Raw genomic sequence first — 144,179 nt, forward strand, 5'->3', positions numbered from 1 at the left:
ACATATGAAAAGCCTAGATAGGTCTAAGGTGGTTTGGGACCTTTTGGGAAAACCTATGGGTAGGTCAGATTTTGAAAACTAGCACATAAAAATGAGGACAGCAATCGACCCTTGGGATGGGACATTGGTTCGGAAGGGCAACCTATAAAGGGCCTGGACAAGTTTAAAGTAGTTTGGGGTATTTTTCCTATTAAAATTTGGAATACAAGTTGCAAATTCATCATAATGAAGTTTGCAAAATTGAAAGATTGAGTTACAAATTTCTAAAATTTAGCACTTGTGGCCTAACTTGATTTAGTTGATCCTTTTAGGACCTCTCTGTCATTCTTCATTATATCTATAACAAGTTGAATGTGAACTTATACTGTACTTCTAAAGATGTCATTAGATGTGCCAACTTTATGCCTAAAACAGGCCATAAAAACAGTTCTAAGACCACCTTAGTGCACTCTATTCCTAGATGATATGTGGACTTTATTCATGAAGACCAGCAGCACTTGCTCCTTATGACTAATTTCTAAGGAATTATCCTCTCAATTTTTTTCATGTCTTTTATGTGTAACTTTCTTCAAGCTTAAGCTTGGCACTTTAATTAAAAAAAAAAGAAAGAAAGAAAGAACAAGGACTAATATCGATAATGAATAGATTTTTTTTTGAGATAATAATATATTTTCCATTAAAAATTATAAAACTTATAATCATACTGTACTAAATCATTTTTATCAACCACACCTCTAAATCATTTTTATATTAGTTAGAAACAACTAAATGATGATCATAAACTCATGCTCCTCCATCCATCCGGTCTATAATACAAGGTATTAGTAATTATCATATGGTTCTATAAAAATTAGTTAAGATTTTAATCTTTTAAAACTTATATATATCTTTTCAATTATGTTCTCATTAAATATTCTATATAACTTAATAATAACAATTGAAATTATAATAAACCATTTTTTAAAAGGAATAATAAATATAAAGATATAGTTGAAAAAATATAAGAAATACTCAATGACTTGTATTCTGGATCACGCATAACTTCTACAAATTACCTTATATTAAAAATTCATCTGCTATGAATAAAATGTTAGATAAGGCTGGCACTTAAAAGGGAGGGTGAATTGGGTTACACTTAATTTTTCTGAAAAAGTATGAAAATTAGAAGAGAGATGCAAGCAGTAAAAGATTTGACACTAAAAATTTATCCTAGTTCAGCCCAAAACTTGGCCTACATTTAATCCTCAGGATCACTCTTGAGATTTTCAACTATAATCACAAGCTTAAATAGGTGCTTGCAACCTCAGTACAACTTACAAGACTTGACTAGTCTCGTTTCAATTAACTAACCTTGCTACAACTAACAAGTTGTTACAATTCACTTAAAAAATCTCTTTTCAAGATTTCAACTTGGTTTCAAAGAAAAATTCTCTAAAAGATAAACTCTTTATAAAGAGTAGATTAAGTACAATGAAAGCTTAAGAGCTAATGAGAGCTTTTTCATAACGTTTATCCAGAATGATAAATGAATGAATGTAAAATCTTTAATGTACAAATCAAAAGCTCTTAAGAATGTTCAAATAAGGAATAGTTCACTTAATTGATCATAATTCTTGTTCTAGACTTGAATTGTTTCATATATATAGTTTCATAGTGTACAGACCATTAGAATAGTGAATGTTGCTGTTGATGACATTTCTTGCATGCAACCAGGAGATTCATGCATGAAATAGAGCTAAGCAAGTTCCAGTCAAACATATATGAAAATTCAAGCATGAACACTATGGTGAATCACGCGTGATTTGTGAGGTGAAAAGATACAAATTATTCTATGTGACAAATTAGGCATGGTTCCTTCAAGCTCTCATGTGTGAATTGGTTGGTAGAATGCCAAAGCCAATTTGGGTGACAAATCATGTGTAGAACAAACCAACTATCACACATGACATAGCTGGTTACAAAACCCAAGCCATTCTGAATGAAAAATCATGCGTGGAACCCTCTACCTCTCATGCATCAAATGGCTAGTTACAAAATCAAGCCATTCTATTAGATAAATCACGCATGGAACCAATATGTATTCAAGCGTGGATTGTATGATAAAAAGACTTAGTTCCTATAAGTGATAAATCACGCAAGTGTACTATACAAATTAGGCTTGAATTGGCTTAAGGCTTACCTAGGCTAAACGTGTTCAAGGAACAAAGTCACAAAACAGACATAAAAGTTTTCTCTTTCAGGCATGAAACGTCACTACTTAAAATGCAATGTAGCACAATGTGACAATTCAAGCATGTGTACAAATAGGTTTCAAGTATGAATTGGAGCATAAAAGCTTCATCAAGGTATCACACAAACAAAGGTAACAAATCACGTGTGGATTACTTTTGATTCAGGCTTGAAACATCAGCCAATGTGCCTATAGTGACAAATCACAAGTGGAACCATTTTAATTTAGGTGTGAAATGTCATGTAGTGAAAAGTTCAAGTTCTATAATCTAATTCAAGCATGAATGACATTACTTCCAAGCTTGATTTGACTAAGACAAGTCTAAGGTGCACAAATAAAGATTTATGAGCCTAAGATGATGCATTCACTTTAAAATAGATAAAATGTGATTAACCTTTCATAGTTTTCACATTGAATTTAAGAGAAATAAATAGCTTAAACCTATATAATTTCTTCTTCTCTTGATTCTTCAAGTTCTTGACATCCATGGATCTTTTATATCTGCATAAATAACACACACCTCTTCTCTTAGTTTTGTGATCATCAAAACATATGATTCAACATAAAACATAGAGAGAATAAAAATGAGAAGAAAGAAGAGGAAGAGGAGAATATAGGCAATAGAATGAGGATGACTTTTCTTGTATGCATGGGTTTACTTCAAGGGTTACATAAATGATAATGGCAAATAAAGCATGATCAACACTCATGATGGTGGGAGTTTACGAGAATTCAAATGATAATGGCAAATGATAATACCAATTTTTCCTTATCCATATGATTCCAAAAGCCAACAAAAGTATTACGAGAATTCAAAAGAAACCAATAAAGATCCCAAGAAGCATAAGCTGAATGATTTAATTGATCCATTAAACATCTCTGTCCAACACAAATTTGCAATATAGCAGTAAAAGAAATCTATGACTTTATTGAACACCTAGGCTAACTAAGAGATTTCCAAGAAAAGATTTATTCAATTGTACAGTTCTTCCAACCAACAATGAACAAGAGAAGCATGATTGGTCATAGTGATATTGAGGTTTGTCGCACCTAGAAAATGCGACACAGATGACGCGCGAGTAGAGGTCCTGGCCTTCGGGGCGGGAACCGAATGGAACAAGGAGTCACCACCGAGATTTTGAGAAAAATCTTGGAAAACCATTTAAAGGAGAATAAGAATGGTCTACGGAAACAAAAAAATAGGTTTGGGAGTCAGTTGAGTGTAGGGAAGGTATTAGGCATCCCACAACACCCGTTCGTGAGAACAGTTACCTGAAGTTTGTTGTTGTCACGCCCCAAAATAGAGGGTGACCGGCACGGGTACGAACCATTCTCACATTCCCGTAAGCCTCTAAATGAACATTGATTTCATGTCATTCATTTTTTTTCATTTTTTTTTTAAATGTTGACATATTTGCAGAAATTTCGGCAAAACCTCCCCTGTAACTAGGATCTCTCGAAAATTCTACAACAAAAATTTTTACAACTAACAGTATAAGTCAGGAGCATAGCTCCTTCCAGTCAGCAACCAATGTACAGGCAAAAATAAGATTCATCAACAACCTATGTGAAGCATCTACTCTTTCTTTCGATTCAAAAAGACATGCAATTCATATATTTACATTAAAGTGGTAATACCAATCAAAAGGATCCACCCACTGTAGCTAGTTGCCCCTTTTTGAGGTCGTTGGTGGAATCGGCGTCAGCTAACCAATCTGAGGCCAAATAAATTTTTTTCCAGTGAATAGCATTCCCATGATAAAATTTTTAAAATTTAACTTGACAATCTCTATTAATGGTGTCAAGAAATTGAAAGTAATTTCACCAAAATTTATAAGCATGTAAGTCATAATCATTTTTGTAAAATAAGAATGAAGTGAAAACAATTTATGTTATCGTGCTAAAAGAAGTTAATCTACTCTCATAAAACTCAAACAACACCAATTATTTATCAAAATCAGGTAAATTTTGAAAATACATATTAATTAACATTCAAATTTCTGAGAACTCAGCAGAACAAGTTACAAACGTGAACACACAGTTCACGAGGGTAAATAACCAAACGCAGCTTATGCCACGAAAACAAACATGGACACATCAATCCACGAGGGTAAGTAACCAAACACAGCCGAAGCTACGAAACAAACGTGGACACACAGCCCACGAGGGTAAGTAACCAAACGCGGCTCAGGCCACGAAATCAAACGCGGGTACGAAGCCCACGAATACCAAACTTGAGAATAAAACTCACGAACAAACTAGCTAGTATTTAACCACAGCGCACTACGGGCTAACGAAACTGCCGTTAGCAGCAGTGTTCTGTTTCGAGTTCTCTTAGAAATCCCGTTTCAAACATGCGAGGGAAATAATCATTTTTGAGTTCAAACTTTCATTATCAAGATCAAACTCGCATGAATTACTTCAAATATATGAAACTTGCCAAATCGATACATCATAATGAATGTACAAACTTGTACTAATCATGTAACCAAGAAATTTTCAAAATTCAATAAGCAAATGTGCTTTCATCAATATTAGAAATATATTTCTTGAGAAAATGCACAAATTATAATGTAACTGTCTTTCATCGTTGTTTCAAAATTTCTAAAACTAACATAATTAATAAAAATGAAATATTTCAATAAAAAGGTTTTTAATAAATAATTATAAGGAATGCTATTCACTTACCTGTTGAAGTTCTAACTCCTGAAAGTATTCTTCTTTTAAGTCTTTTCAAGGTCTTGTTCTTCCACACACCCTATAAAATATAAAATATAAATATATAAAATTTTAATTTATAACACAACCTTCACTAACCACCATTAAAATCTCAAAACCCAAATTTATAATTTAAAGTTAATTCAAGCATTATCATTAATTTCTCTTACTTTCTTCATAAAACTTTAACCATGCCATAATATTTCCATGGAATAGGAGTTTTCTCCCAATCTTTGTATCATTTACCTTAAGTGCATTACTTCTACCTCCTCAATCCTAAGCCTTTAACCATTCACCAAAAATCAAACAAACTCTAAATATACACATGATTGTGTGCAAGCCCATAATTAAATTCCTTTACAAAGCTACAAGAGAATTTCTAAACCAATAATTCCCATCAACAATTAGAGGTCAAATTTTTTTTATCTCCTCATATAAGCCCTTCAATGACATCTTATAGGTACCAATCATATATCCAAGTTTGTCTCTTTCGATTTCAGTCCAGATATATATATATATATATATACATTTTTCGATCAAGGCAATAACAGAACACCCACCAAATTTTTTTTATAATTTTAGTCCTCAAACAGAACTCTCCCTCTCGCATAAATTCAGCAAGAAAAGTCCTTAAATTTCTTACCTTAAACACCAGTAATGGCAGAGGCAGCAAAGAAGATAGAATCTACAGCAAAACAGGGGAGAAAAACGGAACTCTCCAGCTGATGCAAGAAACAGAGGGAGACGCAGCACCGTTCGGAAGAAAAGAAAACCAGAGTCAGCGTCGCCTCAGCCTAAACCAGCAGTACCCATTTCAACGACTTAACATGGTGGAACGCTGAGCTCGTACAAGGGAGAATGACGTAGAAACAGGGAAAATCCTAACCGAAATGGAAGGACCAGCCACGAGCACACCAGCGACGATGAGCTACGCGAACGCAGCTCCTGCTACGGTGGAAGGGAAGAAAGCAGTGACCACGAAAGGCTAAGCAAGATTCGTCCAATCTCAGATCTCTCTCTTTCTTCTTTTTTTTTTTCGATCTCCAGCGACAAAGGCGAGAGACGCACCCACAGTCACCGGCCAACGAACACAGAGGGAAAAGGAACGATGAAACTCTCTCTCTCTCTCTCGCAGAGCTTCTGCTCTGGAATGACCGAGAAAGAAGAAGGAAGAGTTAAAAATATCAGATGAAGCTAAGGGCAGTTTGGTAATTTCGCACGGCCAGCAAAAAAGAAAATTTTAACTCTGCTTTTGGTCTCTTCCAGATTCGAACTTGGGACCTTATATATGAAAGGTTGCTCAGCTGCTACTAGACCAAGTCTCTAACTTGTTATATTTATCCCAAAAATTAATATAAACACACTTTAAGTAAGTTATCCTATATATATTTATTTATTTAGTTTAAATTTTTGTTGGGGTCATTACAGTTGTGCTCTATTAATATGGTTTTATAATTATTTTAATTATCCCTTTTATATTCATGTGTTTAAAAATGTTAAGAATTAAGTGGGGAATATTTATTTATTTACGAGGGAGGACTTGACTCAGAATCCAACTCTGAGGCCTACATACCCTGTGATGGTGATCAAAGTCCATATAGTTCGGGCTTGAAAGTTGTTGGTGAAAATATTTTTGAAGAGAAATTAATTAAAAATAATTCACCATTTTGCAAGTAAAACAATTTCTAAAATTTTGATATATATTTTAGATTGCAAAAAGTGATTTAGTTTTAACTATTTTCTCAATTTTTGAATTTTTGGAATAAAGAAAGAAAAGAGTTTAAGATTATTATTTTTTATATTTTATGATTGAAAATTTTAACTGCTATACCTATAAAGCCTTATTAGTTCATACGGTAATGCAATTGTTCTAAATATCTGTGGAGATTCCAAAATCTCACACGATAAAAGAATTTAGTAATTTAATTTATTTATATTTTTAAGTGTTAGTAATAATTTGTTTAAATATGTATGTATCTATTTTTTAAAGAATTATAATCATCATACCTGCAAAGCTTTATTGGCTTATATGATAATATGATTATCCTAAATATCTGCAGAGATTTTAAAATCTCAGATGATGAAAGAATTAAATTTATTTGATTGATTTAATATATAATTTATATATATATATATATTGAAAAACTTAATCGTCATATTTGCAGGGTCTTATTGACTCATACAATAATACAATTATCCTAAAAGTCTATGAAAATTCAAAAATCTCACATGACTAAAAGATATAATCGGTAAATGTGATTACAACTTAAATTCATTAATTTGATTAATTTTTCTAAATTGTGTATTATATGATTTTTTTTAAAAAAATCATTTATTTATTATAAAAATTGAAAATCAATACATTTGTGAGGACTTATTATTCCACACGATGATGTGATTAATTTAAGTCTCTACGAAGATTCTTTGAAATCTCACTGGGGACTTAAATAAATTATTAATTTTGATTATAAAAAGAGAGTTAATTTTATGATGGGCCTTTAGAACCCACATTAACATATAAGTTTTACTCTCATATCTGCAAAACCTTATTGATTTACACGATACGAGATTATCCTAAATATCTGCAGAGATTCAAAGTCTCACACGATAAAAAGAATTAAATAATATTCACTTTAAATATATTTTAATGTGTAATTATATTACACATATTTTTAAATATAGAAATCTTAATCGTTATACCTGTGAAGCCTTATTGACTCTCACAGTAGCATGATTATCCTCAAAGTCTATAGAGTTTCAAAAATCTCACATGACCAAAAGATCTAATTAGACAATATGATTATAATTTAAATTTATTAATTTAATCAATTAATGATATAAAAAATGTTTATTATTTTTTTACAACATTTATTTATTTATTTACCATATAAATTGTGAATCACGATATCTGTGATGATTTATTATACTACACGATAAGGTAATTAATTTTAGCATCTGCGGAGATTCTTTAAATCTCACACGATACCGTTAAATATTTTATTGATTTAAATTATAAAAAGAGAGTTAATTTAATGGTGCGCTATTAGAACCCGTATTTAATATACAAATTGGATCTTCATATCCGCGAAATCTTATTGATTTACACGATATGAGATCATTCTCAGTGCCTATGGAGATTCTTAAAATGTCACACAACAAACTCTAAAAATTGCTATTTGTGTTTAGCATCTGAGCATAAAAGAGTATACATGCTTGAGGATCATTCATTTAAATATAAAATTCACAAAAGCTATTAATAGGGAGTACACCATTTTCTCTCGTGATTAAGCCACGTAACCTTAAACGCTTGGCTTAATGCTTCAATGATATTCAAGAGGAAGTAACATTAAATAATATGATGCAGCAATGTTATTTCATTAAAATGGGAAAACCAAACACGTAAATCATGTAGCAATCACAATGCTATTCTCACAGTGCTATCATGTAAATCATGAACTAAAAAAAATAAGATCCTAACTAATAAAAGATTATTTAGGTTAAAAAAACCTATTAATTAAAGATTTTTTTAATCTTGAAAATATAATCTAAAAAGGATTAAATTTTGTTTTTATATTTTTTATATTTTTGGTTGATTTTATCATTATTTTTATTAAATGTAAAATATGCATACAGTGTTCTCAACTTACAAACACTTATGATTCAAGAAACTAGAGAATCGGGCAAATAATGAATAGGAAAGCATGGGAGAAGGATTTACATATTCTAATATCGCTACATGATCAGAATCCCTACAACAGTGTAGATAAGATAATCAATCAATGAAACATTTACCATTTTTGAATGCCACTAATTGTGGTAAAGACCCTAATCTTCACTCTTCCTTACCTGAACATACCTTAGACCTTCTCAGACGCTCACCTTCAACTCTTAATCGCTTATCTCTGGCTTCCTCGAATCTTTAATCCCCCCTCCATATTATCAACCGTCCTAGAATGCTTCCCGCTACCCTTGTGAGAACTAACATCAACACCCATAACTCCTTTCTACACTGTTGAGACGTCAAGAGAACAACATTGGTGAAGCCACCAAATAAATTGCAGCCATAGCATCAATGTTGTTGCTGCTGCAGAGGAACAAGCCTCTCTTTCCAGTAGAGCGGTGAGATTGCCCTCTGAGCTCTTTGCTAATGGTGACCTTTGAAATTTGCACGATACTCGAGGGGTAGGAGAGTGAGAGTTCTCACAGAGGATAAATCGCAGCAAAAGTATAGATTCAGCCTTCTCCTTTAATCACACTGCGTCCTTTGTCTGATAAGCCACCACCAGCCTCTGGTTTCCTTCTCAGGCTCTCCAACCCATCTACATGATAATCACGATCACAAGAACTTCTTTCATGTCTATCATAGTTCGACTATGACCGAGGGAGAGATGGGAGATGTGTGCATGCATGCTCTGTTTCTGCGTTTTCTTCTTTTCTATGAGTGTGCTCTATTTTTTCTTTTGTTTTTCTCTCCTCCTCCCAGCAAAAATCTAGTCTCTCTCTTCTCTATTTTTCTGACATTTTCTTGTCAATTTTTCTCTTCTCTGTGCCTCTCCTCTCCAGGTTTTTTGTCTTCTTCTTTTTTGGTTTTTCTTCCCTCTTGTATGCTCTACTTTTTTTTTCTCTCGGTCTCCCTCATTCTCAATCTCCTTCCTCCAGTTTTCCTCCCATTTTTCTTCTTATTCTCCCCTCTTTTAATCTTTACGTGAGAGATCCCTTTATTGTTGAAGCTCAGGCTCTTCCTCTTGTCGTGCACGTCTTCTCTATTTCTTTCTCCTTTTCTCTATTTTTGCTCTCTAGTTTTTTCTACTCGCGTGCGTGCGTGTCTTTGCATGGCTATCTTTTCTGTGCTGTTTTTGCTTCTTTTCTGCATTTTTTCTCTGTGTGTATCAGCTAGCGTGTCTGGTTCTTCTGCACCTGCGGTGTTCTTTTAAAGCTGCTTTCTTTCTGTGTCTTTCATGTGTGCATGTTACTGTGTCTAGCTCAAAGCATTTTTCGTGGCTGTATGGCTATCTTTTTTGCGCAGGTGTTGCTCTCTCTGGCGTTCTCAGTTGCTCGTGTTTCTGCAAAAAGCCACTAAAGCTGTGGTGAAACGCTGATGGATCAGCGTTTCATCCAGCCTCTTTTTTATTATTATTTTTTTTCTTCTAAATTTTTTTAGTAGATTAACACACACACACATGTATATATATTTTTTTTAAATAAAAAATAAGATTTAAGGAGAGAAATTTAACTCTCAACAGTTGACTCCCAATATTTTTGAATGATTGGGACAATTTGGAGAGAAATTTTAAAAGATTTAAATAAGATTTTTTTATTTTGTTAAAATATAATCCTAAAAAGGATTAAATTTTATTTTTGTATTTTTATATTTTTTAATTATTTTAATGAACTAAAAGAAATAAAATCCTAACCAAAAAAGATTAGCTAAAATAAAATTAAGCCCTATCAATTAAATTAAATTTTTTTGTTTTGAAAATATAGTCCTAAAAAGGATTAAATTTTATTTTTATATTTTTATATTTTTTTAGTTATTTATTATTATTTTTATTAAATTAAAAAAATCCGGACAAAATACAATGTTCACAAGGTTCATCTTGTTAAACCTAGCCAAGAATAGGCATTGAGAAACAATTTTTTATTCACATTTACAGAATTCAAAAGCCATATGCATCTGCTAAAGAAGCTAGTAGTATTAGATTCCAAAAATTGTGAAACTATAAGAGAAAATGTATGCCCTTGGAAAGCAAGTTTAACAACTACAATAATATCTCAGATTCAGAGGATTTGCTACCAAATCCCCTAATAGAAATAAGGTAGACTGAGATTTTACTATGCAATCCTAAAGGAGGAAATTTATGGCTTCAAATATGAGGAGGAGAACAGAAACATCAATGAAAGCAAATGAAGATAGACATAGTAAAATAATGATTGAAAGCCATATGAATTCACAACTAATCACAATAAATGATGTTAAAAATCTAGATGAAATCACAGTGAATACCATCAAAATCATGATGGCAAGCTAGAGGCTAAAAATGTGTGCTTAAATCATGATGAAATATAGAAGAAATTCTTGCCGGAAACACCTACCCTAATTATTGGAAATCCACTACCCTAGTCACCAAAAATACCACAAAAGACACTGGAAATCACCTCATAACTAATTTTGATCCCTGAAAAGGTTCGAACAGGTGTTCAAGGTTTAGGTTTGTGGACAAAAAAGTAAATGCAAGTCATTAAGAGGATACCTTTCAAATCACCAAAAAACGTTGCTCAAGTCACCACAAATCACTTCAAAAGATATCTGAAAACACCTCTAGGAAGAAATACCACACCAAAACTCATCTGGTTAAGATGGAAGAAAAATGCTTCTGCCGACGAAGAAAAAATTTGCCAGGGTTCACCTCTAGACATTTTTAATGCCCTTGCCTGCCCACCCTTTCCAATTACAGGCATTTGTCGGGCATGGATGGGTATTGAGCTCAACTTTACTCCTGAAGGGGGTTTAGGGTTGGGAAATAGGCAGCTACCCTACGTGGCCTAACCCCGCCCTTGTACAGCCCTATTTTTGTGGCCAATTCCTCTTACTTCTGTCTATATATGCAAACATGTGGATATGATTTCTCTTTCTTGGTTGATTTTTTGTGTGCTTGATTCTCCATTAGGTTTTTCTAGAAATGTATGGCGAGGGTTTAGATTATTTTTGATGAATTTATGTTTCACATCATTAGTTCCAGTTAAGTTGATTTATAGCAACCACTTTACTTGGTGAATTATTTGGTGTGGATTATCGTGATTCACTGGTAATTTGATGGCATATTATTTTAACCCACCAAAATTTTTAAGGGGTGCTTGGTCAAGGTGTACTTGGTTTATAAGTTGTATACTATGTTTGGGGAAACTCCTATTTCACTATGGCTTTGCCTAACTGAACTAGCAAATTTTCAAAGAAGCTGCTCTTATCACGATAAGAAAGTTGAGTTGTATGAAATATACTGATAGAGCTCCATTACAGTCTTTTACTTGACTTGCGACCACTTTTGAGCATATATGCCCATAATTTTCTCTTACCATTGTTTATAAGGAACCACCCATGGAGGCCTACTATAGTAGGAAATTTTTGTTTGTCAATCTTATATATAAGTGTGGTGACTTTAATATGATGTCCTAATATCATGGTCTACTTTAGATGCAATGTTACACAGTATCAATAATTAATTGGTGACTTTTTACTGCTTTTTTTGACTTTAGTGGTTTTGTTGGTTTGATTTCAAATACCCAAAAGAAAGACAATGGCAAAGAAGAAGAATCCCCTAGTTTTTTTGGATGTCTGTATAGGAGGGGGCCATTATGAAAGGATGGTTTTTGAGGTACTTTTTTGTTTTTAATACTTTAGAATTAAAATGATTGTCACGATCCAGGATGAAGTCTATTTTTTTAAAAATTTTTGCAACTTTGACTACGAGAGTAAAAATGCAACCTAATGAATTCTTTGGTGCTCACAGCTATTCTTTGACATTGCCCCCTTCACTGCAAAAAATTTTCGTTTGTTGTGTACAGGTAATAATTTGATTTTCTTATAACCCCCAAGTAAAATGCTCCTGAACTGCAATTGCAGTCTCACTTATTGAATAAGCCCTTGGACGTGCTAATTTATTTTGATTTTATGGTTTATGATTGGCTTCCCCATTTCTCATCTAATTCTTCTCTTTGTTCAGGAGAAAAGGTTGAGATTGGAGAAAGTAATTGAGCACAGGTTGAGATTGGAGACAAGTATTTCTGAGAATCAATTTAGTTTTTATGCCAGGTAGATCAACTACAGAGGCGATTTATCTACTAAGGGGATTAATGGAAAAGTATCGTTTTAAAAATAAAGATCTACACATGGTTTTTATTGATTTGAAAAAAGCTTATAACCGTATACCAAGAGAAGTGCTTTGGAAAGCGTTAGAAAAAGAGGAAGTACGGATTGCTTATATTAAAGCCATACAAGATATGTATGAGGGGGTAAAAACTAGTATAAGAACGCCTAGTGGTCAAACAAAGGATTTTTTTATAAAGATTGGACTACATCAGGGATCATCTCTGAGTCCTTATTTGTTCAACTTGATTTTAAATGTTTTGACGGAACATATTCAAGAGGAAATCCTGAAATGTATGCTTTTCGCGGATGATATAGTTCTTATAGCAGAGACAAGAGAAGAGGTTAATTGCAAACTTGAGTTATGGAGGAGGACATTGGAGTCGAAAGGTTTTCGTCTGAGTAGAAGTAAGACGGAATATTTATATTGTAAATTTGATAAAGGACTATTCGACAATAATTTGGAAGTGAAATTGGGAGATCAAATTATACCTCAAGTGGAAAAGTTTAGATATTTGGGAGCCATTATTCAAAATGATGGCGAAATCAGTGGAGATATTTCACATAGAATTCAAGCTGGGTGGTTTAATTGGAGAAAAGCCAAAGGAGTTATTTGTGACAGTAATGTGCCTAATAAACTTAAAGGAAAGTTTTATCGCACTGTTATCAGACCGGCAATATTATATAGTAGTGAATGCTGGGCTCTAATGGGACAGTAAGAGCATAAAGTTGGAGTAGCAGAGATGAGAATGTTACGATGGATGTGCGGACATACACGTAAAGATAAAATTCGAAATGAGCACGTACACGAAAAAGTAAGGGTAGCACCTATTGAGGAAAAAATGGTAGAAAATCGGTTAAGATGGTTTGGGCATGTACAAAGAAGACCAAGGGAGGCACCAGTGAGAAGAGTGGAACATATAACTTTGAGTCCGATTAAGAGAGGTAGAGGAAGGCCTAAGAGAACACTCTTGGAAGTTGTTAAATGCGATCTCTTAATTAATAATATTCCTAAAAGTTTGATAAATGATAGAGCACAATGGCGTCTTGCAATCCATGTAGCCGATCCCACCTAGTGGGATAAAGGTTTGTTGTTGTTGTTGTTGTTGTTGTTGTTCAGGAGAAAAGGGAAGCAGTCCAAAAACTAAAATGCCTCTGTATTACAAAGACGCTTACTTTCATGAGGTTAAGGACGGTGGCTCCTATGTGAAGGTATTTAATGATAGTTTTGGGCTTGTACTTGCTAAGTTGTCGATCTTATAATGCTAATTAGTGTTTGCAGTGTCTGAAACTGTTTTGTATGCAATGCACCATCAAGACTAGTTACTGATGGCTGGTTTTCTTTTTGTAGGGAGGTGCTTTTTGCTATAAAACGGGTATGTTTTCTATTGATTCATTGACCTTAGGATGGCACGCTTGACTAGTTTTTGAAGCTTGTAATTTGATAAATACGTTTATTCATTTTCATGTTTTTGATCCATGTCATTTTTCGTAAGATCATCTTTAGTCATCACATGAAGCAATTATTATTACTTTAACTAATTATTACTAATCACTAATTAAATGGAAGTAGATTCATTTCTTTTTTGTTCTTCGCATGGAATTTGAAGAATGAACCATGATGTTCTCATATATTTAGATGTTAATATATTGATTTTAAGTAAATTTTGTATCCTCTGTCTTGAAATTATTTGGGTCGCTAAAAGTAGGATTAGATTAAGCCTAGCAATTGAGGATGTTAACTAGATCATTTTTTTTTCATTTAAAAATGTTATGACTTAGGATGGATTTCTAAGTTTGTTAACTAGCAATTGATGTTATCTGTTTAGAAATCCTAAGTTTAACCGGCCACTACTGTTGATATTTATACATATCAGTGTATATGTAAATTTTCAACTTATATAAAATACTTTTTTACTTGTATATAAATTCTTCTGTGAAGGATCCTCTCAATACTGTATAATGTTGTTGAGTACTTTAGACCAAGCAGTTCTTCATAATTACAATGTTAATTGCAATTATAAGTTTCATCTGGTATTATGCCCAGTTTGCTATAATTTTTAATCATTTTTAATCTTTTTGTAGGGGATGGTGGAGAAAGTGTATATGGTCCCCATTTCCCAGGTGAGATTGTTGGATCCTGAATTCCTATGTTTAAAAAGCTTTCAAAATATCTTTGTCTATTTATTTTAACGAACTGAGTTTTTACATTGGTATTGTGATCTATTTCAATTGAGTCATTTACGCTTAAGCGTGTATGACATAGTGAACTCCTATGTGCATGTGTCGCAGTAGAATTTCACAGCTGCGCTCCCAAATGGATTAAAGTCGACGGATCAGATCGAAGGTGGTGAGGCATTGGGCTCGGATGATGGGAAGGCCCAAACGTCAACTGGTCTCAGACGCAGCCTTCGGATCAAACATCAGGCCGAGGCACTGAGTGGAAAGGGTATGCTATGAATAAATTGGAATGTTCTCTCATTATTCTCTCTCTTCCCTGTGGCAGATCTTCTGCCATTGACTTCCTTTCTGTAATGTAATGCTGTAGCCTGTAGGAGCCTATCGAGTTGTAATGATTGCATGGTTAGTGGAGTAAGCAACCCAATGCCTGATTGGTTTTTATTTTTTTAAAAACTGTTTTCTATTTTTAAAAGTAAAAATTAATTTAGATTTATTTGGATAAGTGTTTTGATTTTAGTTGTTTTTAAAATTATTCTAATTTTTTAAAAAATATTTTAAAATTATTTTCATTTTTTTAATTTTTTATTGAAAAAAGTTAGTTTATCCAATTTCTATAATAAATATCAAATATTAATCATTTGAAACAAATATTCCCTTTATTAAAAAATATAAAATATTTTTAATTAATTTTATCTTTTAATAAAGCAGTTATTTATTTTTCAACTAATTATATCTTTTTATATTTATTTTTATTAAATAACCTATAATAAATATAAAATTATTATCAATGGAAGTATTTTTTTAACAAAAGATAATGATTATATTTTGAAAGATTAAAAATATTTTATATTTTTTAATATTTAACTTTTTAAAAATGCATTAATTTTTTAAGGGAGGGTGTAATTATCTTTATTAGTCTATTTTTTTAATTTTTAAATTAATATAATCAAATATACTTTTGTTTTATTTTGTTTTGAAAACAATCTCCTCTACTTGTCTTCTCGAAGCTTGATCACTCTTGTCCATAAACATTAATGTGGGGAGAGCTTATTCTATTTGCCATTAAGAAATATATATATATATATATATATATATGAGATCGTCCTTCGTTGACCACCTGTTATAATCAATAATTCAATATTTCAAATGGATTGAAAATGACAATACAAGTGTCTCCGGGACTTTCAAATTAATGGCAATGCACTGATGTTGACCTGCATTCGCATTTCATCATTATCCTTTAGTTTAGTTTTACTATTGTGTGTGTTTGTGTATGAATAAAAAATATAAAAACTGAATGTCGCCGAAAGCAATATAAATGCTCCTATTAGATTGGAAGATCGTTTTAAATAAAAATTATTTAGTTAATCAAGATTAGATAAATTAATCATAAACAATTTTGTATTTTTAACTCATATAAAGAAATATGATCCATCTATATGGAATACTAACTTTACGACTCAAATCTACTTGAAATAAAAATTTCCTATAAAAACAAAATCTGAACTCAAATGTAAAACTTTAAATATAGGGAGAATTTTAAATAAGGATTAGGGATATAATAACATAATTGCCTGTAGGTCTCAAAAAATCTTAAAATTTTAGTTTAACCCAAGGGGATAAAAGTAAAAATAATTTTAATTGTAAAAAGATTAAAGTACTTGTTACTTTTATGAAAAATTATTAGTTAATTTTTTTATTTCACTTATTAATTTATCAATATCACTTGTAAATTATATTTATTTATCAATAAGTAGTAACATTAGTTATTAATTTACTAACTTATTAATTTACTAACATCAATTATAAATTACAATTTACATATGATGTTGGTAAATTAATAAGTAAAGTTAGCAATTTAACAATTGATATTACTGCTTATGATTGAACAACTAATGTAAATTTTTATATAGTTATTGATATGTGAACTCATGTAATTTACAACTCATATTAGTAAATTAACAAGTGAAGTAAGAAATTAATAATTAGTGATTTTACTTAATAAGTGAAGGCTACTTTGATCGTTTCATAGTTAAAATTATTTTTATTTTTATTTCCCAGACTAAATTGAAATTTCAAATTTTTTTAAAATCATTGATAATTATGTTACATCGTTGGTTCTTATTTAGAATTCTCCCTTATTTAATAATTATTTTACTACTTTATTGGCCATATTTTGGTTCTCGTCATGAATCATGATAACCCTGTGGCTTGCTCAAATCCGTGACATGATAAAAGCAAGATGCCTATATTATGTAAAAGATATTTTCATTCAATTACTCTAAAAAGTCATCTGACACAAACATAGTCCAAAACGAGTATGTATAGAACAGGCGATGAAAGCGTTTTTTTTTTTTTTAATATAAGGCCACAAGAAACCGTGCGGGAATGGTACAAATCATATCATATCAGATTTCACGTGAGATCTGCATCCCAGCAACGGATGATTAAAAATAATGAAATCTAAATTATCTTGAGAGGTCTAGCGAGCAAGAAAATCGGTGCAACTGTTCGCTTTTCTAAACGTGTGGTCGAAGGTAATGATCCAATCTCTCATGACAAGGTCTGTGATTTTATTGATAGTTCTAGAGAGAGGATGATTGTTAGAAAGATTATGCTGAATGAGTGAGAGGGCTTTCATAGAGTCAGAATGTAAGTTGATATTAGAAGGTATTTAGAAAATCCTTTAATCGAGTTATCTTTATCATCACATATGATATAATTACACCACTGGATGCAACTTCATTAGAACCGGCAGCTCCATTGAAACTGATGGAAGTGTTTTCACTTTTCATTTGTGCGCGTGTGGGTGGGGGTGTGTGTATAGTGCCCAAATAACGTCAATACTCTTTAAGAGGTTGGATTGTATTTACCTGATTGTGGATTCATTATATATGGCGTATGTAGATAATAAATACACCTAACTTGCCATTTTTGTTTTTTTTGTTTTAAACACATTTTTCCATTGCTTATGCCCACAAAAGATCACCTATCACTATAAATATGGAGGCATGAGCCTTTGCATAAAAGCTTATATGTCATAATCAGATATTTCAAGGGTGATTTGAGACTTTCTATTTTATACAAAAGACCATGTAAGTATTTAAAATTTTTATTCAATTTATTTATCTCTTTAATTTTTAGATTCTTGACATAGAAAAAATATAGAGTTCAATATATTTGAAATTTTTGGGTCTTTCTATTGACAGTAACTTTAATTATATACATAGAATTATTTTTGAGGTTTTAAAATGTTTAATTTTTATATTTTAATTGTTTGAGATTTGAGGACTTTTAAACGACCCTCTAACTGAAGACACCTTTTTAAATCAATGCTTTTGTATTATAAAAAATTAAATTAAAGGGTAAAAATATCATAAAGTTTTCCTGCAGGGTGGCAAAATATTTTAAACTTTTTTAGTATAATATTACTTTTATACTTTTAAAAATAATGCAATACAAGTCTGTTGTTAAATTTGATGGATGTTAACGGTTAAAGTAGCTGTGTTGACCAAATGAATCACATGTGGCACATAGTTTATGGAACTTACATGGCAAAAAATCCTCACAATCGAAAGCCCTAGCCACCACACAACATGGTAATTGTCCTTCTGGATTAGCCCCAACCTCAAAATGCCAAATCAAATCTTGGCAATAGTGAATTCTCCAAATGGCAATGGGCTAGGATCTTTAGTTATGTATGCTGTATACTCTGGACCCCCGGGTGCAGATTTGTCTTTGAAGGACGGAATACGTGCGCTGATTTTACATCATTGCAAGTAACTGCTTTTGGCCACCACACAATATTTCAATGTGAGTAGATGATGGAATCATACTGGACACCACTTACGGGCAACACAAATCGAAGTGACATGGATGGGTCTGTTAGAGAACACTCGGACGGGACATGCGGTGGCGTGATCAGAGACTGCTATGAAAACTCGATAGTCGGTTCCCACAGAAGTCTGAGACCTACTTCGATCATAGAAGCTGAACTTCTTGCTATAAAGACAGGTCTTGAGTTGGCCTAGTAGCTGGCTTGCGAGGAGGTGAAGGTGTATATTGATTTTTGGAAAAATTATATATAACTTTCATAAAACTAATTTATTTATAAATAAATCTCATAAAATTCATAAACCATAACTAGGTCTATTAGACCTGAGTATACTTGAAATTGGAATAAAAAGACAATAATGCCCCTTTTAACTATCAAATATATGAAGTTATAGTTGTAAAAAGTTAAAATTATAATTGTAAATTACTGATAAAGTAATTGTAAATTAATGATTTGATTGATGTAATATATATTTTATAGGGGCAGTATTATCTTTGTAACCTAATTTCAAATTATATTCAAGTCTCAAAAATCTTAATTGTAATTTTTAATTTTTGTGAGATTTATTTATAAATAAGTTTGCTCCACAAAATTTATATGTAATTTTTTTCTTGATTTTTTGAATGCGTTCAATCTTTTGATGAGGGAAAGTAACCCTGATCATCCTCTGCGAGAGTTAATATTGACAACTAGAGATTATATCTATAACAAACTGAATGTGAAATTGTACCGCACTTCAAGGGACGTCATTAGATGTGCTGACTTCATGGCTAAAACGGAAACAGTTCCGAGACCACCTTGGTGCACTCCATTCCTAGAGGATGCGTGGACTTTTTCGTGAAGACCAGGAGCACTTGCTTCCTGTGACTAATTTCTGAGGAATTATCCTCTCGTTTTTTTTTTTTATGTCTTTTACTCTTTTATGTGTTACTTTCTTTAAGCTTTAGCTTGGCGCTTTAATTCAAAAAAAAAAAAAAGAATAAGGACCAATATCGTTAATGAATAGATTTTTTTTTTGAGAAATAATATATTTTTCATTAAAAATTATAAAACTCATAATCATACTGTACCAAATCATTGTTATCAACCACACCTCTGGATCATTTTAATATTAGTTACAAACAACTAAATGATGATCATAAACTCATGCTCTGCCATCCATCCGGTCCATAGTACAAGGTATTAGTAATTATGTTACGGTTCTATAAAACTTAGTTAAGATTTTAATCTTTTTTTTTTTTACCTAGAAAGATTTTAATCTTTTAAAACTTATATATCTTTTCAATTATGTTCTCATTAAATATTCTATATAACTTAATAATGACAATTGAAATTATAATAAATCATTTTTAAAATGAATAATAAATATAAAGATATAGTTACAATTATGTTCTCATTAAATATTCTATATAACTTAATAATGACAATTAAAATTATAATAAATCATTTTTAAAATGAATAATAAATATAAAGATATAGTTAAAAAAATATAAGAAATACTCAATGACTTATATTTTAGATCAAGCATAACTTCAACGAAATGCCTCTTATTAAAAATCTACCTGTTATGAATAAAATATAGAGAGAATAAAAATGAGAAGAAAGAAGAGGAAGAGGAGAATATAAGCACTAGAATGAGGATGACTTTTCTTGTATGCATGGGTTTACATTAAGGGCTACAAAAATGATAATGGCAAATAAAGCATGATCAACACTCATGATGGTGGGAGTTTCATAGAAAAAGATGAAAAGGTGAGAGAGATGGATATCCACATTTCAAATATTCATAACACTTCCCTTTAGATGTCTATTATATGAAAATATGCCTCATTAAAAACTTTAATTAGGAAAAACCCTATAGAAAAGCTTGCCAAAAAAAAAAAGAGTACATCATTCATTTGTATGCTATTCACTACTACCTTATTAAAAGCCTTATTAGGAAAATTTAATGGGACAAAACTTCGGTTAAAGAGAAAAAAGTAAAATGCTTATTTACTCTCCCTGATGACAACATCACTTTTAAGGGCCTGCTTGGATAACCTTTAAAAGCACATTCAAACTACATCTTGAATGTGCTTTTGTCAAATTCAATAATTAATTGTATTCCCTTAATGGACATTTGCCAGATATAAATTGAAAGCCAAATACATGAAATTATTATACTTCAAGATAATAACTATTGTTATAATATATTTAATGGCAATTTTAGTAATTAAATCTAGAAACTGTGTAATTATAATGACAGTTAAACGAAATATATATCATTATAATTATTAAAAATTTAATTATAAGTTTTTCAAATTTAAGTTATATATATATATATATATATATAAATTAATAAATTATTTAAATAAATTAAATGATATGGACACACTTAAAAAAGACATTTTTTAAAAAATAAATGGTATCACAACATGCCATCAATAGCCTGCCATGATAACTCATAGCTTTGCATAAAAAAAAAGAAATTTTTTAAAAAAATAAATGACACCCACAGCTTTGCTAACAAGAATTTAAAGCAAAAGAAATTTTTAAAAAAATAAAGAATATCACGATAGGCCATTACAAGACTGTTGTGATATCCCCAACTACATTAAAAAAGAAATGTCTCAAAAAAAAAAAAAAAGATTGGGATATCATGATAGGCCATTAATGGCCTGGCCTATTGTGATAGCCCATGCTGCATTAATTTTTTAAAAAAAAATTAAATGATTGAATATCAAGACAGACCATTAAAATAAAGGATGTAACAAAAAAAATATTTTTTTAAAAAAATAAAAGATATCACGACAAACATTAAAATGCTTGTTGTGATAACCCATGCTGCATTGAAAAAAAAAACTTTTTATTAAATGATAGGGATATCACAACAAGCAATTAATGACTTGTCGTTGTAAGTCTTTTCACAACAATTTCATAATTCATTGATGTGAAAAATCTTCCTCTACAACTATACTTTTTTTCACTATACCACTTTTTGTGTTGTAAAAGTATGTTTTTAACTGTAGTGAAAATTTTTTTTTGCATTGGTATATAATGCTTCATTTATCATCTCTCATTTTTAAATTCCCTCTCTCTCTCTTTTCTATTTTTTTAGTCTTACTTGCAGTGGGTTCAAATTTGCAGAGTGTAGAATCCCTCACTACTAAACATAATTGACCAAACAAACTTATGGTAATCAAATAATTAACCCATTTAGGGGATTACCAAGTTTTAGTTTTCAAAAGAAGGGATCCCAAGTTTTCTTTAATTAAAATATGTTCAAATCATTCATTAACTCATCAATCAAAGTAAAAACAAGTTGCGAAAATATGAGATACCTCAGAGAAGTGAAAAAAATTAAAAACAATTGAAAAACAACTTAATTGCTATAGAATAGGGCAATACGCCATGGCTTGTGCACATTTCCCCATGGCATGTTGCTCTCTGTGCCGCGCGCCGCTGCTTAGGCACCCATACGCTGTGGCATGTTGCACGTTTTTGACAGCAGATTCTGCTATCATTTGATAGCAAAATCGAGCAACTTCTGACATACTCCAAATCTCCATCCGATGTCTGAATGACATGATCTAGGTGTCTATAAAAAGCTCTTTTTATATACTAGTGCATGGAAAAGTTTCACTTTCAAAACAAGTCACAATAGGAAGTTAGACACCGAAATACAATTCATCACTTTTCACAACTTTTCACAAACAAAAGGTGTCCAAAACCCACAACAAGTGCCAATAATCATTCCTAACACCCAGACCATACTCATTGAACCTAAGACTATCTGTACAATACGTCACACGCGCTTAAATACCAGTATAACACAAAATTACTTCTCAAACTCTTTTTCACCAAAAATAGAAGGGGGAGGTAATTCGCCTTGTATTGCATCAAAACTAGTCATAACATGTTTAAAATATCATTTCTACACTTATACTAGTATTTTAGCCCTATAAACATATATAACTCATTGTATACAACTCAGGGCCCAAAATACAATTCACACTATTAAAATGACCTATAGTGCAAGTGTAAACAAAATGCAATCTAGAATTGACAATAATATTCTATTACACAAAGTAAACATAATATAGAGGCATACAGTAGGAATGAACTAATTCCTAGCCTCTTGAGCTTTCTACCTCTCTGCACCAGAGCTAAAGCTTAAGAAGTGTTAAATGAAAGGAGTGAGTCTAACTACTCAGTAACTAAGGTAAAACCTATCCTGTATAGTTATATATCAATTGCAATAAAACACATGCATATGAAACTAAATTCTTAAAACATGCTTGAGCACATATCATAACTTATTAATCTAGTTAACACATTTTCATCTCACACATATTAGGTATATAATCATAAGACACTTAGACATGTGATCAAGACTCGCCACAACACACGACTTGCCATAACTTAAAACATATGACACATTATAAATTTACATAGGCAATAATCAACCAACTTTATACCTTTTTTATTTCCTCCAATTGAAATCGAAGGCTATAACACTGAATAGGGTTCGGTCTGTGTGACTGGACTACCCAAACTCACCAATCGTGAGGTGTGACCCAGCCAAAAATCACATGACTCACTTTTGGACCACGGCTTCCCCCACTCTCGAATCTATGGGGTGTTGTATTTCCTATGCTATTCTCCTTGATAAACTGGTGGAGGAAGTTAGGTTTTAGTCTCTTAACAAACTATGAGACAATCACTTAACAAACTGTGGGATAGTCCCCAATATTTATGCAAACTCCCGCCAACTGGTCATGTCATGTACGATGTATATTTATTTTCACAAATATCATTTCCTCAATATTATTCACACTTTCAAGCATAACATCTTACCACACCCTCCAAGGTCTTTTGCCCCACTTAGGCTCACCACTGCCTCGCAGGTCTATTGATGTTATAACCTGACACGACATAATATTACCCATTTTCACATACAGTCACTACTTTATTTTCATTATCACAACATTCCATTTCTTCATTAATCCACATTTACCTCCGCTTAATATCACATTCATCTTTCTAAAAGTATATGCATGCTCATAGTTCAAAAATTATCTTGATTTCACATTTGCAATACAAGCCAGATATAACATCATGCACATTCATATTTTCAAAACAAATATCAAAAGTATTAACATGCTTTCACATTAAAACCAACTCATGCATGTGACAATCCACATTATCCACAATTAACAATCAATGGACATATAACTACTTAGAATATGGTTTTTCTGGTTACTTCAAACCGTTGAGAGGTCAAAGGTTTACCCTTTAATGTTATCTTTCAAGCTTGAATTCCCAACCCAAATTAGCGTCTCAAGAGCTCAATCTACAATTATCAATTCTTTACTCATTAACATTGCCAAAAACACACATTTCAACTCTTATCTCCACTTCTAGATTACGTAATGCCCACTTTGTATAAGTTTGGGCCTTCTCATTGAGTTTATTTAACTATCGTTACTCTCCATTAACATTAATGAGTCATTAAACTTCCATTAATGACATTACACTCTTCCAACAACCCTCATTAATGCCATTTTTTTTTTGCATAATAATGGGACTCAACCACCAAAAGTACCAAAATCAAATATATCTAGGTTTAGATACTCTAATCTACTCCCATTAAACTCCATTTGAGTTAATAAATTCGAACCTATAACTTATATGGACTGAAAAATCATCTACCACTATCAAACCCTAACCATCCACTCATAAATGTGGAAAAAAATGGGAGGAATGGGGTTTAGGGTACTTACTTTAAGTGTTTAATAGCTTTAAAATGTCCCAAATATCCTCCAAAAATGAACCCTAGTCATATTTCCCACTAGTTCTTCATTTTGTCTTTTCTTCTTTCTGTTTTACTGCCTCAGTTCATGACTGATATATTGTAAAAAATGACCATGCATCGTAACGAATGTTGAATATGCCGCAGCACATGGCATAGAGAGATCTCCTTCTCACATAAATTGTGTCTATGCACCGTGGCAGACATGATTCACACCGTGGCATGTGGTGCAATAATACTAAATCTTTATTTTCTTCTCATTTAGATGCCTTAGTGGCCAGACTTCATACTAGACCCACAATTAGAGATGAAACATAATCAAAATTAGTCATTAGACCTCCCTAGCCACATACCACTATAATTTACTTAATTACCATAATTAAGCTTAGTAAATTAGGGAATTAAAAACTAGAATGTTATACTGAAAGGTGGGGAAATCATGTAAATCTATCACTCATTAACTTGGTGTTTTAAAAAATGCCCCCTCACTCGAACATAGGTCCATCCCCAATACAAAATGATGAAGATGCCACAAAGGAGGAAACGTAGCTGGTGGTGGTGTTTGAAAAAGCTAATCATAGCCAAAAAAAAAAAAAAAATGCCCATGTTGGTCAAGGTTCATCTTAACGATATATGTCCATCATATTTAACATCAACATTGCATTAATTTTAAAAGTATAAATACAATAATATTTTAAAAAAATTTAAGATACCAGACACTCCTTGTAAAAAAGCTTCAGGACATTTTTGCCTTTTAACTCTAAAAAATTTATTTATAAAAAAATTAGTTTAAATATATATATATATATATATATATTTAAGGGAGAATAAGGACAACATAAGGAATTTAACTTCATAAAAGAACTAACGCATTCTGAAATTTATTTGTAGGATTTCTAAATAGAACTGAAAATAATGTTGGAAGAGAAATCACTTAATTACCCCTAGTTTCAAAAGAAAAACAGCATTTTCAAACAGACCATATCCCTTGACAAAACTGTTACAACCTCACTTTTAAAAATTTCTTTACGCCGGAAGCAATATGATTTAGGCAAAAAGAAAATTAAAGTCCATAAATTAAAATTTACAAATTAATCAAAGGATTGCTCATTTGGTATGTCTACAATTTTTGCTGAACTTTGATAAATCATAACTAAATCTATAAAATTGGGATGAAGATGCTTTAAAATTCTCTTGAAAGATCTTGAAGTAATTTACACAACAAATATATTTCTATCCTTTACTTGCACCAAACGATACATTTTATTGTTTTTCCAAAACTTCTCTGTTTCTTGGATAGAATCTGTGCCATAATTTTAAAAATTTATAGCCCATAGTATGCACATCCAAACGACTAGATTTAGGACCTGTTGGAAAGCTCTATGTGTCTAGTTTTCTCATAAAATTCTCATGGGCAATGGAAATTGTTTGCTTTATATTATACAATGAAACAGTAACATTGCTGTGAAAAAAGCCTAATCTAGACAGTCTTGAATATGCATAATGATATTATGGCTTCAAGACTATATTATGACTCCAGAATAGTCACTATGCATCTCAATACACCAAGTATACATTCCAAGGTCACATCATGAATTTACATAGTTCATAAAATTACTTATACATTTTTCAGTCTTTTAGAAAAGTAACGCCATAGGAAAATCATCTCTTTATTCATTTACCTTTGCTTCTTGCTCTAGCTCTTCCTTTGAAGGCTTATAACATAACATGGTTAGTCATTGAAGGTAAGATTTGGGAGAATCTCTGTAGCAAACAATACCATTCAATTATACATGACAAAAGTTTGATACATGACATGCTTGCATTACATAACTTCTTAATTAACATAATGACATATTTACATGCCCAATGTTTCATACATCATACATGGACCATGGAACACTTAAAAATAGAACTTCAAACACTCATTCATGATTCATATAATCAAGCAAATAAAACATACATATAATCACATTAGTATAAATACCAAGCATGCAATGAAGGATAAATTGACTATCTTTTAGCTTTACTATTTCTTCTTTAATAACTTGATCCCCCACAACAAAAGCTCCAATTCCTTTTTCATGCCACTCATTGGCCCTAAATATATGCCATAGAATATTTATTATAATTGTTAGAGATCATAATCAAATTGTCAACATATGACAACTTTCTATTTGTTTAATTCTTACTTTTTTTATCTTAGCTTTTCACATGAACTCAATTTTTTTAATGAGGAATTCATTTTTAAACTCAAATATTGTGTTCAAATCTTTCCCTTGAATCAGCCTTGGGCAAAATTATGGGTAATTGAGACCCTAGATTGTGCTTGCTACCAAGATATTTCATGCTTCATACTTTAAATGGATCAAGGCTACGTTTTATATCATATTTTATGAACTTAAACTTCATTAAATTCATAGTTTTATCTTGAGGAAAATGGAATAGCACCTCCTTAATTTCAAGCTTTCCAATTTTCACACAACTTGCTATAAACTCTTATTCAATCATGCCTAAACCTCTTTTAACATCACTACCATGGTCCTAGTGTCATCAAAATCTTAAGATTTCCTCATTACAAAAGTAGGGTAGCAACACAGAAAATGAGACTAAAAAGTGGTTGATTGGGTTAATTAAAATTTTTGACAAAATTATATGCAGATAAGAGATAAGAGTTAGAAGTAATATCACCAAGATTTGGAGAGAATGAATAGAAGGAGTTTATCTTGGTTTGGCCAACATCTTGCCTACGTCTAGTCTCCAACTCTTATCATTTGAGATTTTCAACTATATACTTCAAGATTGATCTAGGCTCTTGAAAGCCTTAGTACAAATCATATTTCAAGTCTAAATCACTCTCCCTTACAAATATAAGTTAACCACCCACTTAAGTTCCCTAAATTTAAGTCTCTGTTTTTAGGTATGAAAATTGGGATAAAAAGAGTATCACAAGTGATCAACTACAGTAAATCTCATATAGAGAGTGGATATATATCAAATGAAGTTCATAATAAACGAATACAATAGAGAGTAGATGATAAATTAAATGCTTAGGCTTGTAAGTTGTAAGCCTTTGGCTTTGTCTTCATAAATAAGTCTATTTATAATGGTTTGGCATGAACTATTTGTTAGGCTCGATAATTTTCCCGTTGCATCCTAATCTTCATTGTTTTTCTTTATTTGATGTTAATCAATGCTTAGTCTCGAGTTGCACAAAAAAGATGGAGGAAATAAGTTTTTTTGGCTAGGTTATGTGTTGAAGACTAAAACAGGTAAAAAGCAAAATGCGCATTTAATGTTATGACATTATTACCATTGAGGTAATTTTGAAAGTTATGGAAAGTTTCGAAATTCATAAGAAAGTATTGGGTAATTTTTGAAACAGGGAGAACTTTCAAAAGAAACATACTTTTCGTGATTTTAAATAACAAAATAAATAAATAACGGCTAAAGAAATCATGAGTTAAAAGGATGAAGAATTGAACCCAGGACTGAGAATAAAAACAGAGTTGTTAAAATGAGTGGGTTTAGTATTAACTAATATAAATTTCCCAAAGATTCTCTAGAGATAACACGAGCTCAGATGTTGGCATCGCAAAGATAATTTCGAAAATCATAGATACAATCAAAACTCAAGAGAGTTTAGGAAATTGAAAGCTATGAGAGAAATTTCGAAGACTAGCTCTCTTTTGAAAGAATTCAAAGTTGAGCAGAGAATTTTGAAATTTGGTGAGACTATCAAAATTCAAAATACTGAAGGAAAATGAAAGTGAATGAAGAATATCGAAGCAGATTAAGACTATCGAATTTTGAAAGGCCTAAGGTTTAGGAAATTTTGAAATAGAGAGCGATATTTGAAACTCTGGCACACTTTAGAGACAGGGAAAACTTTTGAAATTTAAGAGAGAATTTTGAAATACTTGGGCAGTATCAAAATTCAGGAAAATCTTTGAAAATATATATCAGTCACTTGACGGCATGCATATACTAGAGGCTCCGAAACTCAAAGTTTGATTCAAAAAATAAGATAACTACATTAAGGCCAAGTTTTGAAATCATATACTTAAATTTTGAAATCAAAACAAAAATCAAAGAACACAATAAAATGAATAAATGCACTGATATAATATATATATATATATATATATAGATATAGATATAAACAGCCACAGGTTTAAATATAGGAAAAAAATAATAACAGGAGCTCAAAAACAACAAAAGCTCAATGACCCAAAGGCACTATATTAGCTCTTAGCAGGCTCATCTCGTGCATCTTGTTCCTTCTCCCCATTTTTTGTCATCAGTAGGGAGCTGGGGCATTGGAGAAAGATTGGAGGTTGAAGAGGACAAGGATTTTGTTTGGCTTCAGTTTAAAAGAGATGCAAAGCTAGGGATTGGTTGGTTAAGGTCTGATATGAAGCTCACAAGGTTACAAACATGGTTCAGAACAGCAAGAGGCTGAATGATTAGAGAGGTAAAGACTTGAGCATCAGCAATGTGAACATCAGAGGCTCGATCTACAGCAACGACCTCATCTTTTTCCTCTCATATATATGAAACCTTTCCCAGAACCCCCCCCCCCCCCCAAAAAAAAAAAAATGTTTCAAGTCCTCTGGCATCATTAACCGTAACTCCCACACCCCCCCCCCCAAAAAAAAAAAAAGAAACCATCTGTAGCTCCTCAGACTTTGAATTTTTCCCCCATCATCAGCAGCAAAACCACCTTCAGCCAAACCATGATCTTATGCATCCATTTCAGCCACCAATTCTTCTGCTTGAAAGCTTAATACTAAAGAGTTTTCAGATGCCAAACACCTTTCCCACTCCTAACCACGAAAATATCCCCATACTCATTTTCTCCACAACTAAGTTGGGTTGAGGCACAACTTGAAAAGCTTTCACTTCAATCTGAATCTTCTTAGTAATAGTGTTGTGAAATAGGCAAATAACATGTCATCACATTCTCCTGAGATACTGTTTAGCACCATGGATGGTGTCTTATAAGAAAGTTTGTTTTTTTTTTTTAATACATAAAATTTCAGTGAGTTGGATTAGAAACTCACCTGGACTAAGATATGCTTTCAAAATACTTACAAAAGTACTTCCAGATTATTCACCACCAAAATTGAGACATAGGCAATAAGATTCAATTTCACAATTTTATATGGACCAAATCATTACCAACTGGACCAGCCTTTGTTGGTAAGAAAACTCCCTATTTTTACTCCATGCAAAATAAACCTCCCACAATTGTCATTTTCTTTTTCTGTTTGGGACAATTGCGGCTTTTTATCCTTCATAGAGGACTTCTCTGAAAAGATGGGCAAACTGATATCCAAATTGAGGGGGCAAAAAAAAAAAAAAAAAAAAATCACGTGTCACCTATTACTGTTTATCAATATTCCGACTGGAGGGATTCAATTAGATTCACTAAAAATACATTCAGAAGCTCTATTGATAAGACTGTTCCACTTCTAGATTATGCTAATGAACTATTTCAAAAGTTTGTAGCCCAGCAATTCACGGTTAAACCTTCCTACAAATTCGAGTACAAAATATGACCACATAAAAATATATTCCTTTATACATATCTGGGTTGTGTAGCCAGCAGATTAAAATGGGCCTTAAAACACCCTTATTGAACAATTCATAAGCAGGAAGAAGGCTGAGACTAATGTTAACTAATGCAGAGAGCAGATTTCCCTACATATCAACATGGTCAAAATTTATTGACGTGTCTTCAAAATTGTAGTCAGATTGGTGCAGCCTATTCCGGGCTAATCTGCTCAACATAGCCAGACCTGGGACACAGATAAGAATCCAAGTTAGAGAACTTGTTTTGACATGTAATCTCCCACCATCTCAAATCAATTCTCATAATGGCAATTTTCCACATCTGGGAAATTCTGAGTCAAGTCCTGCTAACAAATAAATCTTTATTTGTTTTTTTTTTAAATCATGTCAATATTTTGTTGGGAACATATTACATAAAATATAATTGATTTGCAGATTATAGTTGTCTGAAATAATGGCTTTATAAACAATGCAATTTTAACAGATTCCACAATAAGTTGATTCTAGTTGCTATGAAAATTATCCGGCATATTAAGTTCCACATAGGGTGAACCAAAGGTAACTATAAAACATGTACAACTTCCAACAAAATTCCAAGAAAAGAGAAACAATGCTAATATATTGGTTAAAACTATGAAACAAAATTGTACCCTCAATCATCTTGAAAAGGGATGACCACCATCTGTTAGGTGATATCTGGTGTTGATCTAAAGATTCCTCAATTTCTTTATCATGCTTTCCATCCAAAATTCCCTGCAACGTTATAACGGCATCCTTGGCTGTCTTGAGAATACTGTTGTCATCTTCAATTTCCAATTGGCGAAGGTCATTCTGGGATGAGGTCAGGCTGACAGCAAGGGCAAATTGCGCTGCAGCTGCCCAGCGAGAGGAAGCTAGCCATCTTCGCTGTCCATCGAGGTGCTTCCCCTCTTGCACTGGCTTGTTTCCACCATCCCCATTGAGCACTAAGCTGCGTAAATATTGAGCATTGGCAGCTCCAGTACTTAGTACCATCTTTGAGAAAGCACTATCGTTGTCTGACAGTAGCTCCTCAGGGGTCCCATATTCACGGAGCTTCGACAACGTAAAATATTAGTATCATGTCCAATTTAGCTAAAATAGCTCTCAAGAATAAGTATTAAATCTACAAAATTCACATATCATAAGATAGATACAAGGCATACCTGCCCACCATCAAGTAGAAGGATCCGATCGCAGTCAATAATGGTATTAAGTCGATGAGCTATAATGAGCATGGTACAGGATTTAAACTCTTCTCGAATTGTTTTCTGTATCAGTGCATCAGTTCTGACATCAACCGCTGCAGTTGCCTCATCAAGTACCAATATCTTTGATCTCCGCAATAATGCACGAGCAAGACTCAATAGTTGCCTCTGTCCAACGCTGAAATTTTCTCCTCCCTCAGATACCTTGACAAAATATAATATTACAGATTAATACCAAATTCAATAACCTTAACCACTGAAACGTACAGGATGCACAACTTTTACTTTAAAGAATGTCTATGAAATACCGCTAACACTCAATTTGAATGGGATTTGAACTAATTTTACAGGCAAAGAAAAACCTCAATAATACAAGGGTTAAAGTGTAATTTTACCCCTAAACTATTCACAAAGGACAATGTTGCCCATAAACTATTCAACGTAGCAATGTAGTCTCTAAATTAATTAAACTAGAGCAATGTTGCTCTTACTATTTAAAACCTGAATGTTTAACCGTTAAGCTGGAGAGAACGAAGTTTGAACAATGAAGGCCACTGATCATGAGTGCCACACCTGCTGGAGCAGAAACCATCAATGGTAACATCAGCAACCATGAGAACCTCATCAATTTCTCCCTTCTCAATGACGCCGTATTGTTGAAAGTCTTAGACTTTCTCAATGATGTCGTCATGATTATCATCGTCTTTATCTTTCCTTGCTTTACCATCTCCATGGCTTAACAATGGCTCTGCTTTCTTGATTGTCGCCATCCAAGCGTCACTACTCTTGAGCATCAGCGTCATCGTCTTCCCCTTCCCCTCCATGATTGCCCTCTATGTCCCATCAAGCGAGTCATCAAGAATCCGGCAAGAATTCATTGCTTATGTTCTTTGCCAATGATGCATCAACCAGAGACAAAACAGTGTCTTTAACCTCTATTTCTTCATTGTTGCTGAATCCTTTTTCTTCTTTCAGCTCATTGGTTTGGAATTCTGGCACAGATTGGTGCATAGTTGTTATATGTTACTGCTTTTATAGAGGCCTTTATTTTTCCAATTGTTGCTGAATCATAGGATAGTATTGACAGTCTAAGACCCTTACTTCTTATGGCAAGTGTCTAGGGTAGAATATATATTGTCTTGTCCCTCTAGCTGACTTTATGAAATGAATTAGTCTTTTCTCCTCTATCTTCTTCCCTCTAACATTAGGTATCAGAGTTGTCTCTCTGGCCATGGGTCTGCCAGAGACGCGGTCCTCTACTGAGTGTGTGGGTGATCTTGAACACCGCCTGGAAATGCAATCAGCATTTGTTCAAAGCATTCAACAAACTTTGGACAAGCATTCCGAGGAGATTTCTGAGATGAAGCAAACCATGAATTAGTTATCAACCAAATGATTGATATATCGGCCAAGCATTCCATGATTACTAATCCACCACCTCGTCCTATTACACTTGAAACTGGCGAACCATCCCACACTCCTTTTGTGAACACACCAACACCTCCACCAACTCTTTCTATTCCTCCACCCCCATTATTCTCTCACCTAGCCACTCCTTTTGCTGCCGTTTCCCCTCCTCATATTTCCACACCACCACCACCTCAGTTTGGCTCTTTTTAGGGCATTCTTCTAACACCCACCCAACCTTATTCGGTTCCAACTAAACATACTGTGGGAATATTGTGTCATTATTGTAAATAATTAGCATTCATTGTCATTATTAGGCTTTATTAGCATTTATTAGGTTTTACCTCACTTGATGTGTATACATAACTTCAGTCTGTACATTAGAAAACACATCAATGTGAAATATACTTTTTTCTCTCTCAAAATACTGCATGGTATCAGAGCATTAGCCTCAAAAATTCAAATTCGGTTAGTTCTGGAATGGCTAAAATGAGACTTTCTAAACAGTACGTGAGGGCATTTGTGTGGACAATGGTGGAGCGAGTTTTGAATCTCATCGCCACCCTAGACATACACAGGAGGCTCTGAACAGCGAAATCTAGGACGACGATGGAGAACGGCAATGGAGAATGGCGGCGCGTGTGGACCATACGCGCTTGGCCCCTGCGAACTACGTCAGCAAGCTTTTGGCAGCGCGTGGAGGCGTGTGAAGGCTCCGTTTAGGATGCAATCTTCTCGGACGGTGATGACGCACTCTCTACAGCCAGATCTAGCAGAATTCGGTGTATGGGTACATTGTTTTTCGAACCATATTAGGTCGTATGGTGTTGTTAATGGCCTGTTTTGCTGGATTTGGAGTTATATTGGGTTGTAGCTTCCATTTTCAGTTTATTATGAAGCCTTTCCCTTATTTCAAGTGCTCTATATACTCCTCTGTAGTGTTATGACTAATTTTTCCAAATCTGCACCTATAGCATTAGTGGCAAAAAGGGGTTCCTTTCTTCAAGTTTTAAAACAACTCGAAGTGCAGTGGTATGAATTATAGATTCCGCGGCATCTGATCATATGACTAACTGTCATCAATTGTTCACCACTTACACCCCATGTGCTGGAAATGTTAAAGTGAAAATTGCAGATAGCTCCTTAGTACCTGTGGTGGGGAAAGGGAGTATCTGTATATCAGATTCCATTGTTTTAGAATCTGCTCTCCATGTACCAAAACTTGATTGCAATTTACTTTTAATCAGTCAATTGACCAGACAGTCAAATTGTTTCGGTAAATTTCTCCCGTCCCATTGTGTATTTCACGACCTATCATCTGGTGCGACAATCAACAGTGCCAAGAAATACGAGGGGCTCTATTATTTAGAGGTCGTCACTCAAGTGGATAACTCACCTATTGTTGGTAATTCTGTGTCTACCTCTAACATTAATAATTTTATGTTACGGCATAAGAGGATGGGTCATCCTAATTTTCATTACCTTCAATGAGGGTTCCCAACCTTATGCACCAACTTGAATTATAGTGAAATCTAGTGTGAGGTGTGTGAACTTGCCAAACACCACCGAATTTCCTTTCCCAGAGCCAAATACACACCCACCAAACCTTTCACAATCATTCACAGTGACTTGTGGGGCCCATCTCGTACTCCAAACCATACTCAAACAAAATGATTCATTTCCTTCATTGATGACCATACTCGCATTTGTTGTGTTTATCTTTTAAAGAACAAGTCTGAGGCTGCATCCACATTCATGAGTTTCTCCACCATGATCAAAAACCAATTCAATACCAGCATCCAAGTCTTACACACTGATAACGGTACTGAGTATTTCAACCAGTCTTCGAGTCATTTCCTCCAAAATCATGGTATTATCCATTCAAGTACTTGTGCCCATACCCCTCAATAAAATGGGGTTGCAAAAAAGAAAAATAGACATATCCTCGAAGTTGCAAGCACACTCATGTTCACTTGCAATGTGCCAAAGTTTTATTGGGGGGATGCCATTTTAACTACGACCTATCTTATCAATTGAATGCCCAGTGGAATCTTATCCTTTGAAACTCCTCTCCAAAAGTTGCAAAGTGTTTTTCCTACATCCCACATTGAAACCAAACTTCCGCTTCGGGTATTTGGTTGCACAGCCTTTGTTCATATCCACCAAAACAGTAAACTCGAACCTCTAGCTATCAAGTGCATCTTTCTTGGCTATTCTCCCACTCAGAAAGGATACAAATGTTTTGGTCCTGTTTCTAAATGCATCCTTGTAAGCCTTGATGTTGCCTTCTGTGAAGAAACTCGCTTTTATTCCAATTTTTCAATTCAAAGGGAGAGTATAGGTGAATCTCAGACTTGAACTAGCACCTTACACAGAATATGTACTTCTTGAGCCCTCACTAAAACCATTACCCTCACCATCTTTTCCGTCAAACACCCCACCTTCACCAACCTCTTCTCTTATGCCAAAATTTAGGGAAAACAAGAAAACAGAGAGAGATGTAGAAAGACCACAAGAAGAGTTATTGGTTTACACTCGAAAGAAGAAATCAAAAGATAGTGAGCACCTTGTATTTGAGGTACCAAGAGAGTCAGAACCAGAGGTAGTTCTTAAAGCTGAAGTACCAAGCACTGATCCATCTAGTAAGCCAGATGATTCAGAACAAGGAAGTGAATCTGCTGAACTTGATCTTCCTATTGCTCTCCAGAAACAACCTCGGACTTGTACTTTACATCCGATTCAAAAGCATGTATCATACAAGCCTCTCTTTCTTAGTTACCAGGCCTTCATCACTAATTTGGATAAAGTTGTTATTCCTAACAACATTCAAGAGGCACTGGAAATACCAGAATGGAGAAATGCAGTTATGGAGGAAATGAGAGCTCTAGAGAAAAATGAAACATGGGAGATTGTTGAGACACCTAAAGGCAAGAAACTAGTTAGTTACAAGCGGGTCTTTACCTTAAAGTATAAGGCTGATAGCACACTTGACAAGTTAAAGGCATGGTTGGTGGCAAAGGGTTTCACCAAGACATTGTATAGACTACAACGAGACGTTTGCACTAGTTGCAAAACTAAATACTATTAGAATTCTCTTAGCAGTAGCAGCCAATCTTGAATGGTAACTTCATCAACTAGATATTAAGAATGCCTTTCTAAATGGAGAATTGAAGGAAGAAGTCTACATGAGTCTACCTCCAGGGTTTGATAGAAGCAGAAGTGACAAAGTATGTTGGCTGGAAAAATCCCTATATGGCTTGGAACAGTCACCTAGAGCTTGGTTTGACAGGTTCTTAAGGGTCCTGAAGTTAGAAGGTCACAAACAAGGATTATCAGATCATATGATGTTTGTTAAGGCTGAGGGAGCTAAGAAGTGCATCCTTATTGTCTATGTAGACAATATAATTCTTACAAGAGATCATGTTGAGGAAATAGCAAGGATAAAGACTATCCTTGGTAAGGAATTTGAAGTCAAGGATCCCTGGAACTTGAAGCATTTTTTTTTTTCGGATGGAAGTTGCAAGGTCAAAACAAGGCATATATGTATCTCAGAGGAAGTACATACTTGATCTTCTCAAGGAAATTGGTATGTTAGGTTGTAAAACTAAGGAAACTCCTATTGTAGTCTCAAGAAAAAAGAAGCCTGAGAAAAGCAGTAAGGAGTTAGAAGGAGAAGACAACTCTGATAATGAGGTTGAAGAAGAAAAAGACAATGAAAAAGAAGAAATAGTTGATAAAGACAGATATTAGAGATTAGTTGGAAAGTTGATTTATCTATCCTATACAAGGCCAGATATTGCATTTGCTGTCAGTGTAGCAAGTCAATACATGTGTGATCTAAGGAAGAAACACCTGGAAGCTGTATACAGGATTCTTAGATACCTTAAAGGTATACCTGGTAAGGGATTGCAATTCAAGAAGCATGATCAGAGGATGATTGAAATCTATACAGATGCAGACTGGGGACCTATGGAGACAGGAGATCCACCTCTGGATATTGCTCATTTGTGTGGGGAAACCTTATGACTTGGAAAAGCAAAAAAAAAAAAAAGAGTTGTATCCAGAAGCAGTGCTGAATCAAAGTTGAGAGCATTAGCTCAGGGAATCATAGAAGAACTATAGACAAGAAGGGTCATGGAAGAAATACAAGAATTGATCCACCAATGAAGTTGTATTGTGACAACAAGGCTGCTATAAGCATGGCATTGAATCCTGTACAACACGAGAGATCCAAGTATATTAAAGTGGATAAGCATTTTATTAGAGAAAAAGTAGAGGAAGGCATTGTATGTTTGACATACCTACCTACCAAGTTACAAGCTGCTGATGTGCTCACCAAAGGACTACCTAAGCCTGCCTTTGAGAGTTGTATAAGCAAGTTAGATATGATTAGCATCTATGATCCAACTTGAGGGGGAATGTGGGAATATTGTTTCATAATTGTCAATAATTAGCCTTCATTGTCATTATTAGGCTTTATTAGCATTTATTAGGTTTTACTTCACTTGATGTGTATATATAGCTTCAGTTTGTACATTAGAAAACACATGAATGAGAAATATACTTTTTCTCTCTCAAAATACCACACATACTAGAGTAGAGTTTCCTAAGTTTGACGGTACAGACTTTCGGGGTGGTCTTACTGCTGTCATCAATTCTTTGCTGTGGATGAAACACCTATTGGACATTGAATCTGACTTTTGAGCATTCATTTGGAAAAACGAACATTAAGATGGCATTTAGCTTTTGTGAAACAACGCCTGCTTTTTGAACTTTCTTGGGATGACTATTTTAAAGAAATGGAGGCTAAATTTGGTGATGTGACCGCGGCCTTCAGGATGATTTGCTCAAATTTTTTCATGCTGATGGCATAGGTGGTCATTCTGGTATTAATCCTACTTACAAAAGGCTGGCTTCCTTCTTTTATTGGAAGGGCATGGAGATGTTCGCAATTATGTGCATCAATGCACGACATGTCAACGCTTTAAGCCTGAACTAATAGCTATGCCTGGGCTTCTACAACCCTTGCCCTTACCTAATCATGTTTGGTCCGAGCTCTCTATGGGTTTTATTAGTGGCCTCCCCACGTCTTACTCTAAAACTACTATTTTAGTAATGGTTGACAGGCTATCTAAAGCAGCTCACTTTATGGCTCTTAAGCACCTGTTTATTGTCGTGGATGTGGCCAATCTTTTCATGGATAATGTTGTTAAGTTACATGGCTTTCCCAAGTCAATTGTGTCTGACAGGGATCCCATTTTTCGTGGCAAGTTTTGGAAAGAGCTTTTTCGTTTATATGGGGTATAACTACAGTTTTCCTCTGCTTACATCCCTAAACCAATGGTCAAACCGAAGTGCTTAATTGTTGCTTGGAGTGTTTACCTTCGTTGTATGACAGGTGATTTCCAAAACAATGGGTCAAATGGCTGCCCTTAGCTGAGTTATGGTACAATACCACTTTCCATTCTTTGATTGGGATGTCTCCCTTTGAAGCCATGTATGGGGTTCCACCCCCAACTCATCTACCCTACATTGCTGGAGATTCTCCTAATGAGATAGTTGACAGAAATTGTATTTCTAGGGAGCTTACCATCCAACTCCTGAAACAACACTTATTGAAGGCTCAACATTGAATGGTCTAGCAAGCCAACAAACACAGATCTGAATGCAAATTTGCTGAGGGGGCCATGGGCTTTCTTAAGTTGCACCCCTTTAGGAAGAACCTTTTGAACAATTCTTCCTTGCATAAGTTGGTTGTACGCTACATTGGACCCTTCAAGGTAGTAAAATGAATAGGTTCGGTTGCATATGAGCTGGATCTTCCTCGTACCACTAGGGTGCATCCGGTTTTTTATGTCTCTTTGCTAAAAAATTATGTTAACCCTGCTGTACCTGCCAGTCCTACCTTGCCTCCAGTGGATGAGCAGGCTCAATTTATGCTGGAACTAGAGGAAATATTGGGTCGCAAGCCCATTAAGCACCATAATCTACCAGTGGCACACGTTTTGGTTCGCTGGAAATTTTCTCAACCAGAAGATGCCACTTGGGAAGACCCCTCAGCTATCAAACACCAATTTCCACACTTCAACATTGATGCTCCAACTTCTACCACTATCCTTGTGGACAAGGATGTTTTTTAGTGGGGGAGTATTGTTATATGTTACTGCTTTTATAGAGGGCTTTATCGTCTTTACGCATTCTGCTACTGTGTTTTCTAATTGTTGCTGAATCATAGGATAGTATTGACAGTCTAGGACCCTTACTTCTTATGGCACGTGTCTAGGGTAGAATATATAGTGTCTTGTCCCTCTAGCCGACTTTATGAGATGAATAGTCTTTTCTCCTCTTATCTTCTTCTTCCCTCTAACAATAGTAGTATCTGAAACATCATGTTCTGTAATGGCAGCAAATATCGTTGTGTGCTTTGGATCATCGGGTGGAGAATGAGATAAGGGCAAGCTTTTGTGTTGGAAGTTGGAGGAAGCAAAAATGGTGATGATAATGAAGTTGACATTAATGTAAACGAATGGTGATGAGAGCATGGTTCTCGCAAAAACCCAAAGACGAGGGAAAATAGAGACAACGAGGTTAAACGCAGAATCCCAGGGATGAGGTTAAAATGGGATCCACTTGCTTTAGATAATAGACATTTTGGGTTTTAAATGACAAGGGCAACATTGCTCTAGTTTAATTAGTATAGAGGATACATTGTTATGTTGAATAGATTAGGGACAATAATGCAACTTAACCCAAAATACAATTTACCACTTCAAGAAGCAGAAACCACATCTGTAAGATTATAACCAAACACAAGAAACCATAATTAAAGAACGATTTAGCATTTACCTCAGCTTCAAGCCCCAATGAATTCCTCCGAATCACATCCTTCAAATGTGCTCTCTCCAGAGCCTCCCAAAGGTCAGCATCATTATGCTCATTAAAAGGATCAAGATTAAATCTCACACTTCCTGTAAGTTGCTATATGATATTAATTAAATTGCTAGTGTTATTTGAACTTTCATATTGTTACATCCATGAAACCAAATTAAGTTGAAAGCCCGTATCAACAAAACACAATTTAAGACAATAGAGATAAACTACGAATTAGAAATTGCTGAAATTTAAGGTTAAAGTGAAGTGATAAGGAGTGGAAAGGCTTACACACCAAAAGAAAGGTTATTTGAAAATCTTGCATGATGACAAGCAATTATAAGTCTCCGTTAAACAGGGAAAACAAACTCCAAAACTCCCAAGTAATAAAATCTAAACTTGATAAAACTACCACTTAGTTTGTAAGGCTTATCCAAAGGCTATGTATGGCACATTAAGTTGATGACAAAACAATTAAATGCAAGGCAATGAATATCCTCACAGACAAGTCAAGGCAGCAAGCTTTACCACCCATACCACAGTTAAATAGCAAAGTATCTGTAAAAGATTGATGCGGCTATCAGAAGTCCAATTAATGTTGTTTTAATTTTTCCCTCTCTTGGTAAGCCTTCCCACTTCCCACTGTAATCCCTCCCTCAAAAGTTAGGGAGGTTTACCATGTATTCATTGCAAGTAAAACTGGCAAAACAATTCTAGACCCTTCTGAGAAGCATAAGCTTAAACGATGATAGGTTTGTAAATTAAATTAAGGGATAATAAAACTTTTAATCACTTAAATTTGCCTCCATTATCCATTTGGTTTCTTAAATTTAACTTAGTTATCAATTTGGCCCTTATTGTTTAAAGAGTAGATAATATTGTTAAAATCTGCTTACATAAACAATAGAATATTGATGACAGCCACGTAAATTAAAGAAAAGAAGTACAATTATTTAGGTAGGAAAAGAACAAACATAGAAATTTCAAAAAATAAAAGAACAAAGTACAGCTTAAGGGATTAGATTGATAAAAATTAAATTGATTTGAGGGCCAGTTTATTCTCATTTAGTTACAAATACATGCGAAGTTATCAATATACTTTACATATTAGATTAATTTGAGGATCAATTTGTGTTTTAAAACTTAAAGGGCCAATGTGATAATTTAATAATACATAAGGGACCAAATTAATAAAAATTAAACTTGAGGGACCAATTCGGTAACTGAAATAAACTTGAAAGACTGAAAATCTCATTATCCTGAAATTTAATTCGAGAGTTAGTACAAGGTAGAGGCTCACCTAGAATTTATGCTACAACACAAATATTCATGGGAAGCACTTAATAGCTTAAGTTTTGCTTCTTTGAGATTTAGTGCATGGCTTCTCTATAGAGGATGAAGGAGGTAGGCTTGTTCCTTATGGTAATGAAATGGGATTGGAAAGCTTTTCAGTTAACAAGCCATGTAATTGACTTGAGCAGATTATGAAGAAAATAATTTATAGTTGCAATGAAACTTGATATTGAGTTAAGAGTCATAAGATAACTGTGTTAAAAAGGAATGAAAAATGTAAATACCTGAAAAGAGAACAGGTGACTGTGGGATAATTCCAAGAACTTTACGTAAATCAGTCAGTCCAAACTTAGCAATTTCACAGTCATCAATTAAGATTTTTCCTCTTTCTAACTCTACGAGTCGAAATAAAGCATTAAACATGCTAGTTTTTCCTGCTCCTGTCCTCCCGACAATGCCAACCTTGTCACTTGGAAAAATTGTGAAAGACAATCCATGTAAGACAGGTGGAAGTTCTGGCCTATATCGAAGAACAACATCTTCGAATCTAATTGATCCAGATGATGGCCAACCAGGAGGAGGACGATTACTCTCAATGATAGATGGAGCCTCTGAAGGCAAATCAATATAAGAACCCACACGCTCAACTGCATTTAAACTATTCTCAGCCAGACTTGCAAGTCTGAGCACCGCAGTGAGCAAACTAGTAATATTTAAAGCATAACTAAGCAGTAGCCCCATTGTGGAAGCAAATGCCTGCTGGTTCTCAGCCCTCCCATTTTGCAATACAGCAAAAGATGCAGTAAACCATATCATAAGGCCACCCAAAGTTTCCAGACGAATTGCAAGCCATCGGTTACCACTCATGTTCACAAGAGTGAATCGTATATTATTGTCCATGGCTTTTCCATTAATGTCAGCCATTCGATCATAAGCTTTGTAAGCACGGATAGTTGATAGACCATTAAGTGCTTCTCCAAATTGAGCATATACAGGTGATCTGCTGATAGAATCTAAGCGCTTCACTTCACGGGCTGTGCTCTAAAATGAAGAAAAATTGCATACATAAAGCAATTTACATAACATATACTGAAAACAGACTTTTACGGAAAATATTTATGAACTAGCAATGATTAAAACTTGGTATTGATAAGAAATCCATATTTATGTGACTGACAACAAAGCCTGTCAAATAAGGCATAAAGGCTTGCATTTGTCCACTGAAAGAAACAATAAAAATGACCTCTAAAGTGCTTCGCTATGTTTCTGACTGGTTAAACACTGAGCAAAGCAAGAAAGGTTGCCAGATGGGACAAGTTGTATGCATACTGCCGAAGAAGGCAGCAGAAAGTTTTGCTACTTCGAAAAAAATTCCCCTAGGAGCTAAGCTTATGTAGATTGAGACTTTGTGAAGAAGAAACCCATCTAATGAATTATCTTCTGTTAGATACTGCTAAATGATATTTAAAATAAGCAGCAGTCCTCAAAAATCTATCATAGAATGTTCGTACCTGATAATATAGATAGGCTCCATAAAACAACACCAATAATGGCATTATTGCCCACAAGGACATTGTGCTAACAATCCCTATCAAGATGAATGTTGAAAGAAGCTGGGAAACCTGGCCCAAAAACATATTCACAAAAGGAGCAACATTCCGGTCTATATCACCTAGATCCTTTGCAAACCTATTGATGATCCTCCCAAGAGGATTGGTATGAAAAAAAGCCATAGGAGCCCGTAAAATAGAGTGGAGCATGGCATTGTGCAACCTTCTAGCAGCATAAAGACTTGATATGATTAGCCAATAAGAATTTGTTAAAGTCACCAAAATCTGGAAAAAAACAATAGAGAATATTGAAAATTAATATCTTACAGAGCTAAAACTCAATGAAGCGCTAAGGTAATAACAATGTTATCATTTACAAAGGATTGAAAGGAAATAGGAAGATACGTATTAAGATAACACACAACCACATACATAAAAACAAATTTATGTCATAGATTAATATCTTCAATCAGGTGCAGAATTATTTCAATGAACACAGAAGCCAAAAAGGGAATTAATTGACAATGACTTGAAAGGGATGCAAAATGATTCATCTAGCACATATTAAAATCACACCTGACAAAATGACAGGCTTGCATATATCAGATTGTAGTAACCAGGACTATAACCCTCTGATGCACTCTGATCAGTCCAATGGCTTAACCATGTGCTACTGGAAACTCGCAACACTTCAGTTAAGATATAGCATGCAAAGAGTACTAGCACCACCCAAAATCCTCCCAATGCATTCTTGTACCTAAAACGAAACAAGATGAAAGGCCAGATAAACAAATAGAGAAGTACATGGAAATAGAAAGGCCAAATGAAACAGGAACATAAGATGAAAATTCCACGCTATTGTTCTTTTTCCATATAATCCACCATCAAGATTCTGCAACATAAGCATGTGATCAGGGAGGTGTGCGCAGTTGTGTCCAGTTTATTACCACTTCATGCACTAATTATACATGGTACTTCTATTTATATTCGATCAATTTATTTGCCTTTCTTACCTCTGTAGAACTTTCCAACTGACAACACCTGTTTCTCGTTCTTCTTGTTTAATAAGAACAGATTTGGCTTCTTTTGATTTAATTTCACTTTTTGCCATATCATTAGGCATTCCGTTGGGAACTGATTTTGAAGAAGACTTTTGCATACTTTCACTGTCTGTGTTTTCTTCTGCATACTCCTCCATCTTTCCAGCATTTTCCATAAGCTTTTGGAACAGTGGTCCATGGTTAGAGAGATCCTCAAATGTTCCCTCTTCTTTTACCATACCATCATGGACCAGTATAATTCTATCGACCTGTGAAAGGAAATGTAGCTGATTTGTAACAAGAACTCGAGTTTTTCCTCTCAATTCCCCTTTGATGCATTTATCAAACACCTGAAATGACATGCAAGTTAGATAATGTTATCATTGAAAATGGAAATCAAAACTCCATAGCTAATGGCACGAGACAAAGCAGCAAAGATTAATATAGAGCTCATTAAAACAGTGATAAACAATTTCATATTTCATTTACCTCTCAGAACACCCTCATTTAAAATTTATTTACTACATCACAACTTTTTATAGCATGCAAGCATCTGAAGCAGCCTAAGTGTTTCCCTTAATCACAAATGAAGAAGCAATAAAAATAGTAGGCAGTAAAAATGCAGTCATTTAGCATGACAGTAACCTGTCTTGCAACATGCGCATCCAGGGCACTTAAAGGATCATCAAATATGTACACGTCTGAATCGGAGTAGACAGCTCTAGCCATGGATACCCTTTGTTTTTGACCACCACTGATATTCACCCCTCTTTCACCAATTTCAGTAAGGTCACCACCCTATTCATTAAGCCACAGACCTGTTAACAATGGATGTTAACTTTATAAGAACAACCTAAATCAGATAACCTTCATATACTCACAGGAAGCAACTCGAGGTCATGCTGCAGTTCAGTCACATCTATTGCCTTCTCATATCTCACAGGGTCAAAAGGAGAACCAAATAAAATGTTATCCCGCACCTGTGCATTGAAAACTGATCAGTGTTGGGTCACCCAATAATTATCATAGGGAAAAACGGGAGAATAGCATCAAAAACTGAAGATTTTAATGATTGATAACACCTTAACAGTCACATAATTTAGCTTTTGCAGGAATGATGGAGGCTAATGTTAGAAAATGTAGAGACTTCAGCTGCACATGACTGTACTTAAACCATAAACCAAGGTTATAGTACTATAGTACTATGCCTATGTTCAACATTCCTTTCCAACAAAAGGTCATAAAATATTCTAGTATTAAACATAGAACGAAAAGAGAAATGAACATATAAAGACCGTACAGTTGCGTTAAAGATCCATGAAATTTGTGGTACATAAGCAACTGTCCCTCTTATAACAACAGTTGCATCTGCAGTAGGTGGAAGCTCCCCAAGCATAGCAGATATGAGCGATGTCTTTCCTTCTCCAGTACTGCCAACTATTGCAACAACGCAACCAACAGGTACATCCAAATTGACATTAGACAATGTAGACCTCCCAGCCTGAACAAAGGAAACTTTAGTACATCTGTTTCCAGAATCAATATTAAATTATTTGAATTAATAACGTGCAAGAAAGATTCGTGCTCATATAATACTGGGAGGCATGGTAAATGCTGATTCTAACTGTCTAAAAGATAATGTATCCACAGAAGATAACATATCCATACTTCAAAGAAGGTAAAGTTATCAAGACAAAAAGAGAGATAAGACTAAGAGGGATACAATAAACAAAGACAAGAAAAATCCAATCCACGTTGGGCATGCTGAAGAAGGGGGAAATACTTAAATACATGAAACTTGAAATCAGTTAGATGGAGAATGATATAAAAAAAAAAAAAACTTTCCAGTAGACTTTTTCTCAACACTTTTGAAGAGAAAAAAATAAATAGAAGAATAAAATCCACAAGGCCTGACTCTTCAGGAAAGATATCCCTGATATCAGAAATGGTTTGAAGGCCGTAGGAGTGATTTTAAGAGGACTCTTCAAAGATGATTTGGTATTTAGAAGATGCACAACGTAAATAGAAAGGAAATACAAGCCACAGAGTTTGGCAAGTCTCTTAACGCACAAACAAAATCTCAAACTAAAAAATATTCTCCTCCTGATCAGTGTAAAATACCAAATGAAGTAACCACAATCAATGAAACGGGAAGTACCCAACGTAAACTAAAACGCATCAAGGGGCATGACATGTAAAACCCATGTCACCCATGAACAGCACAACAATACCAATATTCAGAGCTGTATATGTGCATTATCATGAATAAAGGAAGAATATCACAACAGAAAAGCAAAAAACCTTTGCATCCCATGAAAAATTTCCATTCTTCACTGAGATGGCTGGTAATCCTGGCTCTAGAGGGGGATTAGGCATAAGAATCCGTTCTTCTGCTAAGAGCAACTCTTCCAGACGCTTCAAGGATACATTTGCATTAACAACCTTTAAAGAAATAATAACAATAACATCAGGACTTGAAGAGAAACTCCACTATAACAAAAATGTTACAAAAAATTCCCATATCAGAAGCACAGAAATTTACTGTGCCACTTATTTGGTATTTTATCAAAGAAATAAAAAAGTAAAAACAAGACTATTGTACAATACATCTTGACCATGGATAAGAAAAGTAAAATGGAATAGCCTCATTAAAGCTAAAACCATTGAAGATCAGAGAAATTAGGACAGCAATGGAGAACAGGGATTCCTCCACAACAAGAAACAGACCACAATCTAGCAAGAAATACACATTACCAAAGAGCTTTATTGCCCTTTTTTTCTCCCAAAGCCTTTTTATTGAACAAAAATGAGGAACAACCTATCCCAAATTTACTAAACCACCTCACAAAGAAGTAGAAGGTTTGTCTCTAAACTCTAGACCACCTATTCGCTATTTGTACGATTCAATTAAGTACCATTCTGCAAAGAACAGTTCCTCAAAACAATAATTGGCTTAGCATCATAAAGAAACCAATAATGGAAATAACATCTTGCACTTTTAGCGTCTCCTAAAATCTCCACATCACTAATTTAATTTATTCAATGTTCCCTGGACTGAATAAAGTTGTAATAAACAACAAACTACATGTACAAAAAAGTACAGAACTGTGAATTACAATAAGCAAATAATTGCTGCATAAATTTACCCAAACAAGGAATAAGGGAGAAGAAAGACCTGAGTAATAACATTAGGAAGCATGAAGAGGGGAAACCGTAACACAGCGAACAAAGAAAGGGATGTAAATGCTCTCGAAGGTGTTAAATCCCCTCCAAGCAAGGTGAACACTCCAAATGAAATAACAGTTACAAAAACTGGGATGCTGTTTAGTATAAATCCATTACACTGCAAAATAAAAAGGCGTCAAAGTCCAAAAAGTAATATCAGAATACAATTGAAAATGATTTTCAAGTTCTGTATTTTATTTTCATCTTCAACATTAATAGTTGATGAAATAACGCATGAAGAACCCATAATAAAACTAACAACTCTTTAAATATGAATGATTAATATAGGGTTTGTGCGAAAGGAAAGCATTTCCCACTTTTCAATGCATTCTTTCTTGCTAAAAGACAGGGAAGGGCATCCCCATTTTGCTAGAAAAAGAGGGTGCTAACTCATTCAAAAAATTTTTCCATTGCTGGAGAATTTTGGTTGTTAGCATCAAACCCAACTAATTAGTAAAAGAATGATAGTGATGAATCCTAGACTTAAAAGTTACTGTGAGTTAATTGAATATTTCAATGCAAGTTGGTCAAAACTAGTCTTCCCACACAAAAGCCTAACATCTGATAGTTCAGTTACCTAGAATTGATAGTTGTTTAGTTATTTATTATCTATCAGTAATTTAATTCTGCTTTTATCAACAACCACATTCATCTTCACCGAGTAAGACTTAAAAACTAGAGAATAATCTTGGTTATATTCAATTATTTTTGCATGGTGTTAGAGCTAAGAAAGGTTTAAGTCTTCAATGATTACTTCAGGGAAAAATGGAAATAATTTCTTCTACGTTTATTTGTCCAAATAAGGGCAAATATATGCAACATAATACAATATGGCCAAATAATTTGGGGGGCTGAAAAATTAGGTATAAAGGGAAAAAATAGGAAACAAAGCAAACACATACAATCCTAATCTACCCTATTTAATTGTAATATTTACAATATGTTAATACAATTAATCTATGATTTCCACACTTCCCCTCAAGTTGGATGATACATGTTAATCATGTCCACTTTCCAACAAAGTACTGAAACTTGTCTCAAGCTAGTCCTTTGATGAGAATATCTGCTGTTTGTTGGAATGCATATCGGTAAGGTACAGAGAATTGTACTATCCTCTATCTTCTCTCTAATGATGTGCCAGTAATTTTCAACATGTTAAGTTTTATCATGTTGAATTAAGTTGTGTGAAATGTTGATGGCAGCTATGCTATCTGAGTAAAGCTTGATAGGCAAATTCACATTTTTCTTTATCTCCTCAAGCACCCACTTCAGCCATATACCTTCACAAATCCCAAGTGCAATTGCTCTCAACTCAGCTTCTGCACTACTTGCTACTACACTCTGTTTCTTGCTTCTCCAAGTGACTAGATTGCACCAAACAAATATACAGCACCAAAAGTGGACTTCATGTCCTCCTAATCACTTGCAGTCTGCATCTATAAAAATCTCCACATTCTATTTATTAGACTTTTTGAACAAGAGGCCATGGCATGGAGATCCAATTAAATACCCATGAATCCTATATAATTCATTCAAGTGTCACTTGGCCACAACCATGCTATCTACAAAAGCAATGTCAGGCCGAGTGTGGGATAGATATATTAGTTTTCCTACCATGCATTGGTATCTTCCCATATCCATTGACTTGCCACAGTCTTATTCATTACTGATCTTGTGGAATTCCAAAGGAGAAAAATACTTTTCTTATTATTCACATTGAGATACACCAACTATATATATGTAAACCAGGAGAAAAGACTAACAAAGCCTAAAAAAGACTAATAAAGTCTAACAACAACTAATAAATGCTGGACAATAAATGCTCAATATTCCCACAGTCCTTCTCAAGTTAGACCATAGATGCTAATCATCTTCAACTTGCTTATACAACTGTCAAATGTAGGCTTAAGAAGCCCCTCTGTTAAAACATTTGTTGCTTGAAGATTGGTAGGCAAGTAAGTCAATGATTCCTTCTTCTACTTTTTCTCTTATGAAATGCCTATCCACCTCCACATGTTTAGACTTTTCATGATGAATGGGATTTAAGGTCATGCTTATAGTAGCCTTATTGTCACAATAGAGCTTTTGAGGAAAATCCACTTTGACTTGTATCTCATTGAAGGCTCGTTTCAGCCATAACTCTTCCATTATTCTGCGAGCCAATGCTATCAACTTGGACTCAGCACTGTTCTTAGATACAGCTCTTTGTTTTTGACTTTTCTAGGTAACTAGATTTCCCCATACAAAAGAACAATATCCAAAAGTTGATCTTCAATCAGGATAGGTTCCTCTCCAATCAGCATCAGTATATACTTCTACGGTTATTTGTTCATGTTTCCTAAAGAATAATCTCCTACCAGGAATACCTTTGAAGTATCTCAAAATTCTATAAGCTGCTTCTATATGCTTCTTCTTTGGCTCACTCATGTATAGACTAGCTACACTTACTGCAAAGGCAATATCAGGTCTTGTATGAGAGAGATAAATCAGTTTCCCAACAAGTCTCTAATATCTTTCCTTATCAATAGCCTCTTCTTTCTCATTCTCTCCTTCTTCAGCTTCATTATCGGAGTTATCTTCCTCATATTTTTGACTCTTCCTCACTGTTCTTCTTAGACTCTGGTTTCTTCTTTTTCAAAACTATAATAGGAGTTTCCTCAAGTTTACAACCTAGCATGCCTATTTCTTTCAGAAGGTCAAATATGAACTTACTCTGAGACACATAGATACCTCATTTTGATTTTACAACTTCCATCCCAAATTTCAAGTTTCTAAGATCATTGACTTCAAATTCTTTCCAAAGAGCAATCTTTATAATTGCTATTTGCTCAGCATGATCTCTCCTGTGATAATTATATCATCAACATACACAATAAGTATGCACTTCTTATCTCCTTCAACCTTAATGAACAATCCTTGCTTGTAGCCTTCTGGCTTCAGAATTTTTGAGAACCTATCAAACCATGCTATGGGAGACTGCTTCAAGCTATATAAAGACTTCTTCAGCTTGCATACTTGATCAATTTTTCCATTATCAAATCTTGAAGGTAGAGTCGTGTAGACTTCTTTTAGCACTCCATTAAGAAAAGCATTTTCAATATCAAGTTGACGAAGAAGCCATTCTAAATTGGTTGCCACAAATAGAACTCTAAAGGTATTCAGTTTCACCACTAGTGCAAAAGTTTTGTTGTACTCAAGACCATATGTCTGAGTGAACCCTCTTGCTACTAGACAAGCCTTTAACTTGTCAAGGATACCATCAACCTTATATTTTGGAGTACAAGATCGAGGTTGTTTGATCAAGATCATTAGATTCATTTACTTGAAAGAGATCATTTGGCTCATTTGATGGATTGGCCTCTAAGAGTTCAAGAGCAACATGAGGTTCTAAACCACCAAATACTTTAGCTTTAAGTTACCTCTAGTGTTGACTCTCATGCTGCTTCAGGTACTAGTTGCTCACTTTTTTTTGATTTCTTCTTTCGAGTGTAAAAAGATAACTCTCCCTTTTGTGGTCTTTCTACATCTCTCCCTATTTTCTTGTTTTCCACAATTTCTGGCAAAGAAGAATGGCCTGGTGATGGAAGGCCAGATGAGGGTGGCATAATGGAACAAGGTTCAAGTAAAAAAGGTACGTTTGAAGTGGGAGTTTATTAGGTTCCTCATACTCCCAAGTCTGAAATTCACCCAAACTCTCCCCCTGAATTGAAGGCTTGGAATAAAATGGGGTACTTTCAAAAACGTCACATCACAACTCACAAAGAAACGTTCAACAATAGGATCATAACACTTTTATCCTTTTTGAGTAGGTGAATACCCTAAAAAGAGACATTTAACAACTAGGGTTCAAGTTTTGATCCTCGATGAAAGTAGACAAAGGATGCACAACCAAACACTCGCAATGGAAGGTTGGTCTCAACATGAAATGTAAGATAGATAATCCGTAATTTTTTAAGTAAGGATTCAAAGGACAAGACCCAACTCGACATCACAATTACACAGTATTCGTATGATTACAATATCTACATAATGAATGATAAATCTTTTAATATCCTCTAATATCACAATAACACATAATGAATGATAGATCTTCTAATACGGCTCTAATGTCTTAATACTTGTGAAGGAAAATCATAAGTCTCTAAAATTTTCAAAAAATTCCATTCCCTTATTCTAAATCAACTTAAAGCTCCTCAAATCTTCAAGAGTGATAATGCCAAAGAGTACTCAAGTCAAGCCTTTGAAGAGTATCTTAAGACTCATGGGATAATCCACCGGACCTCATTTGTAGATATACCTCAACCAAATGGTACCCGAGCTTTCTTCTAGATAGAAACCCGAGCTTTTGGTGACCCTTAACAACCAACATGACAAATTGTGCCCACTCATGCTAGTTCTTGCCATTGAGTTTCTTTGGGCACATAAGAATAGTCAACCCATCAAGTCTAGAAGCCATGGAAGAACTTCCAATCAAGCGTGAGGTGGCCAGCGAATGATTCCCTCAAGTTCTAAAGTTGCAATACCTCATCCACCTATAGATTTTGGGTTCAACTCCATAGCATACTTTGTTTCATACTTAGTAATATCTTCAATTTCGACCCCAACCGTTTGCTTTGATGATGCCACATGGATATTGGTGGAAAATCCTCCTGTATATTATTTTGAGAAGAACAGTACAATATATACATGTTAGGTAATAATTACAAGACAGAAAAATAGGGATATACAAAATCAAGGGGAATCGAAGTATATTTGACTAATTACAGAATATAATAATTGCAATTTATTATTTGGATTTCCAGAAATATTCCATTTTCTATTTGTTCCGGAAGGACAACCTTGGTACAGTCATTTCAGATATGTATTTTGATAGCTCTATAGAAAAGAATCAAATATGAGATGAGCAGAACCAAGTTGTTTAAGCGAGCATGCATGCTGTTGGGTGCTCAAAATAACTATAGAAAATAAAAAGGAATAAGAGAAATAAATTTATTAAGATGGTCTAGAACAAGTACCTCGTTCTATACTTCCCTTAATAGCCACATTTAGGAGAATCTCCAAAGGGTTTAAAAGACTGCTTTATTGATGCTCATGATATGCTAGCTTCTAAATTGCTAGTCATATGTATAATGATAAATACAATATAAAATATTGAATAAAGTCTAGATAACTGGATAACTAAATAAAATCTCCTAAAAACCTAAAATACTACATAAAATCTAAATATCTAAAATATTGAATTAAATCTAAACAACTAAATAAAATCTGGGGAAATCTAAATAAAAAACTAAATAAAATACTGGATCAAATAATCTATCTTAATTTATCTTCTCACACTTCTTTCTTGAATAAGTCTTTATGGGCACGCTATCTTGAATCTTATCACATGCATTCCCAAGCAATATAAAAACAGGGTTTAATTGGACAAGATAGAAAATATCTATAAAAAGGAACCAATATAATTACAAAATGCATTAAAATTTTGAACTTATACTGTACCGCGCCAAGTAATAATGCCTTCTTGAACCATGATAATTCATCATTTCTGACAACTTGTACTTTAGATTGGAAACTACTCTCCCATGCATAACATCTAAAGCATGTGAATCACATAATTAACTGATACCGAACTTGTTTATCTGAAGTAAAAAATAATCAAATACATACAGTTAATCATATTGGAGAAAATCATACTTTACAGTGTCCATAGAAGCCAAAATTTCATTCATGAGACCAATTCTCTTGTCTGTACGCTGCAACCCTTCCTTGGACCACTTTTGCATTCTACTAATAATAAAAGTCTGCTTCCACAAAACAGAAGTTTAAGGTCACAGAATTAAATGAATTGTAGATTACAGCAAGGTTCAATTACAGATGGTAAAAGTCCAAATCCAATGATGCATAAAGACATTATGCCACACAAAAAGTTCCTGCTTCAGCAAAAGTTAAAATAAAAAATAAAATAGAACCAACATATCTGTCTTTTACTGAATACATCCCTTATTCAAATAGAAGATAGGTACATAAACTGGAATCAAGGCACTAAAGTTGCCTTAGAATTCTCAGTCCACATAAAAAGATTAAAAAGGAAAGAAAAAAAGGTACATAAATGGTGAGAACAGGACATGAGGGTATCAGTACCCCCCATCCAAAAAAAAAAAAAAAGGTCCAGCTACAATATAGAGAGCAAAAGAAGCATGAAAACAGAGATAATCTAAGCCTTACTGAATCTACCTAAATCTAAGTGCATAAATGCAATACTTGACAAATTTATATTAAAATCCCAAATGTAATGATTAGAAAATAAGTTAAGGAAAGACAACAAAACCACAAAACTTATTAGCAAAATCAAAAAAAAAAAAACACGAAAACGAAAACAAAAGCACTTCAGCTGCCCAAATGCCAGGCCCCAGAAAACTAATAAACAATTTCTTCAAAATATGTTGAAAACCTTCATAACAAAAAAAAAAAAAAGAAAAAAGAAAAAAGGTATTTCTGAATCTTAAAAAGACAAACATTTGAGATACAGCTGGACTGGCCTTTCAGGACTGGAGCAACTAATTTGTATTAATTCTATAAATTACTTCTGACCAAAAACAAATGCTTTTACCTTACGGAGTCTTGGTTTTCAAGCAAAGTAAAATACAAAACAAAGCAGAAATTTTCAATGAAAAAGCAACATCATCAACAACTGTATCATAGAGATTTCAACTAGAATGAAAATTCCAACTACAGTAATTACATAGACGGATTTAATAGCAGAGATTAGAGAACCATACAAGGTAGATGACCAATAAAGACAAGGAAATAATCATGAAAAACAAGAATAACAAATAGTCATCCCAAGACACTAGTGCCATCTCCACTAAAAGGAATTGAAGGTAAACAGGAAAAAATGCCACAGAAATACTTTAATGGCCAGCATGAATTTAAAATTAGTTACGTGAAGCAGATCACTTCCTGTACCTGTACTGGAAACATTAGAACAAGCATTAAAGCGCCAAGAATGGAAGCAACACCAAGTTGTTGGTATAGAAGAACCAGCGCAACAATGATACGAAATGGAGCTGACCACAGAGTATGAAGTGACTGACATATTTGCTGTTTGGGAGAAGGGGGGAAAAAAACAGACCAACCACAGTTACTAAACGTTAAGCATATTATGATCTACTTTCAAAATTTAATTCTATTGTTTTATAGTATGTTGATCCCCACAATCAAATTTTTAGATTTAATTGCTGCGAATAAGGACTGAGTAATCAAGAGGACTTGAGAAATGGTGTGAAGAATATGTCTACCATTGTTCAAAAACATAGGGCAGTAGAAGCTAATATGATAAAAATACAAGATCCTCAAATGAAATAATTTAAAAAAACAAATAATAATCGCAAATAAACCTGTGCTGTAAAACTTAAAGACTAACAAATGAATTAATCTAAGATCCCACTCACCATCAAGCCTGTATTTAAAAGTTAGCAGTTAACTATAACATACTTTGATATATGTGTACCAAACCAAGTTTTGGGATGGAGATATTCAAAACATCTGATTCATTATGAATAGATGCGTATGTCAGCTCAATCACACCCTGTTCCCTTTCTTAGTTCTTACTTGATTAAGTAAGACTGATGACCAATTTCAAAATATTTTCACCCTGATGACTCTACTTGACACATGACCTGATCTAGACCAGAGTGAAAATCAGATTCTCAATGACAGTGATTTATAATGGTTTGGCAGGTTCAGTGATGCAGTTCAGAAGTTTGGCTTCAGTAAAAGTATGTGAGAATTTTATGTCCCATCAAAGAACTAAGTTGCGTAAAAGCATAACATTGTGATAACCAAGAGTGATACCTAGGGCATTTCATCACTCAAGTCCTTTCTTCATTCTAACTGTCAAATGAAAGATTTTGGACCATTGAAGTACTTTATGGGAACTGAAGTTTTGAGGACCAAGAAGTGCATCCTTTGGTCTCAAAGAATAGGAAAAAGCAGTCTTAGATTCCACACAAGTAATCTAAGTGTCTGCTTGTTTAAGATTAAAAAATAAGCAATTTTTACATAGCTTAGAGATTTTATGAAATGAGATTTATTTTGTAGAGATTTTATTAAAAAAATATTATTTTATGTAAGGTTAATATAATACAAAGTGATTATTATTTAGTTATTTTTAAATGTTATGATATCTTAGTAGATCTATATTTATAAAAAACAATTTATCAGTTAATTATTTTAAAATTTTATAATTTATAATCTCTTTGAATATCTATGCATTATTATGACATTTTCTCTCATCTACCATATTAGATTATTTTTAAAAGATATTCAAAGTATCTTCTCAAATTAAATAAAAATATGTTTTTGTCATATTCAGATTATTTTCAAAAGTTTGAACAAACATAATAAAATTTCACAAAATATTTTTTTCCAAAAAATAATAAATTTTTTAATGAAAAGAACTTAAACAAACGGGCCCTAAATACAGACAAGTTGATGGAAAATGGAAGATTCCTTTTAGGAGTAGAAGACCCTACAATTTCATATTGATTTATTATTACCTTTTAGAATTTAGGATTTCAAGTATTATTAAAATTATTTTTTAAAACTTGATTAGGATTAGGATTTAATTTTGATAAATCTAATCTTTTAGATTACTATGTTATATTTTATTTAAATATTGATATTTCCTTAGATTCTCTTTTAATCTGTTATTATTAAATAATAAAACTCCATAAAAAGGACAAGGTTTTCTTTGTTTGTCACTCCTTGAATGAAGAAGAATTGATGCTATTTTGCCTCCCTTCTCTCTTTTGGCTAATTCTCTATCTATCTACTCTTTCCCCCTCTTCTGTCTTCTCTTGTCCCTTTCCCCTCCCCCATTCTACATCAATTTAGTAGCAGAGATTGGTTTTCTCCTTGCCTGTGTTGCCAAAACACTAATTATAACCATAACCTACACGCATAGCTCTCAACTTTCAAATTTTGGAACCATAAAATATGTTGCATAGCTCTTGACATTTCATCCTGCCACAAGATGAATAACTGCTAATCACTGAAGTGCTTGCATCTTCCAACTGTGATCATCCAATTGTAAATGTGGTAATATTGTAATTATTATAATGAAGTCCCGTTTGTATCATACTATTCAGCATGAATGAGAAATAAATTATTCTCTCAAATATTCCACATGGAATCAAAGTGTCTATGTATTCTAGGTGTTGTTGATTCACAAGGCGACTCTTCTACAGTGTTTTGGGCCATTTCTGTATGTGATAATAAAGAGTATTTTGACTCTCACTGATGATCTATGGAAAACCATTAGGGTCCAATTGGTGCAGCCCAAAAGACGGGTGACAAATGGCAGTGTATGGAGCACAAACATACCACTGGAAGATTCTGCACCAGCCATCATCAGCCAGCACATGGACACTCGTGAACAGTCTAGGATGATAGCTCCCTTCGACAACAACGTGATGTTTTCGGCTACATCCATGCATTACCCAAGTCTAGGGAACAACTAGATATTGTGCGTTTGTAGTAGTAAATTTGGTGTCATGAAGATGCAAGAAGCAAGATCTACTATCAAGTGCCAAATTATAATAATACAAGGCCACGGCACAATCTCTAGGTGAAAAGGTATGGATATATCAATTGTTGAAGGAAGTTGGCCTCAATACCTCATTATTGGAAAAGTTATGGTATGATAGTAAAGCTACTCTACACATTACTTATAATATTGTATTTCATGAACGTTCAAAATCATATCAAAATTGATTGTCAATTTGTTCACAATAAGATTTAGGAGGAATTCATCTCCATAAGACATGGCAAACTGGGGAACAATTGGGTGATATATTTACAAAAGCTCTTAATGGGGCTTAGGTTGAATACAATTGTAACGAGTTGGGCATGATTAATATCTAAGCTCCAACTTGAGGGGGGTGATAGGATCAAAGAATATTCATTTCATTATTGTGTAGATATTATAGCTTAATTATAGGGATAGGATATTATTCTTTAGTTATGAGCATGATATGAAGAGAAATAAAGAAATAAAGATCAACTAGTTTTAGTTAGTCAGGAAGTTAGCTTGTTAAGACTTGCTCTAAGGGTCCATATAAAAGATCCTAAGTGTAGTTACATATTATGCTTAATGATAAAAACCCTGGAAATATTTCTGTCTCTCTATCCTATTTCTCTGTTTCTATTCTATTTCTTTCTCTCTCTTCTCTATCTTATGTTTCTATTCTTTTCTCACATCCCTTCTACCATATCAGTGGTACCTAGAGCCCCTTTTCCTTCCTTGTCCGCCTAAACATGCTCCTAGGCCGCATCAAAGCATATGGCAAAACAAACGGATGAAAGATTGCATACCATAGTCAGATTGAGGCACTCACGGCTCGGATAGCCCAACTCGCGCATACAATGGATGAGTTGCGCAACAATGGAGGCCCAAGCAATAATGGTGAGGGTGGGTGACACAAGCCAAGATCAAACTAGCAAGACTACAGCCTTTGACAAGATTTACCAAAATGCAAGTCCCTAGATTTCAAAGAGGTGATATTCTTGGGTGGCTTATGAGATGTGAGCACTATCTTTAGATAGATGCCACCCTTAAAGCATGGAACGTCATGATAGCCAGCATCCACTTGGATGAGAAGGCCTTCCAATGGCATCAAGCCTTAGTGCATGTGAGAAGAGGAAGAGTGATAGGATGGGAGGAATATGTAGAAACTATCAAGAAAAGATTTGGACCTACCTATGGGGCACCCACAGCAGAGCTTATGCGTCTTCAAAAACAGGGACTCTCGGAGACTACAATACAGCTTTTGATGCAACCGTGTCAAATTGACCTAACAGAGGATCATATGGTGTAGACCATCTCGAAGGCTTACGAGAAAGGTTTACTAGACCTGATCATTTACTAAAGCCAACAACCATCAAGGATGCTCGACTTCTTGCCAGATTGCAAGACATACATTTGTCAAAGGCATTCAATGAAAACAAAGGTCTCGATGAAGGTAAGGGAGATAAATTGTCTTGGGCTGGTCCTCTGGGTCCTTCTCCACACACATCACAGGAAAACTTGGTAGCCGGAGAAAGTGGACACAATTTCATTAAGTGCACAATTGTCTTTTTGCACAAGTCCCACTCTATTTCTTCAAAATGAGGTTCTATCTCCTCCGTTCCTTCATCTTCAGCAACTCTTCGTTCAACAACTCACGCAAAAGTCACAAAAATGCTGAACCTAAAGAGGTTGATGATCTTAGGTGAAAGAATCTTGGTTTTTATTGCCACGAGCCCTTCTCCTGAGGCCACAAATGTTCACCAAATCAACAGATGTAGATCCAACTTATTGAGCTTCAACCAGATGCTGTAGAAGAAATTATAGATATTGAGAAACGGTTAGAAAAATAGGGATGTTTGGTGCAGGGAAAGTGTCCTCTCCATAAGCGGGTTCTACTTTTTCCCCCCAGTTGTCACGTCAGTTTTAGGGGTCAATTGTACAACCCTTGAGGACAAGGGTTTTTTCGAGGGGAGGGTATTGATATGAAGAGAAATAAATAAATAATGATTAAAGAGTTTTAGTTAGTTAGGGAGTTTGTCAAGATTTGCTATAAGGGTCTATATATAAGGTCCCAAGTGTAGTTAGATATTATGCTTAATGAAAAAAAAAAACCTTGAAATATTTCCGTCTCTCAATCTCTATTTCTCTATCTTCTTTCTCTGCTTCTATTATGTTTCTTTCTCTCTCTTCTCCATCTTCTATTTCTATTCTTTTTCTCTCGTCCCTTCTACCATATCAGAGTCTATCTTCTCTATCTTCTATTTCTATTCTTTTCTCTCATCTCATCTACCATATCAGCATCATTAAAGCCATGGCTTTGATTATTACAACAACAACAACAACAAGCCTTTATCCCACTAGGTGGGGTCGGCTACATGGATTGTAAGACGCCATTGTGCTCTATCATTTATTAAGCTTTTAGGAATATTATTAATTAAGAGATCGCGTTCAACAACTTCCAAAAGTATTCTCTTAGGCCTTCCTCTACCCCTCTTAATCGGGCTCAAAGTTATATGTTCCACTCTTCTCACTGGTGCCTCCCGTGATCTTCTTTGTACATGCCTACCATCTCAACTGATTTTCTACCATTTTTTTCTTAACAGGTGCTACCCACACTTTTTCGCGTACGTGCACATTTCGAATTTTATCTTTACATGTATGTGCACACATCCATCATAACATTCTCATCTCTGTTACTCCAACTTTATACTCTTGTTGTCTCGTTAGAGCCCAGCATTCACTACTATATAACATGGCCAGTCTGATAGCAGTATGATAAAACTTTCCTTTAAGTTTATTAGGCACCTTACGGTCGCAAATAACTCCTTTAGCTTTTCTCCAATTAAACCACCCAACTTGAATCCCATGTGAAATATCCCCACTAATTTCATCATCATTTTGAATAATGGCTCCCAAATATCTAAACTTTTCCACTTGGGGTATAATTTGATCTCCCAATTTCACTTCCAAATTACTGTCCACTAGTCTCTTACCAAATTTACAATATAAATATTCTGTCTTACTCCTACTCAAACAGAAACCTTTCGACTCCAATGTCCTCCTCCATAACTCAAGTTTGCAATTAACCTCTTCCCTTGTCTCTGCTATAACATGGCTTTGATTATTAATAATTAATATTTTTCTTCAAAATGCTCAGAACTCCTTATGCAAAGATTCAATTAGTTGTTTTGATTCTACTACTTTTCTAATTTATTCTTTAGTTTAGGTGTGCATAAGTAGGGACAGTCAAGCAACATCCTAGACAATCAGATCCCGGTACTTAAAGAATTAATTGGGTAGCCAACTAACATCATCTTTATCCAAGATAAGTTTAAAAAATAAGGAGCAACAAATGCATAATAGATAGTAACAGAAATCAGGAATCTTATAGAACCATATATCATCAATTATAATAATAAAGACTAGATCACAAGTGGAGACAAAATCTTAGAAATCAAAGCCAACAAATCCCTACACTTATTGTTCATTCATACACGTTATTTTTTTCCACCAAGTTGAGCACTTCATTGAGGCAAATGCTCTCATTCTTCTCACAATCCTTGCCATACACACAGTACAAGTTTAGTTAATTGCTTCCCTAACATCATTCAGAAAGCGAAAGAGACCAAAGCGATTAGAACAATAGAGGAAAAGCATACCTGTAGTGCCTCAGCATCAGTAGTCATCAAATTGGTTATTTTTCCAGATGCAAATTGCTTTCGGGCTTCATGAGTAAGTCTTAAAGATTTGCGAAACACAGCTGCCACCTACAATTAAAAAAAATAACAGAAATAAACAGCAATGCACATATCATGTTTTAAATAGATAAACCATCACTACAACTCAACGCAAAGGAATTATTAGATCTAATAAATTAATTCACAACAATGATATATTTGTTGATCGACCCTGAATTTGCCCACATTCTAAGGATTATTTAACCTGATTTCCAGAGATAAAAGGGTTATTTTACATGGCATGACAGAGAAGAAATGTATGAACTTGAAATTTAACAATAGAAATAGGAAAGGAATGCATTTGATATGCATCAAATTGAAACAGTTGGAAAAGGGGCCAGATACTTCGAAGCACTCTAGTTCCTACTCAACAATTCTCGATGGAACCCATTTATGAGGGGCCATATTGCAGTCAGATCAAAGCATCCAACATTTGTAAAAGCTACACTAAATCAAACGGGAAAAAGTCCTGCTGAAAATGTTAAAATTAGGGAAAATAGCAATCAAGGACCACTGGAGGAAATTTATATTAGTCAAAAACTAGTTGTTGTCAAAACCCGAATGGAAAACAAGCCCGAATAGACTGTTGTTTGCTTAAAATAAGTTGTTAAAACTTGAACGGATACTTGTTGATAAAAGACTAACCCGAATCAACAAATATTCATTCGAGTTTTGACAACAAGTAATCCTTGACTAATATAAATTTCCTCCAATAGTCCTTGATTGATATTTTCCATTAAAATTATCACTTGATGAGAGAAAGAGGGTTTTCAACTGAAAAACAAAAATAGAGCCTAGAAGATAACAAAAAAACATAGCCATCTAAAAAACAGTTCAATATCATGACCTCTAAGCCTAAAACCCCAATATCATATAATTAGTTTAACCCTGACTTTCATCCATACATAAAAAGCCCTGACTTTTTACATGCATCAAAAGCCACTATGATGCGTTGCACCAAGGCCTAAAAGCCACAGCTCAGACATCCTAAAACAAGATTCCTAGACAAAGCACCAAGATCAACTTTGAGCAGTAGACACGAAAGACATGAATGCTACTGATGTTTTTGACAAGGGCAAGCTGTTGTATAATCATAGATTCATAATAAACATAAGTGACAGGTAACCACATTATAAAATTAGCCAGTTAGGTACTAAGACTATAAATAGATTCATAATAAACAGATCATGATATTGAGTATAAAGTGCATTATTCAGTGCATATAACATTTCTCTCGATCTCTCCCTGTTCTTTTCTCTTCTCTCCCTCTCCTCTCCCCCCCCCCGGGGGAAATATAAACATCCCTAAGTGGTATCGAGAGCCAGGCTATCCTCTGCAACATGGATACAAAAACAATGTATGATATTCAACAATCTCTAATCCAGATATCCAAACAAACGACCAGTGTATGAGTTCATTAGAAGCTAGTAGAGAGGGCGTAGGGCATCCAAGAATTGTAAAAGAAGGCCAAACATTGATTAAACAGTATAGTAGCATGGTTGAATAAAATATTGGTTTCAATAGCACCACCAACAAGCACCAGCTATCCGAAGACTATCTTGTCAATGCATACATATTGGGTCTTAGGGAAGAACTTAAGGATATAGTGCAGCTATTCAAACCTGTTAAACTACTGGAAGCAAGAAGACTAGCTAAAATCTGAGAAATTGTCTAGGAGATGGATGGAAGAATGGTGCGGCTATTCAAACCTGTTAAACTACTGGAGGCAAGACTAGCTAAAATCTGAGAAATTGTCTCGGACATGGATGGAAGAAAGACGCCTCTATAATGTTGGGAGATCCAGAAAGCCAAGAATTACCTTAGGAACAGTGGGATCCCAAAAATATGACAAGTGAAGTTGGGTCTTCCCTGCTATCAACCCAAGAATTGTTTGCCAACCCGAAGATCTTGTAAGAAAAAATACCAACTTCTAACTTTCAGAATTGTGCTAAATGGTACCAAGTATCATTTTTTGATTACAAAGCAACTTGAGACGTGGTGATTGCAATGGGATAGCTTTGCATGGGTTTAAAGTCAGAAGGACAGTAATATTTAAGGGCCTTAACATTGATCCTATAAAGATTGTGCTCTTGTTTGAGTAAATTGGCTTAGTAACATTGGCTCCAATTCAAGAAAGTAAATGGGATGGTGGCCGACCATAGATGTTTTGTACAGGGTCAAACTACTTACAGGTCCATACCAATTTAGCCATTCAAACTTCAGCCTGCAGATTTAGTTTTATCCCATATGACGTTATGTGTTGAATTCTCTGTTTGGGTTAAGAGTTGTCCCTTGAGGTAATTGAACTTTGAGGACAAGGAAATCTTGGGAGGGGGCATTGATGTGCAATCATAATAAGCATAAGTGACAGGAAAGAGGTTATAAAGTTAGATATTAAGAATATTAGACAGTTACTTGCAAATCAGATTATGAGAAACAGTGCATTATTCAGTGCATCTAAGATCTAACTTTCATCTCAATCTCTCCCTGTTTTTCTCTCTTCTATCCCCCCTCTCTTCTATTTCACTCTCTTCTCTCTTATGTCCGCATTATAAACATCCACCACTAGCCGACAAAGATTAGGATTTCTTTTTGTTGCTTTTAGTTTGATATTTTTGACATGCCTTCTTTTCTTTTAGATTTAGTAGGTATCAGGCCAAGCATATCCCGAACAACTCAAAAGTTGCCCATAAAGCCCCATAGAAGGAACACCAAAATGTATTCCAAATTTATAGAAGGAACCAAAAAAAAAAAAAAAAAAGGCAACCAAAAAATAATTCTCATCTCTCCAAAGCAAGAATAATAGTCCAAAACAAAACTGCGATGATCATTAACCAAATTTTTTATGTTAAGCATGTCAAGTATGCCATTTATAAGTTGGGACACTAATTTCATTTTTGAGCTAACATTTTCTTCTGAATTTATATAGCTTCTTTTCCTTTTTTGTGAATGGCAGACCTGCTACATGTGATCTCCTATATATATATATATGCAGATTCTACCATCCCATAGAATTAAATCAAAATCTTCATTTCTCAAGGTTTCAATGGACAGAAACTGTTTTCTTTCGAAACAAGGAAAAAATTTAATTAAACCCAAGAATGGAATTACCAAAGTTGATCTAAGCTGAAAACCAATGCGCATGACATTCTGAAAATATTGAGCTTCACATAAAACTCCAAAAACCTGCAAGAAAGAAATTTAGAAACTCAATCAATGTTCCATAGGTTCCAATAACATTATAATATGAAGTAGAATAAAACCAAAGACATCAACATAACAAATAATTTACCAGCCACTTGTCTTTTTTCCACCAATCTTAAGATTAATATCAATATAATAAGCACACGCCAATATAAGTAGTTTAAAATTAAGGAAAAAACTTAGACAAAATACAAAAGCGAGCAACAATTCACAGCTTTCTTTTAGCACCAGCTTCTTTCACTAACACCTTTAAGATATTTCAGATCTTCTTATATCTCTCTATTCAAAAATTTTAGTTGATATTGCAATTCCTAATTTAGTGCAATTTGAGATTATCCTTATAAAAGCCTAAATCCCTAATTATGTAAGGCACCTTCTTTTTAATCAACAAGAATTTTCTCTATTGCAATTCCTAATTTAGTGCAATTTGACATTATCCTTATAAAAGCCTAAATCCCTAATTATGTAAGGCAAATTCTTTTCAATCAATAAGAATTTTCTATTCACCGAAAGAGAATTTATGACTCTCTGCATAAAATTTTGTGCAGTATCAAAGCCATGAGATAACAGTCCCTCTCAAAATGGACATTCGTGGCTTTGACCAATCTTTTATCTTTGCCAATCTTTTAGTCTTGCAACGTCTTTTCTTTCAAATTCATCAGTCTATTCTTCCCCTCAAATTGTAGCAAGGGTAATGACTTTGGGCATCCTTTCCACAATTTTGGCTTTTCACTAACCATTAACATTTTCCCCCGGCTAACCACCAACACAGAAATATGCTCACTGTTTACGGATGGTATTTTAACTCTAACCACCAACATATGGTTTTACACAGACCACTAAATGATGGCTTTTCTTTTTTCCCTTTTCCTTTATGCTAACTACCAATACATGACTTTCTTATTATTTTCTTAATCCGTAACTGGTTCTCTATCTGTAAGGTAAACTTGGACTTCTAGAATGTTTTGCCGATCTAAACTATGATTTCAGTTTTATTGTTCGGTACTACAGTATCCTTTTACAGATATGTGCAGAAGTTTTAGTTTTGTTAGTACATGCAATGCCTTAAGTTTTGCCGACTCATTTAGAGACTTAAGCTTTGCTGATCCATACAACTTCAGCTTTTCAATCTGTATCGGCAACATCATGAGAGGCTCTAGCCTTCTTCATGTGGGTAAACATAGCTTCTCCAAATTAGGTAAGACAACCAACATAAACCATGAAGGTGATGAACCATGCACTAAGTCTGTTTAATCATCCTTGTTTTTATTAAGTAAAAAATGAAAGCAACATTAACAAAACATAGATCGTATTTAAACCAAAAACCTAAATTTTACCCAGATCAAAGTAGTATACCTCCATCCTAATTAAAACAAATACTCGTTGCAATTCTAAATGAATACGAACAATATACAAAAAGCAACTAAAAGAACTAATTAAAAACAACAACAAAAAAATAATTATTCACAACAGGTATCAAGTTGATAACACCCTAGCAAAAGCCTCAACTCAAATTAGGCTTTGAAGAACTTAGTAGCAGATGTAATATCGTACCACTCCAACAAATATTGAGAAGCCATACACATAGCCAATTGACGCCTGGTCACCTCTTTGCATAGACTGCAATTAAATTCATGAGACAAATTCAGTAAAACATTTTGAAAATTGTCATTTAAATGAATAATTATATGTTTACAAACATTACAAGCAGGTCATCATAAAGCTGAATAAGCACAAGCAATTCCCATTTACTAAAACATAAAATAATTCTAAAGAAGTTCTATATACTAAAGAATATTGAAGGGAAAATAACCAAAATCTCAGATTCAATTCTCATTTCTAAGAGGAGCCAAGGGCAGTAAATGTAGAACATTATTTGGGAAAACCAATGATTAGGGGGGCCATTTCCATTCTTACTCTTTTTAGGATTCATTTCAGAATGAGTTTGCAGACATTAGCTATTTTTTGAGTTATGGAATTTGTACTTCTGATTCATGCTATTTGTCTCAATTTTATTACCACACATTATGCTCTTTCAGTGTTTGTGCCATGCTTTAACTTCATAAAGAAAATTCTATATGAGCTACATTCACCTTTTGTAGAAATTGTTCTTATAAATAGCTTTTGCATTTTAGGTTGAATGTTATTCATTCTCATGGAGTTGCTTGCATAATTCTTTTGTTCTTCCTATATTTTTGGAGCTTTCCAATCACTTTTGCTTGGCGTTGACAAAGGGCAAAATTAACAAAGAAAAATGGATGTCACTACTTGAGTGTCTCGTGGGGGGGGGGCTAGATTGAAGCATGCAAAGAACAGCAACAAAGCTCCCAGTAACCTACAGCAGAAAGCATCATAACGAGAGAAGGTTGAACATTCTCTAATACAATCTGATTTTGAGATCTTAGAAACAATTTCTGCAGCTTGTTTTGAAATTTCTGAGGGTGTTAGACTAGTGATTTGGAGGATCTGAGAATTCAAGAAGGAAAAAAAACTTGTCGTTTTATCAAGAGATCCATGATGTCAAGGTTAAGAAAGCTCTTAAGAAAATGATAAATGGCATAGCCATTAGACCTGATGGTATTGCTATTGAGGCGTGAAAATGTTTAGGCAAAAAAAAGATGTCATGGTTAACTAGGCTAGTTAATGATATTTTAAGGTCCAAGAAAATGCCTGAATAGTGGAGAACTTTAATTCCTATTTACAAGAATAAAAGGGATATCAAGAATTGTGCAAACTATAGGATTATAAGAAAGAGTGTTTAAATGCAGGCTGAAAATGAAGACTAGTATTTTTGAAAACCAATTTGGATGTATGCCAGGAAGGCCTACAATAGAGACAATTTATTTCCTAAAGGGGTTAATGGAAAAATACATCAACAACCTCTTCTTTCTCATTATCTTCTCCTACTATTTCAAATTCATCGTCCAAAGCTTCTTCTTCTAACTCTTCCTTGCTAGTCTTTTCAAGCCTCTTTTCCTTCTTCTTCGAAACTATAATAGGAGTTTCAACAAGCTGACAACCCCACGACTTGTTTCCTTTAGAAGGTCAAGCACATACTTCCTCTGAGATACATAGATACCTTGCTCTGACCTTAAAGCTTCAATTCACAAAAAATATTTCAAGTTCCCAAGATACTTGACTTCACATTCTTTTCCAAGAGCAGTATTTACACTTGCTATTTCCTCAATATGGTCTCCTGTAAGAATTATATCATCAACATACACAATAAGGATGCCTCTCTTACACACTTCAATTTTGACAAACATTGTATGATCTGACAATCCCCATTTGAAGCCTTCTAGCTTTAGAACTCTTGAAAACCTATCAAACCACGCCTAAGAGACTACTTTAAGCCATATAGAGATTTCTTCAACCTACTCACTTGACCACTTCCGTCTTTATCAAATCCTAGAGATAAGGTCATATATACTTCTTGTTTTAATTCTCCATTTAGGAAGACATTCTTAATATCCAATTGATGAAGTGGACATTCTAGCTTTGCTAACACAGATAATAGAACTATGATGTTTTTCAATTTCCCTAGTGGCGCAAAAGTTTCTTTTTAGTCAAGACCATATGTTTGAATAAACCCTCTTGCAACTAGTTGAGCTTTTAACTTGTCAAGAGAGTCATCGGCCTTATATTTTGGGGCACGAGCCCACTTGAAAATTACAAGTTTTGTGCCCTTAACATCCAATTGATGAAGTGGACATTCTAGCTTTGCTAACACAATAATAGAAGTATGATGTTTTTCAATTTCCCTAGTGGCGCAAAAATTTCTTTTTAGTCAAGACCATATGTTTGAGTAAACCCTCTTGCAACTAGTTGAGCTTTTAACTTGTCAAGAGAGTCATCGGCCTTATATTTTAGGGTACAAGCCCACTCTAAAATTACAAGTTTTGTGCCCTTAGGCCTTTCAACAATCTCCCATCTTTCATTCTTCTTCAAAGCCCTGATCTCCTCCATAACAGCATTTCTCCATTCTGGTATTTTCAATGCCTCTTTGATGTTGTTGGAAATAACAACTTTACCTACATTAGTGACAAATGCACAATAACTCGAAGAGAAAGCTTTGAAGGGCATATGCTTCTGAATTGGATGCAAAGTGCAAGAATGAGGTTGTTCTCCGAAAGCAATGGGTAAATAAACTTCAAATTGATCACACAACTATTCAAGAATTTGTTGAGATGGTTCAGGAGTAGATTCTTCAAGAGGTTCTAACTCCTCTAGTGCTTTAGTTACAAAGTTCTCTCCTTCCATAGATTTATGCCTTCGTGAGCAAACCAACAAATCTTTGTCTTTCTGCTTCTCTACATCTCCCCCTGCTTTTGAGTTTTCTTCTGTGATTGGCAAAAGAAATGGCGATGCCAAAGGAGAAATAGATGTAGAACATGAGAGCGATGGTTCTAGTAATTGTGGTGTAATGGTTCTATTGGTGTAAACCAAGAATCAAGGGGCACCCATTTTCTGTTAGTTTCTTGTTCATAAGTCTAAGATTCACCTATACTCTCCCCCCAAATTAAAGAATTGGGATAGAAAGGAGTGTCTTCACGAAGCATAATATCAAAGCTTACAAATGTGTGTTTGGAAATAAGATCAAAGAATTTGCATCCCTTTTGAGTGAGAAAATATCCAAGAAATAGGCATTGGGTAGCACAAGATCCAAGTTTACTGCTTAAGTGGATATGGACAAAGGCTTTGCATCCAAACACACAAAGTGTAAGATTGGTTTCAATACAAGATGTGGAAAAAACACTTTGGAATTTTTGGAGAAGAGTGTCCAAAGATAATATGTGACTAGCATTTGATCGATGTGGCAGGTTGTGATCAAAATGGCATCCCCTAGTAAAACTTTGGGACATTGGAAGTAAACATAAGTGCTTTAGGATAAGTTATTGAAAGAGACCTTTAAGTTAACAATATATCAAAAAATTTTATTGTTAATCGATCATAACAACATCGTGCAATCTATATAATTGACCTCACCTAATGAGATAAGGCTTCTTGCTGCTATTGCTATTGTTGTTTTGAAATTTGCATTCTTAGTTTGTCATCAATCAAAAACAAAGATTATTATTCAACATGCTCCATTGTTATCTATAAAAACATCCCTAACCACTTGCAATGCCCAGACTTAGAGGCATAAAAAGCTCTCATTTCAAGTTTTAACCCATTCCCACCTAATTAACAACAAAGAACTGCAGTAACCTATAAATTAATACAAACATTTTGACCTTTGGTGGAAGTATTTAAACATCTTTAGCCAGGAAAAATGACAGCTAACTAAAAATATAAACTTTTTCATCTTTCTTTACAAAGAATAAGATGTACATTAGTAGTTGCAGCTAGAACTACAAAACCATATATAAAAAATCATACTACTTTCTTAAATAGATATTGAATGACATTTCAACCTGATGAAAATTTGAATGAACATGAGGATATAACATGCAAACAAAAGAAGCAACAATGAAAAGTTAAACCAAGGAAATAAAAGGATCAATGACCCAATTACTGATGGAATTAGTATAAAAGCAACTAACCTGCAGTAGCATGTTCAATATAAGAGGCCCTAGAAATTGGGAAACATCATAGCCAATCTACAAGTTGTCAATAGAAGTACAACATGTTAGAAGAAGGTTTCCAATTCAATATCTTAGCTATATGTAGCTAAAGTTCCAAATCTTCAAAGAAATAAATTTTCCATAATTCTTACCGAACAACAAAAAACAAAATCAGTTTAGGTCCAAACAAAATAACTTTGATTAAGAGCTCATTTGGAAATTAGTTTTGGTGTGTTCGTCAATGACTTGCTCTTTCATTTATTGTAAATTTTAAATCAGAGGACAAAAGATGATAGCTGAGCCCTAGACTAATTAACTTTAAAAAAATAATAATAACAACCTAGTCTTTATTTAATTATCTTCTTTTTTCTTTCCATAGTTGAAATCTAACATCACTTCGAAAAGGTTATGCAATCAACTAAAGTCAAATAGCGGCCCCATAACATGATGATAGCAAATATTTATATATATATCGTTACCTTCCAAAAGCCTCCACACCAAAACCTACAAGAAGAAAAATTAAAATGAGAGTGGCAAAATTCATAAAAACATGGGAGGTGTAATATCTCGAAATTTAAAATAAAATTTAATTAAAGGTTAAGTCAATTAATCTAGGTTCTAATTGGATTAATTAGCTTGATTGGATGGCCAAGGTCCTTTAGACACTATAGAAGCTTAGAAGGGGACTAGAGGAGCCATTAGGCTACTTTGGACCTAAATTAATGGGCTTAAGTTAGGGTTCCCAAACTATGCAATTCACCGTGACGAATAGCGCCATGCGCCGCGATGAATGTTTCGGATTTTAAAATCCAAGAGATGCAATTCTGTTTTAAAAATTAGAGAGAAAATGAGAGAGAAGCCGAGAAGGAGAATGGAACTCTACTAGAGTTCATGTTAGGCACCTATTAGAGGCTAGTTTGAGCTTCTAAATTACCGAGTAAGCTTCCTTTTCTCTTCTCCTACCTCTCTTATGCGTTTTCAAGATTTCTAGACATGGGAGTTGTTGTTCGGATTGGTAGCTAAGTTTTAGCCATTTTAATGACTCTAATAGAGTCTAAGGATGTTGTTTTATGTTTCAAGATGTTGATTTAAGCTAAGCTCAGTGTTTAAGAGTAGTAAAGGGGGGTTTAAGGTTAGCCCTAGCACTAATTAATTAAGTTTAAGCTACTACAATGGTTTAACAATTGAGTTTAAAGAAGGTTATATAAGTTAATGGAAGTGAGAAATGGGAATGACTTTGGTGAATCACACTTAAGGAGGGATTAAGGCCTCAACAGTGATTAAGGTTAATTAATGACAATTGATTATTAATGCTATTTATTAATCATTAATTGTAGATTGATGGTTCTCAGAACTTGTGACTGTAGAAAGCTCTCTCAAAAATCCAAATTATACTTAGGGTAAGTTATGGCATGAGGCATGTGGCAATGAATTGAGCATGATAACTTGCGTAGAAGAGTTGAGGTTATGAGCTGTAGTTCTTGAATGTGTTGGAATGAAATTAATGATTGGTAATATCATGTGTTATATGATAGTATAAGTATGGATTGAGCAGCATGGTATTGGGCATATGATGTTTTGAGTAATGTAAGCATACGGTTGTGTTGAATTTAATTGAGAAAGCATGAGTATGATTATGTTGTTGCCTTGATGGTTGATCCCCTTAAGTTAAGTTATCATTGTTGGGAGTATGTGTCTTATGATTATATGAACATGAGTTGAGGAGTTTGAATTGAGTATGTATTGAAGATTTGATGATTAATGCATGCAAGTTCATGAATTATCGAATTATTTAAATATGAGACTACCTATACATATGACTATTGAACTTGCATGATCATGAATGGGTGGAAGATCACCAAGAGATAGTAAAAGGGTATTATAGGAAAATCTACGTCGCATAATCTCCACTAAGTTTGCACGCAGTGGTTGGCATAATCATTAAATAATGTGCTTAGTATTGCCATAAACCAACGAGTACAGCATGGGTCTAGCATGATGCTAAGTATCACCGGATCCTATAGGGGGATGGTATGGGTAAGGCAATTATGACACCCTGCAATTCGAGAAGGGGGAATTCATAATCTGAGAGTGGGTGTGGAAACCTTTGGCTGGGTGCCCCTCACAATTGGAGAGCGAGGCTAGCCCAGTCACATGAACTGGACCTATATGAGTTAGTAGATCATGGATTCAATCAGATGATATAAGAAGAGGAATAAGGTAGTTACATTTGATCATACGAATTATTTCTTAGTAATGCATTCTTGTTAGCATGAGAGTTGTCATTTGTGAAATTGTGCTTGCTTGTTGTGAATGCTACATTTTAATATGCTTTAATTGAATTGCTTGGTTGCTGAGATTGCACACTCTCACTCCTGCTTGTTAATACTTTTCTAGTTGTCAAGAGTAAGGGAAAAGGAGAGGTAGCCCCACATTGTAAAGTCTCTAGCTTATCTTTTATGTACTTTGAATACTTAATTGCCAATATTAAGGGTTGTATTTGTTTAATTATTTATCATTTGCATGAGCCCATCATTGACTTGGACAAGTTTTCTCTTGTGATTGAGGCCAAGTAAGGAAATGTGTGATTTTTTACTACTAATCAATTGTAACAGCACAAGGAGTAGTTATGCATGACTAGTATGCTTATTGGTGTATGTTAGTTGTGGTTGTGGTGGCTAGTGGCTTCTGAATTTTAAATAGTCAAGGTTAATCCATATGTATGTAATAACATATAATTACCCTTAAATAAGAATGTATGTCAATTTTAGTTGGACTCAAAAAAAATACTAATCATGTAGTTCGTGAGCCCATATGTCATTCTCTATGGACAAAAATCCAGGGAAGATATCAACTAAACATGACTAACCACTATTGAAGTTTGAACAACCATACCATATAGGTTTAGTTTAAGCATTCTATATTAACAAGACTAGAATAATTGATGGGTACTTGAGTAAGATGGGCAATCCTCCCTAAAAGCTAGCTATTGAGGAAGAAAACCAACCAATTTAAACATCCCATTTAGCATTCCATATTATTCCATGTGTGACATGAGTATTCCATGCTACTTGAGTCTCCATCAATTGGTCCCATTCACAAAGCCAACATCCTGATTGCCATGTTCTATGACACTTCACTTGACTTTCTTGTCAATTAGAACCCATCACCAATCAACTTTCTGTAAGCAGCCCTCTCCAATACCAACCTCTAATAATACCAATTGATGGATACTAACATGAACTATGAAATGGGAAACCCTCCCACAAAAACTAGCTACTAAGGAGGAAAGCCAACCTAATTAAATACCACATTGAGCATCCCATACTAATCAATGCGAGACTCAGTATCCCATACTACCTAAGTGTCCATCAGTTATCCTTCTTTGAAAATTGTTTTAAATATTTTAGTTTAGAGAGGTTTTACACTTACCTACTTGAGAGCTTGGGTTTCCCCCTTTTATTATCTACAAATGGGACATTGTTTTCAATCAATAAAATTAAATTCAAAAGATCGTTAGATCTTGAATTTCCAAAAGATCTATAGTAATATTGATTCAGTCAACTGGAAAGAAATAAACATGATATTGCACATGCATTTCCAGAACTTTGGGTTCATGGTGAGAAGAAATTCAATCAAGAACTAAAGTTTATGGAAAACAAAGTTAACAGCCAAGAGTAAGGAAATCATTGATGCGAATAATACAAGAAAGAAAGCCAATAAAGACAATATTTCCAACCCTTATTGTCCCATTAATCAATTTTCAAACAGACTTATGGCCTAAAAGCAAACTCAATAGAGTATCTTCAATAATTTTGATCTTTTATTATTAGCCAAACAAGCAGAAGGAAAAAATTTTCAAATTTGGATCAATCTTGGATGGTATACACAAGTTTAGTCATTTCAAGTTGATCCTCCAAGGTCCAGACTCAATTTAACACAGATATTGAGGGTTGATGATGCTAGAGAATACTTGAGCTCTACTAGTCAAACATTTTCAAAACCCACAGGATACACCATCAAACCCCTTGCGTTTTTACCCCTCAACAAAATGAGGTTGTTGAAAGGAAGAATAGGCACCATCTAGAAGTTGCCCTTTATGATGATAAGCAGCAATGTATCATTGTTTCTATTAGGGAGATGCTAATCTTTCTTCAACTTACCTGATAAATATAATGCCCTCTAAAGTCCTACAATTTTCTACTCCCTTACAAAATTCCTTAAATCTTACCCCAATTCTCATGTTTCTACTATAACTCAAAAGGTTCACGGCTGCACCTTATTTGTTCACAATCAAGGCAGTGGGAAATTATGACCCAGCAATGAAATGCATTTTCTTGGCATATTAACCCACCTAGTGGGATAAAGGCTTGTTGTTGTTGTTGTTGTTGTTGTTGTATTAACCCAACCAAAAGGGATACAAGTGCCACTATCCTGATTCTCATAAAGTTTATATCACCATGATGGAGTTGGTGTTGGTGGATTTTTACTTGATGAAGTTGGTTGCATATATTATTTTCTTTTCTTTAATCAAAACTCTACTAGGAAAGAAAACTAAAGTGGATCCCATGATCTACAAATCCTTAGCCTACCTTCCTCCTAGGCTACTATTTAATGCTCTTAATAGCCATGGTCTAGACTTCCGAGATTCCTCATTCCAACACCTTTGGAACCTACAAAGTCAAAAGGCACAACTTCCAATTAAAATGCAATAATGACATAGAAATCAATTTGAAGAAGAGCAAAAGCATACTTGTTGTTCAAAGTCTCAGTCCGATCCCATGTATCCAATTTCCATACATCTTTATCAGTAAGTGGTCTTTGATATCCTAGCTTCATTATAGGATTCATCCAAGCAAAAGTTATTTCTGCCAAAACAAAATGATGAAATTGCAATGGCTTATGAAAGCAACTTATTTAGAAAATGATTATCTCTTAAGAAAATGTTATACTCACCATGAATGTATAAAGTTTCAATGTATAAAAGCAAATTATTTAGCAGCTTATTATCAATGAATTGCTTCAACTACTTATCATATCTCTTGCTTAACAACTGAATTTCACTTATTATAGAGCAAAACAAAGGAATGTTGATCATCATTTTATTTAGTGGCAGCAGCAAATTACATATATAACCCAGCTAGCGTATGGGATAAGTTAAGTAGGGTAAATCAAGTATTAACTCTTATCAAAATGGAATGAGATAAATAATAACTAATGACATTGGATACAAAATATATAAATGACAAATAACTAATGATGACTGAAGACTAGTGCAACTGGCTTGGGCTGTTCAGACTTCCAACAATCCCCCTCTCTCTTGGCATCAATTTTCTACATATATATATATAAGATACTTAATCTTTGGCCCAGAGTACAAATCAATTTTACCTTTTTCAATTTTTTCCCTGATGAAATGTTTATCAATCTTCACATGCTTTGTTCTATCATGATGCACTAGTTCCTAGCCATCACAATGGCCAACTTACTGTCACACCATAATTTTATAGGTGCAATATGCAATAGTCTTAACTCTTTTAGTACTTTAAGGATCCATGTTCCTTCACAAATTACAAGTGCCAGGGCTCTAAGTTCAGCTTCAATACTGCTTCTAGAGACCAATGGTTGCTTCTTACATTGCTAAATTACCAGGTTTCCCCACATAAATGTGGTGCACTTGTGGTAGACCTCCTATCCAGCAATGATCTTTCATGATCTGCATCAGTGTAAATTCCCACACCACTTGACTTTCCTTTTGCAAAGAAAAGTCTTTTTCCATGATTTAATTTCAAACACTTTAATATCCTATAAACCACCTCCATATGCTCTTCTTGGGGCTTGCTCATAATTTGGCCACAACATTCACAAGGAAGCTTGTGAAGATACTGTAATTATAGCACAAATCCTTTTATGTTTATTGGGAGTTATTAGGAGTTATTAGTATTTTTTTTTATTATTACTTTGTTTCTCATCTTGGTGCATGAATGCCCATGTGTATAGCTCTATTCTGAATCAATGAGAAATATATTTTTTCTCCCAAATATTCTACATGGTATCAAAGTTAGGTTGGCTAAATTTTAGGCCTTCTAATCTCCCCAAACATGGCCTTTAACTCTGAACCCAAAATAGTGCTATGGGAGTAAACATACAAGTAAAGCAAGTGAGAGAGTCAAATCTCACCACCTACCTAGGAAGAACCAAAGGCCTCTGATTGGCCAAACACCGTTGTTTCACAGTGAATAGTGGCACGTGTCACTCATACGTACATCTACATGATTCTGCAACTAAGGTAATAGGCACGTGTGAGTGCGTGGAATCTCCATTCCAACAACAAGTGTCTTCTCTAGCAACAATGGGTCATTGCCGGCCTACTATAATTTCTAGCTTGTGGGTATTCCATTTTTGCAGTCAAATTGATGAAATTATGTGCTAGCCTAGTTCCTTGGAATTTGACACGGATTAAAGCCTAGGTTGTGCCCAGGAATGTTGGGGACTCTATGCTCGACATCTTGCTAGTCTTCATTTTCTGTTCCAACATCTTGTTGCTGATCTACTTGTGCATTGATAGAACTAGAATTCTTGACACAATTAGGTGAAAACTTCAATGAGTAACCTCTATTATAGTGGGAAAATGTAGAAATTACAGGCACCAATATGAGACTGTAGAGCAAGAAAAAAAAGAAATGAAACACACACACCACTCCTGACTTTCGAGAGCTCAGGCCCTCTCCCCAAAACTAATCTGCTCCCCCCCCAACCTCCTTACCTGCCATCCCACTATTTACATCTTTCCCCACTACTCTGACTTGTCAGAGGATGTTATCTTGGTCCCCTTCCTATTCTACCCTTCTGTGTCTATTCCTTGTTGGGCTGTTTTGTTGGACTTCCTCTGATACACTCAGCCCCACTTGTTTGGAGGCCCATCATTTCCCCCTCCTTTATGCAGCACCTTGTCCTCAAGGTGGAAGTGAGAAAATTGAGTCTGAACGGTTTGTGCATCTTCCCACGTGTTGTCACATTCCGGCAATTCTTTCCACTTAATTAGAAGTTGTAACCGGCCGTTGGCACTCCACCTGGATTCTTTGACCACTTCCAATTGAACTTGAAGCTCCAGCTCGTTTGTCAGTCCTTGTGGTAAGGGCTAAGCTGTAACAGTGGGTTTGAGGGCCTTTTTCAATTGTGAAACATGGAATACATTGTGTATCTGCGCTGTCTCTGGTAATTCCAGCAGACATGCTACCTTTCCTATCCTTTCAAGGATCTTATAAGGCCCATAAAACCTAGGTGAAAGCTTTTCATTCACCTTCTTAGACAAAGACTTGTACCTATAAGGTTTTATCTTCAAATAAACCAAATTGCCCACTTTAAACTGCACTTCCCCTCGGTGTTTATCTGCTTGATCCTTCATTCTGGTTCTGGCTCTCTCTAATTGATGCTTAAGCTCATCAAGTGTTACATTGCGCTCTTGAATCTGCTCATCCACAGCTTGTACCCTTAAGGTTTGATCTTTCCATTTCAACAAAACTAGGGATCTCTTCCATATAGAGCTGTGAAGGGGGTGGTTCCAGTGGCACTATGGTAGGTAGTGTTATACCAATACTCAGCCCATGGAAGCATTTTGACCCACTTTTTAGGGGTAGTACCAACAAAACATCTCAGATAAGTTTCTATGGTCCGATTTACTACCTCAATTTGACCATCGGTCTCTGGGTGATAAGAAGAGCTATACTTGAGTGTCGTCCTAGCCATCTGAAACAATTCCTTCCAAAATTGGTTGATGAAGACCCTATCTCGATCTAACACAATAAAGTTCGGGAACCCATGCAATTTAATTACTTCCTTTACCATAGTTTCAGCAACCTCCTTAGCAGAATAAGGGTGTGAAAGTGGAATGAAATGGCTACACTTGGTGAGTCTGTCAACCACAACTAACACTGTATCATGCCAGTTACTTTTGGGCATACCTCCTATGAAATCTATGCTGATGTCATCCCATGAGGCTTGAGGCACCGATAATGGCTGCAATAGGCTAGCTGGACTAAGAGCTTCATATTTGTTACGCTGACAAATTTCACATTGAGCCACATATTCTTGAATATCCTTCCTCATCCCTTCCCAATACAAGCTGGCAGCCAAACGTTTATAAGTTCTAAATTGTCCAAAATGTCCCCCCATAGGAGAATCATGAAACTCACGTATTAATTCCCGAATCTTTGGAGAGTTTTTAGGAAGTACCAGTTGTCCCTTATAATAAAGGACCCCTTTTTTTAGGGTATACCCTTGTGGATTTTCCTCGCCTCTTACAAGTTGCTGAATGATCACTTGCAAACGGTTATCCTTTGAAATTTCTTCGATCAAATCTTCGACCATGTCATATTGCCACATCGATATGGCCCTCAACTCCATCTCTGCATCCCTTCGCAACAAGGCATCATCTACCCTATTGTCCTTCCCTGGCTTGTATTGGATCTGAAACTTGTACCCCATTAATTTAGTAACCCATTTCTGTTGATCTGGAGCAACAATATGCTGTTCTAGGAGATACTTGAGGGCCCTCTAATCTGTTTTGATGATAAACGGCCTACTGGACAGATAATGTTGCCACTTTTTGACAGCTAACACGATTGCCATGAGTTCTCATTCATAGACGGAGTTTTGTTGGCATCGGTCTGACAATTTTTGGCTGAAGAAAGCAATTGGACACCCTTTCTGCATCAGCACAGCCCCCACTCCTTTCCCAGACACATCTGCCTCCACCTCAAAGGGTAGACTAAAATCCGGCATTGCTAGCACAGGTAGAGTCAACATTGCTGTCTTGAGATTTTTGAAAGAATCCTAGGCACTCTCATCCCATTTAAATGAATCCTTCTTCAATAACTGAGTTAAAGGCGCTGCAATCTTGTTGTATCCCTTAACAAATTTGAGATAGTAACCCGTAAGGCCTAGGAATCCCCTTAGCGCCCTCAAATTCTTAGGTTTCGGCCACTACTGCATTGCTTTGATTTTTGAAGGATCAGCCTTGACTCCCTCCGTAGAAATGATGTGCCCGAGGTACTCAATCTGGGCCTGCCCGAACACACATGTTTTTAAGTTCACCACAAGTTGGTGTTGCTGGAGTGTCTCTAAGGCTTTCCTCAAGTGTATCTTATGAGATTCCTTGTCTTTACTATACACAAGAATATCATCAAAAAAAGACGAGTACAAACTTCTATAAATATTCTCTAAAAATATCATTCATGAGGGATTGAAAAGTAGAGGGGGCATTCATTAATCCAAATGACATAACCTTAAATTCATAGCGTCTGTCATGGGTGCAGAAGGCTGTCTTCAGTTTTTCTCCTTCTTTGATTCGAATCTGGTGGTACCCAGACTTCAAATCCAATTTGGTAAACACTGTGGCCCCGCCCAACTCGTCCAGAAGCTCATCAATGGCAGGGATGGGGTACTTGTCAGGTACGGTAATGTTATTAAGGGCTCTATAGTCAACGCAAAATCGCCAACTCCCATCCTTCTTCTTCACTAGTAACACTGGACTAGAATATGAACTTGTACTAGGCTGTATAACTCCTGCAATAAGCATCTCCTTGACTAATTTCTCTATCTCTATCTTCTGGGCATGCCCATACCTGTATGGACGAACATTGGCAAGTTGTTCTCCCTCTTTTATTTTAATTTCATGATCCTGCACACGATGTGGGGGTAACTTCTTCATGGGCTCGCACACCAAGGAGAATTCCTGGAGGAGCTTAGCAAGCTCTTCTTCAACCAATATTCGTCCAAGTACGGGTTGGAGAGGCTTCATGGATAACTTAATAAAATACCCAACGCCTTCTTCTTTTATGGCTTTCTTTATCGACTTTAACGATCCTGGGGATTTCGTCAGAGTATGGCCCCTCACAGGCATACCCACTATTTTCCTACTCTATTTTCATATATAACTAGCACCAGTTCATCCGCATCTCTCCCAAGGACTCTAACCAGTCAACCCCCAACACAAAATCGACATTTAAGGTCAGAAAATACTCATCTACCACCCCCCACCATGACCGCATATTGCTTTACCACCTGGGTAGGAATCTGCAACGCGTCAACTAGAATCACAGCCACAAAGTTATGTGTGGCCCCACAGTCGATTAATATGGTGACGTCTCACCCAAACGCTGTTTTCTTCATCTTTAGCATCCTTTTCCCTGTCAACCTAACTACTGTAGTCATGGATAATTCCATCGAAGCCAAATCCCCATCCTCATTCAGTTTTTCAAACTCACTGGACCCGTTTTCTCCACATGGGCCCTCGTCTTCCTCCTCAAGTATAATAAGCCTAAGTTGCTTATTTTTGCACTTATGATTTGGGCTAAATTTCTCCTCGCACTTGAAGCAGAGGTCCAACTCACATCGCAGTTAATCTCAGCCTCCAACAGTCGCCTTCAGGGTGCAACACTTCCACTGCTACTCGTTGTCGATGTAATTGGGTAAGTGGTTTTGGTGGCCTCTGTTCTTGGGTTATCACTGCTCTTTTACCCTGGACTCTTCACAGCCGAGGGAGCCGCCACATTTTTTAAGCTCTCAGTATTGGCAAGTTTGGGCGGTGATATTTTAAAATCACTCTAGCGACTCCCCACATTCGACTTTGCTGCTTTACTTCGCCTTTCCTCCATTACTTTTTTCTCTTACTTTGTTCCGATCCTCCACTTAAGCAGCATAAATCCACGAGCTCCTTCAAATCCCTGGGGTGCATTAGTCAAACATCTGCTTGAATCTCCCCATTTATCCCATTCAAGAAAGCACCCATTAGCATTTCATTGGGCACTTCATTTAGCAGGGCTGAAAGGAGTTCAAACTGCTCTCGAAACTCCAACACTGTACCTTCTTGCTTCAAGGCTAATAGCCGCTCATGCTCCCCTCCTAACTGCTTACAATGAAAATGGTCTGTAACCTCCTTCTTGAATCCTTGCCATGATCTCACTAGTGTTCTGGTCTCTAACCATGGAAACCAGGCAAGAGCCTTCCCTTCCAAGCTTACCACGGCCGCGTCAAGCTTCTCATTCTCCCCAACCCCATTCACCGTGAAATACCGTCCCTAAACAACCATCCAAGTTGATCCTCCCCATCAAACAAAGGAAGCTCTAGTCGACGATGCTTAACTCCCTCGCTCTGTCCGGTCCCTTCATTCCTAGTCTCTGGAATATTGTTCTGTCCAGTCCCCACCTCATGGTTCTCTGGCGCCAGCAGCGGCGGCAAATAAGCCCAAAGGTGGTTTGAAAGTCATTGAGCTGCCGTAATATCTCCACTACCAATGTTTCCACACTGGTTAGTTTCTCAGTTGTCTCTCCTTATCATCTCTGCACCTCCTCAATCGATCGCTCTAGTTGTTCAACTCTACCTTCCATTCTAGTGTTGACCATTCCCTAGAACAACCTGCTCTGATACCAATTTGATAGAACTAGAATTCTTGACGCAATTAGGTGAAAACTTCAATGAGTAACCTCTATTACAATGGGAAAATGTAGAGATTACAGGCATTAACATGAAACCGTAGAGCAAGAAAAAAAGGAAATGAAACACACACACCACTCCTCACTTTCGAGAGGTCAGGCCCTCTCCATAAAACTGATCCGCTCCCCCCCCCCACCCTCCTTACCTGCCGTCCCACTATGTACATCCTTTCCCCACTACTCTGACTTGTCAGAGAACATTATCTTGGTCCCCTTCCTATTCTACCCTTCTGTGTCTATTCCTTGTTAGGCTGTTTTGTTGGACTTCCTCTGGTACACTCGGCCCCACTCATTTGGAGGCCCATCATGCATCAATTTCAGCACCATTTTCCATATTATCCTTGGATTTTCATTGGGTTGGTAGGTGCTGTTTGTGGGTGTGTAGAGGAGGATTTAGGGCTGTTTGAGTCAGTTTCAGCATAGGTTGGGCTATCGAGGTCAGATTCAAGGATTCCAGGTACAGCTGTGGGTATGTCAAGAGCATGTTCAGATCTGTCGAGGATTGTTTCAGGTCTGTCAAGGCCTATTTCAAGTTTGTCAAAGCTTGTTTTAGGTCTACCAAGGTGTATATGCTTTGTTTGAGTGGTAGGAGTGGAAGTGGGACCTAAAGTTAGCCATTCTTTGGCTCCATGATTCTCCCCTTGAATGAGTTATTTGGGGTAATAGGAATCATCCTCCTCAGAGAAAATTGCACCTTTAGTAATAACAAAGACTGCCTTGGTAGAAGTACAATAACACTTATACCCCTTTTGAGTAGGGGAGTACCCAAAGGAAGATACACTTAATTGCTCTTGAATGAAGCTTGACATCATCATTTTCATGTATATTTACAAATCCAAATACCTTCAAGGGCATATTTGAGATCAATGGGGAATTGGGGTATGCTTCAAGTTCAAGTAGTTTTTGGATAGGAATTTGGTACTTAAGACCTTAATAGGCATTCTATTGATAATGCATGTTAATGTGAGAATAGCATGCCCCCAAAACAGATTTGGGACATTTCTAGCAACCATAATGGCTTGTGTGACTTCTGAGATGCCTATTTTTTCTCTCTGCTAACCCCATTATGTAGAGGCGTGTGAACACATGAAGTTTGATGATGAATCCTTAGCTGTTCCAAGAATTCCTTGCACGTTGCACATATGTACTCCCTTGCATTATCAACTCTTAACACTTTGTTTTGGAAACTGGTTTTTCTCAAATGTGTGAAAATTTTAAAATCTGCATAACTACTAACTTTTACTTCATCTAATATACCCAACTCACTGAAGTACGGTCATCAATGAATGTCAAAAACCATTTAGCATTACATATTGACTTAATTCGCGCTGGGCCTGGCCCCCCAAATACCACTATGTATTGAAGTAAAGGATGCAGCTGGTTTGTATGGTTGTTTGGATTGGAGGTTCTAGTTTATTTGGCAAGCTGGCAACTGTCATTTTCATTCAAGTTTTGTCTAAAGTATGTTCAAACTTTATCCCACTTGTCCTGAAGAGCATTTTAAGGTTTTTAAAAGGGTTCAAATTTCCCAATATTTTTAGGAAAACTTGCATTTCTTCTTTTAATTTAATGTAAATCTTCATTAAATTAGTATAAATAAGTAATGAAGTCCCAACTCTCCCGCTAACAAGAACTAATATGTTACCAGTGAGTATATATGATTAAGGGTGTACACATTCTCCAATGGGGATATTCAAGACTTTCCTCATAACTAGAAGCAATGTCCTATCAATGAGTAAATACTTACTTGAAAATAAGTTGCTATGCCTCTCAGGACATATTTGCTCTCCTCCTGGGAGTTCTTCATATGCAATATCAGTGACCAATTCACTTCGGATGGGAGCATAACCAGGATAAGGATCTAAATTAGGAATATACACAAGCAACAGTATTCCAAACAAAGCCTGGACCAAAAAATGATCATGTGTAAGTTTGGCTTCAGAAATTCTCAAACTACAAAATAGAAAAAAAATGAAAAATGAAAAAAGAAAAAGAATTCATGTCATAATGTCCAATTAAAGAACAGATATGCCCTTAAACATTCATGTCCAATCAAATCATCCAGTCCAATCAAATATGCCCTTAGTATTTTCGGTCTCCAATATAGGTAATGCTAGGAAATTGTGTGACCTATATTCTTTCACATGTAAAAGGCATTGCTTATAGATGGTGATAGTTTTAGTTTTACACCCTCAAAGTCTTTAAAAGTAACCTAAATTGAAGTGAACAAAACAGAATCAGCATATGGAAGAAGTATACATCAAAATTCAATTACGTTAAAGTCCTTCATCTTCTTCTCCCAATATGAATTGGCTTCCCCATCAACTTGAACATGGACAAGCTCAAGAAATCTCTATCAACTTTACCATGTCCATGGTCTGAGAAAATTACTTTAGCACTAAAGAGGCAAACTTACACACAAGGTCAAGCTTATCACACAAGTTTTACTGAATTTGTAATTGAGAAGACAGCTATTATTATGAAGAAAAAGGGAACACATGAATATTCAATTCAAAAAAAAAAAAAAAAAGACTGGTCGCATGATAAGACAGTTGGTGTATTTATACTTTGATCCACTGATACTCCACTTCTGTTACTTAACAGAAGTGGTTATTCCCACTTGTATCATTGATTGACAACTAATTAACAGATTATTAACTTCTCTTACATACAAGCACAGTTTTTACACGTAACAGCTATCTTGATTGTGTATGTGATAGAACCCTCTACTCTATTAAGCTTCAGAACAAGCAAAACCAGAAAACACACTTCAAATGGAACTAAAAAAAATACTATTGCTGAACAAATGGAACTGAAAAAAAATACCCCTGCTGAACAACAGAGTTGGATTACAAGCAAGATAAGGACTGAAACTACGATCAAATGACAATTACATAGTACAAGGAACAGCACATAATACACTCCACATTACAACAACACAATATAAATCACTCACAAACACACACTAAAAAGGAGAAAATGATGAAGAAAGATTATCTTCCTCCACCCCCAACTTGGCATTCGAGAGTCTAGAACTCTCCTCACCGCTCTCAATATTCACAATACTCCACACACTTCCCTCTACATGAAAGGACAGATTTAAAGAGCCAAAAAGTATCCTTACCCCTACCAGCATTACCTAAACCTTTGGCTACACCTAACCTGACTTGTCCTTTACCTTTTTAATCCTACAAATAAAAAGGCTTCGGATAAATCTCTTGACCACTAGTGTTTAGTCTTCTCTAAATCACTTCCCTTCCTAGATTGTCATAGGTCTTAGGAAATGACATCCAAATCAGTATGCAAACGACATCATTGTCCTGTGAGACAAAAAGGCTTTGGCAAACAAATTTTAAATAAAAGACCTGGGAAAACCAAAAAAAACATGGTGTGTCTGAAAAAAATCTAAATCATGGTTGTTAAACTTGCGAGTCATTGATTTATAATCATAACAAATATAAATGACGGGTAAAGACATTATGAAGTTAGTAAACAAAGATTAGTTAGATTGGTTAGTGACTATTAGTAGCTGTTAGTGGGGTAAGAGCCTAGCCTATAAATAGATGGGTTACGGACCAATTGTAATACACTATTGGTTAATGGAAATATGATTCCTGTTTTTCCTATATCTTTTGTCTCTCCTCTCTAGCTCTCGTCACCCTTTGAATCTCTCCTCTCCTCTGTTTTCTCTCTTTCCCTATCTTTCTCTCCCTTTCTCTCTCTCTCTCTCGCTATTAGAATTTGTGAGAGAGAGTCGACTGAAATGCTTCAATTGTATATATCCGAACATGAACATGCGATTTACAATATATACACAGTGCTAGGCTAATCTAATCCCTGATTTCTAGCCTATGACTAGGGAAGGAATAATCACCATTAACTCTAATGGTCAGAACCGAAGGAGAAGGGATAATAATAAAAACAAATCAAGCCTAATTACTATTTACACAATTAATGGGATTTCCACACTCCCCCTCAAGTTGGACTATATATGTCAATCATTTCCAACTTGCCTACAAACTTTTCAAACATCTCCTTGTTCAAGCCTTTGGTAAAGATATCTACGGTTTGATTCCGTGACGGCACATGTATGAGTGACACAAGGCCTCCCTCAATCTTTTCTTTGATAAAGTGTCTATCAACCTCAACATGCTTGGTTCTGTCATGATGAACTGGGTTATGTGAGATGTCTATAGCAGCTTTGCTATCAGTGTACAGCTTCATTGGAAGTTCTAACTCAATCCTTAGCTCTTCTAATACCCGTTTTACCCATATCTCTTCACATATACCATGAGCTACTGCTCGAAATTCAGCTTCCGCACTACTCCTTGCAACAACATTTTGCTTCTTACTCCTCCATGTCACAAGATTTCCCCACACATATGTGCAATATCCTGATGTTGATCTTCTATCATTATGGGCGCCTGCCCAGTCTGCATCTGTAAATATCTCTACATTTTTCTTCTCTGTCTTTTGATATAATATTCCCTTCCAGGTGTGCCTTTCAAGTATCGTACAATCTTGTAGACTGCCTTTAGATGTTTCTCTTTAGGAGTATGAGAATGTTGGCTTGCTACACTTACTGCAAATGCAATATCTGGTCTAGTATGGGAAAGATAGACAAGTTTCCCAACTAATCTTTGGTATCTTCCTTTGTCAACATCTTTCCCTTCATTTTCTTCTTCCTCTTCATCATCTTCTTCTTCTTCTTCTTCTTCTTCTCTGTCATCTTTTTTTATCTTCTTCCTTTTTGATGTTACTTCAATGGGTGTCGTACTAGGTTTGCACCCTAACATTCCTGTCTCTTTTAGCAGATCGAGAATGTATTTTCTCTAGGATATATAAATCCCTTTTTTAGATCGCGCTACTTCCATTCCCAAAAAATATTTCATTTCCCCTAAGTCTTTGACTTGGAAGGATTTGGCCAATGCCTTTTTAATCTTTTCCATCTCTTTATGGTCATCCCCTGTGAGGATGATGTCATCCACATATACGCTCAGAATAGTTTTCTTTCCTTCCCTGTGCTTGAAGAACAATGTATGATCACTCTGCCCTTGAGTGAAACCTTCCTTTCTTAGAACTTGTGTGAACCTTTCGAACCATGCACGAGGTGACTGTTTTAATCTATATAAGGATTTTCTTAATTTACAGACTAGGTTCCTTCTCTGGGCACGGAATCCAGGTGGTGGCGTCATGTACACTTCTTCCTTTAAGTCTCCATTTAGGAATGCATTCTTTACATCTAACTGATACAATGGCCAATCAAGGTTTGCAGCCAGGGACATAAGAATTCTTACTGTGTTGAGCTTAGCAACTGGTGCAAATGTCTCTGTATAATCAGTTCCATAGATTTAGGAAAAACCTTTTGCCACAAGACGAGCCTTGAACTTTTCTACAGTACCATCTACTTTGTACTTCACTGTGAATACCCATTTGCAACCTACAGCTTTCTTTCCTTGCGGTATCTCAACCTCTTCCCATGTACCATTTAGCTTGAGAGCATTCATTTCTTCCATGACAGCGTTTTTCCAATCTGGGGACTGTAGTGCTTCTTCAATGCATGTTGGGATTGTAATGCTATCCAGATTGGTAGTGAAGGCTTGAAATTGAGGTGAGAGAGCTTTATAAGAGACAAACTTGTCTATTGGGTGTTTAGTGCAGCATCTGGGTTTCTTCCGAAGTGCAATGGGAAGATCCAAATCTTCTTCTACTCCCCCTGGCTGATCACAGTCAGTAATATCTTCTTGAGGTTCAGGATTTGTCATTGGTTCAGAATCATGGTCAGCTTCGAGAACTTGGGTCTGGTTCCTTGATGTTTTCCTCCGAACATAAAACCGATCATAGAATTTATCAGTGTTTGTTCTCTCCCCCTTATTAGGATCCCCCTCGGTGGTAGGTACATTATCTAGTTCAGGTTCAATTGTTGACGCACCAACTTCAAACGGAAGTTCTAATGGAGGTTCATACTCATAGGGTAATTCTAATTCAAGTGGGAAAGAGGGTTCTAAGGAAGACTCCAAGTCACTCACACTCTCCCCCTGAGTTGGAGATTTCGAATAAAAGGATTCATCTTCATGGAAGGTGACATCACAGCTAACAAAGAATTTCTGTGTAAGAGGATCATAACACTTGTACCCTTTTTGGGAAGCAGAATATCCAAGAAAAATACATTTAACGGCACGGGGGTCAAGTTTACTATTGTGATGAATGTGAACAAAGACAGTGCACCCAAAAACTCGCAGTGGAAGGTTATTTTCAAGGTGAGGAATAAGATGGGTGATGTGAAGAACCTCAAGTGGGGTTTTAAAAGATAGGATTCGGCTAGGCATTCGATTAATGAGATGGGTGGCGGTAAGCATGGCATCACCCCAATAAAACTTGGGTACATTATGAGTAAGAAGTAGGGCTCTAGCAACCTCTAAAATGTGCCGGTTTTTTCTTTCAGCTATGCCATTCTGTTGGGGGCTATAAGCACAAGTGCTTTTATGAACAATTCCATGGTGTTGTAAGAAATTGCCTAAAGAGTTATTGATAAACTCAGTACCGTTATCAGTATGTAGGATTTTAATAAAGGTGTGAAACTGGGTTTGAATCATTTTGTAAAAGTTGATGAATACAGGGACAACATCAATTTTGTCTTTAAGGAGAAAGGTCCAGCAAACACGGGTGTGATCATCGATAAATGTTATAAACCATTTTTTATGTGTTCTGTTCGTAGTCCGGCTAGGTCCCCAAAGGTCACTGTGAATAGTGGTGAACGGTTGGGAAGGTTGGTAAATATTGCGAGAAAAAGTGGTTCTATGGTGCTTTGCAAGTTCACAAACATCACAATAAAACTTGGAGACATTTTTATTAGAAGTAAGAGAGGGGAACATTTGACTCAAATACTGAAAATTGGGATGACCAAGACGTTGGTGCCATAACAAAATACTACTATCCTTAGGAAAGGAAACTTTATTGCAAACGCTACCATACTCTTTAGAGGATGCATCAAGGTAATAAAGACCATCAAATTCTCTAGCACTGCCAATCATCGTCCCTGTTGACATTTCCTGAAACATACAATAGTTGGGAAAGAAGTCAGCATGACAGTGTTTATCCTTGGTCAATTTTTGCACAGATAACATATTACACTTCAATTTTGGAACATGCAGAACAGAATGAAGAACCAGCTTATCGGAAACTTTTATGTCTCCAACACCAACGACTGGAGATACTGTAGCGTCAGCAATTTTAACCTTAAGGGAGCCACTATATGGAGTATATGTGGAGAATAATTCTCGATTATCCGTCATGTGATCAGAAGCACCTGAGTCCACAATCTAGGGATTTGCAATACACAGGTGCTGAATGACATGTAAGGTTTGTAGGAAGTTACCTTTGTGGACTACCGTGGTTGTTGGCTGTTTTGTGCTAGGCATGTGGAGGGTATTAAGAAATTCCATGAATTTGGCAAATTGTTCAGGAGGGAACTGCTGGGTGGCTAGATGTACTTGAGGTATTGTGGGCCTATCATCACTCTTTTCTGTGCCAATGTGATAACCACGACCCTTGGCTTTTTTGGTTTCCAGTCTGGGGGTTTGCCATGAATATCCCAACAGGTATCTTTGGTGTGACCTGTCTTTTTACAGTGTTCACAAGTTGGTCTATTCTTCTGGCCTCTTGGATCTGCACTTCTAGTGACAAGTGCTGATGGTTCTGGTGCAGTAGTGGTCCCCTTAGCATCAGTTTTCAGCATAACACGCCGACGTGCATCTTCACGTCTTACTTCAGCAAATGCTTCACGGACAGATGGTAATGGTACGAGACTCAGGATCCTCCCCCTTACCGCATCAAGTTCTGGATTGAGTCCTGCTAGGAACTCAAATAGCCTTTCTTTGTCAATGCGTTTTTTAAACAGGGCAGCATCCTCAGCACACTTCCAGGCATCTTCATTAGTCAGATCCAATTCCTGCCAAAGAGCAGTCATTTCAAGATAATAATCATTAAGGTTACAGGAACCCTGACTCATGTGCCGCAATTTAGTTCTGATTTCAAACATTTGAGAAACATTTTCTCTATCAGAATATGCCTCTTGTACAGCCTCCCATATCTCTCTTGCAGTAGGTAGATACATAAAGCTCCTTTTTATTGTTGGAGTCATCACATTAATAAGCCAGGAAGCCACCATCGAGTTTTCATTTTTCCAAAGGCGCAGAGCTTTTGGAGTCGAGCCATCTGGAATCACAGAATCGCCATTGAGGAAGCCCAGTCGTCCACAACCTTCGATAGAGAGCTTCATCGTCTGTGCCCACTCCCGGTAATTGTCTCCGGTCAGTTTTTCAGAGATGATGAGGACGTTTGAGCCCTCTAAGCTCGGCATCGACGCGTACGATCCCCCCTTCTGGCTCGAAATCAGACTGTCGAACCCCCGAGAATCACTCGCAGAGTGGTTCGTTCCTTCTTTCTGATTCGGAATCATGCTATCGGAGTCTCTCGGGTCAGTCGCAGATCGTGTCTGGGCGTCGTGTACCGCTCCAGTCGGCTCCATCTCCGTTTCCGAATCAGATAAGTTTTCGATCTCTCCCTCAAGCTCTGATACCATGTGAGAGAGAGTCGATTGAAATGCTTCAATTGTATATATCCAAACATGAACATGCGATTTACAATATATACACAGTGCTAGGCTAATCTAATCCCTGATTTCTAGCCTATGACTAGGGAAGGAATAATCACCATTAACTCTAATGGTCAGAACCGAAGGAGAAGGGATAATAATAAAAACAAATCAAGCCTTTACTATTTACACAATTAATGGGATTTCCACAGAATTACAGAGATGCATCAGTGGCCAAGTCAACTGAGTTTGCATTTCAACCCATTCATAAGAAGCCAGCTCGTTTACAAAGTCATATACCCACCCAAGTCATTCAAACTCAGATTAATCTATACAAGAATTGGAATGAAAAAGTTGAAGCTAACAATTTGACAGGAGAGAAACAGAAGCTTCCATTCCTTCCAGCTTGAAGTTTGAACTTTTAGGGTGTATTTGGTTAAAATTAGACAAAATTGATTGTGAATAAAATTGATTTATATTTTTACTTTGAGTATAATTGATTATATTTTATGGTATAATTAATTTATAAAATTGATTAATAAGATTGATTTTGAGTGCAATTGAAAAGTACAATTTAAAAAAAAAACCCAAAACCATAATTTTGTGAAAATATATCCAAACACCTCTATTATATGCCAAAATTAATGAACTCAAAACCACAGTTTTCTTAAAAATATCCAAACACCATTGTTGCATACTAAAATTAAGAACCAAAAACCATGAGTTTTAAAAATATTCAAACAGCCTTGTACATGCTGAAATCCATCATGAATCAAAAACCATAGTTATCTTATAAGTTACAATTACCTAATTTTCAATTCAGTTTTCCTATTATATTTTCCTAAAAGTTCATCCAAAAGCCATTTTGTTACAACCCTGCCTAGAAGATTAATGAAACTACAAATTAACGAATGCAAAGTAGGCAATAAATTGGGGAAATATGAAGGTTTTGCTATTAATGCTTGAAAAACCAAATCAGAATTGCAAGATAAAAGATAGAACAAAACATAACAAGGTCCTTCACCAGTGTTTGAGAGACCAGCACTCTCCTCACAGCTTTCTAATCTCTAAAACACAACTGAGAGCTCCCAAAAACCAGATACAAATTATTAATAACAGCCAAAAAGTGACCCACATGTCATGCCTGAGTATAAAGCCACTTTATAGTATCATTGCCTATCCCTCATAACCTGAACCTGTCACTTCATGCTGCTCTAACCCTTGTTTCTTCCTTAATTTCCTTGTATAAACAGCATCTATATCATTACTCTCCTTTAAAAGTTTCAGGTTGTCCCCAAGGGGAAAAATAGGGAATTTGATGGAGACAGTGGCAGCATCTTCCCACAAACTCTCAAACTCCAATAGATCTTTCAATTTGACTAAAACTTCCGGTATGGAAGACAACCATGGAAGAAGAGATGAAGGCCCTTGAAAAGAATGGCACTTGGGAAGTTACTGATCTTCCTAAAGGAAAATCTGTTGTAGCATGTAAGTTGATCTTTACTAAGAACAATTCAGATGGCAGCATAAATAAACACAAAGCCTGATTAGTAGTAAGGGGGTTCACTCAAACCCATGGGATTGATTACCTCAAGACTTTAGCACCTGTGGCAAAATTCAACACCATCAAAGTGTTGGTCTCAATTGCAGCAAATCTTGATTGGCCACTATATATCAAATGGATGTGAGAAATGCATTTTTTGCATGGATCTTTAGAAGAAGAGCTCTATATGGAGATATCACATGGCTTCAAATATGAGAAGAACGAGAACAAAGTTTGCAAGCTTTACAAGTCATCATATGGTCTAAAACAGTCTCCTAGGCTGTGGTTTGAACACTTAACGAAGGCTGTGTAGAAGCATGGATATAAACAGTGTCAATTTGATCACACATTGTTTACCAAGATAAGTGGTGATAGGGGAAAAAAAAAAGAAACAGATTGTCTATGTAGACCATATTATTATTATAGGTAACAATCTCAGCGAAATTGAGCAACTGAAGGCACTACTTGCATCAGAATTTGACTTTGAGGGAAAAGACCTCAGTACTTTGAGGTATTTTCTAGACACGGAAGTGGCACATTCCAAGGATAGCACCTCAATATCACAACAGAAATATACTCTTTATCTCCTACAACAAACTAGTATGTTGAATGGAAAATGAAGACAGGATTGTTAGTTAGTTAGTTGACTAAGAGTAGCCGTTGGAGGAGGACTACAAATAGGAGGGAATACCTATTGTAAATGGAGATTATGGCTTGAATAATATAGCAAGTATTTCAGATTGCCCTCCTTGTTCTCTTTTTTAATCTTTGTTCTCCTCTCTTCTGCCCTCTAAACTCTCTCTATCTCTCTTCTTCTTCCTCTTTCTCTTCTCTCTTCTAGCTCTCTTTCTATCTCTATCGCAATTACAGAGAAATATCAGTATCTGGTTGAAGCAGGTGCTTGAAGAGTTAAAGAAAAGTGTGAACTTGCCTATCAGACTTGAATAGCATGGCTACAATTAACCTCTCACACAATCCAATTCAACATGATAGAACCAACCATGTTGAAATTGATCGGCATTTCATAAGATAGATGATGGTATAATTCATCTCCTTATGTTCCTTCCAGAGAAGAAGTAACAGATATTCTCATCAAGGGATTGGCTCGAGACAAGTTTGAGCACTTTATTGGCAAGTTGGACATGACCAACATGCATGATCCAACATGAGGAGCATGGGATTCATATAGTAATGATGTAAATATATTTGTAATTACTTCCTTTAAATAGGATAGATCAGTTTTAACTTTTATTTCCTATTTCCTTTCCTGTATCCCTTGACTTTCAGACTCCTCATTTATTGGCTAGATTGTATTATTCTGTATATATTGGCACTGTTTGGGATGAATAAAATTATTGAAGGAATATTTCTCCCTCTTCCTGAATACAATACCTATCTTGGCTCCACCAATTAGCCTTCATTTGGTGGTCTAGGTTTGAGCATTGCGCCATTGTATCAACACATTCTTGATGCTCTTAAACCATGGTAATCCCAGCGGCATGTCATGAGTATGAAGCTCCATTACCCTTGAGTCAAAAGCAAAATCTTCCCGCTACATTCTCAATTTAAAGTTCTTTCACATGCCATACACCTTTAGTTTTCTACCTCCAGTTATTTCCACTACAGACAATCCCGTCCCACTCCTTCCAGCCCAATTCTTGGCCAAATCATAGTCCAAGAAGTAGTGAGCATTTCCATTACCAATGAGAATTTGCACTGAGCGAAGTTAGAAGAGACAGAGGAGATTACACTAGTAGCTAACTTCATTCTGTTTTCTCTTTTTTCAAGCTTGTACTCACCAATAAATAATTTAAAAGACAAGAATGAAGGAAATAAACGTTGAATCATAGGCACATAATATAGAGAGCACAAGAGTACCTGTATGGCAAGCTCGCTTATGTATAAATATAACATTGATCTGCAAAGGTAGACAAAAAAATGTGAAATTGAAGAAAAGAGTGACAAGCATCACATATGATTTGAACTTTTGAACATATAACATAATTTAACAAGACATCTTGCACTATTGAACTCAATTGGTCAAAGTAACAAGTTGAACCCGCTCTGGTCAAGACAACAACTAGAAAGGATCTAATCATGCATTTCAATCTATTTTTCTAGATTACAAATGCAAATGCAAGGTCAAGTTAACTGTGAGAAAATATTACACTTCAAAAAATTTGATTCTACATGCAAAATTCTTTACCTCACAATTTCAGTTTTCAACTTCCTACTGGAAATTTCTAACCTAATACAAAGCTTTGAGCTTAATCATCGTCTCAATCCTCTCCTATCACCTAGATTGAACAATGCAGTATGTATCTTATTCACGAGCAAAAATATGTTTGGCATACATGTATATGTTGCTATGCGCGAATACTATGTATGTGTGTAGTATATAATGAATCCTCTATTATACTTCATACTTTTCCAGTGATCAACGTTGAAAATATGGTCTTTGGCTCTACAAAGTGCGGCAGAGGAAGGTAAAAAAATGACATGTTTCAGTGACAGCTGTAGCCTTTAGGGCCATCATCATATCACATTAAGCCACATCAAACAATATCTCTGGTAACAAGCTTAATGTTCGCCGGTCTCTTGCATCAAAAATGACTGAATAACATTTTACTGTTATGATTTATTACCTCATCAAGGATGTGTGACTTCAGACCAGATCTGGTCACCTATATTTCCTATATCCATTGTTTATTTTTCTTCTAATTATTATACTTGATTCTTGGAATGAACAGCTAGGTTTGTGGCTTCCAATCCTTATTTGTGTCCCTGTTTTCTGTGATGAATAATTTCAAATTGTGGCTCTTGAAAATTACACTTAACATGAAGAACATATTGAACAAGGGATACTATTTTGAAGATAGAAATAAGATGGTTAAACTTTGGGAGACCAGAGAAAAAATTGAGAAATCATGCATCTTCAAAGGAACATAATATTAATTTGCCCAAAAGATTAGGGTATTGACAAGCTTGTTTGTTTCTTTGCATCTTGGCTACTGCATACATGCACCCATGCATGCATGCAAGCATATAAAATACCCTCCTGTATAGCTCTACTGTAGTCCTTTCAAGTATCCGCTAATGTTGCTTCTTTTATCAAAAATAAGAAAAAACTTTAAAATGACCAAGTAGACAAAAATAGTAACATAATTAGCCAACAAGGAACACATATGATAAGATAAGGACAGACCTCGTGTAGAATTCCTTTGCTGAAAATACAAGATTGAACATGACAGCATCCCCCACTACAGTATAAACCACACCAAATCTGACAAACCATCGGAATTCATAGACATAGACTCTAGTTTCAACAAGAATCAGAACCAGCATAGAGCACCAAGCAAGAGCCTCAACAATTAGTGAAACCATCTGTCAAATGAATATTACAGTTTAAGTGATCAAAGAAACCATTCTGCCATGAGAAAGCCTGAGGAGTTGAACAGTAGACATGACAAAGTTCACTACAAAAGAAGTCCATGTCTTTGATTGCATAACCAAAAGAACATAGAAAAAATGCCTCATGTTTCTAAATAAGCACCAATGAACCAAAATATACCAGCAAAAAAATAAAATAAAATAACATTGTAATCAAAGTGTCAACACATATAACACATTGCTTTTCTTTCATCACTGGTGCTCCATTAGGCGTGTGTCATTTTTCAGCGTGTGTCATTTTTCAGCGTGTGTCATTTTTCAAGATAACTATAATCTCACATCTACTATGTTGTATATTTACCAAAAGAAACATGCCACTGGAAATTAAATAAACAGGAAAAAGCCAAAGTTATAGAAGCACAAATTTAGAAATTAAAGCTCACCTCAAATGGAGCAAGACGAGTCTGCCCATCTAAATTTAAAACTGATAGGCCCACAACCAATCTGAATAATGGCTCTGCAGTGCAATAGCCAGCTAACAACCCCAAAACATAATTATAAAGCTTTGACCTCAAACAATATCTCTTGACGTTGAAATTCTTGTTAATCAACCATATTCGATAGAAGCACAAGCCAAAAAGGATCAAATGCGAAATGATGATCACAAGAGAATCAACAGCACAAGGAGTATAAGCACCAAAGGCATTCTGAACCACTTTTGTCCATAACCCATTTGCCACTGGCTGACAAAACCAATCCAATGGCTCAAATGCCATATTTGTCAGCACTTTAGCAGAGATATTTAAAAAAAGAACATCAACATGAGGATCCTGGAGCAAATAGGTAGAAAAAATTAGCTTCTTTTGCATATTAGTATCAAATGAAAGAATAACGCAAAACATGTATTCACATTTTGACCACCTTCTTCGCCTCAGCTATGAGAAAAGAAATTATTAGACTTGTAATATCTGAACTGTCATTGTTTGATATAATTACCTGCATACTTGAATTGCAATTTCCAACTTCGTTTTCGGAAAGCTGCACCTATTTTTCATGCTTTATGCATTACATGCTTATGTTGCACGGCGCAATATGAAAATCATCTTTTCCTTCAAAAGAAATCGCAACAGAAGGGTGTAGTGGTAAAAATCAAGAAAAATGGACAGGAACTAGAAATAAAAGAAAATCGAAATGAGAATTTGACAACCAAAGAGAATAGTTATTTTTTTCCTTTTTCCTCAAATAAATCCCGTTTTAGATAATTTAGTCCGAAATAGTTGACAATCGATTCGATACAACTGACAGGACTATAGATTTCAGGGTAATATTTCCAAGTTACAGAAGTCGCCATAAAATGGAACCAGAATCCAGAGGCAGGGATAAGATTCTCATACAAATTGACTAGAAGCATATTTAAAAAAAAATAGTGAAGCATCATGTAGCATTGGGAAGCAGTACAAGCTTTTGAAGCTAAGCTATGAAGCTCTTCCGCCATAACTGTGACAACCGAAAACAACAAAAAGGACCATGCAAAGAAGAGCAGAACTAATTCACGCGGATGAAAAAGATTGGAAAACGCGAAACAATTTGAGAATGATAAAGAGCGAGGTCACGGCGGCTGATCCGCCGGGAAATAGCACGACGACTTTTGGAGAGAGAGGGAATCTAACCTTGTGTGCTCGTGAGAATAGAGATGAGTCAAGAGCCACTCAAGAATGCATCCAAAAATGAAAAGCAAGTCATTATATTTCACTCAGCGCTAACGGCGTTAGTCTGGAGCGCTTCTTTTCTGTTTTTTAACAAGTTAAAATGTGCATTTTCTCAATTTTTTTTCATATCTTTCCGCCAAACTTCTTCCGATCTTGGTGGGTTTATTGCTGTAGTATCTATTAAATATTAAAAAAGTTATTAAATATTAAAATATTTTATTTTTCAAATACATATAATATTTAATGAAAATAAAGTTAGAAATTTAATAAGTTATTAAAAAAGTTGCTAAAATTTAAAATTATTTATTTTAATAAAAATATTAAAAATAATTTATAATTAATGTTAATAAATGCGTGACTTCCTCCTATAAACGGATAAAGTTGGCGTTGATTCACACGAGGCGTTGATTCACACGAGGATGCGTCATGGCTGACAATAATATCTGGGTTGTTCGCTTCTCTCCCTTTTTTACTTTTGGTTGCTATCTTTTAGACTTAGAATTTAATTAATAATTTTTTTAACAAAATTTTCAAACTTTTTGTTGGGCGAAAAACATGTTTGCTTTCCCAGTTTCATTCAAAATCACAAGCAGAATCTGATGGGCCACTGACATTGAGATTGTTATGCCCCACAGGGAAAATGTGGTTCATGATTACCTTTATGCTCCGTAAATGAGGATGAGATTCCATGCTTCTTGGCCAAAGGAAAGAAACTGAAAATGGCAGGGCATAACAAAGAATAAATTTATTGCTCTACTATTGCTATTTATACCACAGATTCTCAATTGAATAAAGGGGAAATGATTATAAAAAAAAACTCCTAAATATGCACATAACAGCTAAATATCATGAGATATAATAATTATTTTTTAGTTTTTAGAAACTTGTCTAACATTTTTATTTTCTGTAAAATGACATAGTTGTCTCCATTTTATAAAGTAGTAACTAAAAGTATTCTTTTAAGAACTGACTTTGTTTTTTGAAAAAATAACTACAACTGATTAGCAAATTACTAATTGTTCTGTGCAAAATAAATTTATCAATGAAATCCTCAAGAACTAAAAAATAATTATTACATTTCATGGTGCTAATTGTAATTTGTACATTTTAATCTTGGAAGAACTTCCACCACTCATTTTTCCCATGTGATTTTCATGAAAATAAGGATAAGAAGGAAGGAGGAAAGCAAACAATCAACCAATCATAAGAAAAGGAAAGGATTGATTAGATTGAAGGGTTAGATTTGAATTATTGGAAATCTAAGGGTTGGAATTGCACAAGAAGGCTTATGTCTTAGCTTTTGCCTATAAATAGAAGCTCTCCCATCCTTATTCCTCCTCAATTTCATACAGCAGTTATGCCAAAATGAAAACCTAGAGTCCAAGAGAGATAAAGTGAGAGCACGCAAGTTCAGAGAGGGCTTGTAACTTGGGTAACTTGTGTTTACAATAATGAATGACAATGATCCTTAGGAGTATGATGGTGAATAAATCTTCATTCAACAATTAAATTGCTAAGGTAATGCTCTTATTGGCCAAATATAGTTCAAGACCATCCCAAACAAAGCTAACGAAGCCACACACACAACCCTAATCATTAGTAATCATGTAGTGAACTAATGCATCGTTTGGTACAATGGAAATGATTTTGATGGAAATGGAAATGGATGTGAAGATAGAAATGGACATAGAAGTGAAAATAGAAATGAGGTTTAAAAATATGTTTGGTATATTCATGAAATTCTGGTATAATATTTAATTAATATGTATATTTTAAATGTAAAAATACTAAAGTACCCTCCAAAATTAGGGGGAAAATCCCTCGACCACCTACCTAAAAAACCACTGGCCAAATCTCCATCCAATCAATAGCAACAATCCAGAAAAATCAAAACCCAAATTTTGGAACAAATCGATGATCTATGCAAAGGAATGAAGAAATACGCAAATATACAAAAGATATAGGCGATGAGATCGACGTGAATATTCTCTCTCCAAATCTGGTTCTTGCTATTACTGTTGATGGAGATCATCATCATCATCATCGCCATCACCGTTGACGAAAAAGGAGGATGAAGAACAAGTGTTAGCTGTATTCTCTCTCCATATCTGGTGCTTACCATCGCTGTCAATGAAGGAGATGGAGAAGAGGTTGTCGCTGTCACCGTCGTCTTTGTCCAGTCCAGCAAGTCAATCATTAGAAGGTTGAGATAAGAGAGGGTTAATACAAAGAAGAAAAAAATCAAGAGGGAGGGATAAAAAATAAAAAATGCATCATGGAATTGGAAAACTTGGTTTTTATTGTGGAAATGATTTCCATCAATTTTGATGGAAATGAACTCCATGTGAAAACTCAATTCAATCTGATATTAGCCAACCAAATAGGATAAATTTTCAATTCCATTTTCATATCCATTTCCACCCTCCTAATTCCATGATACCAAACATCATTAAGCAACTATTCCAATATTAAGCAACTATTCCAACAACCAATCAACACAACAAGAAGTATCCTCAATCAAAATGACAAAGGCATATAATCAAACATCATGTGTGCAGCATTACAACTTCACTAATTTAACTATGAAAAGATAAATTACAAGTAGAAAAATTAAGAGGAACTAGAGTCAAGGAACCCTTAGCAATTGAAGTCCATGAACTCAAGCTTCATACATCTTCCTCCAAGGAATCAAATGCTTCTAACTACACATCATTGCTGTCTCAATTCCAGCTTAACAAATGCAGAGTAGTTCAGCCATTGATGGAAGATTGAGTGACACATTCTTGATGAGAATTGAAGAATTCAACCAAACCAATTTGGAGGATCTTGTGCTACTTAGTAAGGAGCAATCAAGACAGTTTTGAATTTGGACTGGAAGTAGAAATAATGTAGAATCTAAGAGAGATAATCAGTGGAAGAATAGAGAGATCGAGAGAAAATGAGAAAGTTGAGAGGGAATTCTGAATGAATAATGGAGATGTGATTGTATCAATTTTTGAAGAGAGTGATATGAATTTTTAATGCTCTGAGTGTGAATCTAGAAATGAGGGAATTAGATGTGAAAAATGAGTCTAAATTTCTAAGTGGAGGGCACATGAATAGTAAAGGCGGCGGGATAAAAAAATAATATGGATGTGAATATGAAAATATGAATGTGCTAAAAGAAAATATTCAAAAAAATAGGAGAAGAAAAGTAAAAAGAAAATACGGGAAAGGAATTTACCACTTTCTCTGCTTGCTTCTTCTCTTTTCCATTCACTACCTACATATAAAATAATAAAATTAATAGAAAATTCATTTTAGGAAATTAAAAATAATATTCAATAAGAACTGAAAAAAATATGCAATAAATCCTAAAAATTTCCTTAAAATATTTCTTTGCCCTCTAATCACAAATATTACCCAATTATTTCAAATTATATCAAAGCAAATACTAAAATTCTAAGATAATAGAGGTAAAAGTGTAAAATATGTGAATTATCATAATCTTCCAAAATAATTTATAAACATAGATATACATTTTCATCCCACTTGACAATAAAATTTCACAAATTATATTTATGGTTTCATAATTCATTTCCAAGTAAGATTTTCATCTAAAGCAACATATAACCAATCACATAACACGCGCACAAACAAATTACTAAAGGTTACTTTGTGCTTCCACAAAATATTTTTCCTTTCAAGTAGTTCCTTACTACAACCACCTTCAACACCACAATTTACATAAATTATAATGCTAATCATTGCTATTTTCAAGTTCTGAAACTATATACACCATAATTCAAGAGTTAGGTTGGTTAACCCTCATTCCCAAACACTATTCCCCACATTCCAACTTTCAAACTTACTAGTCCCTACCATCATTACACTTACAACTCAACTATTTAGTCCTTAGTCATCATGATCTCACCAGAAACTTACCCAAACAAGTTAGGCTTTCAAATTTAGGAGTGTAGCATCCTGAATATTAATTCAAAAAAACTAGTTGCTAATTAAGGGTAAATTAATAATTAGTGAATTAATTATGATTTGGATGTGAGTTGATATTTTGTATTGATTAGTTGTTGTGTTAATAAGATTGGAGGGTGGAATGGTAGTTTGGGGAGAAACGCACAAGCATAAGTGAAATTAAACTCACTATGTCACGCATCACAGTTAGCGCTATGTGCGCTGTAACACATGGCACGTTTTTAGAAAAATAATTGTGCCTTGTTGAGTCTTGAATTGTGTTTACTTTTTCATTAGCCCTCTTATTTAAATATGCTTTTGATGAAGTTGGGGTCCCACATTTTGAAAACAATTCAAGGGCTATTACTCTAATACTATGTGATTATTGTTTGATGATTGTATATGGGAGAATGGTAAATTCTGAATTAAGTAGGGATTTTATAGTTTGGTATCAATTTTCTTTTGTTTTGGTCTCTTTATGCATTGAATCCACTTAATTGGCAACTTTTATACATTCATTATTTTCTTTCTAACCTCTAACCACCTGTTTACTGACTTTATCTAACTTTACTGCTTAGGAGGAGAGAAAGGTACATAAAGCTATAGTTATCGTGTAGTAACTATGAGAGGATGTGGTAGAATTTCATAGCAAACACGAGGTCAGAGTGCCCAAGATGTGTATGATCCGGAGGTGCCATCGAAACAACCCCAAGGGAATAACCTAATAATGGCATGCATATTGGAAGTAATGCTGGACATTTGGCGAAGTTTAGCTGGCCATGATACCCTAAATCATGATAGGAATCACGAGGAATCAAGGCCATAGCAAGAAGCGAGGCCTAAGGCTGAGGTGAGAGTAGAAATTGAGCAGCAATTGAAAGGACAATTAAGTGGGTCAGCGACCTCCCACGCTTTAGGGAGTATGCTAGTGACCAATAAGGAAGATCAAGAGGTTCTTATAGACCAGGTTTGGAGGACTTTCTCACGGTTGAATTCGCTAACTTTTAATGGTAGTATGAAAGAAGGAGATGTGGAGAAATGGATTGAGAGAATGGAAAGTATCTTTAAAGTTACTCCATGTTTTGAGTAGAAAGTGATATTAGCCATAGTTCAATTGACAGAAGATGCCAAACATTAGTGACATTCTGTGAGACCTTTTGGCAATGGTCGGCTCAACTGGGAGCAATTTAAAGAAAGATTCTTTGACTACCATTTCCTTACAACATTTAGAGATGAAAAGGAAGCTGAATTTTATGCATTTCAGCAGGAAGACATGGATGAGGAGTCATTTATGAAGAAATTCAACCAACTCTTAAAGTTTGCGACTTATTTATATAAGAGGGATGACAGCAAGTGGAAGGCCAAGAGGTTGATTGAAAAAATGTGCCTAGAGTATGGAAGGCAGATAGCCTTACTAAGGGAGGCTACTTTTGAAGAGACATGTGACCGACTCTGTATAGCTGCAAGGTGGGGTCGAGAGGCAAATTCTAAAAAGAGAAGAGACGGCTATGGGTGGTCTTCTACTCCGTTAAGCCTGACCAGAAGGATATCAAAAAGGAACAATTTTAGTGCTACTAGTTCTAAATTCTCAAACAAGAGAGTTTTTGGTAGAGGATCATAATCCCAACGAGGAATGGGCCAAATCAAGAAAATTAGTGGGGCTAGAGATTCTAGAGCTCCACAGCAATTGAATCAAACTACTACTACCCCTACATCTCATGTGAGCACTGCACATTCACCTATGTGTACAATCTATGGGAAGAATCATCTTGAAAGGTGTTAGGAGTGTTATATCTATGGCGGCATAGGTCATTTTGTGAAGGATTGCCCTAAGAACTAAGAGAAAACTTCTGAGTAGCAACCAACTGTGCAAGGTCGACTAGACATAGTATCTTAGGAGGAGGCTCAAATAGCATCAAATTTGATCACAAGTATAATCTCTATTCATGAGCAAAGAGTTGAAGCTCTATTTGACTCTAAAGCTACTCATTCATTTGTATCTCATGATTGTGTGAAGAAGTTAGAATTGTCTGTGTATGAATTACCTTACATAATTAAGGTGGTATGGTATGTAAAGAAGTGGAGTTATGCTTTAAGGGTAGATCTTCCATAGTGGATCTGATCCTAATTCCTATGCAAAGATCAGATATGATTATTGGGATAGACTGGTTGATAGGGAATAATGCTACTTTAGATTATGCCAGAAAGATAGTGTTGTTACCAATTCATATGACTCCTACTATGACTTCGATGAAAGGAATTAGTCAGCTAAGGTTACTTTCAATAGTGCAAGCTAAAAGGTTGGTATTCGAAGGTTATCGAGCCTATGCAATTTTCTTTATAGTGGAAGGCAGAAGTGGTAGTAATGTGGAGGAAATTTGGGTGGTGAATGGATTTCTAGAAGTGTTTGCAAATGAGGTTTCGGGTTTGCCACCAAAACAAAAGGTAGAGTTCTCCATTAATTTAATGCCTGGAACCGAGCCTATTTTGAAAGCTCCATATCGGATGGCTCCTTTTGAATTGATAAAGCCTAAGAAGCAGCTCGAAGAGTTGCTAGAAAAGGGTTTTATTTGCCCTAGTGTATTGCCATGGGGTTCGCCAGTCCTGTTTGTTTAGAAAAAAGATGGCAGCTTGCGGTTGTGCATTGACTACAAGCAACTGAAAGGTGACGGTAAAGAATAAGTATCCGCTTTTAAGAATAGATGACTTACTGGATTAGCTAGTGGGAGCTTTAGTGTTTTCTAAGATCGATCTGTGATCTAGGTACTATCAATTGAGGGTAAATGCAGAGGATGTACTTAAGACGGCATTTCATACTCAATACAGTCATTTTGAGTTTTTGGTAATGCCATTTGGGTTGACTAATATGCCTGCAATTTTTATGGATTATATGAACCACATATTTCATCCCTATTGGATCAGTTTGTTATTGCGTTCCTAAATGACATATGATATATTCTAAGGATGAGGAGGAGCACGTAAGACAGATCATGCTAAGGATTCTGAGAGATAACTACTCTTGATGCCAAGCTGAGTAAATGTCAATTCTAGATGCAAGAGGTAAGATTTCTCAGACACGTGGTGTTAGCTAAGGGTATTTCAATAAGTCCTCACAAAGTGGATGTAGTATTATAATGGAAATGGCCAAGTTCAATAATTGAGGTGTAAATTTTTTTAGGTATAGTTGGCTATTACCGAAGGTTTATTCAAGGATTTTTGCATATTGCTATCCCTTTAACTCAGTTAATGAGAAAGGATCAACCTTTCATTTGGGATGATAAATGTGAAGTCGTGTTTGTAAAGCTTAAGGACCTCAGCACCAGTATTGGTTATTCCTGATCCATGGTTGCCTTATGAGATTGATATGAATGCTTCTTGAAAGGCCTGGGATGTGTGTTAATGCAAGAAGATCGAGTAGTTGCATATGCATTGAGACAATTATGACCTCACAAGGAGAGCTATCCGGCACATAACTTGGAAGTAGCAGCTATGGTGTTTGCTCTTAAGATTTGGCGACATTATCTCTATGGTATAGAGTTTAATGTGCATAATGATCATAATAGTTTAAAATATCTTGTGGATCAAAAAAAAGCTCAACATGCAGCAAAGGCGATGGATGGAATTCTTAAAAGATTATAACTTCAAATTTAAGTATCATCCAAGGAAAGCCAACGTGATGGCAGATGCTTTGAGTCAGAAGTCACTACATGTGGCTGGGTTAATGGTTCAAAAACACCAGTTGTTATTGTTTCTATTGGAGGTACAGCTTGAGGTATTAGATTACACTCTAAATGCAGTTCACTCAACCATGATTTCCAATGACTTTTGGAAAGAGATACGAGAAGCGTAGATGAAAGATAAGTTCTTGTCTAGTATTCGAGAAGACATAGAAAAGGGGTGTATCACTCTTTTTTGGTTCAGTAATGATGAGTTCATCCTATACAAGGACAGGATTTGTATACCCACAGATGAGGGAATTAGAAGAAGACTCTTGAAAGAAGCTCATCGAAGTAAATATACCATGCATCTTGGTGTGACCAAAATATATCATGACATGAAGTACCATTGGTGGTGGCAAGTTATGAAGAGGGATGTGTGAGCCGGTGTCTCATGTGTCAAAAATTGAAGACTGAGCATCAAAGACCGACTGAGATAAATATATTTTGAATTTTATATTTCATATAAATATAAATATATAAATATTTATTAAATAAATATTTAAATATATATATATATATATAATTCATTCACCTTATATTACATTCCTTGAATCTAGACATATTCCAAATTCAACGAACTTGGACATTATAGCTCGAGTTGGGCTGTTCTTGTGTGCGACCCTGTAGGCCCATATAAAATTAACAATAAGCTAATTATGCTATTAGCCCACAAGTTACAAGTAGCCTCTAGTAAGACATTACAACTATCCAATTCACATGGGGATCGATGATCCAATGTAACCTATCATGCAACCATATTACATCCCTTTTGTCACATGATATTTCGGTCAAGTATGAGACATGGAATTGTCATTCTCCTTTACTTAACCGTTACTTTCTTGATCTTTGAGTAGACTGACAGTAGCAATGGAAAAACCCTTTCCATTGTAGTATAGCAATACATTTTCTTAATCCTACCTATTAAGGAGCCCAGTAATATCTCTCACTTAATGTGAGGGACAAATTCCATCTTAACCACTCATATTCCTCTACATAAATATCACTAAACTCAATCATAGCCTTTATGATCACCCGGTCAAAGTTGACTTTTGACTAGGTCAAAGTTCAATGGTCATCATGTAGGAATCCAAGATGATCTCAGGTCAAAGGGCTTAGTGATATAGTTGCATATGAGATAAGCTTATGGCTTGTACCATGCAGCTTTCTCATAACGGGTCGGTCTAGCACCTTGTACTCTTTCAAGTGCCTATGACTTTAATTTATATATCTATAATTAATCAAAGTCATACTAGTCTTGTTTCATCTATGATCCCTCAAAGATGACCGACCAGGGATATTTAGGACAATCACTATAGTTTGTCCAGGGATATAGTTATCATATTGTATATGCAATTGTTATGATAACAAAAGAGAAATTCATTAAATAATAATGTGTATAGTACAATGATTGGCCTTAGAGCACAATTTCTAACAACGGCGTCAACCATTAGAGTTTGAAGTTAATGGCATCTGTTTCTCATAGTTTCTCCATTGATTGGTATTGGGAAATCCATACGAGCTAAAAAGTTATCGCCTCAATATATGGGACCATCTCAGATTCTGAGTAAAGTAGGTCCTGCAGCGTACAGGGAGATTCATTTGATGACTTTTTTATGCTATATGTATTTCCTTCCTTTTCTTAATTATATTTAATTATTTTCATTGATATTTGCAATTTTATATACAAATATTGGGAAAACATAATTATTGGTCCCTATAGTTTTATCAAGTTTTACTTTTAGTCCTTATAGTTTTTTTAGTATTTTAGTCTCTATAATTTTAAAAAAAACCAGGTGATGTTTGTTTCTTAGGTCTCTAAAGTTTTAGTTTTTTTAAATTTATAGGGACTAAAAATACTGAAAAACTGAAACTTTAGGGACCTGAGAAACAAACACCACCTGGTTTTTTTAAAATTATAAAGACTAAAACTATTGAAAAAAAAACTATAAGGACTAAAAGTAAAAATAGATGAAACTAATAATTTTTTTTGTCAAAAATATTTTATAAAATATTGGAGAGGAGGGATCCTAAATCACATCGCTTATTTTTAATTTGCAAAACTTTGTGCTACAACACAGTGCTTATTTGTTTAATCATCCACATTCTCCGTCGCCCCTCTTAAATTTTCTCTCATTCAAGCTGGTAAACTACTTTATGAGAAATTAAGTATGCTGCCACTCTTCTTCTTTCTCTTTCCTCCTTCGAACGAGTCTGCTTCATGAACAAATTAAAGAGTTTGAGTCATGTGGTGAGTTTAAATTGCTTTAATTCAAAAAGCATTTGGCTGCTGATTCCGTCTTTGTTGTTTTTTTTTTGGGTCAAATATTCAGTCTTCATTGTTGTTAATAAAATTGACTCCTTCCTGGGACCAAAAAAAATATTTTTTTCCTTAGATTTCTTTAAAAATAAATGCAATAAATAAATGTCAATTTCTTAGAATTTTGAAAAAATGACAATTAAAGACTCTCATAAGAATATTAATAACAATTACAAACCCTAATTTATTGAAATTATTGAATAGAAAAATGGATAGAGTCGATCAATTCGCCTAGTAAACCGACCTTTTTCCCAGTTTGGTTTTCCATCTGAACCATTTTGAAACTAACTCGATCAACCTAAGTTTGACTTGGGGTAACTTGGAATAACTTAGATAACTTGACGGGCTAGTAGGTTGATCAGGTTATATTAAAAAACTCATACCAATGAAAATGGGATGAAGATGAGAAGGATGAGAGATATTTAGGGTAAAAAAAAAATCAAAGAAGTAAAATATTTTACACTAAACCACCATCTTAGATGTTGTCCAAAAAAAACAAAACCCACCACCTTAGATGTAAGTTTTTACTTACAAACATGTTAGATCTGCTATGAAGATGAAGTCATCAGAGGAGCCGAGAGTGGGGTGAAATCTCGCATTTAAGTGAGGGTGAGAATGCATGGCGGTAAAAATAGAGGAGGAAAGAGACAATGGGCCCGTTTGAATTTCAGTTAGGTATAATTGATTATGAAAAAATAATTAACATAATTGATTTTGATTATAATTGATTATGTTATAATGTGATTGTGTTTGGATTTTTTTTTTTGAAATTGATTTTGACATAATGAAATATGTTTGGGTGATTTAATTAGAATCAATTTTAGATGTTCAAATTATTACAAAGGAAATTACATTTGAAAATGAAAATATTAATAAAGTTGTATAATTTAATGTATGTAAAAGATAAATTAATATATCTAAATTTAAATAAATTTAATAAAAGAGAAAGATGTAATTCTTAAATTTATGATGCTTAATTTATGGGAAATGTTATGGGAGTTAATTAACAAACGTGTTATTCCAATTTATTTTAATTGCAATGTTGTGGGAGTGATTTTTTTTTTTTGAAGTAAGAATTTAACTGTAGAAATATGAAAGCCACTCGCAAATGGTCTGTTGATGAATATAAAATTTAAGAATATAAACAACGAAAAGCGACATACTAGTACATGCGAGGACAGGCTGCAGGGGCATATTCGGACAGGTCATATTTCTAGCAAATAATAAATGAGAGTAACAGTATAATTGAAATTGATAAGCTGCTTCAAGTAGCATATTTGAAAACGTAATTTTACTTCAATAATCAATTATCAAAATTTTTGACTGTTTGAGTAAGTTTTATTAAAATCGATTATTTAGCCCAAAAAATCGATTACTTGCTTAATCCAAACCAGCTGAATGAAATGAAAGTAGGATTTTGCCTTGGGCCGTACTTATTAAACCACGGCAGAGTAGAGTTAGGGTCTTTTATCTCTCTTTACATGATGGTTTCAATTTTAATATTATTATATTGAAAGAGGCACAATAGGTGGGACAATATTTGGAATGTATGGAGACAAAATCACACCACATTATTACATTATTATTTATATTTATTAATTAAGCAATGAAAAATTCATATACTATTATATAAATGATAATTCTCGTTATTATTATTAAATGCTGTCCATGGTTGTAGATAATGGGGAAGATAAATGAAATATGTTAAATTAATTTTTTAGGAAAAACTAAATTATTAATTTTAAAGAAATAGAAAAATTACAAATCTTCTATATTTGAATGAATATTCTCATTTATTTCAATGTTAATTTTTCCATATTAAAAAATATAAATATTTTTTTGATTTATTGATTTTTTCATATTAAAAAATATAAATATAAATTTTTTCCATATTAATCAAAACCGGTGTGATTTTGAGTTAACCCTTAGTTTAACTCTTAACGTGACCTTGACCTATTTAATGACTAGTCTTGTTTTTAATACCTTGATTGAAAATCCCAATAACAGATCATGATCCTTACTTGCAATTAAAAAATGTGAATAATCAGTTGGAAAATTGCTAAATACACTTGGGACTATTTGTATCGTCAATTGAAAATTTACAAGAATTAATTGTGAATCTTGATTTTTTGCTATCAATATATAGATAAACCACTTGAAAAATTAATTAAATACACTTAGAATTATTTATAATGTTAGTTGGGAATTTACAAGAGTTAGCTATGAATTGCAAGTCAATCACTTATGTTTTTTGTTGTTGTTAATATATAGATAAATCACTTAGAAAATATAGTAAATATACTTGGGATTATTTATAATTTTAGTTGAAAATTTACATAAGTCAGTTATGAATTGTAAAACAATCACTTATGATTTTTTATTATTGCTTGTGAAATCAACAAGAGATAGTTGAAAATTTTTGTAGCGTTAGTTGAAAATTTACTAAAGTCCATTGTGAATCTCAAGCCAATCAATAAAAGAAAATTCATTGCAAATAAGAACCATTGTCTGTTATTGAGATTTCAATAATTTAAGGTTTACAATCATCTTCAACGTTCTTATGGGGTTCCTAATCGTCATTTTCCCTAGAATTTTTGGGCAAGTAGACTATTCATATTAGAATTTGAATTCCATCATGTTGGTCGTTTGCAACTAGCCAGCAATTAGATTGTTAGGTAGTTTGTAACATCCAAAAATTAATTTAAAAGTTAAATTAATTAATTGAATAGTTTAATTAATTAAATGGGGTAGTTAAGAGTTAACAATTGGGTTTAGATGGCCATTTATTGGACCCTCTAAAGGGTTAAGAATAGGGCTTGAAAGGCTATTAGGCCGAGTTAGGCCTAGAAATTTACGCTTAAGTAGAGCTAATCATTTTGGGCTGTTTGCCGTGGCAACAAGTGTAGTTCGCCATAGTGAGTGCAATGGAAATTCAAAACTTGATTCTGTCATTCGAAATGACAAAATTTAGGTGAGTAAGAGAGAGAACTGAGAGGGAGGCACAGCTACTCTGCTAGAGTTCCATTTTAGTGCTTATTTGGAGTGTTTTAAAGCCTTTAAAGCACTGGGTAAGTCTTCTTTACTCTTCTCCTACCTTATTTATGTGTTTTTTTGCAAGTTTATGGGTTGGAGAGTGAAGGTCTGAATTTAGGGCTGAGTTACAACTATCTTTGTGACTTTAATGGAGTTTGATGATGATTAATTACATTTCTAATCATTTGTTTAGGCTAATGATAGTGATTAGAATGGTTAATTATGAGCTTAAAATTAACCTTAAGACTAATTAACCAAGTATAAGCTAATGCAATAGGTTAACAATGTTTACTAAGTTACTGATAGTTAAATAAGCTAATGGAATTTAAAAGTGGGATTGTTTATTGTTAATACCGTTAATTAGGGCCTTAGGCCTTAATTGTGATTAAGAGCTAATTAATGATGATTAGTCATTAGTGATGATGACTTATGATTCTAATTATAGATTGACTACTCTTAGAGTTATTTGTGCATTTGAAAGCTCCTCTAGAATCCAAATTGTATTATAAGGGTGTGACACAACTCTCACACACCTAATCAAAATAGTAACTAGAATTAACCCTAGTGTAGTAAAAGGTCAATCTAGGCCATCTTCCTAAAAGTGGATTGTATCTAATAATGGTTAACTAGTGGAATAAGTAACCCAATTGTTGAAGTTAATTTATCAAAAATTACCAAATAAAGAACTAAATTCTAAGCTAAAATGAGTGATGTGGAAGTTCCTTTTTAAAGAATTGGAGTCCTAAAGATTAGTTAATATTGGAATCATTATCTTTTTGGTGATTTAAACTAATTAATGCCTCCTAATCTCTTGACCAAATTGATATGACTTTAAGAAAATTATCCTAAGCCAATTAACTTAATTAGCTTAATTCCCTAAGTCTTAGATTAAAGTCCTTAATTCATTTCACTAATTGGTGTAAGTATTAGTCAAGTGTGCCGATTAAATTCCTTCCTTTATGTGCCACGACCAATGAGTAACCACAAGATTCTGTCAAGCTACTCAATGTGACAAGTATCAACATCACAAAATTATATAACATCAATACAAGTAATTCACAAAATGAAAAAACACAAAATTATGCATTATTCATTAAGTGGCCGAAGATAAACCAAGACAAACAAGGGAGAAAATTATGTTGCAATCCTCTTCTCTTTTCAAAAAGACTAAATTCAAATTAGAATTACAATGCTATGATAATCAAATCCTAATTGAGGAATATAATCATCAAGTCAAAAAGAGAAGAGCATAAGAAATAAGAAAGGCTTAGCCATATGAAGCTCATGATTCATCCCCCACCTTCCTCCCTTTAGGATTCTTCTAATATGCCTAGCCTCTCATCTTCATCTCTATGGACTCCATGATCTTCATGTAATGGCTAAGTACTTGATCCATATAAATAAAGAGTTGAAGCTTGAAATCTAGAGAAGAATAAAGGAATGGGATGACAAATAGAATGGTATATGATTTTTGTTGCTTTATGTGAGGTTTGATGGAGATTAAAGGGAGATTGTGTGGTGAGAGAATGAAGAATAATAAAGAACAATAGATGAACAAGTGAGAGAGAATGAGAGAATGTGTTTTTGATCTCAACGTGTTAAAGAATGACGTGTAGAATTGGTTTTGGCTTCAGCTCCTAATTAATTAAAGTAAAAGAAAATGAAATAAAAATATAAGTGGATTCAAGTCACATGGAAGAGGCTTGTAAGGTAGTATGCTCTCATTGGCTTGTAGATGATTATTTAATTACTCTCAAAATAAAATGAATTTGTAAAACTAATTTGACCACTCTTTTTCTACACTTAAAATATATTTTTTCAATTTTTCTTGTATATTTTCTCAAAAGTTCATTTTTAGACCAAAATACCCCTAATGTACAAAACCTAGATACTTAAGCAAATTTCCAATTCCAATGCAATATATGTGTATTTTGATCTAGTAACATATGATTAATGGTCCTTATTAGCATAGAAAAGTGTGTAATAAATGAGCTCTATAAGGGTGGTAACCTAAAGGTTGAGATAAGCGAGAGTCAAATTCTTGTATATGTTTGTGTTTGCAAGTTATGGGCTTAACTGGTTTTGTTATAGAATGAATTGATATGATTAGAGTGCATTTGATTGTTTAAATAGTTAAATAACTTTTTTTGAAATATTAGTGTGCAAATAACTGGTTTTATGATATCTTATAAAAAATGCACATGGGGGCATGATTTGATAATGATCATATGTCAAGAGTGGTATAAGTATATGTCGATAAATATGACCTATTGGTGTTTATGTGACTGGACATAACTACAAAGAATACAAATGATTATGTGGATTCTTTGGCATGAAAAGATTAATGTGAATTGAGTGTTGTATGGTAGTGCCGTGTTATTATGTAGAGGTGGTTGGAGTGGTATAGCATGATTTATTTGATTTAATATGGTTATGGAGCATATGATAATGGAATTGTATTTAGTAGCTTCTATGGAATATGATTTAATGAATATGATCATGATGATATGGATATGTGTTAAGAAAATGAATAGTTGTGGCATGATGGTAAATATTAGTTATTTATCATTGCTTTGATAGTATACATTTCATTATAAGTTAATCAAGTTTGCATGCATGACATGTCATTAAGTTACATGAGCATGTTTTATGATCATGAATGGGTGGGAGTTAACTTGAGAGACTAGAGCATTATGGAAATACTACAAAGCCTTGGTGGGTTTTTTTACTATTACCCTAGATTGTATATTACCTTGGATTAGGTACTACCCTAGATTGAGAAAATTCACACCCTTGAGTTTGGAATGTGGGAATTCATGGTCTGAGAGTGAGTATGGGGCCTTGGTTGGGTCACCCTTCACAATTAAAGAGCGGGGCTAATTTGATCACACAAACTAGTCTTATATGATTTAAATAACTCATGGATTTAGTCGAAAGATATAAGGAGAGTAATAAGGCTAAAGCATGATCATGCATAATTATCATTATTGTTGCACATGTTTTGTGGTCATGTATGTATACATGTGTGCTATTGTGAGATACATGTTGAATAACTATGAAATTGCTAAATGTGATTGTACGCTTAATTTTCTTATATATGCCACACAATTATATGCTTTAATTTATGTGCTTGGTTACTAAGTTTGTATAATCTCACTCTTGTAGTTTAACATTTCTCCTAGGAGACACTTCGAGTTTAGGACAAAGGGAAGAAGGTGAAGCTAGAAACAACTAGTAATTGTAATGTTTCTAGTATTTCTTAATGTATAATTAAATGTTCTATTGCCAACATTAGGAATTATTTGCATGAATTTCATTATTACTTATGTATAGCCTATGATGATGATGATTTAGGTCCTCTAGTATGGACTTCATATGTCTTGAATTGGGTCAAGTGTTTTGGGGGGTCTATGTGAAGGTTTGTTTAGTGAGAGGATTATTAATTTCTTTTAGTTTTAGTAACTTCCTAGTAAATGGTAAGCCCTATGGGGAGACTGGAATGTGTTCAACTTGTGGATACAAATAAATTATTATGAATGTTGGTATGAATGTATTTTTATGTTTCAAAATAATTGTAATAATAATAGCTTAAAAGGGCAGGCATTTGACCTTGGTGATTTTGGCATGGATGCTTGTTTAGGCATCATGTGTTCTAAGAAGGACCCTCATTTAGTTTCGAATTTGGATGAAACTAGGGCCATTAGTGAGACCTTTAGTTTATCTTCATTTGGATTCTTGGATCATCTCAATTGGAGGTCCAAGTGTTAAATCAGTTGCATTTCAAGGTTAATTTCTACATGTTTGTTACTGTTGGATCATATGTTTTGATAATTATAAAACTAAGAGAAGAGGTATTTGTTATGTGTGTAGATACATAAAGAATTATAGAAGAAGAAAAAATCTCAAGAGCATGAAAAATCAAGAGAAAATGAAGATTTATAGGATAAGTTATTTAATTCTCTTAGATTCAATATAAAAATTTTGGGAGCTTAATCACAAATTTTTATCATTGAAATGAATGCATTATCTTTGCTCATAAGTCTTAATTGTGCATCCTCGGACTCATCTTAGTACATTCAAGCTTGTGAGTTATGTCATTTTAGCTTGTATTAGATCATAGAAGTTGAGCTTTTCATTGTCTGATGATTCACGCGTGATTCAGATTGGTCGCATGTGTGATTTGTCATGTTAGGCACACCAACTAATGTTTCACGCCTAAATTAGGAGTGATCCACGCGTGATCTATCACTTGTAATTGTGTGGTGCCTTGACATTACTTCTATGCTCCATTTCACGCAAGCTAACCTTAGGTAAGCACGCTTAAATTATCATCTTGTGTTTTGTAAAGTACCATTTCAAGCGTGATTCAGAAGGTACCCACGTGTAATATGACATCAAGTCTATTGACATAGTTTGCCAAATTGAATCTTAAGCCATTTCAAGCCTGGTTTAACATGGCACTCTTACGTGATCTATCATCCTTGTTTTAAATCTTTTTGATCATGCATTCATTACTTGGGTACATAATGGTTCCACACGTGATATGACTTACAAAATGGTTTAAGTTTTGCAACTTATCATTTCATGCGTGATTTTTGTAGTATTCCACACATGATCTATCTTCCCGAATGATCTGGGCCTTAGAAATAGCCATTCCATGTGTGATATAGAGTTGGTTCCACGCGTGATTTGTCTCACAGAATTGTGCTTGCAGTCAGCTAGCCAATTCATGCATGAGAACTTGAAGGTTACATGTGAGTTTTGTCATACAAAATAGGTTGCATATTCTTACCTTCCAAAACACGTGTGAGATACCCTGTGATTTACACTTGAATTGTCACATATGCATGTTTGAAACTTGGATAGCTCCATCTCACGTGTGTAACATTTAGTTGCACATAAGAAATGTCACCAATGGCTAGAAATATTGTTCCAAAGGTCTATCAACTGCCAAAACTATATATGTGATACAATTCAAGTTTAGAAAAAGAATTTTGATCTTTTAAGTGAAAATTCTTTGTTTGAGCATGCTAAAAAGTTTTCAATTGTGCATAAACATTTAGCATTCATTTATCATTCTTGATAAAGTTTATGGAAAAACTCTCACAAGTTTATAAGCTTTCATTTGTAATCTATCTACTTTTCAAGAAAGTTTTTCTATGAAAGTTTTTATTATTCAATTGAAATCTTAAAAAGGAGTTTTTCAAGTGATTTGTAACAACTTATTAGTTATAGCAATGTTTGTTGTTGAATCAAGACAAATAAAGTCTTGAGAGTTATATTATAGTAACAAGCACCCATTAAAGCTTGTAAGTTTAGTTGGAAATCTCAAGTGTGATCTTGAGGACTGAACATAGGCCAAGTTTTAGGCTAAACAAGTATAAATCTTGTGTGTACTATCTCTTTCCTCCTTTCTCAAGTCTTTCCTACTTTTTAAGCTTTCAAGAAATTCACCCTCGCTTGGGTGCTAGCCTATCCAACAGTTACTAAGTTGTAAACGTGGAGTTCCCTATAGTGAACAATGAGTATGGCCACAACAAGTGTGTGTGAGTATTGGTCATGATGAGTAGAGGCGTAGGCTACAGCGAATTTGTCAACTATTCATTGTCTATGGCAAAGGTGCTCCTAGCCGTGGTAAATCAAGCAACTTTCTTTAATGACTATTGTTCCTTTTATCATTCATTTCTCAATATTAAATTTTATGTTCCATGTTTTTCATGTTTTCTAATGCTCTGATTCTCACATGATTTTATTTCACTATTTAATCTAAAACAATTTTTTGAAATCCCAATCTTTTAGTTTCTTTATGAAATAAATATTCTGGTTTAGCCATAGTTGATCCTTATAATTAAAGGTTATCGGTTGATAGAACACACTTGTTACACACTTTTCTATGTCAATTAGGACTATTTATTAAGGTTTTATTAGCCAAAGTATACACACATTACATTATATTTGGAAATTTACCCAAGTGTTTAGGTTTTGTGTACTAGGTGTATTTTGGTCCAAAAATAACCTTTTGAGAAAATGTACAAGAAAAGTTAACAAAATGTATTTTAAGTGCAGAAGAAGTTTGGTCAAATTAGATTTTTGAAATTTATTTTAGTTTGGGAGTAATTAAATAAAAAGTCAACACTTTCTCAAGTATGTTAGTTTAACCTAGTTTTTGATTTGCATTTGTGTGGAAATGTTTATATGATTTTGTGCACCTAAGAACTTGGTTATTTTAATAAATTCTCCCTTCTAAATATAAATTTAAGTCTGCACTTTAATTATATTTTATAATGTCACATGTTATTTAATTGAATCATGTGATTTTTGTTACATAAGTGATATATGACTTGTGCATCAATTGGGCAAATGAAATTAAAAGTCCAAAGGGTTAAATCTGAAGCATTTGGACGTGTTTTGCTTCATATTGGTTGGTCTAGATCAACTTATAATGTGGATGATGCATGGGATTAACTAGACACACGTTGGAATTATTAACAAGCTAATAGGAGGGTGTCACCTAACAAGTGTGACAAGTGTAACATCTTTAATTTTAAATTGGATTAAATGAGCCTGATTAGATTAATTAATTGTGTTAGTGAGGTGTGTGGGTAGAGAGGCCTAATGGGCGTGTCTAGTCTCAATTTTAGCCCTAAATGCAGGTCCGAAGGAGAATCAGGTCACCCGAAATGAAAGGGGAAGAAATTCTGAGAAGGAAGATTCTGTGCCATGCGTAGTAGCTTGTGGATAAGCCATCGCAATGCCTGCATGGCAACACGCCTAGAAAGGTTCTCTGTGCCTTGCGTGCGGCACATTATGGTCATTTTTCTACTGTAATAAGTCACGAAACTGAAGCAATAGAGAAGAGAAAACAAAGGAAAATGAGAGAGAAGTGAAAGAGCAGTATTAGGGCTTGGAAAAACTAAGTATTGGGAGTATTTTGGAGCTCCTAAACATTAAAGGTAAGCGTTCTTACTTAAATCTTTCTCTCTTCTTCTATTTTCTTGATGGTAGAAGTAAGGGTTTGATTGGTAATAGTATTTTTCGGTCCTATAAGTGAGTTAGGTGTGCCTTAGTCAGGTAATCCCCTTACAAGTGTTTAGGCTAGGGAAGTCATAAATTATAAACTATTCTATTGTATTATAGCCCACGGTTTTATGTTAGAGGAATAAGGAGGATATAGGGGAGGTGTGATCATGCATATAGTGAGTAAGGGCACTGGTTGTCTGTATTGTGACCCTAATAAAAACATGAATTAAGTCTTAATTACTCCTGAGTATTCGTGATTGTATTGTGTGATAAACATTCATGGAAGTGTGAATTTATACTCTCAAATGTTTTACATAGTTTTGGAGAATTGATATTATAATTGCCACTTGCATTTTAACTAATTAACATGCATCTGTATGAGTTAGTTAGACCTTGATTACTGAGTAGTTGTACTCATCCCACTATCTTCAATATTACAGGGAATAGCACAAGAAGATCAGATAGAGGAAAGCACCCGAAGGCTTAGGACTGGAATCCTATTTAGTATGCCTCCCTATTTTTTGAATCATTTTGTGTATTTGACAATTTAAATTGCTGACTAGGTTTTATTCATTTTTAGTTCTTACTTGCATTATGTGTTTGTGATGTTGTAAGTGTATTTTAGGCCTTAGGGAGTGAGTTCATGTTAAGTGATATGTGTGATAGGGCCAAGATACTAATACAAGTAAGAGTAGAGCATACGATGTTTTGATCATGGATTACTTGATGAAAATGTGCTTAGACTCTCCCTTGTATGTTTTTGAGACTAAGGGGTTGAGTAGTGAAACTATGATCTAAAAGTGTTTAATATGATATAGTGCATTGCACGAGTTAGTTTTTATGTTTTACATGTGGTCAAATGGGTGTCAATGGCTTATGGCTTTTGGTAAATGAATTGGACACTTGGTTTTGTGAAATTTTTTGAAATAATGTAAGTCTTGAAAAGAGTTTCCAAATTTTGATTGAGAAATAATTTGCTTATAAACTAATGCCATTAGTTAGAGCTTGGAAAGAGCTTCTCGTAGACACCTAGTTTGCATCAATTAGACATTAGATGAAGAATTGGGGCGCATCGAAAATTGCCCCAAAAGCTATCAAATTGATAGCAGAATTCACTGTAAAAAATAATGCAATTATGCTGCGGCGCATGTCACAGAGGTGAACATGCCACGACATATGTTCGATGAGATATGGCGTGCACACTAAAATTTTATAGAATTTTATTGTTTTCAAACTCTTTAGCAAATGCACTCATGTGAGTAATGATCCCATACTTTCACATACTTGTAAACTCTGATTTGTCTATTTTTAAGACTTTGAAAATGGTATTAGTTTTATAAATTTGGGATCCTAACTTTTCCACCAATTGAAATTTGATCTTGTATTAACTATCTTAATCCAAATCCCTGGAGATTTGGAGTTAATCATAACTTAGAAGGAGGAAGATATTACAACAAGGCCCTAAAATTCCTTTTTATTTTGTTTTCTTTTATTTTAATGAGTGTTCAACTGAAGCCAAACCATTAGCATGTCCCATTTCACTCTAAATTCAGATTCAACACACACAATTCACTCATTCCTTCCTTTCTCTCTTCTAGTTTATTTTGTTCTTCATTTTCTCCATCTTCTCTCTACTTTTTTTATTTTTTCCAACACCCTAACCTCCATTTCTAGCCACCAAGCCTTCACAAATCCTCCGCCATTCTTCATATCTCTCTTTTCTCATCCCATTACTTCCATTCTCACAAGGATTTAAGCTTAATTTCTTCATCCAAGCTTTCATAAATTTTTGGCTAAGAGGTGCTTCTCTTAGGGTTCTTGAAGATAAAGATGGTTGGCTAAGTTTCTTGGTTGATTCCTATAGAGATGAAGATAGAGGATGAATCTAGAGCTTTAATTAGCTAAGTTTCTTTTGTTTCTTATTCTCTTCTCTTTTTACTAGATGATTAGATGTCTTAGTCTAAAGTTTGATCATCTTGGCTTGTAAATTCTAATTTGAATTTGATCTTGATGTAAAGAAAAGAGGATTGTGTTGGTTAATTTTTTCCTTTTGCTGCCTTAGTGATTTTGGCAACTTCATGTTTAGCACATAATCTAGTGTTTTTCATTTAGTGAATTACATATGTTAATGTTGCATATCTTATGATGTTATTGAATAGTTTGACATAATCTTGTGGTTGTTCACTTTATTGCTTTGGCCATGGAATTTAAGAGGAGAATTTGAATGATTCACTTAGCTAATTTTTGCACCAATTGGTTAATTGAAGTAGGGACTTTAATCTAAGAACTAGAGAAATTAGCTATTTAGGTTAATTGGCTTAGGATAGTCTTCTTAGGTCAAGATAGCTTTAGTCAAGAGGAAAGAAAAGCTTAATTTAGCCTAATCACAAGAGGATAATGATTTCAAAATTAACTAATCTCTAGGGTTCCACATTCTTAAAGAAGGCAAGTTCACACTATCTACTTTAATTAGCAATTTTAATTACTTATCAAATAGGTAACTAGATAGGTAATTAGGTAACCAAACTTCCAATTCACTGAGTGATTTATTCCATTAGATAACCTTTTAGTTAAGCTGAAACCATTTCTTAAGAGATGACTTAGGTTGGCCTTATATTACATTAGGGTTAATTTAGTTTTATTTTGAGGGTTAAGTGACACACCGTATCATCGATCATGTCGAATTCTAGTTTTGATGATAACAAAAGAGAAGTTTTTGTTTTGTAGGATTAATAAATATATATTAATGGCTTGTAAAGGAATTTGTGTTCATTGCTTTAAATTTCTAGCTTTTGGCCTTATTCCTAAATAGGCATGCTAATTCCCAAATAGCCAAGAAACATTTAAACAACTCTCGTATTCTTTCTTAAAGTGTTTCTCTCTTAAAATTAAGTGTTTGACTTAATTTGAAATCCTTAAGGACTTTATGTATTGTTTGAAAGGTATCTCAAGTAAATTTAAAATCAAAATTCAAATTCTAAGAGCCATTGTCACTTTCTATGAAATTGGTCTTTATTCTGAATAAATTATTCCTTTGTGTTGTCTTTATTCCTAAGTATCCTTTCGTTATCTATTCTGAAATAGTTTATTCCGAAATAGCTACTTTTATTCCAAAATAGTGCCTCTTTCTTTTTAAGCTATTCACGAAATGTCTCTTGTAACAACTTATTTAGAAATAGCTTATTCAAGAAAAATCTATTTAGGAACAGCTTATTTGGGAATATCTTCACTTATTCCCAAATAAACAATTCTAAATCAATGCATGCATAACTCTCTTCCGATATAACTTCCTTACTCTAAAAGAGCTCTCTTTGCTTGCTCGATGGATTTGTTTTTTGTTATTTCAAAATAAGTCTACCTATTTCAAAAAAAGCTCATCGTATCTTGCTCTGTTTCTTGCATGAAAAACAGAGCATCTTCAAGTCACCTTCTAATCACTTTCCTTTCACTTTTTTGAGAGTGATGTTTGTAATTTATCTCCTTACAAGCTTTTGAAATATATTTTTGGGATGGATTTGAGCTCTCTTTGATCTTATTAAGAAATTATTTATTCCTAAATAGCATTGTTATTCCGAAAGAGTCTCTTACCTATCTTGTTAGAACATCTAATGCAAAGAGACGTTACTTTCTTTACTTGCCATGAAAGATAAAGCTCTGCTATAAAGTACTGTCACATTACTTCATTTTGAAGAATGCTCAGATAACTCAAAAGAAAGAAGATGATGATGTTGGACATAATGTCATCTGACATTCTATTTAGTTACAGTTTTGATGATGACAAATATAGTTTAGTTAACTATATACATTAGATGTTTTCATTTATGTTGTAGTTAACTATAACTATGGAACAAGTGTTTCAAACTATTTTACTTATATTGTTTCATTCTATATGATTTGAAAAAATAGTTCATGTTTATGAAAGTTATTTTATACTATCAGATTTTTCTTTATCCTAAATTAATTATATATCTAAAAGTGTTCAAAATATTATTTTTCATAACTTGAATTTTACTAAGACATTTCATATACACGCAAGACATAACAAATTTTATATTTATTCCCATGCATATTAATACTTGGACTAACTACTTTGTTCATGATATATTATTGAAGGTTATCCAATGTGAGTGAGCATGAAGAGGAAGCCATTAAAATTATCATTAGCTTGCATCACTCAAGAATGAAGAACATAAAAATGAAGAGAAAGATGATCTAAGAAAAACTTAAGTGGATGAAGACATACAAGCTTGGATCCATCATTGCTTTGTTCTTGATGGGCATAATATCTTTAGACTTTCCAATCTTTATGTTGAATTCATTATTTTTATATGCGCATTTATTTTAAATCTTAACATACTTTTTTGTTTTAAAATAAATAGTGAGATATAACCTTAATTTTGTTTTTAATCAATTATATCTCACAAGATTTGAAAATATTTTCTCTTAAATATTATTTGAAAACTAACTCCATAAAGTTTATATTTATTCAAAGTGAAGTTATTTTATTAACACTTGAAATTTATGCTTTAAGTTAAGAGTTTTGGAGATATTTGGTTTTGATCTTTGTTCAATATTTTCTATACATCTCTTAATATATAAATCCATTTAATATGAAACTTCTTTCATGTCAAAATATACTTGTAGAGATTTTCAAAGACGTCTATTTCATTCAAAATAGATTTTATATGAAATTGTTATGAGTTTTTAAAGTTGGCTTTTGAAACTTTCAAAACCTTAGAAAAACATCCTTGACCTTTGCTCACCTTTTTGATCCCTCTCAAACTACTTTGAATTGTCGAGTAGGTCTTATTGTGTTGGAAATTAGATATCCCAAGCTTTCCTACCATAGCTCATTTTCCATATTTGGACTTAAACTGAAGGATTTATGACCTTTAGAAGTTGACTTAAACTGCATTTTGAATTGGTGTCCGTTATTCCAAAACAAGTCATATTTAGGAATAGCTTGTTTTATTTAGGAATAAAATCTCTTCCATTCTCATTTCTTGTTCAATCCTTTCACCTTCTGAGTGTTGTGTTTACTCTATAACTTTCCGAAAATCCTTTTAAACAAAACTTTAGCTAGGATTATAGTCTTAATGACTTTTCATCATCCCTTATTCCCATATAGTCAAGAAACTCAAAAGCTTAATCTTTCTTTTATCCAATTGAGTTTCTTTATGAAGATTGAGTATTTGACTTAATTTTAATCTTTAAGGAGCTTTCCTAATTGTTTGAGAAGTTTTTAAACTAAACTTAATATCAAATATTTAAAATTTGAAAGCTTATGTAAATTTTTGATGAAGAGGTCCTTATTCTAGAATAGCTTATTTATTCCAAAATAGCTTATTCCTATATCTGATCTTTATTCCCAAGTATACACTCTTTTGCCTATTTAGAAATAGCTTATTTAGGAATAGCTATCATTATTTAGGAATAGTGGCTATTTGCTAAGATATTCTCATTGTGTCATTTCAAAATACTTTATTGAGGAATAGCCTATTCGAGAATAGTTGTCTTTATTCAGGAATAGCGCCTATTTTTCTTCAAAGCTGTTCTTGATACATTCTTCACAATATCTTATTTAGAGGTAGCTTATTCAGGAATAGCCTATTTAGGAATATTTTATTTGGGAATAACTTCTCTTATTCCTAAATAAAGATTATCAGAATATCGTATGCGTAAATTTCTTTCGATATAAGAGTATATTTCAAAAGAACCAATCTTGTGCTTATCTCTATCATGTTCTTTGCTATTTTAGAATAAGAAATCTTATTCTAGAATAAGCTTGAAGAAGCTTGCTTTGTTTCACATATTTGTAATAGGGGAATTTCGATTCTTTCTATGATCCCTTTCTTCTCTCTTTCTGAAAGTTGTGCTAGTTATTTAATCATCCTAGAATCATTCTAAACACAACTTTGGATTAGATTAAACACTTATTGATCTTATTCCAAAAATTCTTATTCCCAAATAACTTTCATTCTTCGGGTATAATTCTTAATGGTAATATTGTCAGAGTATTAAATGCATAAATGCTGTTGTATTCACTTTTAGCCCTAACATGCAAAACCTATATGAAAAGCTATCATTTTCTACTATCCTTTTTAGGTAACAATACCATTGGAAAGCTACAAATCTACACTTACATCTACAATGTTAAAGTTTGAAGAGCAACTAAAAATTGATTGTGTCTAACGGATACTCTATAAGATGCAAGAGAATGGAGAAGATCAGAAAAGAGAAGGAGACTATTCTAACGGCTATTTTAATCAGTCTAACAGATCATTTGTCAACTTCAACTATAAAGAGACTCAATTATGAAGATCGAAGCAAAGAAGTGATTGCACGCAAGCTGTGATATTCAATACTCTCAACTACCTCTGTTTTTATCTTCAATATTGTTGTACTTTAATATATTCATCTATTCAATGAGCAAGTTTGCATTAGGATCACTTTTTGTTCAAATTCTCTCTATCATTTATGTAAGTAGACTTAAAATCAAAGAATCTTAAGTGGATGCTAATATTACCTCCATGAGGGGGAGAGAAACACGCTTGTGAGTTTAAGAGATTGTAAATGGCTTCACAAGTGCTTAGATTGAACTTATGAGATTTTTATAAAGGAGAATGATATAGATATTAAGCCAAAGATTATATTGTGGCTTCACAAATGTTCAGATCGAACTTGTGATTATAGTGAAAAATCTCAAGAGGTTCTTAGGGACTGGATGTTGGCCAAGTAGATAGGGCTAAACCAGGATAAATTTCTAGTGTATTACTCTTTATTCCTCATCTTCATTAGCTTTTTTTATCCTCTCATCATTCATATTCTAAGTTTCTAGGTTAAGAGCTTTAGGTGAAAAATTAAAAGACACTCAATTTACTCCTGCTCTTGGGTGACCAGCATATCTAATAGATGACTTTAACGACTATATTCATGAGTGTAACGGATCATTTAATGAAGCCGAACTATAAATAGAAGCATTTATGAAGAAGATGAAGTAGAACACATATGAACAAACACAAGTAATTCTCATTTATTGTTTACTAACATTTTGAGATCATTTTATTTCGAGAACTTGATTAATTATATATCAACTCTTAGAGAAATTATTTGATAGTAGTAGTTTATTCTTAAACTTACTGTAAAGTCCGACTCAATCCGGACTTTAGCATTCCTAAACACACAGTTAACAAACATAAGAACAATAATATTAGAGTAATAGCCCTTGATTTGTTGTCAAATTATAGGATCCCAACTTCTTAAAATACATATTCAAATAAAAGGATGAGCGAAAGTGCAAACACAGTTATATGACTCAACAAAACACAACATCTCTACCTTGAAAAGGGCCATACATCAAGGCATATAGTACAAAGAAATATGCTTTGCTCCTGTTTGTGCCATGCATCGCGGCACATATGACAGCAATTTCTGCTATCATATGACAGCTTGGAAGATGAACTTTCATTGTGTGCCATTTCTACATCTGACGTCTAATTGGAGTAATTAAAGTGCTCACACAAAATTTATAACATATACTAGCTAATGGAATAAGTTTGAACTTGGTCCAACGATTTGATCTAAAATTGGACACTTGGGTGCAAAAGTCACTTTTTCTTTCAAAAGTTACACCATAAATGCTTAATTCTCATCCGTTATCCCGTTAGACTATTTCGAGCCTTGAACTAAGTCTAAAAGGATTGCATTCACCTAATTGACACTTCATACCACATATAACACATCATTTACTAAAAATGACCTATCAATGCCACATTACACACTTGTGAACTTATATGAGACACAACACATATAGCACATATATATAAATAGACTTATTCTACTTTCAAGCTTTTGACTCTTACATATGGGGCTCCACCTCACCATACGGTTGGGAATCACAATATACTTGACTATTCCAAATGGAGTTCTGCCTCACCATTTGTGTCAAGTTCTCACATATATATAGAATTCACAATCAATTTCATATTCAACACATATATATACAAGTAGAACAAGTTACACAATATCATATACTTGCTTGAATGGCATCTAGGCCTACCCATGTACCCATTACTGGGGTACCCTCGGCGAGATGCAATATCATATATATATATATACAAGCAAGTTTTCATAACACAATTCATATACACAATCACTTATGCATTTTAATTGGCAACTCAAACTTTAACATCATATTATAAATTCATTTCACTCAAAGATAGTCATACCATTACCAAGTGAAGCTACTTTTTCCTCACTTCCTTTCTTGACCTTCTCGTGCTCTCTTCACTTGTGTTTAAAAATAACAGAGTGAGACATACGTCCTAGTAACTTAGAGGTAACCCAATTTCTAGTTAGTAAGCAAAATCATAAATAATAGATAAAGTAGAATGTGTTTCAATCAAAGTAATATCATATGTATATACAAGAATTTATTCTCATTAATCTCCTTATGCTCATGCTCATGCATTCCTAGTTTTACTTAGCGAAGTAATCTCTACGCTTGAACTGAGACTTCTAATCACATGAAACAGAGCCTACCATACCATTTCCTAGACCAAGTAATTCACTTCGCCTATGGGTAGTCTCCTAGGTTCATTATGGCGGAGTTAAACTTTACTCTGGATCATCAGGAAATCCTAGCCTTATACAGAGCAAGACCACGACCCTCTACCCTAGTCTAGGGTAACCTTATGGATCATTCTATATTCTAGGTTCATCATGGCGAAGTCAAGCTCTACACTCTGGATCATCAGGATTCTCCTAGGTCCGTCCTGGCGGAGTTAAACTCTATGCTTTAGATCATTAGGACTTTCTGGACCTCTTCATAATAGGATCGCATCCCCCTACCATAATCTAGGGTGTACTCGCGGATGTGATATATGTCAATGCACGTGTCACATCAAATTTATTTCAATTAATACTCACACACTCATATACATATAATTTCACAGTGTTGCTACTCTATTAGTTCACAACATAATGCAAGTAGTTATATAAGAATACTTGTAAACAATTTCACAAACAAACAAGTAAAAGGGTTACTCCAGTTACCTTTAACCCTTGCCACCAAGGGTTTCTAATCACTATGGACTCCCTAGCATGTAGATTCCCATGAGTAATGACACAAGTGCTTAATCTACACAACACAGTATTCCTCAGTCAATTCTCCACATTTCACATAAGTCTTGATTTGGCTAAACCAAATCCCTTAACACATAAAAAGATTTAATTAAGACCCTTTTGAATTCATCTCTCCATTATCTATAGTATTGGCTATATTTAATTAAGGCCATTCAAATGTCTATAATAACTTTCTAACTCATTTATCCACACAATTTCATCCTTTTAACCTAACTTTTTAGGCTATTTTGAGCTTAAACTATCAAATCTCAACCATCCAACTTTATACTAGTCACAAAACCTTAATTTCGTATTCAATAACTCATTTTATACCTTTCTTTTAGATTCCAACACCTTAAAACTTCACAATTCGATTTCTCAACTGATGAAATTCAATGAAAATAGGTAGAAATGAAGTTTAGGATTGTGCATTACTTACCCAGCAAGTCACTAGTTGAAGTAAATTCTCGAGGTCTAAATATTGCAAGCCGTAGGAAAGCCAAGGTTCTCCACCCCCTTTAGATGTGTTTTTTCACACTTTCTCTTTTGATTTCACGAGCTTTTTATGACAGCTATAAGTGATTCCTGCACAATGTGCCGTGGTGTGTGGCACAATAAGAAAACTATCATTCTGCTTGTGCGTTATGTCTCAAACTATCATTCTACCCTTCAATTCTATCAACAATCAATCCACACGAGATATTAAATCAACGTCCAAACCATAATTAATCCACTAATTACTAATTTACCCTTGATTAGAAACTAGCTTTCTTGGATTGAAATTCAAGAATGTTATACTTAATCTGTTCATGTCTATTTTTCTGTCTTGTTAAAGAGGATCTTAAACTCAGGGACTTTAAGAGGGTTATTTCATCACCTTTATAAGGGGGAGTGAATCATACTCTAATATGAGTCTAGGATTGTACTGATCTTCTAAGAGCTTGATTAATCTTGGTGGAATTAGTGGAGAAAATCTCAAGTGGTACTTGAGGATTAGATGTAGGCTCAAGTGGTTAGAGTTGAACTAGGATAAACATTTGTCCAATTTTTTCTTCTTTACTCTCTATGATTGATGATATCATTCTAAACTCATCTCTTCAATTTTAATTATTAGCCAATTTTTTACAAAGCCCAATTCACCTCCCTTGGGCATAATTTTAGGTTAGTTGAGTTAATTGAAATTAATGACAGAGGTCAATCATAGTTAGGTTTGTTTGTGGCACCCACTTACAGCTTTTCAATATTTGTAGTTACCTACATGACCTTTATTGCTTTGTATTTTATCATTTTTTTACAAACAAGCAATAACTTTCATCAACTACTTAACAATGTGTTTAGTTTAATTCTTAATCTATTTGTCAATGTAATGTAATAGGATGCAATGCAATATTATTGAAGATAAATTGTGATTTTGTAAGACATTGCAGGTGTGCAATCATCATTCATAGGCCCCTTAGGGATACCCATTACCATAAAATGTGCAAAATAATGTGTAATATTTTTACCATTAATAAGCCCAACTAAAGGCCCATCATGGTAATAGGGAAAAGATTGCCTTTGCAAAAGTGCAATAAGATTAAACCAAAAAAGCCTTTAAGTGATGAGATCTTATACCATTCGTGTTAATTTTAGCTAGTTGAATATTCATTTTTTTATATTGTTATATCTGGTTAGGTTAGATTCAAACATTGTCAGGCTTGAACTTGAGACCTCATGCTTATGTAAGTTATTTAGTCCAATAATTTTAAGGAATGGTAGAAAGTTAGTTGGAATTAGAAGTCCATGAAACTTCCTTTCAATAATTTTAGAGATTGAAAAAGCTATTTCATCATTTAAAAATTATAGGGCATTTTAAATTAACTTACTTAACAATCAACATTATTAGTTACTACATATTCTTACTATATCTATACTCTTATTTAATAGGATAGTTTGATCACAAATTAATATGGTTTTATTAATTTCAAATATTTATGAGCATTTTAGGAAAAATCTAATTAATCACTCCTAGAAAATACCAGAATGACATACTTTTCTAGTTCTATTTATATGTCACTTCAACACGTTTCACTAGAATCAAGAAAAACTTTAAAACTCATTAACTTTTTTTAAACATTGAATAAGTTCTTAATTTTACCCCTACTAAATATACATACTTGAATGAAACAAGAACGGATATACTCGGCATCCAAGTGTCGTGAAGATGCATAATGAGTTAGAGAGATTGTTCTCATTGCTTGGAATAATGGAAGAGATAATAGGGTTTGTGGCTAAGTGCTTGATGTGCCAAAGAATTATAGTACAGCACTGGAAGTCCATAGGACTTTTCTACCCATTAAGACTACCATTACACTAGGCAAGTAATAAGACACATTATTTTCACACTTTATCTATTCATTTAGAACTATTTTACATATTTTGTTCCCCACTTTGATACATTTATGGTTTTAATTGTGATAAAATCACCTAAGAAGTAAAGTTGTGTACTAGGGGCATTTTGTTCCAAAAATTTAATTTTTATGAAAATTTAGGTTAATGTTGGATTAAATGTGTTTTATGTACAGGAGAATGAATATGAAATTAGATTTTGAAAATTCAATGTGATCTAGGAGATATTAATTAAAAATCACAAAAATAGAGTGGTTGACGTTGTTTACCTGATTGGGGTTTTGTATATGTGTGTGCATGCATGGTTTCACGTAGGGTGGTCCTTGAATTGCATTTTATTATTTATCTCCTATATAAATAATTAATTTCATATTCCTAAACATCAATTATTATGTTACATGCATTTATTTAATTAATTTTGTTCATTACGTGATATCGATGACACATGTGCACTTGGACTTGTATCAATTGGTCAAGGAAGTGCAAGAAGGGCATTTTGGGTAAGAGTGGCATGCTAAATGGATTATGGATGGGGTATATTAGATTTCCTAAGTGCAAAACATGGGATTATTCATATGAGCATAGGAATTATTGCTTAACCAATAAAAAGGTGCCACCTAAGGGTATGTGCACAAATTGTGAGGCTTCCCTTTGATTTTATTTGTTTTTAAATTAATTTTTGAGGGAAATCTAAAAGGGAAACACATCTTGTTGAGTCTCTTTAAGCCAAATTCAGATTCAAACACTCATATCATTCACCATGGTAAAGGCATTGTTTGTCATGATGCATTGTACAAATGTGACAAAACTTTGCAATCGTAGAACAAATCTAGGGGTTGAATTCTAGTACACCCTAAATCTTTATTTGATGTCTGATTGAGACAATCTAGGAGTTCACATAAAACTCATCTAGAGAAATAGCTAATAGCATTGGTTTAATTTCCAAGTTCTTTCATGGAAAGGAGTTGGACACCCAAACACATTTTAATCACTTTTTACACTTTTTACCACAAAGAGGTGTCTAAACCCTAACTAAAGTGCCATAAGCTCGCACAACCACTTAGATGAAAGTTAAAGGACCTAGGATGACCTATGAAACACACCATAACATAAATACATTCAAAATCTCATTTTTCAAATCTTAACCATAAATTCATCATAAAGCAAGGGAGAGGTAAATCATCATTCAACTAACAAAACAATCATTTAATCTTTCAAAATAACCTAAAACATACTTGCACTAGTATTTTAGCCCTATTTATACTTTAACAACACAAACAACTTAATCTAGGGTACAAAATTCCTACAATAAAAAATAAATGCATGCATTGGTGCAATTACATAAAATAATAATCTTATTTGGCTTTATCAATATCGGTTACACATATTACAAACGAAAACAAGTTGTTACAGTGGAAATAGAAAATCCCTAAGCCTCAGAAGCTTTTCCCTTATCTTAATTAGAGCTAGTGCCTGAACATTGTAGAATATGATAAGGGTGACTTAGTAATCAAGTAACAAGAGTGTTTCCTCTCTCACAAAATTAAATTCTAGATTTACCGTAAGTATAGCCTAAGGTACAACCTAAGTCATTTCCTTAAGAGCTTAATAAAGTTGTTAATGAGGTTATTGAGGTACTTACAAGTTACTTAATGTAGTGAATGTTTGATTTATCTAGTCTATCAAAAGTGCAAGTAAATGCTAAGCTATTAGAAAGTGTGTATGATCCCTTACGAGTGAGATGGAATCCTAGAGATTGGATTGATGGAAGAATCACTATCTTATGTTGATTATGGCAATTATTGATTAGTTCCTCCTCTTAGCCAAAATGGAGTTACCTATGACAACCATCCTAGATCACTCGATGTAGCTAATTCAATTCCCTAAGTTATCAACTAATGTCCTTAGTTTAATTCCCTCGTTTGGTTCTAGGATTGACCAAGTATTCTAGTTAGTTCTCTCTTAGTGAGCTATGGCATAAGTGAAGTAGATTAGATCATAAGACTATGTAAGATCCTTTCTAGTGAAGTCTAAGAATTACCCATAAGACTATGTAAGAGTAAATCAAGACAATCATTAATGATAAAACACAGGTATAATATCCTCCTCCTTTTAATCCCATAATTAAAACCAAGTCTCGAGTAGTTAGGGAATGTGATTATAGTAATTAACAAAATACCAAGTTTTCAATGGTTAGCAAAATGGGGACTCAAGTTTACAAAACTAAAATCATTTTCAAAGTCTCGCAACTAGACAAATCAGAGTTTACAAATATGCGAAAGCATAGGATCATTATGTAAGTGAGTGCATTTATTTAAGAATTTGAAACAAAAGAATTTTTGGGAAATTTTGGGTCGTGTGCTATGGCTTGTTGAACATGCACCGTAGCACAATTGCATGAATTCTGATAGTGAATTCTACTATCAATTTGACAACATTAGGGCTAACTTCTGATATACCCCAAATCTTCATCCGACGTCCAAATAATACGAACTAAGTGTCTATAAAAAGCTCTTTCCGAGCTCCAACTAATGTCATTAGTCTCAGACTTAAATTCTTTTTAAAACATAAATTGGACACCCTTTTCAAAACTTACACTCTTACAATAATTTTCACAAAGTCAAGTGTGCAAATCAAATACCAAGGGCCAATAGCCACCGACGCCAATTTGACCACATACAAATCATTAAGACTAACTCATACAATGCACTATATCACATGTAATGCTTCCCGATTAGATTTTTACTACTCTACCCTTTAAACTCAAAACATAAAAAAGGGGAGTTTACCATAATTTTCATCAAGTTCTCCAACTCATCTCATAATATACTCTATTCTTACTTGCATTAATATTTTGGCCTTATCACAATAACACATATTCATCAACTTACTCCCTAGGGCCCAACATATACTTACAATTTACAATTCACATAATGCAAGTAAAGAACAAATGAGAATTCTTAATTGGCAATTGAAATTGTCATACACATAAGTTTACTCAAAATAAGGAGGCCTACTACAAAAGGATCGCGGTCCTAAGCCTCTAGGTGTTTTCCTCTGTCCACACCTCTTGAGCTATTCCCTGTAATATTGAAGATAATGGGGTGAGTACAACTACTCAGTAACCAAGATTCGACTAACCCATACTAATGCATATCAATTAGTTTAAATGCAAGTGAAAATTAATGTCAATATGTTAACCTATGTAAAACATTTGAAAATAGATCTTCACAATTCCATTCACATAATGGCATTTACTTAAGAAATGATGCTTTTTAGCACTTTTCATATAAAGAGAGTTGGTCACACGAATCATTGATAAATGAATTGGAAGAAATTAAGACCTAACTCATGATGTCATTATTAAGGACACAATATAAATAACAGGTGCTTTTACTTACTATATGCATGATCACACCTCCCTTATATCCTTCTTATTCCTCTAACATGAAATCGTATGCTATAACTCAATGGGATAGTCTATATTCCATGACTTCTCTAGCCTAAAAACTTGTGAGGGGATTACCTGGCCAAGGCAAATCCAACTCACTTATGGAACACAGTTTCCACCACTTTTCACACTATGAGGTGTCATACACCCTAGACTAGCCTCTTCATTAAACCGGTGGATAGTTAGCTAGGTTCGAGTCTCTCGTTGAACTAGTAGGACAGTCTCTCATTGAACAAGTGAGATAATATAAATATAATCAATTTGGCAAACCATCTCACGGATGGTCATACCACATGGATTTTATCATCTATTCCTCTTCTTAGGCGAACTCCTGCCTCTTAAGATCATGCAATGCACATTCATGCCATAATTCACACATATAAAGTTCATAGAACTTCACATTATCAATTTTCATTGAACTTCATCATTACACAAATTATTGGACTTCTTAAACATATTTTCATGGAACTTCAAACCAAATAAGTCATTGAACTCCAACTTCACAATCATTGTACTTTACACTTTTAAAATCATTAAACTCTACTATTTTAAACATCATTGAACTTCTTATAAACAAAGATTCATGTTACTTCTCAATTCACAAAATCATTGATCTACCAATAAACATAATATAAAAATCCACTGATTTTGTTCTCAAAGAAATTTTATACCACAAGGCATAAAATTCATAAATTTGATCTAGTGAATTTTTCCAACAAATCAAGCTATACTTGCATATCTTTTTAATTTACACATTTCAATATAAATCATAAATCCATAACCTAATAAACATACAAAAGCTTAAGATAGAATTTCCTCAGTTACCTCAAACCTTTGAGAGGTCAAAGGTTTCACCCCTCAATTACTCACTCTTAAAGCTTTCAAGAAGCTTGAATGGTGTCAATGGTAATTACTTTACAAATATTTGCCATGCAAAACATCAATATCTATTTTTGAGCTATTTTTCCCTGACACTTCATCATTTCTTAATACTCAAGGTTTATTCTTGGCTCATGTAAAAGTACCTATAAGGCTTCTTAGCTTTCTTTAACTCTCATTAATAACATTGAGCTTTTAAATGGTCATTAATGAAATCAAATTGTTCCTAACCACCAAATTTATGAGAATTTCAGACATTTAATGTCCTCCAACCACTAATCATCATAAAACCATAAATAGTAAATTTACTTAGCTCAATCTACTCCTATTAACTCTATTTAAGTCAATGGGTTTAGACCTACAGCTTCTATAGACCGAAAATCACCATTAACAATCATACCGTAACCTCTACCATCAAGAAAATGGAAGAAGAGAGGAAGATTTAAGTAGAAAGCTTACCCTTGATGTTTAGGAGTTTCAAAATACTCCTAATACTCACTTCTCCCAAGCTGTAGCACTACTCACTGCTCTTTTGTTTCTTCATTTCTCTCTTCCTTTTCTCTCTTTCTCTTGCACAGATATGAAGCTGATATATCAGAATTTTGGTTGTATATTGTGGCGCACGTTGCCCTTCGCTATGGCACATGGCACAGAGAAGCCTGTTGGATTCAAATCTGCCTCTATGCACTGTGGCATGTATCATAGAGAGCAAATCATCACTTTTTCTTCCTCTTTCCTTGTCCGGATAGCCTGCCATCAATTCGGACCCACTTTTAGGGCTGAAATCACAACAATTACACCAAGTTAAGCCCTTCTGGCCACACACCTCATTAATATACTTAATTAGTCTATTTTAGCTTAATTAATATTGATTTAAAATTGAGGATGTTACAACAAGACTATGCATATTAACATTGATGTCCGAATTATACATCACATGTTCATAAGAGAAGAATAAACTAAATAAGCATTCTCATTACATAGAGATGAAGTCAAACTAGAATTACAAGTCAATGATGAATTAACCTTAGACTAAGGAATTAATCATCAAGTAAAATGAGAAAAGATAGGAGATAAGAAAGTCTTAGCTATAATGTCCACCTTGATATTATTAGAACACGGTGCATGAACACAAACTATTATGATAACCAGGATTAATTAAATTCTTTATATAAGGTTATCATAATTCAAGGGTTTTAAAAAAATAGTTTAAAAGATTGGGATCTTTAAAAACCTGTTTAGAAAGAATGTTTAAACTCAACTATTGTTTAAAATAAATTAACAAAGTAGCGGAAGTATAGAAATCAATTACAACCTTTAAAAACATCAAAGAAGTCATTCTAGAAATTCTCCAGAAGTGCATCATCAACCGAGGCATAGGTGTCACTTGTCACAGTGGATGGCAGAAAGGGACTACATTCCTCCCTGTGTAGTGTGTTGTGGCCCACCTGCCTTACATTATGGTGCACTCCTGATATCTTAATAGTTCTATTGTCATGATAAATCCTCTAGCCAACTTTTAGAGTGTGCTGTTTTACCATCCGATGTTCGATTTGGGTAATTCAAGTGTTTACACGTTGCTCATTAAGCCTTCTAGCTATTGGCACTAGTTTCACACTCATACACTTCACCATTTAAAAGTTAGACACTTAGACACCATTTTGTCCATTTTTCTTTCAAAACATACAAAAGGGTGTCCAAAACCACTAACCTAATGCTAATAGCCTTAGAATCACTTGAACTAACTCAATAGATCACACACAACTTAATAGACCAATCATCCAATAACAATTACATTCCACACATATATTGGCCTTAAAAACCTTAATTTTCATAATAATACGAGGGATGGCATAAGTTTACAAATATCAATCCCCTCACCAATCAATCACACAAACATCACAATAACACTCACTTGCATTTGTATCTCGACCTTTTATAGTAATCTCATTACAACATATCATCTTAGGCCGAGATACCCACCATTATATAATCTTATGCAAATGATCCCAAAAATCAATGTATGATCCTAAATTAGCATAAGATTCATAAAATATTTGTTATAAAACTAAAAGGAAGGGGAAGAGCTACACAAAGTCAAGCTCTTCTAATCCCAGCCTAGTCTTCCTTCTCTTTACCCTTATTGGAGCCCTGTTCTGTAAAATATAACCATAGGATGAGATAAACATCTCGGTAATAATATAAGTCACAACTATCAATTAATATTCACAACTATAAAAAAGTAAAGCTTGTATATATGCCAAGATACATTACATATATCCAAACAAAATCCTTTTCACATCCGTAAGTTATTTTCACACTTTAGCATGATCATTCTACTATTTGTACCTTCATATCACCCTGACTGAAACCAAAGGCTCCATTAGACCCAACATGCACTAACATTGGTCAGAATGCACCTTCAGTGGTAGAATCACCTAGCCATAGGCATTATGTCCCAATTTTAGACTATGGTTTCCCCTTGCCACACACGATCAAGGTGTTGCTACTCTAACACCATATCACAAAAATGCTAAAGAGTGTAAATCCCTAATACCGTAGCCCACATGGGCACTAAGGAGAAGATTCTCAAATACCATATCTATACAGGAACTAAGGAGAATGTATGTCATATGGACTTTTACTCCTTCCTACGGGTGAACTCCCACCCCCTAACATGATTATGCTTAGACTTCTCATACAAACCAGATGCTTGTATCTAAACATATATTACTCATTTACAAATACTTTCATAGATTTATTGCTTTTAAAACCATTTTCTATACACAATGTAATCACTTCGCAATATGCAGCACTTTCAAAACACATATTTGCAAAGTTACATATTTACTTACAAACAATTAGGTAATTAATCAAATAGAGTAAATTATTTAGTTACCTCAACCCTTTTATCACAAAAAGGGTTATTGTGGTTAAATGTTTTTTCCATAAGGGTCTACTCGAGTAACAACACTTTATCAACATTTAATCTACACGAGTAAACGCTAATCAACAGTTATTACTCTAATCAAACTCCTTTATCAATAAATTTTGGGTACCTATTTTGCCTAAAATCCCACTTTAACACTATCAACACACTCTATTAATTTCATTTAGCACCTAAACACTTAAATAATGTCACTCTTCTATTGTTCCCAATAGCACAAATTTCACCTAGGGTTTGTTAACCCTAACCAAAAATCTCAAATCACCATAAAACATTAAACCTAGGTTTGGAAGCTTGATTTAACTTCCTAAAATCTTAACTAAACTAATGGATTTGATTATAACCTAAGAGAAACCAAAATCAAGTCCACACAATACCCAAATCTGAAGAAAATTTACACAGAGGGAGGAGGGAGTGAAGAGAAACTTACCTAAGGATTAATCTTGATCAAAACATCCTCAAAAAGCCTAAGAGATGATGCCCTAGAAGAGGCAAAATGAGTTCCTCTTGATTTTCCTCTTTCCTTCCTCCTCTGTTCTGTTAGCACATGCTTGATTGAACAAAATTCAGGTTCATCCACTGCGGCAAATGGCATAGTAAGACTTGAAGAGATTCAGGCCTTGTACTCAGACTCGGTTAACTTGAACACCATCCAAACCAATTTCTAAAGCTATCTAAAGGTCCAAAATTCTCATTAGCATCCCAAAGACATCATCAATTCATAATTCACTTAATTTTACCAACTTACCCTTTTAAAAACTTGAAATTTCAATGTCTAAAAACTCTGGATGTTACATTAGCCAATTGAAAAAGTTCATTTATTTTCCCTTGAAATGTCCTTAAAGTAGCTTTGGATTATGTCTTCACATCTTTTGTTATTTGCATCTATGTTACAATTTAATTAAATAATCAATTCATCTAAAGTGTGACATTATTTAATTTGGACTAGGGTAAGTAATATTTAACTGAAACCAAATGAGAAAATGAATAAGGGAATATAAATGCAAAGGCAACACAAGATACAAGTGTATGGATGCACACACTAGAACATAAGCCTAAGCCTAGATAAAAACCTCTTAGAGAGACAACATTAAAGATGTCTTTTTCTAATAACTCTAAACCTAGGATAAATTAATGAAAACTAATTTGACCAATCATCTTAGCCCATATAAAGACATGATTCTAATACTTAACATTCAAGTTATGAAAAAGTGTATTTTATAACCAAACTACCCCTAATGCATGCAAACACTTGACTTAGACAATTATGCATAATAGATGCATTTAGGCAGGTAAAATAGTCCCAATAAGCTAAGAAATGTGTGTAAATAATGAGTATTATTACTAAGGTGGTCTAAAACATGCTCATGCAAGTCAAATAATCATATGTATATAAAGTAGGCAATTATAAAAAAACAATTAATATTATCATCAATACTTTACAATGAAATGAAATACATGATCATCCACATTTCTAAACCTCTATCATTGTTTACTAAATCCTTGGGCTACATAATAATTAGGAGTTAGAACCATTTGACTAGGATAGTCTAAGCTCTCTAATCATGAGAGGCAATTTGGCCAAGGCTCTATGCTCATTCTCAGACCATGGATTCCCTTATCTCAAACACAAGTGTGTCACAAGGCTTTATTACAAACTTCTTTAATTGGGGTTTAAGGGTAAGCACTATTATCACCTTTACTATGTGGGGTTTTAGGGTAAAACAATAGACTAAACACTGAGGCCTCGTAGTGTCGGTGTGATCTATATGGACATAAATCACTACTCCACTAGGGTAAACTATTGCCATCAATATGATTGTGCCAAATTATCATACAACATATCACAACATCATTAGTCTTATGCTCATATTCATCCATATTTATCAAATTCAAGTGTTGAAATCCTTATTTTTATATTTCACAATTTCATCAATATATAAAAAACCCACTTGCATATTTATAAAATTAAACAACATACATATAGTTTGATATATAAAAATACATTATCAAAGTTCACAAATACCTATAATTAATTAACAAGCAATACCATAAAATAGATTACCTCAGTTACCTTAAACCTTTAAGGACTTAAAGGTTATCCCCAGGAATACACTTGCTTTTAAGCTAAACTCAAGCTCTATAGTGCTTCGCAAGGTTAGTCTATAATTCGTGTCAGCCACTAATCACTAATAATCATCCAAACAACACTTCCAACTTTTAAATTTCCCACTTTAATAACTAACTTTTGAATTACAAGCTAAATATCTTATCCAATGAGTTGTTTAACTCCCATAAATTTCATTTAGTTTCCATTAACTCAAATAATCACTAATATAACACTCAACAATCCAAAATCAGCCTTTAGAAACCTAAGGTTTGTCCAAAAATGGATGACTCAAGCTTATAATCTTGTAAAAACTTTTAAACTAAGTATAGAACACTTATAGCCTGTTTGGTTCAATGCAATGTAAGGGAATTACTTGTAATCCTCATGTATCATAGGATTTTAGCTGTTTGGTTAGCACTAAGCAAGGTAAAAGGGATCACATCACGTAAAGGAGATTACATCATACGTTATAAAGAGGATTACATCAATAAACCTATGTACAACCACATTTTATATCAAAATACCTCTTCTCATATAACATACCAAACAAACACATGTAATCCATATTACATTATGTTCCATTCCCTAGCATTACATTATATTACATTTCCTCTGATTCTTCAAACCAAATAGGCCATTAAACAAACCCTATTAGTCCTATTTAAGCCAATGGGTTTTTAACCTCTCCCCATACTAGACAGTAGTTCCACCACACATCCGGTATAAGGAGGGGTTAACTTAATCACCATATCAAATTACCAAACTATACTTAAGGAATTTTATTTGAAAATGCTTGAGAACCCATGACTTCTTTATTAAAGCCATTTGAAATTAAATACATATTAAACAATGCACAACGAAAGACATATACCTACATTCATCACTCCAAATACATGTTTTAACACAGTAGAAACAAGGCCAGAAATAGGGCAATATGCTGCGGTATATACCACATACACTGCAGCATGTAGCATAGAGCCACGGGCTCCCATTCTGTGCTATGTGTTATGACATGTGGCAGCATGGTAGAATTTTACTATCATATGACAATTCGTTGAGGTGAACTTTTGCATGTGTCGTTTTCACATATGACGTCCAATTAGAGTGATTCAAGTGCCCACATAAAGCTTATTTTCTGAGCTAACTAATAATATAAGTTTGGACACGATCCAACAATTCAATCCAAATTTTGATACTCAGGTTGAAAAAGTTACTTTTCTTAAAAATTTCATGCACTAAAGTGTTCAAAATGAATACTTTATCTTATTATGCCGTTTTGGCCCTAAAACCAAAGGACCCTTTATACTTGATTGACCAATAATCACAACAAATATACACATAAATTAAAATTTGGCCATTCAATTGCCTATTTTCACAATAATGGGCTGTTATTTGCACAATACCACCACTTTATACACTACGGCCCATTTCTCACACAATCATCACATATCATTACCATTAACACATTCATATTTATATATATCTTCACATAATGCATTCCTAACCCTAAATCATTTTTCACTACAATTAGGCTAAGATTCACTAATTCACTACATAGTCATTGCTTACACATTCACAATTTAATCTTAGCCCATGATCATATATTTCATAGCATGCATCACATCTTACACACACATTGGGCTAGGATTCTCAAAATCACTACTTATCACAATCTAAAATATGCATTATGGCTACTCACTTATTTACAAATATATAATAAAGTAAGTTCATTACACAAGCTTTTCACCACACAATGATAGCGCTACTATGCCGGTCCAATATCTTTTCCTTTTCCTTGCTCACTACTCTGGCTTGTAAAAATGTAACCACAGGATGAGATAATAATCTCAGTAATAAAATAACTCGTTACTACCATCATAGGTAACTATAAGCAAGTATAGCATATATGTAGTCAAACAAAGCATATGACATAAATTTCACTTCATAAAACCATGTTCACAATAAATCACCACTACTCACATGATCAACTACCATCCAAACTTTTATATCACTTAATTGAAACCATAGGCTCTTAATAGGCCAATACACACTCATTGAGCTGAGCACACCCTCAGTGGTAGAATCACCTGACTAAAGGTGTTTGTCCTAATTTCAAACTATAGTTTCCCCTATCACATACTAATTAGGGTGTCATTACTCTAACACTGCATTACACAGATGCTAAGGAGCTGAGATTTCCAATAATGCACCCCACATGGGCACTAAGGAGATAATTCCAACGCTGCACCTTAATAGGTCATATTTGTTACACACTTTTCTTAGAAATTTAGGACTACATTTCATGGTAAGAAACCCTAGAATATGCATTTTTGCTGTTAAATTAGGGTTTTAGGCCCTAGTAAGAAAGTATGTATATTAGGGGTATTTTGGTTATTTTGCACTTTGTTGGGAATTCAAGTGCAAATTTGAAACTTGATGTGTTCATTGATATTAGGTCCATTTGGATTAAAATATTTGGTCTTAAAAGTCATATTTGGACTTAGGGTTGAAAGTCAACATTTTAGGTTAACTTGTCAATTTGGCTAATTTGACCTAGTTTATATGCACGCATGGCCACCATATTTTTCTCATGTGTGTTTGAGAAGTTTTGAATGAATTTTGAAAATACAAGCAAAAAGATTAGGATTTGAATATTTTCATATTTTGCACATGTGTAAAATAATTTAGTCAAATTTCATGTTATTGTCTTAAGTGACACTTTGCATGAAAGAGGCTTTGGTTCAAGACTTGGTTTGGCATATGAAGAGAGCATTGAGCATGAAATTTTAAACCTTAATGGGCTTCAAATGGTGTGATTTTCATGGTCTAAAGAGGCACACATGAAGTTTCCATGCACTTGCACACAAGAGATTAAGTTGACTTATTACAAATAAAGATAATTGCAATATGTTTGAGGAGGTTGGAAGACAATTTTAGATCTGATTCCAGGGCATGTTAGACATGAATTCCAAGACATTTAAGGGGAATAAAAGTTCTTAACATGTTTATGCACATATGGGATTAGAAGAGCAACATTGGAATTATCACCTAAGTTGACTTGCAACCTAAACTATCCTTAATCTCACTTGACCTAATGACTTATTTTGAGTTTTGTGACAATTTGTTTAGTAGGTGACCATTATATTTTCATCCAATAATATGTTTTAGCTAGGCTTAGGATTAATTTTTAGATCATTCACTCATATTTTTTGATTTCAAACTTCAAGTTTTTCAAATCCTCTCACTTCTCTCTCTATACTTTCACTCTCTCCTCTATATCTCTTTATTTAACGATCCAAGTTCCACAAAATTCACATCATTCTCTTCCTCTCTTCTTCCTCTACATAATCTAATAGTTTCCTAAGGATCCAAGATTGCTTTCTAGGGGTGAAATTCATGAGAAGATTGGCTAAGATTTTGGAGCTTCATCTTGAGTTTTACTTGAAGATGCAAGGCTAGATTCTTAAAGGAGCTACTATGAGGAGGAAGAAACCTTGAGTTTGTATTATTTTCTAGCCATTTTTGAATTTTTCTCTCTATTTTCTCTCTCTAGAATTATTAATTTTTATGACTCTTTGATTTTGTAATTTCAAGTGATGATTCATATGATTGAGAGATGCTTGTTACAACTTGAGTTTTGTTATGTCTAGCTCATGATTTCGGCCTCTTCAAGTTAATTCATAATCTTGGTTAGCTTGATGAGTTTAACATGTTTTCTTGCTTGTTAAAATCTTGCTAACTTAAATGCATGTGAATATCTTCATGAATCATAATCTTGAGCATGTTGATTTCTTCATATATGCTTGATTTAATTGACTCATATTTGTAACACTTTAGTTATGCTTAATGCTAGCTAGGCTTTAGCATACTCTAAGACAATAATCTTGAATTAGGTTGGTCAAGAGATTAGCTAGGTCTTGGTGAATATAACTAAGTACCTTGAACTAAAGAGAAGAGAGAGGAGACCACACTAGCTAGGTTGTAATCAAACAATGATATGTGACCAAATCCATATAGAAGTTCCTACTTCTAATGGGTTTACACACACCCATTCCATTTCCTCTAGAATTAGGTTAAATAGCTCATTTAGTTTTGAGCCTAAATCTACCCTAAACTCCATTTAACTTGTAGCACACTTAAAACCTAAATTTTTCAACTAAGTCCCCTTGTAGAGATCGACTTAGGTTCATACTAATACTAAATTAGTGTAGCTTAGTATTATTTTACTAAAAATTGGCACGTTGTCGGGGAGATAAAGGTAGGACTTGTTTAGGGTTGATTTGTGTTTAATTTGTTAATTCTGTTATTTTTGTATTTTTTTGTGAATTTTCATGATTTTTGTGTGATTTTGTGAACTTTGGGTTACTAAGGGTGCAACTCTATCAAAACTATTTTCCTAGCTTTCCTAGATGAATTTTGAAAATTCACTGGGAATTGCTCTATTAGGAAAAAATTCTGAAAATTTGTGTACAAAAATATTTATATCTTATATTTTGAACAAAGTTATTTTGGTATCATTTTAATTCATATACTGCTTTGAGTGAATTTTTGAAGCACATAAGGTCAAATACATTTTTCTAGAGAAATCTAGAACTCTGTATCAACTTTGTGTGCTCATAACTTTTAATGTACATATCCAAATATTTCCATACAAGGCTCATATTACACCACAGTATCTTAGTTTCATTTTTTGTTTTTTGAGTTTTTTGTGATTCAGCCATTACCCTGCTTGAAACAAGTGACAAATCTCACAAGGTCAATTTGGAAGAAATTCTGTTTTCAGATTGCTATAGCCCAAATTGCATGAAAAACTGGGAAGTATCGGCTCATTGATAAATTCCGAAATTTTTATATATTTTGTTTCAGTATCTTCCCTGATTAATATAAAATTGTCAGGTCATTTGAACGTGGGAATTGGTTTGTAGAAATTTCACAAGCGGATTAGGCAAAAAGCAGAATTCCAGAACATCTAGTTTTGGAAGAAGGCTCTTCTTGAGCATTTCTAAGCTTTTTCCTTGCTTTTTTTTTTTTTCTAAATTCACTTCTTTATTTTAGTTAATGTTGTGTTTGATTGATTTTTGAGTTTTACTCTAATTTTAAAAAATAAAATATTACTTTTCTCTTTTGCTTTGCTTGTGAGTCTCTTGCTTGCTTGCATTGCAAGATTTTGTGTGACTTTGCATTCTCTGAGTCTTTGCTCTTTAGGACCAGCTTTAGGTGTCTTTGTTTTTGCATTTAGTGTGTTTTTCTTGTTAATTTTTGTTCTTGTTTCTTATTCATTTTTTGCATAATATTGCATGACCCGTGGAAGACCTAGTGAGCTAGTACCCACTGACCAAGAGATTGAGAGAACTTTGAGGAGGATAAGAAGAGAATGAAATCCAATTGATAATCATTTTGTCTTATAATCCTCCATAGCTGCTCCTAATCACAACATTGATCTAGCTCATCTAGAGATGCCTAGGGACTTCACTAATGACCCTAGCCCTAATGTCAATTTTATGGTCCAAAATGTTCAAAACCAAAATTTTTGGGTTATCAACCAAGGGAATGGGGTAAATCTTGAGGGTTCAACACCAATTCCACTTATAAACAATGCTCAAATCCATCCACCAAACCTAGGGAATGATAGGAACTTCATGCATAATCATAATCATGTATTTAAGGAAGAAGTTGGCATGCATCATCCTCAAAATGATGAGATTTCTATCAAGCAACTTACTTCTCCTAATTGGAACACAAATCCCTATGGTTTGTACATTCCTCAACATGACCATGTTTGAGTTTAAGCATTCTCTCAATCAAGCATTGCCTAAGTTTCATGGTTTGCTCGGTGAGAATTGTCATAGATTCTTGCATTCTTTGTATCTATAAAGACATATAACTTCTATAATGTGACTCTCTGGCATTACTTTCTGAGGAGAAATTTTTTTTAATTTGGAAAAACATAACTTTGGGTCCTTGGGCTTTGCTCGTGTTTTGCTATAAGTCCCTGCAGATGTTTTGTATTTTAGGTCCATACACTTTTATTTTTTGATGTTCTAAGTCATTAAATGAACAAAGTATAGGGACTTTGAAAGGACCTAGAACACTAAAAAATAAAAATGTAAGGACCTAAAATACCGAATAAAAATGCAAGGACTTATAGCAAAATGAGAATAAAGTGCAGGGATCCAAAGTTATGTTTTCCTTTAAAATTTTAATTTATTGCTCCATGAAAGATAAAATTTAGCTGCTAGATTATTAACAATGAGCTTTCCTCTCATCACTTAGTGTTTATTTAAAACTTAATTTGTCATCTAAATATATTTTAACTAATTCAAATATTATAACAAACTATTATTTATGAGCAAAAAAAAACAATTCATTTTACCCGCCCATTTTTTCTTGCCAGCAACTCACATTAATCAACATATGAAATTAAAAATGCATCAATTTAATTATTCCAGTCAAAGTCACAAATCTCCAATGGATGTATTCAGCACACATAAATGACATGTCTTTGGAAAAATGAAACCATTGATAGGCATTGTGACAAATGGTCTCAGTAATTAACATGGGCCAAAAAGATGAATAAGAAACAACTTTTCCTCGCAAGATTGAGAAGTGACTTAATGGATCCTCAATTTAGGCCTGCAAATAAAGAATCATATTTGTCATAATTAAAATAAAAAATGATGCAACAACATCAAGCACAATATATAAAAGCATTGTATGCTCACCCTAGTCAAGAAGAATTAATCAAGTCTTTAATTCTAACCAAGTTCTTTCTCAACCTTCTCCGTAGATATATATATGTAAGTAGCATCTCCAAGCCTTAATGGAAGCATATCATTGGAATTTGTATAGAATGAAGAGCCAAAGATAATATAAAATTTTAGTATTGACAGTAAAGTTGATGTATCTATATAGCGTAAGGAAGATTAATCAATAATTTGTGAGAGGCTTTTTCAAAGGAAAAAACCATTTCAAGCATTACTATATCTTGGCCAATTCCTAAGGTAGAAACCAAAGGCAAAATGCCAATTGTTAAGAAAAATGCTCATGCTCTTCTACACCTAAATTGCTGCTATATGTGAATCAAGTTTCTGAAAAACAACTTACAATGGCAATAAGATGATGATCACATACTCCCTCCATCCCTATATATAATATATTTTTAATCAACTCACGTAAACCAATAAAAGTTAGTTATTTACTTAAAAGTGTAGCAATATTCTAGTTTTGCCCCCAATTATTGTAAAAAAATGAATCTCTTTTTTCAAAGTAAATTTATGAGCACTTTTCTTTTTCTCTTTCCAATGTAATAAGGGTATAGTAGTCCATTTATTAAAAAATATACCGAAAACTCTTATATTTATGAAAAAAAGGTTTTAGAAAACTTCTAATATATAGAGACGGAAGGAGTATACAAGTTTTTCAGTGAAACACAATTTAAAATTTCATTAAAGTTAACTTATTCAAGATGTCCAATCAAAATCATTAATGCAAGTTACTCAACCCCTTCATTTACTTCTATGCAAAGCTGTATTTTGGTCTCTTTAATTCATTATTTGTAAACAATAAAACTATAAGAGGCCAGTTTACCTCATGATTATTTTTCTCCACTACAACAGAATCACAAGTACCAT

At 34.3% G+C, this 144,179-nt stretch overlaps 1 protein-coding gene and 1 long non-coding RNA gene across 4 annotated transcripts; one reads left to right on the forward strand and one right to left on the reverse strand.

Annotated features, from left to right (window-relative positions):
- The first annotated feature begins 11,252 nt into the window (after window positions 1-11,252).
- LOC129287026 (uncharacterized) lies at window positions 11,253-15,409 on the forward strand. Of its 2 annotated transcripts, XR_008587576.1 has the most exons (7): window positions 11,253-11,424; window positions 12,203-12,321; window positions 12,457-12,511; window positions 12,670-14,024; window positions 14,164-14,188; window positions 14,898-14,936; window positions 15,105-15,409. It is a non-coding gene; the product is annotated as an uncharacterized LOC129287026 (long non-coding RNA). The 2 variants fall into 2 exon arrangements; XR_008587577.1 differs by lacking the exons at window positions 12,203-12,321; window positions 12,457-12,511.
- Window positions 15,410-30,040: 14,631 nt separating this feature from the next.
- LOC129287198 (ABC transporter C family member 2-like) lies at window positions 30,041-95,616 on the reverse strand. Of its 2 annotated transcripts, XM_054923386.1 has the most exons (29): window positions 95,572-95,616; window positions 94,898-95,010; window positions 94,345-94,731; window positions 93,717-93,895; window positions 92,390-92,429; window positions 82,120-82,276; window positions 73,631-73,745; window positions 73,470-73,550; window positions 69,357-69,381; window positions 68,857-68,913; window positions 64,868-64,933; window positions 63,221-63,295; window positions 60,032-60,139; window positions 53,771-53,905; window positions 52,499-52,605; window positions 52,304-52,397; window positions 46,755-46,922; window positions 45,881-46,021; window positions 44,880-45,080; window positions 44,461-44,559; window positions 44,225-44,377; window positions 43,553-43,929; window positions 43,116-43,296; window positions 42,501-42,824; window positions 41,274-42,030; window positions 39,673-39,794; window positions 31,378-31,623; window positions 30,844-31,267; window positions 30,041-30,420 (listed from the first exon to the last, which is right to left on the reverse strand). In XM_054923386.1, exons 2-29 carry the CDS (start codon window positions 94,901-94,903, stop codon window positions 30,323-30,325), a joined length of 4,923 nt encoding a protein of 1,640 aa, XP_054779361.1. In that variant the 5' UTR covers window positions 94,904-95,010; window positions 95,572-95,616; the 3' UTR covers window positions 30,041-30,322. The 2 variants fall into 2 exon arrangements, with proteins under 2 accessions (XP_054779361.1, XP_054779362.1); XM_054923387.1 differs by lacking the exon at window positions 73,470-73,550.
- Window positions 95,617-144,179: the final 48,563 nt, after the last annotated feature.

Source organism: Prosopis cineraria, unplaced genomic scaffold (genome assembly GCF_029017545.1).
Source record: "Prosopis cineraria cultivar Desert tree isolate PC_DT_omini unplaced genomic scaffold, ASM2901754v1 PC11, whole genome shotgun sequence".
In the NCBI taxonomy this organism is placed as follows: Eukaryota; Viridiplantae; Streptophyta; class Magnoliopsida; order Fabales; family Fabaceae; genus Prosopis; species Prosopis cineraria.

Bases quoted from the DNA above. Each gene is read 5' to 3' on its own strand.
- LOC129287198 (XM_054923386.1), bottom strand. The intron at 82,277-92,389 runs GTACTCTTGTGC...TTTTTGGTCCAG, and splicing joins TAAGCGAGCTTGCCATACAG to GCTTTGTTTGGAATACTGTT. The intron at 30,421-30,843 runs GTACAATTTTGT...TCTGTGTCCCAG, and splicing joins CCTTTTCAAGATGATTGAGG to GTCTGGCTATGTTGAGCAGA.